The sequence below is a fragment of the Bubalus kerabau genome, chromosome 8 (assembly GCF_029407905.1).
Source record: "Bubalus kerabau isolate K-KA32 ecotype Philippines breed swamp buffalo chromosome 8, PCC_UOA_SB_1v2, whole genome shotgun sequence".
Lineage (NCBI taxonomy): Eukaryota > Metazoa > Chordata > Mammalia > Artiodactyla > Bovidae > Bubalus > Bubalus kerabau.
Window position 1 is genome coordinate 115740748 of NC_073631.1, and position 141114 is coordinate 115881861.

The 141114-nt window shown below is 48.8% G+C and overlaps 3 protein-coding genes and 7 non-coding genes across 12 annotated transcripts; 5 read left to right on the forward strand and 5 right to left on the reverse strand.

Annotated features, from left to right (window-relative positions):
* The first annotated feature begins 7314 nt into the window (after nt 1-7314).
* Nucleotides 7315-31732, forward strand: ZNF282 (zinc finger protein 282). Of its 2 annotated transcripts, none has more exons than XM_055591229.1 (8): nt 7315-7576; nt 10433-10852; nt 19324-19450; nt 19961-20080; nt 24151-24270; nt 25879-25995; nt 27265-27378; nt 30675-31732. In XM_055591229.1, the coding sequence occupies exons 1-8, from the start codon at nt 7412-7414 to the stop codon at nt 31529-31531; spliced, it is 2040 nt and encodes a 679-aa protein (XP_055447204.1). In that variant the 5' UTR covers nt 7315-7411; the 3' UTR covers nt 31532-31732. The 2 variants fall into 2 exon arrangements, with proteins under 2 accessions (XP_055447204.1, XP_055447205.1); XM_055591230.1 differs by having other exon boundaries at nt 7316-7576; nt 25882-25995.
* A 9469-nt stretch (nt 31733-41201) lies between these two features.
* ZNF212 (zinc finger protein 212) lies at nt 41202-58651 on the forward strand. 2 transcript variants are annotated; one of them, XM_055591231.1, is made up of 5 exons: nt 41202-41466; nt 54281-54665; nt 54768-54894; nt 55874-55963; nt 56736-58651. In XM_055591231.1, the coding sequence occupies exons 1-5, from the start codon at nt 41219-41221 to the stop codon at nt 57545-57547; spliced, it is 1662 nt and encodes a 553-aa protein (XP_055447206.1). In that variant the 5' UTR covers nt 41202-41218; the 3' UTR covers nt 57548-58651. The 2 variants fall into 2 exon arrangements, with proteins under 2 accessions (XP_055447206.1, XP_055447207.1); XM_055591232.1 differs by having other exon boundaries at nt 41321-41466; nt 54276-54665.
* A 6865-nt stretch (nt 58652-65516) lies between these two features.
* On the forward strand, nt 65517-80632 carry ZNF783 (zinc finger protein 783). Its single transcript, XM_055591233.1, has 7 exons — nt 65517-65654; nt 69062-69463; nt 69549-69675; nt 69838-69966; nt 74525-74653; nt 75710-75820; nt 77573-80632. The coding sequence occupies exons 1-7, from the start codon at nt 65631-65633 to the stop codon at nt 78394-78396; spliced, it is 1746 nt and encodes a 581-aa protein (XP_055447208.1). The 5' UTR covers nt 65517-65630; the 3' UTR covers nt 78397-80632.
* Nucleotides 80633-89996: 9364 nt separating this feature from the next.
* Nucleotides 89997-90068, forward strand: TRNAC-GCA (transfer RNA cysteine (anticodon GCA)). The gene has a single exon. It is a non-coding gene; the product is annotated as a tRNA-Cys (tRNA).
* An 11333-nt stretch (nt 90069-101401) lies between these two features.
* On the forward strand, nt 101402-101473 carry TRNAC-GCA (transfer RNA cysteine (anticodon GCA)). The gene has a single exon. It is a non-coding gene; the product is annotated as a tRNA-Cys (tRNA).
* A 4892-nt stretch (nt 101474-106365) lies between these two features.
* Nucleotides 106366-106437, reverse strand: TRNAC-GCA (transfer RNA cysteine (anticodon GCA)). Its single transcript has one exon. It is a non-coding gene; the product is annotated as a tRNA-Cys (tRNA).
* Nucleotides 106438-108040: 1603 nt separating this feature from the next.
* Nucleotides 108041-108112, reverse strand: TRNAC-GCA (transfer RNA cysteine (anticodon GCA)). The gene has a single exon. It is a non-coding gene; the product is annotated as a tRNA-Cys (tRNA).
* A 13334-nt stretch (nt 108113-121446) lies between these two features.
* TRNAC-GCA (transfer RNA cysteine (anticodon GCA)) lies at nt 121447-121518 on the reverse strand. The gene has a single exon. It is a non-coding gene; the product is annotated as a tRNA-Cys (tRNA).
* Nucleotides 121519-127544: 6026 nt separating this feature from the next.
* On the reverse strand, nt 127545-127616 carry TRNAC-GCA (transfer RNA cysteine (anticodon GCA)). Its single transcript has one exon. It is a non-coding gene; the product is annotated as a tRNA-Cys (tRNA).
* A 6073-nt stretch (nt 127617-133689) lies between these two features.
* TRNAC-GCA (transfer RNA cysteine (anticodon GCA)) lies at nt 133690-133761 on the reverse strand. The gene has a single exon. It is a non-coding gene; the product is annotated as a tRNA-Cys (tRNA).
* Between the last annotated feature and the right edge of the window lie 7353 nt (nt 133762-141114).

Genomic DNA, 141114 nt, shown 5'->3' on the forward strand with positions numbered 1-141114 from the left:
CCCTGTGTCGGGCTTCCTTGAAAGACTTCTGCTTCGGCAGTACAGTGCAGACCAGAGCTCATGGCCAGTACAGAAAGGACCTGGAGGAAGCTGTTGCTGTATCTTGCAAAAGAAGTAATTTGTTACTTTCTGGGATCTTATTCTGCCTTCCCAGCCAGGCTCCACTTCCTTTTCAAATAGGTGACTCAGGCCATAATTCCATCTCTACACACATACACAATGACTTTTGTCACATTGCCTCTTGAAAACAAAAAATTACTCCGCCCCTTAAGACCAACCCCCACTGAAGAATGCAGAGAGATACAGTCAAATCAGGACTCAAAAGCACCATCCTGCAATGTTCGTAAAATTGCCAGGTTACACTTCAAATAAAATATCTGATACAACCTCATTGGGCTATGTGGCTTTGTGTCTGCTATTAGCAAAGCCAGCATTTACTGAGAAATCCTGCAGCTGATCTAAAAATGAAGCTACCCAAGAACTGGGGCCACATCTTGTGTCCCCCTCCTGGTGCCGCATGCTGTCAGGAACGTGGATCCTTGATGGATTAATATGACTGTGCAGTAGGAAGACCACCTGTTGTTATTTAGTCGCTCAGTTGTGTCTGACTCTATGTGACCCCATGAAGCCCTCCAGGCTTCTCTGTCCATGGAACTCTCCAGGCAAGGATACTGGAGTGGGCTGCCATTCCCTTTTCCAGGGGAACTTCACACCTCCTGCATTGGCAGGCAGATTCTTTACCACTGAGCCACCCAGGAAGCTCGGAAGAGTAGGGATTCTGGTTGAGATTAACATTTTCTACCTACTTGGTACAACGCAAGCCACTTCAATTGTGTAGATTATACTATCCTAATTCTAATGGGCAGATTGAACAAGGTGGTAATATAACTACAATAATTGAATTCCAACTCTACAATCATAGAATTTAAGGTTTTACTAACTAGGACTGTTTTCGTTGCCTGGTTTCTCCCCAAATCCTGCCCTATCGAGTGATGCACACAGCAGAATGAACACCTTGGAGAGGTATGCATTATTACAGATTAAAGTGTCTCATTCTAACCATAGTATGATTATTCCAAAGCCACACAGATGGACAAAATTCTAGCAAAACTATAAGAATTCATTTTAAATACACAGTATGTGTTTGCATTTTTAAGCATAGGAAAACAAAATAATGATTGTTCTAGGGTGCTGGGGTCATTCAGTGGTTACTTTTTCCTGTAAATTTTGTGTCATAAGAAACATTTTGTATATAGCATTTCTAAAGTTTTTGTAAGAATAAGGATTATGCTAATGAATGAGGTACTGGAAGCAAGTCAGGGAGGCCAGAGTTTTTATCTTGGTTTGGTTTTCTCATTTGTAGTATGAGGATAGTACATGCTTTACCAAGTTAACCCAAGGTGTTGTGAGGCTCAAATGAAGGAAGGTCTTTAAAAGTGCTTTGAAACATACTGCAGGCCTAAAAAGGAAGTGTCCATATAGGAAGTACAGAATTACTTGTTGATCAGTCAAACAGTTTCCTGGGTGTTCCTTAAATGATGCTTCTCTTCATTCAAGAATGGGCAGTGGTTGTTGCTTCACTTCCAGTTTGCTTGCCTTTGCTGGGGGGAAGCTAGCTTGAGACTGCAATTTGGGAAGCAGTGAGAGAGCAGAAGTACTTGCGGGCAGAGACTGAAAACAGAGTTTGGGTGCAAAAAATATCAGATTGACATATATAACGTGACCTATGTAATGTGTTGACTTCTACCAGCAACTCAGGCAAGATAACCAGTTTTACGTATATGTGGAATGATAAAACTGGAAAGGCAGGCATATTACTGGAGAGTGTGTGTGTGTGTGTGTGCGTGCACGCTAAGTCACTTCAGTCATGTCCAACTCTTTGCGAGCCTATGGACTGTAGCCCACCAGGCTCCTCTATCCATGGGGTTCTCCAGGCAAAGAATACTGGAGTGGGTTGCCATGCCCTCCTCCAGGGGATCTTCCCGACCCAGGGATCGAACCCACATCCCTTACATCTCCTGCATTGGTGAGCGGGTTCTTTACCATTTGTGCCACCTGGAAGTGGTTAAACAGAATTCAAAATTAAGGATGTATGTGAAGCTGTGTACATCAAAGCAGTTCTTGGCTTTCCAATTATAGTTTTTAAAAATTATGTAAGAAAAATAATATCTGCAAGCCAACCTCAAAGAGTAAACAGCAGGACAAAAGCAAAAGAATAGTTATGTCAATAATATTTTATTAGTAGTAAGTAATAATTTGGGATGCTTATGTCCCCAGGGAGATCTTGTGGGGCTGAGACAAGGATCTGAGGACCAGCAGGGAGCTTTCTTTTTATGCTGCTTTGTTCTTGGAAGAATATTAGAATAATGCGGGGAACTAAAAAAAAAATATGGGGCTCACCTTGGCATGATTGAATTAATCTGGGATTGTGGTAGTGGGGCCTGGATGCTTTGTTTTTAAAGTTCTCCCAAGTGATTCTACATCTTTCCAGATGGCTCAGTGGCAAAGAATCTGTCTGTCAATGCAGGAGACTCAGGAGGTGCGGATTTGATCGCTAGGACAGAAAGATCCCCTGGCGGAGGAAATGGCAATCCACTTCAGTATTATTGCCTGGGAAATCCCATGCATGGAGGAGCCTGGTGCATGGACTACAGTCCATAGGATCGCAGAGTCAGACATGACTGAGCAACTGAGCATGCCCACAGGTTACGTAATTCTGTGCCTGCAAGTTTAGAAGATCATAGAAAGGAAAAGTGAATTACAGGACTGGAAATGACCAGTTAACCTGCTTTCCTAAAACAGGGAGCTGTGGACTGAAGATGAATAAAGAATCTTTGAATCCACAATAGAAAGTCATGATTTGATTCTACAGGCAGGACTCAGAAGGAAACAAGGCTATAGGAAAGGTTGTTAGAAAAGTGCTGATGGATCTCAATAGTCAAGTGAGGCCCTCCAGAGGCAGCATTCACTTCAGCTGTGCCCACTGCAAGCTCTGTCCAGAGACCCGGTATCAAAAACACAGACAGGAGGCTGGATGGGCACAGATGGGGACGGTGCCAGCATCTGCATCATGGTTCTCTCTCACCTTCATCAAGGTGAGGCCAGCACCTCTGTGTGAGAAAACTTTGCTAAAGAACCAAAAGGGAATGGGGGTAATGTTATTACAAGCTCAGACTTAATACACGTTTTAATACCTTACTTGTTGCATTTAGAAAGTATTAGTCGCTCAGCCATGTCCAACTCTTTGTGAGCCCATGGACTGTAGCCCGCCAGGCTCCTCTGTCTATGGGATTCTCCAGACAAGAATACTGGAGTGGATTGCCATTCCCTTCTCCAGGGGATCTTCCCAACCCAAGGATCAAAGCTGGGTCTCCCGCATTACAGGCAGATTCTTTACCATCTGAGCCACCAGGGAAGCCCATTTAGAAAAATTGGTATTATTCTGGATGAACACTAGACTTCATTTTAAATGAATTCTGGACATTTTAAATAATCAATCCACACTTATGTGTTGAAGGGCTGCCCGCTGGGAAGATTCAAGAAAACATAGCGCAGTCATCGCCAGCCTGAAGCACATCTTCTGCATAAAGGGTTTCTATGCCCTGGTGCCTGTGTGTTAGGACTGTTGAGTAGTTGGCTTAGTCACCAAGCAGTCACGTATTGAGGAGAGTACCACAGAGTCAGTATGAACTGAAGAGAAGCCAGGGAACTCCTGTGAACTCATCTCCTGTGTCAAGGCTCACAAAGAAAGTGATGGAATGCCTATTTCCAATAGGCTGAAAATGAACTCAAGAGGGAAAAAGTCGTATTTTCTCCAAACTTGGCATAGGTATAAAACAGAACGTTACTGAAAAAGAGAGGGAGAGAGAGAAAAATTGTGTGTGTGTGTGTTTGGACATCTAAAGTTTGAATTAAAATGTTGGCAAAAGGTGGATCTGAAAAAGGCAAGGGCACTGAAAACTCATTAGCAAGAGCAAATGGACCTTAAAACTGTAAAATGCAAAATATTTGACTGGGATCCACATTAACATTTTCTGCCTCTTCTAAGTCATCTAGAGCTTCATCATCTTACCCCCAGCAACCCTCCCCTTCATAAAGTCTTGTCTCTGATTTTTAGTTATACTTAGGATGTCAATGGCTTTGAAATCTAAGGTGTTATCCTTCCTTGGAGGTTGGCCTGGAGTGTCTAAAAGTGAAGATAAGAAGTTGTAACCATGGAAGCATCAGTGGGAGAGGGGAACTTGAGGATTACGCTTAGTCCTTAAGCCTGCTTGTTAAATTAAGCAAGGAGCGACATGGAGATAAAAGGGCAAATCTGGTTACCCTCTTCACTTAGCTAAGAGGGAAGATAGAGGTTTTCTTCCTCAAAGCTTGTGGTTGTTGCAAGGACACGGAGTATACAGGAAGCACCAAGAGTTGGAGTGGTAGACACATGTATTAGGGTTCTCTAGAGAGACAGAGCCCACAGGATACAGAGAGATATTTAAGGGGAGATTTATCATAGAAATTAACTTATGCAATTATGGAGGCTAAGAAGTCCCATCACCTGCCATCTGCAAACTGGAAAACCAGGAAACCAGTGGTGTCCATTCATTCTGAGTTCAAAGTCCCAAGAACCAGGAGCACCAATTTTCAGGGGCAGAAGAAGGTGGCTGTCCTAGCGCAAAGAAAGAGCAAATTTGCTCTCCTTTTGCCCTTTTGTTCTCTTCAGGCCCTCAACAGATTGGATGGTGTCCACTCACATTGGTGAGGACAACGTCTTTGATCAGTCTCGGATTCAATGCTAATTTCTTCCAGAAATTAGACCCACAGACCCACCCAGAAATAATGTTTTACCAGCTATGTGGTCATCCCTTGGTTCAGTCAAGCTGACACATAAAATTAGCTATCACAACACACAGATATTCTGGCATTTTTGAATTCCCTCTCCTTTGTCCTCTCTGATATCCTTTAGCTCAGCACGTTATCACTTCCAATACCCGGTCCAGAGCATATGCTATCTAATTCCTGGGTGAGGAGATGAAAAGCAGCCCATTGAGAGACTGAAGTCCCAGCCCTGGGTCCTCCCCCTACAAATGTTTATTAACAGTGACGCTTGACATCTATAACCCACTCCATCCAGTTGCTCATTCTGGTCCTCGGTAAGTTAGATAACTGCCTCGTAGTTACTCAGTGAGTCACAGAGACAAGTCTGAGGACTGGCCACCTCTCCCAGCGAGGCTCTCTCCCACGCACGCTGGGTGGGATGTCTCAGCCCCTTCAGCCTTGGTCACTGGAGTCCATGAGTCCATGAACCTGTGTTGCTATAGCAGCCCTCTCCTCCTGCCCTTCTTGTTTTCCCTCCATTCCCCCCACCCCACCATTCACCACCCATATGCTGTATCCACTACTGGCTTTTGTGATCCGTGGTTGCTAGGGTTGGGAGCTATAAAAAGCCCGTGCATTTAAATTCTGTTTGAGTTGAGTAGCTTTGCTCATATCTCATGACAGTGAACTGAACTCGGGCTGCCAGGGGTGAAAGGGTGATGGCTGGCTGCAATGTGCAAAATTCATCCTCCGTGAAGGAGAAATGTAAAGTGGAAGTACTATACGGTACCTTATTGTGTAAAAAGAGAAGCAGTTATTATAATTAGTTTAATGCTTAAGAAGGGAAGTAATTTTACCTACTTAATACTGGAAAGACAGCTTAAACCCTTGGGACTAACCTAGCCTCTCTTCCACCTCTAGGAATGAGGGAAGATGCTGATGATGTATATAGATCAGAATATATGCTCTGAAATGTGTCTCATGGGCGGAAATGAATTCGCCTGGAGCTCTTTAGACTCTACTTGTCTGGTTCCCCTAAAAATAGTGACATGATATTTCCAATCAGGGGCAGCCCATGGCCAGGGAACAGAGGGAAGGAAATCACTGACTTCTGGGAACATAGCCTTTGCTAACCTGTAAGCTCCTTGAGATAATAGTAAGTCCGTGAGATGCTCAGTCTGTATCCTGGACGCATGCACAACAGAGAAAGTACTTGATAACTGTCCTTCTTAATATGGTGCCCTAAGCACATGCCTCCTTTGGGCCAATAATGCCCTTTACTAAGTGCAGTGGAAGAAAAGAGTACTAGTTTGTGGTGGTTCTCTGGCCAGGTCTGCCTCTACACAGGGCAACAGTAAGCTTTGGAGATCTCCGTCTTGACAAGACGGGGACCAGTCATTTAGGAAAACAGTGTAGACACTATTTTGAGGATAATTACAAGGACTTACCTTTAGAAGTAAATACCTTTGTTGAGTGCCTATAAGTACTGTTGTCATCTCATTTGATTTTATAACTGTGGAATGCCTCATTAGTTTCTTCATTTATATACGAGGAGACCAAGTGAAGCTCAGAGAGGTGAAATTGCTCAGTTACAGCTAGTGAATGGTGATTTTGGAATTTAAACTCAGGTACATGTGCATGCTAGTTGCTTCAGTCATATTTGACTCTTTGTGACCTCATGGACTGTAGCCCACCAGGCTCCTCTGTCCACGGAATCCTTCAGCCAATAACACTGGAGTGGGTAACTGTTCTCTTCTCCAAGGGATCTTCCCGACCCAAGGATCGAACCCAGGTCTCCTGTGTTGCAGGTGGATTCTTTACCATCTGAGCCACCAGGAAAGCCCTGACACTAGTGGGTGCTCAGTAAATAGTCGTGGAATGAGTGAATGAGTTTCCCCTTCCCACGCTTTCTCCATCAGCCTATCTTGTCCTCTTCCCCCATCCTCCTCTGACTTGGCCTGGTGTTCCAAACTGCCGTTGACCTGCATTTAAAGGTGCTCGAGGAGGCTGCTGTTAAAACCCAGGGCTCCTTTCCTGGCTGGAAGGGTCTGGCCCTCTTCTAACCCAACCCAGGTCACTTCTCTGGCATCCAGGCAAAGGCCCGGAGTTGATCCAGGTAAATCTGGATCGAGAAGAGGGACAGTGGGGGAGGTGAAGCCTGCAAAGGAGTGAGGCAACAGGCAAGGCCAGAACAAAGGTGGCTGAAGATAACTGCAACATTTTCCAGAAGGGTCAGGTCCTTTGGGATGCCCAATAGATATTAGCCGAACGGACAGAAATCCCGCCCCGGGCTCAGGACCCTGCGCGGTTGGGGACTTTGGGGCAGGCCACCCGCACCGAGGGGCCCACGGGGCTGTAGGGCCACCTCGGAGCGGCGGTGGCTCCGGGCCTCGGAGCGGCCCCCGTCGGTCCCCGCAGGCGGGCAGGAGCTCGGAGGCCATTGGCTGGCGGCGCGGGCGGCGGAGGGGCGGGGAGCGCCGCCGAAGGGGACTGTTTGCTCCTACGGGCTGTAGATGGAGCTGTCCGGCCCCGGCGAGGGGGAAGGCGCCTGGAAAACGTTCTTCTTCTCCCTGGCCGGCCCGAGCGGGGGAACAGCGCTCCCAGGATGCAGTTTGTGTCAACACGGCCGCAGCCTCAGCAGCTGGGCATCCAGGGCCTGGGGCTGGACAGCGGGAGCTGGAGCTGGGCGCAGGCCCTGCCCCCGGAGGAGGTCTGCCATCAGGAGCCGGCGCTGCGCGGGGAAATGGCCGAGGGAATGCCGCCCATGCAGGTGGGTGCACCCCCGCCGGCGCCATGGCCGCCCGCCTGCCGTGGGGGCGGGGCGCGGGGCCGGGGCGGCGGGGGGCCCCCGGCCGCGGGCGGGGGGACGGGGGCTCGCGAGGCAGGCCGGGCCCGGCGCCCTCGCAGGCCCCCGCCCGCACCCCGGAGCGGCGGGCCCCCGAGGCCGCGTGCCGGCCGGGCCGGGAGCTGGCGCCCCGGGGAGGCCCCCGCGGGGCCGGGGATTTGCGGGGGGAGGGCCCGGAACGCGCGGTCCCTGCCGTGACCGCGTCCCCCACCCCGGCCCGGGCTCGCCTAGGGGCTGACCGGCCGCCTCGCGCCGGGCCGGGGACGTGGGCGCGCGGGGTCCCTGGTCAGATTTTACCGCTGCGGCCAACTCAGACAGAAAGGTGTGTTTAAATGTTGTACGGCCATCATCTCTCCCCAAGTGTAACAGCGATTCACCGTTTCCCCCTGGCACCGGCTGTGATCGAGGAAGGGGCGGGTGAGAGGTGCTTTTGCCCTCTTGCCAGCGGTGGGCAAACTTGGCCGCACTGTTAGAAGCACCTGAGCACCTTTCAAGACTCCTGACGCCCAAGCCTCCTCCAGACCGGTGAAATTGGAGTCTCTGGGGTTGAGAGTGGGCACCAGTCCGTAAGGAGCTCAGGGTGCAGACGAATTGGGAAGCCAGAGCTCCAGGGCTGTGTGTGAGGTGGAGACAGGCCTCGATGGCTTTGCCAGGGGCAGAGGGTGGGAGCTGACCTCGGCTGGACTCCGCCAAGCCCCCCTCTGTCCCTGGCCTGGTTCTCAGCCAGCCAGGTTCTGACACGTTGGCCAGGAGTTGCTGTGTCCTGTCTGACCATGTTTCAGCCTTACATCTCCAAACCTGTTTAGGGGAGCAGAATCTGCTGCCCCAAAATCTGCCTCCTTGGCACCAGGATTATTTTAAGATGGTTATTTTAGAGGAGCTGCAGGCACAGGAGACGCTCTGAAAACCAAGTAGGAGTTCCCTTTGTAGAAGAGAAACCTCCATCGCTGTACCAGGAAGAGGGCATGACTCAATCGCTAAAACCTCTTTATCAGAGGAGAAGGCAGTGACTTATATCTGCATTAACCTGTGCCCTTGCATCCTGTCCTTTCCCTGGTCACCCCCATAACTAACTCCCCTGCCCCTAACATCATCCTTTGTCCTTAGCTGTAGATGGTACTTCATACAGTGGTTTGGGTCATTTTGGCAGATCACTCAGTTTTCTGGGTCTTGCCCATGTTTACAGGAGGTATGTTTGTTTGTTTAGTCGCTCAGTCGTGTCCGACTCTTTTCGACCCCCGTGGACTGTAGCCTGCCAGGCTCCTCTATGGGATTTCCCAGGCAAGAATACTGGAGTGGGTTGCCATTTCCTTCTCCAATGCAGGAGGTATACATCTTACTAAATTTGTTTTTCTCATGTTGATCTGTCTTATGGCAATTTGACTGTGAGACCAGCGAAGAACCTAGAAGGGTAGAAGGAAAATTTTTCTCCCCCAACACCTGTGAAAAGTAAACTGGGCCTGGTGACGTTCTGAACTTCCACCCGTCAGCCCTTGACCCGTTCGGTGGGCCAAGCTGGAATGACACCTCTGTGTGCCAAGGGCATGGCTTTGCTGGAGATGCTAGGACCTCTCACCCAGGCCCTGCTGCCTTTTCTCCCATGTCAGGAGTCGCTCCCTGGAACCTGTGTGATCTTCCTCTGTGGCTGCCACAGCCACTCTGAGTCTGAGAGGGCCGTGAGCGTGTCTGTCCTGACCTGCCCAGCTCACCTCTGAGTAACTGGTCTCCACTTCACCCATCCTGAGGGCCCCTTCAGCAGCAACAGAGAGAACAGAACGTGACCCTTCCCCTGTCACATGGCAAGGAGAGACCATTTCAGCCCTGCTGTCCAGCAAGCCCCGGGTGCTGGTGGGGTATGGGGCCAGTCCCCGGGTCAACAGTACACGGTGACCACCCCTCTCTTGGTCATAGGGATCAACTCTTAACTTGCATCCTGGGGACTTTGCCTTTCTGGGTGAGGACCCAGAGCTGGGGGTACTGGAGGACCAGGGCTATTGGGTACCCCTCCCCCAGGGAAGCAGGAGGGGTGGGGGGATCTTCTCTTCCTCTTAGAGATGCTCCCCCCTCCCCCCTCCTCAGGGAATGACATTTTCAGGCACACCCACTTTGGGAAATATGAATACATAGTTGTGTGAGGAGACAAGGCTGCTCGCCTGTTCTCTGGCTCGGGCTCCCAGTGTCTCCCGCGCCCCCAGCCCCATTATCTGAACTGTGTTTTTGTCAACCTGCAGCACCTAGAACCGCTGCAGTAGGCGGTGCAGAGCCGTGCTCTGGAAAGGCACTTCTCTGGGCTTCTACTTCATCATCTTTAAAGCAGAGCTCTAGGATAATCGTTCTTGCCCTAACCTGCTTAGAGATTGCTGGGATGATTAGGGGCGCGTGACTGATGTGAACATTTTTGCTTTGAAGCAGCAAACGCTGGGCAAGCTCTGCGGAGCTCATCATTAAGTCTAGCCCATGAAGAAAGCAGCTGGTCTCGTCAAAGAGAGGTGGCCTGTGACAGTTTAGGACAGGGTCCACCAACTTGACCTGCCATGGGTCAAGGTGGGTGGTAGACTAGCGACCAGCCTGACTCCCACAGGCCGGAAGTGGGAAGGTCCGGTGGGTGGGTGCCCACTAACTGCTGCAGACGTTAGTGAACACGCCGTAGCCAGAGAGGCAGGGGCTTGGCAGGAGAACGGGGATCTGCAGCATTTGACGCGTTGTCCCCTGCTCTCAGGCCACCCTCGCTCCTCACACGGGGTCTCATGCCGGCCGTCACTTCCCCTCCTCTGCCCGCAGGCTCAGGAATGGGACATGGATGCCCGGCGACCGATGCCTTTCCAGTTCCCGCCCTTCCCAGATCGGGCCCCCGTCTTTCCCGACCGCATGATGCGAGAGCCCCAGCTGCCCACGGCGGAGATCTCGCTCTGGACCGTGGTGGCCGCCATCCAGGCCGTGGAGAGGAAGGTGGACGCCCAGGCCAGCCAGCTGCTCAACCTGGAGGGCCGGACGGGGACGGCCGAGAAGAAGCTGGCCGACTGCGAGAAGACGGCCGTGGAGTTCGGGAACCACATGGAGGGCAAGTGGGCCGTGCTGGGGACCCTGCTGCAGGAGTACGGGCTCCTGCAGAGGCGGCTGGAGAACATGGAGAACCTGCTGAGGAACAGGAACTTCTGGGTCCTGCGGCTGCCCCCGGGCAGCAAGGGCGAGGTCCCCAAGGTAAGCGGTGGTCCCCAAGGGGCAGGGAGGACGGTGAGGACCAGCACCTTGATTTCATTTCGTCAGGCCTTCTCACAAACGTCTCTGACGCCCGGTTGCCCAATGTCGGTGTCCTCTCAAAGCCGGCCTCCAATTAAACAACCTCGTCTGGAATGTTCTTCTGCAGGGAGACTGGCCTCCACCCATTCCCCACAGAGCCCGCGGGTTCTCTCTGTGAGCCTTTTGCCCTCTCTGCTCCCAGTCCCTCCTGAGGGGTCTGGGTGTCTGCAAATTCCTAAAGCTTTTCCCGCCTGGGTTTTCGCCTTGACACCTTCAAAGACTGTTTGTTGTTGGCTGTTGTCTGTGCTGGCTCCTCTGCACGCAGCTGGAGAAGACCCGAAACCACTCTGAGCAGAGTCGATAGAGTCATGACCATCATCAGCGGGCCTATCTCACGATCAGAATTCACGCTCCGTTTCCTGTTCTATTTTCCCTCCCACCTTCTCCTGGCCCATCAACCCTGCACTCTCGGTCAACGGGCTGCTCTCTAGTCCACTGAGAAGACGGGGTCCCCCTACGGAGACTTCCACGTCCAGCCATGTGTACTCTGCCTTTCTGTGGGCTCCACCCCTTCACCTGCGCCAGGAGTCACGCAGCCTCTCTCCCCTTCGCCCCCTGCACCGTCACCTCCTCCCCCTCCACTGGCTCGTCGTCCCCACCAGCCTGTAGACATTCTGCACTGCCGCCCATCTCTGGAGTAAAACAGCTCCCTAGACCAGCATCTCCCGCCACTGTGACTTCATCTCTCTGCTCTGCTTTAGAGCAGTCTGCATTTGCTGTCACCAGTTCTTTCCCTCCATTTTCTCTCCTTCCCTTTTTATTATAGAGAATTCAAACCTATATAAAAGTAGATAGAATTGCGAAATGAACCCTCATGAACGCATCATCCAGCTTCAGTGGTTACCAGCTCTTGGACACTCTTCTTTCATCTCACTCCCTACCCATGTCTCCCTCCCATTTTATCTTGAAAAACATCTCAGACAGCAATTGCGGTTTTGTTGGCCATATTGTGATGCATGGCCATATTGTGATGCATGAAAGTGTCTAACGTCAAAGTGTCAGCTCTTTGTGACCCCATGGACTATACAGTCCATGGAATTCTCCAGGCCAGAATACTGGAGCGGGTAGCTGTTCCCTTCTCCAGGGGATCTTCCTAACCCAGGGATTGAACCCAGGTCTCCTTCATTGCAGGCAGATTCTTTACCAGCGGAGCCACAAGAGAAGCCCAAGAATACTGGAGGGGGTAGCCTATCTGTTCTCCAGGGGATCTTCCCAACCAGGGATCAAACCCAGGTCTCCTGCATTGCAGGCAGTTTCTTTACCAAGGGAAGCCCATCGTGAGGCATGTGGGATCTTATTTCCCCAACCAGGGATTGAACCCAAGCTCCCTGCATTGGAAGGCTGAGTCCTAACCCCTGGACTGCCAAGGAAGTCCCCAGCAGTCGCTTTAATTGTAAATATTTCAAAGTGTAGCTCTAAAAGGTAAGGACTCTCTTTTTAAAGTAAAAATCTCAATACTGTGGCTACCACAACAAAGACTTCAGCCTACTCAAATATCCAATCAGTGTTCCGATTTTCTTCCAAAAATATTTTGTTCTATAGTCTAGTCTAAGTAGCTAAGGCGTGTCCGACTCTTGCAACCCCCATGGACTGTAGCCCGCCAGACTCCTCTGTCCATGGGATTTCCCAGACAAGAATACTGGAGTGGGTTGCCATTTCCTTCTGCAGGGGATCTTCCTTATCCGGGGATGGAACCTGGGTGTCCAGCATTGCAGGCTAGTTTTTTACCAACTGAGCTGCCCAAATGTGAACTTAAATAAGTCTACACACTGTGATTGCTATGTCTCTAAGTTTTTCCCCCCTGTAAGTGCCTCCTTTGTCTCTCCCATATTCCCTTGTAGTACTAGGCCATCTGACCTGTGGACTTCCTCACTGTCTGGACTCTGCTGCTGCATCCTCCCTGCTCTCATTTATTGTGTTCCTCTCTTCTCAGTCTTCCAGTAAACTGGGGATTAGATGATTCTCCCTGAACTCATGTAGCTGAGGTTCTTGCCACCACCTCGTCATCCTGTTGGCCTTGCCAGAGCTCTAATGGTGTTCATGAGCATAGAGCCAAGGATCATTAGAACCACAGTGTTAAAGTCCCAGTCTTCGTCTTCCTGCCCTCTCAGCAGCGTTTCATGCAGGAGACCACCCTTCCTAGAAACACCCTTTGGCTTCCGGACACCCCTCCCCACCTTGGTTCTTTCCCTACAGCACCAGCTCCGCTTCTCAGTCTTCTTTGCCATTTCCTCTCCTTTTCTTACGTTTGGAGTGGGCCCGGGCTCCTCCTGACCTGCCTGCGGTCTCTCCTGCCTCCCTCGTGATTTCACCCAGGCTCAGCGCTATAGATACAGTCTGTGTGCCGTGAACTCCCGAGTGCAGTCTTTCCCTCCCACTCTTGCTCTCTGTATCCTGCCTAGACTTTCTTCTCGAATGCCAGACTCGCATTCCTGCCTGCTAATTCAGCATCTCCATCAGGCTGTCAGTAAATATCTTAGATTTAACTCAAACCAAACTGGGGCTTCCCTGATAGCTCACTTGGTAAAGAATCCGCCTGCAATGCAGGAGACCCCGGTTCGATTCCTAGGTCGGGAAGATCCCCTTGAGAAGGGATTGGCTACCCACTCCAGTATTCTTGGGCTTCCCTCGTGGCTCAGCTGGTAAAGAATCCGCCTGCAATGCAGGAGACCTGGGTTCAGGAGACCTGGGTTCAATCCCTGGGTTGGGAAGATCCCCTGGAGAAGGGAAAGGCTACCCACTCCAGTATTCTGGCCTAAAGAATTCCCCGTTCATGGGGTCACAAAGAGTCAGACATGACTGAGTGACTTTCACTTACTTACTTAAACTGAACTGATTTCTGCCTGAACCCTGTTCTCCTCAAAGTCATCCTCATCCTTCAGCTGCTCAGGCTGCAAGGCTCGGGGTCATCCTCGCCTCCTCTCGTTCTCACACCTGATTTCCATTATATTAGTAAATACTATCTGATTTTTCTTCAGAATATACACACAGCCCCCCTCCTACCCCCCGCTGCCTCCACTGTTCCCACCTTCGTCTAATTGTAACCACCTCTGCCTCCTGTCTGATTTCTGCTGTGGCCTCCTCGCTGGTCCCCTTGTCTCCATCCTTGGCCCCCACCCCAGACCATCTATTTTCAACAGAGCAACCAGACTGATCCTTTTGAAAAATATATCAGTCATATCACCTCTGTTTAAAGCCCTCAAATGGCTCCCCAGGTTATTCAGTTTAAAAACCCCCATTTTGTCAGTGGTCCCCTCCCTCAAACCCACCCTTCTGACCTTATCTCCCTTCACCCCCTCTTGCCCACTCCTTGATGCCAGCATATCACAGGGTCCCCCTGGCAGGGACTTTCCTTCACTGAAGCCGCCCTCCACCCCAGGTCTCTCCCATCAGGGGTCTGCTAGCTGTCACTGGATCAGTGTCCCCTTCTTGGCCACCCAGCCCAGCACACTCTTTCCTTGGTCTCTGCTCTCATTTCCTCCAAGCAATTAAGCATTCAGGTATCTGAAATACTTTCTCTGTGTCTCTTGGTTGGCTTTCCTCCGTGTGGTTCACTGCAGCATCCCAGTGCCTGTGACAGGACCTGCTTGTAGCAAAACATGTGTGCCGAGTGACTCTGCAGCTGGAGGGCTTAGGCTTCCACGTGAGGGCCTGGCCCTTTTTTATCTTTGGTTCTGGCAGTCAAGCCAGTGGCTTGGCCAGAGGAGGTGCTGGACGGTGATCCATCGAGGCCTCGCAGAGCTGAGTCCTAACAGCGGTTCCTCCCTAAGCTGCCCTCTGCCGCTGCAGCCCGCGGGGCTGTTCTGTGTAGAGTTTGGCGTATATACCGTGTTGCTGTGTCCATCTCCCCACACGCTGCCCTTTGCTCTTGTCTGTGTTCTGCACTTTAACTCAGTGCTGAGTCCTGGCCCCGCTGTGCATTCTGTGCGTTGAACCACGTGTCGGGGTCTTGATTTGTACCTCACGGAACATGGCTTACTTGTGGGGTCTGGAAGCAGAAAGCTTGGGTTTGAATCTTGGCTTTACCACATATCAGTTTTCCTACCACAGGTCAAGTATGTTTTTTGTTGTCTCCGGGCTTCCTCAATTCCTCTTAGGAAAGAAGTGACCTTTAAATAAGTCATTCAGCAAGTGAATTCTCAGCGGGTCCCTCTGAGCTTCAGTGTTCTCGTCTGTAACATGAAGATGATAATACGCTTGATTTGTGGAGCTGCGAGGACCGCTGTAACAACACCGGGTAGCTCATTGTATTAGTTATCCATTGCTGTGTAACAAATACCCCAACACTTAGCAGCCTAAAAAAACTATTTTTTATCATCTTACAGTTTCCATCTTACAGAACTCAGGAGCAGCTTGGCTGAGTGGTTCTGGCTCAGAGTCTCATGAAGTTATAGTCAAGCTGTTGACCGGGGCTACAGTCATCTGAAGGCTCAACTGAGGCTGGAGGATTGGCTTCCAGTTGCTCCTTCCTTCCTGGCAGGAAGCCTCAGCTAGTTCCTCACTGCTTGAACCTGTTCCGTAAGGCTGCTTAAGAATCCTTATAACATGGCAGCTGTCTTCCCCCAGAGTGAAGGATCCAGAAAGAGAGACCAGGATGGAAGCTGTAGCAACTTTTATGACCCAACCTCAGAAGTTGTTTTACAAATTTGTTGACATACTGAGTGCAGCACACTAATAGCATCATCTTTTAGGATATTAAATAGCTGAACTGGAATTCCATCACCTCCACTAAGACGCTTGCTACTTGGAAGGAAAGCTATGACAAACCTCGATAGTGCGTTAAAAAGCAGAGACATCACTTTGCTAACAAAGGTCCATAGAGTCAAAGCTATGGCTTTTCCAGTAATCATGTACGGAAGTGAGAATTGGACCATAAAGAAGGCTAAACAGTGAACAATTGATGCTTTCAAATTGTGGTGTTGGAGAAGACTCTTGAGACTCCCCTGGACTGCAAGAAAATCAAACCAATCAATCCTAAAGGAAATCAATTCTAAATGTTCATTGGAAGAACTGATGCTGAAGCTCTAATACTTTGGCCACCTGATCTGAAGAGCTGACTCATTGGAAAAGATGCTGAAGCTGGGAAAGATTGAGGGCAGGAGGAGAAAAGGGCGGCAAAGGATGAGATGGTTAGATATCATCACCAACTCAATGGACCTGAATATAAGCAAACTCCAGGAGATAGTGAAGGACAGAGGAGCCTGGTGTGCTGCAGTCCATGGGGATGCAAAGAGTTGAACATGACTTAGGGATTGAACAACCAAACAGCAGAAGTTGTACACCATCACTTCTTTTTTTATTAGAAGCAAGTCACTCACTCAGTCTTGCTCACACTCAATGGAAGGAGAATTAGGCTCTATTTCTTGAAGGGACAAAGAATTTGTGGATGTATTTTAAAATATCCACAACCATAAGGCACCATGAGACTGTTAATATTGTGGGCCATAGTTTTCATTCCTTGTAGACTCTTGGCCTTGTTAGATACATTCTCTTTGTCAGATCCAAGGAAGGCCGTTGTCTCTCAGCTCCTCTGTGCCTTGTGGGTTCTAGTAATTGTGTAATTATTTATGATAATTCATGGATAGTCTTTTCTGTCTGGCTGAACTGTACGCTGCCCGTAGTCTTGGACCATGTTTCAGACTTCTGCCACATCCTAGCACAGTGAAGTTTTTGCAGTGATATCTTTTTCCACCTGGGAGACTATGGTCCTAGAATTTTGACTGGTGAAGGGAGGCAGAGGAGTTGGTGTGTTGGAAAAGGCAACAGATTTTTTTTTTGGTTGCACTGGGTCTTTGCTGCTGCACACGAGCTTTCCCTAGTTGTGGTGAGCAGGGGCTGCTCTTCGCTGTGGTGCGCAGGCTTCTCGCTGTGGTGGCTCCTGTTGCTGTGGAGCCTGGTATGTAGGCACGCGGGCCCAGTAGATGTGGCACACGAGCTTAGTTCCTCCGCGGCACGTGGACTCTTCCCGGACCTGGGATCGAACCCACGTCTCCCGCATTGGTAGGTGGACGCTTATTCACTGTATCTCCAGAGAATTCCACCAACTTGGTTCTGAATACATTTTGTGTGAGGTCCTTAAAAGATGAATAAATGAAGCCAGTCAGAAGGCCGTTGAAATGTGAACTCTGAAGGGAATGTTGAAGAGTGTCATCTACAAAGAGGTACCCACAGAACTTGTAAAAGACAAAAGCAAAAAAAAAAAAAAAAAGGAAATTGCCAAGGGGAAAGGAAACAGGGAAGAGTGAGGGGCGGACCTTGATCTCGGAGGGAAGAAGGAGGAGCTGTAAGGAAGATGAGAGCCGGGCTCTGTGGCTGTGGGAACCAAGCAGGAGATTTCAGGAAGGTGCTCTGGCCTCTGTGAGGACTGAGGGGTCAAGGGTTATCGGCGGGAAACTGACAACCTCCCAGAAGGTGGTTTCAGACAGTATGGGGCTCAGGGGCAGATTTCAGGGAGTGAGGAATGTGTGGATTGTGAAGAAAACACAGAGCGTGCGTCCTGGGATGTTTCTTTCCTTTTTTTTTTTTTTTTTTTTTGAGCCATGCCAAGTGGCATGTGGGATCTTATTCATAGTTACCTGACCAGGGATGGAATCCGTTCTCCCTGCAATAGAAGCATGGAGTCTTCACCCCTGGACAGGGAGGTCTCTGGAACATTTCAGGAGAAGAAGGCTCGTAGCCTCACTCAAGGTGGCAGCGTGGAGGGCTGGAGGCCCTGAAGTGAGAGCAGGGTGGGGAGAGATGGAAGATGCCCGAGGGAGAAGCTGGTGTGGACTGTGTCACAAGCTGGAGGAAGAGGAGAAATGAAGGGCACGTGTGGGGACTCGGCTAGCCTGGGAGACGGCTGAGCCAGGAGCTTGCGACCAGCAGGCTGCCATCAAAGGGAGACTGGGGGTGGCTGGGGAGAGTGAAGAGTTCGAAAGAAGCCTCCCGGGGAACACAGTAAGGTGGAAACAAGCCGGCCAAGAGGCTTGCGAAGCAGCCTGGAGCCTCAGCCAAGAGGTCAGAGTGTATCGCGGTTGTCACCTGCAGAATTTCGTGACCTTTGTCTTGGGCAGGGAATTTAAATGAAGACGGCGGTCTGCCTCAGTTTCCTAGGTTGGGGGTTCGCCCAAGTCTGTGGAAGGTCCGGGGGATTTGAAGTTCTAGTTCTGTTTCTACAGATGGGAGTGCACCGCCAGGCAATAGGCAGCATCCAGGTGCCACATGGCACCTGACCCTGGCACTGGCACTTCTCCTCTGTGTACGGGCACTGCCCAGTCACCAGACAGCGCGCCCGCGGGCCTGACCCCAAGAGGGCAGCTTTTTCTAATTCACACCAAGGTGCCACATGTCAGGTACCAAGAAAGATGGTACCAAGAGTCAGGGCCTGGGGAGAACCGAGGGCTTGGGTTTCAGGGTGAGGGGGAAAGGCTGGCCCAGCAGAAACAGAAAGTGGTAGGAGGTGAGGCTGGTGGTCAGCACAGGGCAGCTCAGATCCTTAAGTCACGGAACGGAAACCATCCTGAACGATTCTGTGAAGATGAGGCCACGCTGGTTAGTGACCGCAATGGGCACAGGAGGCCTCGCCCACCTGAGATGACAGCTTTATGGGGCAGACGAGATGCCCCTGAACCTTGTGACTGACATTAGACAACCGATGACTCAGGCTCCAGCAGGACCTTCCTAGTGTGGGCAAAGACCATTCAACACATCCAGCAAATGCTTACTGACTCCAAACTACGAGCTTCTAGATGCTTGGGACATAGTGGTGCCCAAAGCAGATCAAGAGCCTTAGCACCAGCAAGTTTTAGTGACAAAAAAGTAGCTGTGTACTTAGAGGTGACAGAAGTACAGCTTCTCAACAGGATTTTATTGTATTTGATTCCCTGAGACTCTAAGAACCTACCCTATGTCTGTCACCCTGAACACCAAAAGCTTGACCTTTGGGTACCCAGTTGACCTTAAAGTGAATTTACAAAGGATGTGGTTAAATACCTCATTTTTAGTTTTTTATTATTTTTTTTCCAAACTTTTAAACTTCATTTTGTATTGGCATATAGCCGCTTGACAATGTTGTAATAGTCTCAGGTGAACAGGAAGGGACTCAGCCATACATATGCATGCATCCATTCTCTCCCGAACTCCCCTCCCATCCAGGCTGCCACATAACTTTGAAATGCCTCATTTTTTAAAGGCAGTGGTGACCATCCTGTTATTGGAAGCTCAGGAGAATCAGAGTGGACTGACTCCACTGAGACAGGCCAAGCAGGATGGGCAGGTTGGGGCCATGGGGACTGGGGCCAGAGTCTGGGGTGGAGTGGTCAGTGCCCCTCCTGGGAGCTGGGGAGGAGCAGCAGGCAGGAAGCACCAGACTAAGGCTGTTGTTGGCCCAGGTTCCAGTGACCTTTGTGGACATCGCTGTTTACTTCTCCGAGGACGAGTGGAAGAACCTGGACGAATGGCAGAAGGAGCTTTACAACAACCTGGTTAAGGAGAACTACAAAACCCTGATGTCCCTGGGTAAGTGTGCCTTCCGTCCCCCAGGCGAGCATCTCCGGAGTGAGGGGTGACATGCTTCTCAACCCAGGATGCACCCCTAGGCAAGGTGTTTCGTGTTCATACTTCATGGAAATTCAAGAGACAAGGTGCTTCTCTGTTAGGAAGTTAGAGCAATTGATAAGAGTATGGAAAGTAAAGACCCAGGAACAGGGCCTGTTACTACAGAACTGAACACTCTGCTGCTACTATGCTGGAATACAGCCCAACAGCATCCCTAGGCGCTACCTCCCAGCAGCCCTGGAGAAGCCACCGGTCTCTCTGCTGCTATTTCTGGGTTCCAGAATCCAGCTAGTTCTCCACCAGGAATTGGAGCATCCATTGACTTAGACTTTCCTGAGAGATGACCTGACATAACGGGCCACCTGCCGAGAGGGGCGCCAGGGGAGGGGAGGGGAGGGCTCCCCATCGCCGTTGATGGAGACCCTTTGGTGAACGTCCCTCAGCCCTTCCTTGCCTTCCACTTCACTCCAGACTCGGAGGGACCCGTGTCCAAGCCGGAAGCCCCATCTCAGGCTGAGCCCCGGGAAGAGCCCTGCGTGTGGGAGCAGCGTGACCCAGAAGAGAGAGAGATCCTCATGGATCCAGACACAGGTGATGGCAGCTGCAGAGAGCCCCAGGTCGGGGTGGGGCGGGAGAGAAGCCCCCATCCCAGCATGAGTTCCGGGGGGCGGGGGCGCAGCTTCTCTTAGTTGTTCGTGGGGCCGGTTCTGCCGCCTTGCAGATTTGGCAGTCACGTACAGGAAGTTTCAGGGCCAAAAAGGCCACCATGGAGGTCCGTCTTTTGGGTTAGAGGCATGTCACTTGAGATGCCCAGGTAAACTGGAGACGATGGGGAGGGGCGGCCTCCCAGGCCTGACTGGGGCTCTAGACGTGGGAGCGGCCCTGCCCAGGCAAGTGGGCGGAGAAGGCTCTGCGTGGGTGTGTGGTGTGCGTGGCTGTGTAGTGTGCATGGCTATGTGGGGTGTGTGGTGTGCGTAGCTGCATAGTGTGTGTGGCTGCGTGGTGTGTGTAATGTGCGTGTGTGCGTAGTGTGCATGGGTGCGTAGGGTGTGTGGTGTGCGTGATATGCATAGGGTGCGTAGTATGCGTGCTGTACGTAGGGTGCATTCTGTGCGTGGTGTGAGTGGTGCGCGTGGTGCGCGTGGTGCGCGTGGTGCACGTGGCCGGTTGCTTTGTGCCCGGCTGTCATCTCCAGCATTCTCAGCCTGTTCTCACAGGCAGATTTACCCTCCAAGGCTGTCCCCTCACCCGAGGGGAATCTTAAATTCTAAGAAACCAGTTCCCTGAGAACATCACACCTAGTGACAGGAGGTATGCGGGTTCTCGGGGACTTGGCTCTCCTGACGGTGTCGGACCAGGTGAAATCTGGTCCTCCAACCGTATTCTCGGCCTCGTCACAGCAGCCTTCCTGTCGGGGCCCTCTGCCCCTCCTATCGTACACATGGAGGGCGTATTCACCGAAACCTCCCCAGAAGGTTGCTCAAAGGCAGCCCCTTCCCTCCCAGTTTGCTCTCCTTCAGTTCAGTTCAGTTCAGTCGCTCAGTCATGTCCGACTCTGCGACCCCATGAATTGCAGCACGCCAGGTCTCCCTGTCCATCACCAACTCCTGGAGTTTGCTCAAACTCATGTCCATCGAGTCGGTGATGCCATCCAGCCATCTCATTCTCTGTCGTCCCCTTCTCCTCCTGCTCCCAATCCCTCCCAGCATCAGGGTCTTTTCCAATGAGTCAGCTCTTCATGAGGTGGCCAAAGTACTGGAGTTTCAGCTTTAGCATCATTCCTTCCAATGAACACCCAGGACCGATCTCCTTTAGAATGGGCTGGTTGGATCTCCTTGCAGTCCAAGGGACTCTCAAGAGTCTTCTCCAGCACCACAGTTCAATAGCATCAGTTCTTCAGCGCTCAGCTTTCTTCACAGTCCAGCTCTCACATCCATACATGACTACTGGAAAAACCATAGCCTTGACTAGGCAGACCTTTGTTGGCAAAGTAATGTCTCTGCTTTTTAATAAGCTATCTAGGTTGGTCATAACTTTCCTTCCAAGGAGTAAGCGTCTTTTAATTTCATGGCTGTAATCACCATCTGCAGTGATTTTTGAGCCCAGAAAAATAAAGTCTGACACTGTTTCTGCTGTTTCCCCATCTATTTGCCATGAAGTGATGGGACTGGATGCCATGATCTTCATTTTCTGAATGTTGAGCTTTAAGCCAACTTTTTCACTCTCCTCTTTCACTTTCATCAGGAGGCTCTTTAGTTCCTCTTCACTTTCTGCCATAAGGGTGGTGTCATCTGCATATCTGAGGTTATTGATATTTCTCCCAGCAATCTTGATTCCAGCTTGTGCTTCCTCCAGCCCAGCATTTTTCATGATGTACTCTGCATAGAAGTTAAATAAACAGGCTGACAATATACAGCCTTGATGTACTCCTTTTCCTATTTGGAACCAGTCTGTTGTTCCATGTCCAGTTCTAACTGTTGCTTCCTGACCTGCATATAGGTTTCTCAAGAGGCAGGTCAGGTGGTCTGGTCTTCCCATCTCTTGAAGAATTTTCCACAGTTGATTGTGATCCACACAGTCAAAGGCTTTGGCATAGTCAATAAAGCAGAAAGATGTTTTTTTGGAACTCTCTTGCTTTTTTGATGATCCTTATTGACATGTAATTCACATTGCCATAAATTCACGTTTGGAGTGTAGGATTTAGTGGTTCACAGGCTGGTGCAGCCATCAGCACTATCTAATTCCAGAACATTTCCTCATAGGGAACCCCACACCCGGAAGTAGTCACTCCCGTTCTCCATACCCCCCAGTCACTGGTCGCTGTGGATCTGCCTATTCTGGGCATTTTGTCTAAATGGCTCCTTCCCTGGCTTAAGCACCCCACACGTTTGAGGTCAGCAGCTGTGATGACCTTTCCCATGAAAGCAGTGTAACCTCAGCTGTTTCACTGAGTTGTCATCTATCCGTGTGTCACATAGAACAGAGACCACGGTGTCCATTTAAGGGGGGACAGAGCAGACTGAGAGCCAGAGAGGCCAAGTGACTCATCCGCTGGGCGAAACGCAGACCTGAAACCCAGATCCGTGTCTTCCGTTTCCTCATCTCGTCTCTTTCCTCCTGCCTGAGCTGTCTCCTGCCGGGGCTGGTGGTGTAAGTCACACCAGAGAACCTCGTAAGAGGAAGATGCCCTGTGGTCGCGCCTTGGGGTCTACATGAAAGATGCGTTATTGTCCCTTGTGCATAGGATGCTGTGCGTTAGCCATCCAGAAATGGGGCTGGGCTGCTTCCCTTTGCCCAGTCTAACTTCCTGCTAATTGTGTGTGTGTGTATGTGTATGTGTCTGTGAGTATGTCTGTGTGTGTCTGTGAGTGTGTCTGTGTGTGTCTGTATGTGTCTGTGTGAGGGTGTCTGTGCGTGTCTCTGTGTGTGTGTCTGTGTGTGTTCTTGTGGGTGTGTGCCTGTGTATGTCTGTGTGTATGTCTGTGTGTCTGTCTGTGTGTCTGTCTGTGTCTGTGTGTGTCTGAGTGTGTGTGTCTGTCTGTATGTGTCTGTGTGTGTCTGTGTTGGTGTGAGTGTGTGTCTGTGTGCATGTGTGTGTGTGTCTATGTGTATGTCTGTGTGTCTGTGTCTATTTGTGTCTGTTGGTGTGTCTGTGTGTGTGTGTATTTGTGAGTGTGTCAGTGTGTGTCTATCTGTGTGCGTGTGTCTGAGTGTGTCTGTGTGTGTGTATGTGTCCGTGAGTATGTCTCTGTGTGTCTGTGTGTGTATGTGTTTGTGAGTATGTCTGTGTGTGTCTTTGTGTGTGTGTCTGTGTATGTGTCTGTGATTGTGTGTGTGTCTGTCTGTTGGTGTGTCTGTGTGTTTATCTGTGTATCTGTGTGTCTTTGTATCTGTGTCTGTGTGTCTGTTGGTGTGTCTATCTGTGTGTCTGTGTATCTGTGTGTCTCTCGTGTCTGTTGGTGTGTGTGTGTGTGTGTGTGTGTCTGTGTGAGTGTGTATATGTGTATGTCTGTGTTTGTCTGTTGGTGTGTCTGTATGTGTCTGTGAGTGTGTCTATGTGTGTATATGTGTATGTCTGTGTCTGTGTCTGTTTGTTGGTGTGTCTGTGTGTGTATGTGTCTGTGAGTGTGTCTATGTGTGTGTATGTGTGTATGTCTGTGTGTCTATTGGTGTGTCTATGTGTTTATCTGTGTATCTGTGTCGTGTGTCTATCTGTTGGTGTGTCTATCTGTGTGTGTTTATGTATCTGTGTGTCTGTGTCTGTTGGTGTGGGTGTGTGTCTGTCTGTGTCTGCTGGTGTAGGTGTGTGTATGTGTGTGTCTGGCCTGATCTTTCTGACTGGGGTGCAGAATGAAGCCGGATGTCTCCCATGCAGAGGGAGCCCTGTGGCCTATCCTGATAGTACCCACCCAGCATGGGCTGTCTCCATGCTCTCTGCCTTCCTTCTCTTACCTTACTCTGTGGCATGGCCCACCCCCTTGTCCTGGAGGTTGATCACCCCCTGCTCCCAGGCGCTTCTGCTCCTCAGGGTTCCTAGGTGCCCATAGGAACTCAAGGCCCCTGTGCTCTCTTCCCTGGTGAGCGCTGTCAGCCGTGCCCCTGACCCCGAGCTGACGATCATTCCTGAAAACGGTACCGACCGTGTGACCCTCTGTCCTCAGGAGCAGAGCCCCTGGGGCCAGCACCGGATGCGTCCTCTCAGGTGAAGCGGGAGGAGGCCCTGTGCGCCCGGGCTCAGCGGGGCCTGGAGGAGAGAGCCATCCCCACGGAGTCCATAACCGGTGAGTGAGCCACCTGGCCGCCTGGGCTGAGTGGCGGAGGGAAGAGTCTGCATGGTCTACAGGCGCCCATCATTCTCTGACGGGTGTGCCCGGCCAGAGGCCTGAGCTGAAGATGGAGTGTGGGTCCACGATTGATGGATAGGACAGACAGGGTTTCCCACGAGGCACAGACATGGTGCCTGATGGGGATGAGGGGCCAGCACCTCTAGCCTTAGCTGTTCTGTTTTCTCTTCTTTGTAACATCGGGTTTTAACTATTCTTCTCCCTTCGAAAAACAGTGTCTGCTGAAGTACTGAGAGTGAGGCATTTTAGAGGTTTAGTGGGTGGGGAATCTGTGGGTCCCTAAGACCTGCTCCCAAGTGGGAAGAACTGATTTGTTTTAAACAAACACAGCTGTTGCCTCTGTGCCAGCCGCCCCCCTGTCCTAGGCGCCGTCCTGATGGGCAGTCTGGGTACTTCCTCTTTGACAGCATCCATCCAACATGTGTACGTGAGCGCTCTGTTCGAGAAGATGTGGCTTAGTCAGAGTTCTCCAAAGAAGAGTAGGGTGTGTGCGTGCACACACATGTGTAGAGAGAGAGTGATTGAATTGAAGGAGTTGGCTTTTGCCAGCTGGAGACCAGGGGCAGCCTGCCGGTAGGATTCACCTTTCCTCGGGGAGTCAGTCTTTTCCTGTTTGGCCATCAGCTGGTGGTAGAGGCTCACCCACATAACGGAAGGTAATCCACCTTATTCCAAGTCTATGGATTAAGTGTTAAACTCCTCAAAACAAAACAAAACAACATAATAGCATCTAGAGTAATGTTTGGCCCACTATCTGGGTACTGTTGCCTAGACAAGCGGACACATAAAATTACCCATCACAAGATACAGTAATGTCCTGTGACTATAAGTTAAGATGATAGTATAAGTTAAGATAAGCTCTTAACTTACCCATGGGTTAGAGCTCCACAAGCCTCATCCCCTTAGTCAAAGTCTCATACTCATAGGCGAGTGGTAACAGCCCCCCAGCAGAGGAAGACAGCTTTCCAGTTCATCCAGCTCGTTCCTCGAAAGCCTTTATAGCCACATTACTATCTCCAGTGGGGTCTTTGAGATAAGATGGCAATAAAAGGTAAGTGAGGTTTAATGGAGTCTGCAGAGGAAAGAACAGATAGATTACATCTTAGAAAATTCCCCCTAAGATGGTGAAGATAAAAGGCTTTCTTGTTGTTCAGTCGCTCAGTTGTGTCCCACTCTTTGCGACCCCATGGACTGCAGCACGCCAGGCCTCCCTGTCCTTCACCCAAAGGCTTCCTGGAAGTGTCATTTCCCTGGCTGGTCCTTGCAGGAGGAAGACCTCCCTCACTGTGGAAGGGGTTACATTCCTGAAGGACAGACAAGCTCTCTCAGTGGCATCCCTGTGATGTCATCACTCATAAGTAGTTTCCACTTATTCTCAGCAAAAGCACCAGCAGTGGGGGCCAAGCCGACCTAAGGCTTTAATGACCCCGAATGATTACCGCTGACGTTTAGGGAAAAGAACCTATCGAGAGACGAGAGACGTAAAGCAGCACCTGGCGGGAGGGCCCGTGTCCCTTAACCCCTTTGCTGCTCTGTCCCCTCAAGCAGACTCGCCGGCCTCCGCGCAGGATCTCCTATCCCGGATCAAACAGGAGGAGCCCCCGTGCGTGTGGGACCAGCAGGACTTGGCAGAGAGGGACATCCCAACGGACCCCAACTCAGGTGAGCGGTCCACCGGCGCACGTGGAGGGTGACGTGCCTATCTGCCAGGAAATCAACCTGACTGAGTCACTTTGGTCAAAGACCATTGAGAGACTCAGGGAATGAACCACTGTGTGTTCCCCAGAGGACGACTTTGTACACATTTTGGTGTGTAACTACTAGAAAAGTGAGGATTTCTCTAAAGGAATCCTTACATCAATAATTTCTCCTGTCAGTGAACTGATACTGAAATGACATAGCTGATTTCTGAAGTATAATCAACAAGCCTTTTTATTTATTTATTTTGTACTTTTTTTGGCCATGCCACGCAGCATGTGAAATCTTAGTTCCCTGTCCCGGGATCGAACCTGCACCCCAGTGGAAGCATGGAGTCTTAACCACTGGACGGCCAGGGACGTCCCTAAAAAGCTTTTTAAAGGTGCATATTTCTGACAGAAAGTAATTTACATTTTCTGGAATTTTCCTTGAGCAAATACTAGCTAGATGACTCCCAGAAAATTTCTGAGGGTAGTCCAGGTATAAAAGGAAGCATAAAAGAGCAGTAGGGAAGCTCTGCCCACCCAGGCTGCACGTGCGTGTGTGTGTGTGTGTGCGCACGCACGTGCATGTGTGCATGTGTGTATATGTGCTTATGTGTGCACACGTGTGTGTGCACGCATATGTGCATGTGTTCATGTATACTTGCAAAGTGGAGGAGGCCAGCGTCATCTCCTCTGGTGGTTGTGACCCCTGGGGACACCAGGCAGAAAGGCCGATACAGAGTCTGGGGTTCCGTATAGTCTGTCAGCTCTACAGCTTCACACGGTTTGGGGTGGGGAGCTGAAGGGCTCCAGGACAGAGGAGAAAGCCTGATAAGGGAGGCAGATGTTCTGCTGCAGTCCTCATTAATAACCCTTGTCCACCGCCTCTGCTGTCGCTGATCATGAAGGCCTTGCCCTCCTCCCTTTGTCCTGTGGGCCGTCAGAGGCTGGGCTCCCCTCTGGCCTGGTGCCACAGATGGCCCTGGGGCTCCCAGGATCCCAATCCTGGCTCTGTCGCCACACGGGCCTCCTGAGAGATGGGCCTCCTGCCTGGCTGAGCCCAGGTGCAGCAGCACCAGTGAGGTCCATTCAGGGAGGCCTCATGGAGGGTGGGGGCACAGGATACCCAGACTGCACACACCCTCTGGGCAGAGCAGCGGCCTCTGCGTGTGGTGGTGTTTGAGCCTTTGGTGGGATGCTCAGCGAAATGAACAGGCTCTAAGTCTGTCTGCCTTCTCTCCCCAAACAGAGTCTCTGATCTCCGCCCACGACATCTTGTCATGGATAAAGCAGGAGGAGCAGCCGTACCCGTGGGGCCCACGCGACTCCATGGACGGGGAGCTCGGGTTAGACTCTGGCCCCGGTGAGTGGGGCACCCAGCTGGGCCCCTGGGTATTTGGTCCAGAGGGATGGCTGCTCACCCATCCTGCCCCTTACAGGGTGATGCTCTGTCGTGGTAGCCTTTCGAAGGCCTGTATCAAAGCATTGACCCCTTTCCTTTTGAGGATGCAGGGGTGTTAGTTTCCTAGGATTGTCTTAACAAAATACCGAACAGTGTGGCTTGAAGCAGCAGACATTTATTCTCATAGTTCTGGAGGCCTGAAGTCTGAAGTCAGAGGTGTGGCATGGCCCTGCTCCCTCTGAAAGCTGTGGGGGACCCCACCTTGCCTCTTCCTAGCTTCTGTGTTTGTTGGTGATCTTTGCTGTCTTTTGATCTGTGGATGTATCACCCTAATCTTCTGTCTTCACACCATCTGTGTGTCTGTGTTTTGTAAGGTCAAGGAGTCACGTTGGATCAGGGGCTTGCCCTCCTCCAGTATGACCTCATCCTAACTAATTACCCCTGGAAAGAGCCTGTTTCCAAAGAAGGTCACACTCTGAACCACTGGGGGGATGCAGATTTTGACATATCTTCTTGGAGATATGTCTATCTTGGAGATAACATCTTCTGTGTTGCTGTTGTTCAGTTGCTAAGTCATGTCTGGCTCTTTGCTACCTCATGGACTGCAGCACACCAGTCTTCCCCATCCTTCACCATCTCCCAGAGTTTGCTCAAACTCACGTCCATTGAGTCGGTGATGCCATCCAACCATCTCATCCTCTGTCGTCCCCTTCTCCTCCCACCTTCAATCTTTCCCAGCATCAGGGTCTTTTCCAATGAGTCGGCCCTTTGCATCAGGTGGCCAAAGTATTGGAGCTTCAGCTTCAGCATCAGTCCTTCCAATGAATATTCAGGGTTGATTTCCATTAGGATGGACTGGTTTGATCTCCTTGCTGTTCAAGGAGCTCTCAAGAGTCTTCTTAACAGCCAGGGAAAGGAGAGTGGACTGGGAGCGAGCAGACCTGAATGTTGACAAAAGTTTCAGTGGCATGCTGGGACATGCTGCCTGATTGTGAAAGTCTGAAAGAGAATGGAGGTAAAGAAGTAATGAAAGCAAGTATAGCTAACTAAAAAAAAAGGAACAGAGAAATGAGATGAGCTGGTAGTTGGATAGGGGGAGCACATGAAGTCAAGGGAGGGTTAAGTTGGGTGAAGCTGTGCCATTGTGTCTGGAAGGATACTCACTGCTTTCGAATCCTCATTCAAACTGCCTTAAAGAATAAAGACAAAAAAATAAAACTAAAAAAGAGAATTGCAGTAGCCGAGGACAGAAACCCACTCACCCACACTCAAAGAATAAAGACATTTATTCTCTTACGTAATTAAGAGGTGGTCTGGTTTCAGTCTTGGTTAGTTCAAGGATTCAGCTGTATTATCAAGGCCCCAGTTTCTTTCCAGTCCTTGCTCGTCCACCCTTGGTGTGGATGAAGCAACATGGCCACAGCTGTTCCAAGCATCACCTCCAGCCCCAGAGGGGAAGGAAAGATCATCTTTTTTTCCTTACACTCTCTCCAGGGAGTGAGGAAGCCTTCCCAGCAAACACATCTCATCGGCCAGAACAAGGTCACGTGCTTGTATCTGAATCAGTTACTGGCCAGGGATTTTCAGAGTTATCAAGTCGTCACGTTAGATGCTGGAGGAGAAGGTGTGACATTGTCTCCATGGAAAATGGGACACACTGAGCTGCCGGGTGGGAGACCAGGTCTGAACGTGTGGTCTTCTCCAGCAGTCTTCAGCTCCTTGACCGCTGTCACCGCACTGGGGTCCCCTGGGCTACCCCGACAGAGGAAGGGGCAGAGGGACCCAGGAGCTGAGCTGGGTCAGGAAGGTAGAGCACCAAAAAACGTGCCCACACCGAGCGTGACGAAGGATCAGAGGAGGATTGGGACTGTTTGGGGTTGGGTTTCCTGGGAAACAGTCCCCAAGATGGAGGTTTCCTTGGGGGTCCTCTTGGGAATAACACCTATGAAGGAATGAGAGGAGCAGATTGTGGAGAGGGAGAAGCAAGGCCCACAGTGCGGCGGTGACAGAGGCCACAGCCAGACCTACCGTCAGTGTGGGCTGAGATGGGGGGTGGGGGCGGGCTCAGCCCAGCCTGTTTAGGAGCAGCTGGTAAGGAACACGTGTCACAGTTTGGGGCTCCTGTAGGAAGAAGGGACTGTGAACGACGGATCCAGGAGGTGATGATGGAGGGTGAAGGAAGGAGAAGGCTCCTGAACACGGTCATCAAACCCAGTGGTTCCTCGGGGGTCGGAGTCCTGGGCCTGAGGTCGCTGCTCTGATTGACGCTTTGGGCTTTGTGTCCCTCTGACCCCACAGTAGTGTGGGAGCATGGACTATGGAGAGGCAGGGATGCAAGCAAAGAGCATCATTGTAGGAGCAAGACTGGTGCTTCCTGGAGAGGCTGGCCAAGCAGCCACTTCCACAGCAGGGAGTGCAGAGCACCATGATGTCTGCTCCCCACAGATGGGGTCTGAGGCCAGATGGGACTCGCACCAACCCAGTTGACCCCACTGCTGTAGGAGGCCAAAGGCTGCGTGCTAGGTGGAGATGCAACCGCACATGGGAGGTGGGAGGCATGCCCCCAGCTCCCTGCCTTCCACTCCCCTAGGCCTTTAGACAGGCTTTTCACCTGGGATGGTGGTGGTGGTTCAGTGGCTCAGTTGAGTCCTACTCTTTGCCACCACCCCATGGACTGTAGCCCGCCAGGCTCCTCTGTCCATGGGATTCTCCAGGCAAGAAGACGGGAGTGGGTTGCCATGCCCTCCTCCAGGGGATCTTCCCAATCAAGGGATCGAACCCCGGGTCTCCTGCATTGCAGGCAAGTTCTTTACTGCCTGAGCCACCTGTGTGGTGGGTTCACCTGGGATAGGTTCTGGCAAATTCTTTCCCTCTTGTCAAGAAATTCTCTTTAGATAAATTAGCATGGAACATACAGTTAAGTCTATTTCCCGGCAGTTCTGCCTTTCAAGGGAGCTTTCTCAGAGCGCCGCTCTTCCCAGCATCTGGGGGTGTTTCCTGACCTAGCTGCGTGACCCCCACCTACCCGCTTCGGGTGCCTCCGGCTCCCGGCTCTGTGCGGGTCCGAGGGTCAGGCAGCCGTGTTTAATCCCCTCGTCCTCGGGGGAAGCTAGGGGCCCGCCAGCCCATGATTCTCAGGAGGCCTCAGAGGACCTAATCAAGGACCTGGGGGCCCCCCCTCGCAGGGACGGTTGTGGGTCCCCCGCGCCCCGGACGAGCCGTATCAGCATGTCGCTTCTTCGTGTCTCTCCCCGCAGGTGACAGCCTGCTGATGGTGAAGAACCCGGCCCCGGCCCCGCCGCCGCCGCCGCCGCAGCCCGCCCCGCCGAGCCTGCCCCCGCTGCCGGCGCCCCCGGAGGACGCGGGCGGCCCCCCGAGCCGCGGCGGGGGCGCGCTGCTGGACGACGGCTTCCCTGCGCTGCCGGGGGAGCGCGGCGCGGGCGGCGAGGGCGGCGGGGGCTCGGGTGGCGGCGGCGGCGGCGGCGGCGGGGGCGCGGGGACGGCGGGCGGGGGTCCGGGCGGGGGCTGTGGCAGCTGCTGCTCCCCGGGCGGCCTCCGGCGTAGTCTCCTACTGCACGGCGGCGGCGGCGGCGGCGGCAGCGGCGGTGGGGCGCGCAGCAAGCCCTACTCGTGCCCGGAGTGCGGCAAGAGCTTCGGCGTGCGCAAGAGCCTGATCATCCACCACCGCAGCCACACCAAGGAGCGGCCGTACGAGTGCGCCGAGTGCGAGAAGAGCTTCAACTGCCACTCGGGCCTCATCCGCCACCAGATGACCCACCGCGGCGAGCGGCCCTACAAGTGCTCCGAGTGCGAGAAGACATACAGCCGCAAGGAGCACCTGCAGAACCACCAGCGGCTGCACACGGGCGAGCGGCCCTTCCAGTGCGCGCTGTGCGGCAAGAGCTTCATCCGCAAGCAGAACCTGCTCAAGCACCAGCGCATCCACACGGGCGAGCGACCCTACACGTGCGGCGAGTGCGGCAAAAGCTTCCGCTACAAGGAGTCGCTCAAGGACCACCTGCGCGTGCACAGCGCCGGCGGCGGCGGCGGCCCCGGCGGCGGCCCGGGCCTGGGCGCCCCGCGGCCCCTGCAGCCGCCGCCGGAGCGAGACTAGGGCCTGGCGGCGGCGGCGACAGGAGCAGGGCCAGGGCCGGGGGGCGGGGATGGCGGGGCGAGCCTGGGGCGCGCGTCCTGAGGCTCCCCCCACCCCGTTCCCCACCACCACGATCCCGCCCTTGGTTCTCCGGGCGCCTTCCCTCCCTCGAGCCGCCACCTGCTGGAAATCGGGAACAGGAATTGCACTCCAGTCGGGGTATCCCCCTGAGGGTGGGAGGGGCGGGCGGGGGTCCCCCTGAGGGTGGCGAGGCCGGGGCAGGGGTCCCCTAGACCTGTCCGGCTGAAGGGGCAGCCCAGCTCTTCTCACGGGGTGGACGGAGGGGCTTCCTCCCGCAGGGACGGTCCTGGAAGGGCAGCGAGGAGGCCAGCACACACCCCCACCACCCCTTTGGGCACCTAGCCTGCCCATTCGGCCTCTGGGGCTCTGGGGTCTCAGATCGTGGTCAGGGAAAGCCACCCGGGAGTCTCGGCCCCCTGCCAAGATCAAGAAATAGGGTCCTAAGGGTTAAAGTGACCCTAAAAAAGGAAGCCGAGGTGTCCAGGCGAAAGAGGAGGGACGTGCTAAGGGGTGGATCTCCGTGATGACAACACTGCCTCGCGTTTGAATAGCGCTTTATACTTTTTTTAAAAAACACGTTTTTCTATCCGTTATCGACTTTCACCCTTAGCCTGTCCCTCTGAGCTAGGTGGGGTCGGAGCTTCCCGACTGGATAGCTGAGGAAGGGGAGACATAGCTGAGATGGTTTAGAGGGGCGGGCGGGGGACCAGGGCCAGGCCTCCAGCGGAGTGTCCACCCCACCACACATGCGCTGCCTACCTCTGGAACTGGAGAGACCTCTGTGGCCTGGTCTCTCTGCCCCTGACCCACCACACATAAATCAGAAGCAACAGGGGGCACACTCATGGGGTCATGGGGTGGGGAATGGGCAACGGGTTGACTACAAAATGCCCCAGGAATGTGCTTCTGGAAGGTTCTCGGTGTTAGGGCACCGCTGGGCAGGAGGGAGGTCCCCCCTTCTCGGACCCCCAGCCTGTCCCTCCCATCTCCAGCCCCTCAGTGTGGTGCCCCTGGCCCTCCAGAGGCAGCTGGTGCCCCGGCTCAGACCTCGTCCTGACAATTTCCTCCTTTCCTGGGGCTATGGGGTGAGGGCAAGGCTCCTGCTGCCAGAGCAGCCAGGCAGGACATGAGTCTCCCCAGGAGGGCCCAGGCCAGTAGGTGCTAGCCTCTGAGAGCCTCTGTCTCTCTCCTGCCCTGAGCCTCCCAACTGGTGCTATCTGTTAACCGGCCATGCCCCGTGGACTTGGACACAGACCCTCCTGGGCTCCAGACCCTGCAGGCGCTTGCGGGGGGTCGGGGGGGGTGGTTGGGGGTGGTCCCCAGGGGACTTCCCACCAGTCGGTGCATCTCTTCCATGGTCCTAATGGGCCACAGTCTCCATTTCTGCGTCTTGCATGGCCAGGCACTGGGGTGGGGTGGCGTGCCCCAGGCCCCTTGTTTGCGTCAAGAATGACTTCTCCTCCCCTGGATCCCACTTCTCTCCCAGCCGGGGGGGAGGGGGCCACAGTTCCTGAGTGCTCTGCCTCTGCCCCTCCCCTCATCTGTGCCGCTCTGCTTTCCTCAGACCCCTTTTTGCCATGCAAAGGGAGTTCCTGAAATTAAATAAAAGGTGTCCAGATCGCAGACTGCATGTTCACAAGGCTGGAGGGTTCTCCAGCGTGGCTTCCTATAGTAAACCCTCAATGAACTGGAATCCAGTTAACTGGGATTTTTTTTCTTCTTCTTCTTCTATTCTGCTTTCGGAAGGAGGCACATCTTAAGAAAATGAGAAATTAAATATAGACAAGCTCAGTGGAGTTTTGTTGGAGCAGGAGGGGAACCCTCTAGTCTGTGGTTCTGGTTGGGAGGCAGCAGTATTCTGCTTTTCAAAAGCATGTGGAGAAAATCACCATTTTCATAACCTAAATCATGGGAAATGAGACCAACAGGGTCGTATTTTGCTTTTTGGCTGCTGAGTGTGTGAAGGAAGGGGGAGAAACCCCTATTGAGACATGGGTTTTTCTGTGGCCATACCACCCTGAATGTGCCCGATCTCGTCTGATCTAGGAAGCTAAGCAGGGTCGGGCCTGGTTAGTACTTGGATGGGAGACATGAGTTTGAAACATCTGCGCCCACAGCTCGAGTCTGTCCCTTTATTTCACCTTCAAGGAGCTGATTCCCAAAGAGGTTTAGTGACGGATGATAAAGCGAGAGAGCCGAGTCTGGGTTTGGTTTCTTGCGTCCTAGTCCGGTGGACCCCACTGCACCGAGTGCCCCATCGGTTATGCCACAAGTCAACCCAACCCCCAGCACCGGCCCTGTGGGAGCCCTCGTGGAAGCCGACCAAAGCGGGTGACAGTCAGTGTGGACCTCCCCCAGACAGCGAGGATCCTCGGTGTGGACCCAGCAGTCCACCTACGGAAGCAGGGTGGTTCTGCTCTGGGGTGGATTTTTATTTTCCTTCCGCTGATGTGTTAATTAAAAAGTATTTTAATTAAAAAAAATGAATGCATGCAGTAAAAATTGGTTTTAAAAAAATTATGAAGAGTAAAACTCTTTCCTACCAGATTCCCACTGAGAAGCATCCTCTGCTAAGAGCTTATATGTCCTCTTGGACCTGGAGGAGTCGGGGTGTAAAGGAATGGCCTGAATGGAGCAGGGGAGGAGGGAGAGGTGATGTGGGATGTGGATGGGACACGCCGGGGAGGCAGGAACAGGAGCTGAAAGAGGCTGGCCTGGCCAGAGCTGGGCTGTGTGAAGTTGTAGGTGATGAAGATGCAAGGTGAGTCATGGCCAGGCCACAGCCAGCCTTCAATGCCAAGACCTTTCCATAGCAGGCTGCCGATCAACCTGAGACCCGTGGTGCCACAGACCCACTTGTAGCCCCTTAGCACGGCTCAAAAGCAGCGAGTGGCTTTCTGAGAGAGGAAGTCTGGAAATGACAAGGTTAAGCTAGATGCTACTGAAAATGAAGAGCCACAGATGAACAAAGTTATCCTATGGTCCGGGATCTGGGCACCATTCCTGGTTGAGATCTAGTCTGGGAATATCGGGTGATGGCAGAGGGTGAGGGGGAGATGAATCAACTTCCCACCAGGCACAAGATGAACCAGCCTGTGTCTGGGTTTCCCAGTATTGGTCTGTCTGATTGTTACTGTTAGAAAAACATGTAGGGAATTCTCTGGCGGTCCAGTAATTAGAACTCTGTTCTCACTGCCAAGGGCCTGGGTTCAGTCCCTGGTCTGGGAACTATGATCCCACAAGCTGCACAGCATGGCCCCCCGAAAAAAAGGAGGGGGGGAAGAAAATTTGAAAACGTAGCAGCATTTTATCATCCTGGGACCCTAACAGTTTGGGCAAGGCCATGGCTGTTACTCCAACACTGACTCCTTAGGGAACCGCCATGGAAGGACATCTCTAGAATGGTAATTCTCGAGGAGTCCTGGGTATGAGACAATCTCATGTCCCTCCACACCATCCACTGAGATTCCCATAGGTCTCCTATAAGTCTCCTAGTGAGATGCATCATTTGCCGAAGGCCGAGAACCTCTGCTCACACCCCTTTAGACTTATTTTAAACCCGTATCATCCCTCAGCATTATAATTGCTATCAGCTGACTATCTCCTATTACAAGAGAAGACACCCATTTAAAAGTCAGAAAAGATCTATATCCAGTCTTAGAAGATTTATATTCAGTTTTAGAAGTGTAAGCTAGCACTGGTTACCTGGGTGCATCCCAATGGGATCAATATCCTCTAATGGTAACATAGAGTGTCAAAATCAGCAGTCCTGCCCCACCTCTCAACGATTTGGGGGTGAGGAAAGGTTTATTTTCCTTAGTTAATGCATGCTTTCTGGATTCTCAAATTTACATATCTCTGCCTTAGCTCCCTTCCCCCTTCTGCGGTTCGTCACTCCTAGGACACCCAGAGAAACCCCCAAATCCTAATTTACTCTGGAGGGCAGTTTAGTTTTATCTTTGTTCACATTCTGCCTTCCAAGCCCTGCCCGGGAGCCCATTTTTTCACAGTTAAAATGCCCAGTAAAACTCTTTTGGTGAACAAAATACTGTTTTCCCTCTAAAAGGAGTTCCGCACCAGTTTTTAATCAATCAATGAAGTTTTGAATAGATTTTACATTGATCCATTCAAAATTCAAAAGGGATAAAAGGATATGCAATAATAATCAAAATCTTGTCACTCAGATACCCAGTTCCCCTAACTGAGCCTGACCAGTCAACCAAGCAGCAAGGGGAAGTTTCCAGGAGGAATCCGGAATTATTCACAGACGCAGAGGAGCCACTGAAGCATCAGTCCCCCACAGGGACACAAATGACTCATCTCTGCTCCTTTCTCTGTGTTGGGAGCGTTCTTTCAAGCTAACTTACTCCAAAAAAATGGGGGACAAGACTCTTCCTGACTCACATTTATAATTTCACCAGGAAGGAAATTAACCTGCTTCCTCAGCTCAGATTAAAAGGATTCCAGGGATGAACTTAAGTCACAGGCCCACCACTGGCTCAGTAACTGTGGCTGGGAGGTGAGGGTGCTGTGACTGGGCTGCTTTGAGTCAGATGCCTGCCGTTCACACAGTCACTGTGGGGCTTCCTTGGGGGCTCACTAGTAAAGAATCCACCTGCCAGTGCAGGAGGCATGAGTTCCATCCCTGGTCTGGGAAGCTCCCACATGCTGTGGAGCCACTAAGCCTGTGCACCACAACTATTGAGCCTGTGCTCTTAGAGTCAGAGCCGCAACCACTGAGCCCACGTGCCTCAGCTAGTGAAGCCTTTGCACCCTAGAGCTGGTGCTCCCCAACAAGAGAAGCCACTGAGATGAGAAGCCAGGCGCCGAAACTAGAGAGTAGCCCACCAATGGCTGCGGCTAGAGAGAAACCGTGCTGTGAGGAAGACCCATCACCGCCAAACATAAATAAAAATAAATAAATAAAACTTTATATTATATACATATTTAAAATTTTATTTTTAAAATAAATTTTTATAAAAATAAAATTTTATATTTAAAATTTATGTATATTTATTTTTATGTTTAAATTTTAATATTTTGATTATATATATATATATATATATATATATATATATATATCTCAAACAGTCACTGTGACCTGGCTGGAATTGTCACTAAACAAGATGGTGGCAGCCCTTTGAATTACATGACTAGAGCCTAGAAGAAGCCATCCCCAAAGGGGAGGGGGTGCCTATCTGCTCAGAGGAAGGGAGATGTGCTAGACCCACGAGGTTAACAGACGTGCTAGGCCGACGAGATTGACAGACGTCCACTACACAAATACAGACACTTGAGGTTGGGGTGTGGCAGCTTGAGCCCAAGAGTGTTCATTCTGGGATTCTCACTGACCCAGAAGCTGCGTGGAGCATACTCCCTAAAGGGTTATTGGTGGGAAAGAAGCAAAAAAGCCATGGTCCCTGCCAGCTAGAGACCTGCAAGGTGGTAAGGGGAACAGACTACAAAGGCAGGTCTCAAAGCTGTGGTCTATAAACGTTCTTGAGTTGAAAAAGACGTTTGGGCATATGCATATGTACATATATATGATGATGTGTATGCTATAAATCATATGATAGACAATTTAAGGGACAAGATAAATATTTTAAAGCATTATTTTATTTTTATAATTTTATAGATTTATTTTTGGTTGTGTTGGCGCTTCATTGCTGCGCGGGCTTTTCTCTAGTTGCGTCCGGCGGGGGCTGTGCTTCGTTGCTGTGCGAGGGCTGCTCATTGCAGTGGTTTCTCTTGTTGCGGGGAGAAGGCAATGGCACCCCACTCCAGTATTCTTGCCTGGAAAATCCCATGGATGGAGGAGCCTGGTAGGCTGCACCCCGTGGGGTCGCGAAGAGTCGGACACGACTGAGCAATTTCACTTTCACTTTTCACTTTCACGCATTGGAGAAGGAAATGGCAACCCACTCCAGTGTTCTTGCCTGGAGAATCCCAGGGATGGGGGAGCCTGGTGGGCTTCCGTCTATGGGGTCACAGAGTCGGACACGACTGAAGCGATTCAGCAGCAGCTCTTGTTGCGGAGCACGGGCTCTAGGGTGCGCAGGCTTCAGTAGTTGCGGCTTCTGGGCTCTAGGACACAGGCTCAGTAGCTGTGGTGCACGGGCTTAGTTTGGGATCTTCCCAGACTAGGGCTCGAACCCGTATCTCCTGCATTTGTAAGTGAAATCTTTACCACTGAGTCACCAAGGAAGCCCTAAAGCGTTACTTTAAACTTTGTATTATTTGTGATTCAAAGAATACTTTTTTCCCTCACTAAAAATGACTGTTTGAGTAAGATAACATCTAAGGTCACGTTCAGCTCTGCTCGTTACATTCATATTCCACAGACGTAGAGATGACAGGATCCAAGTACTAAATTTCCTTGATTCCTCTAACACCGCTGCCACCGATAGGAATAATTGTGAGTGGCACCGAGGTTCATTTAAAGGCCTGTGTCAAGAGCTGAGTGTCATTGGGGAAGGAAGATGGGTGGCTTCTAAGAGATGCAACAAGATGACATTTATCTTGGTGAATTCATTGCAGGTAAGGCATAGAGACCTTGCCAAAGTGAAAACAAGCCAAAATGAGAAATTACTCGTCACTGAGTGCTTGCTCTATGGCAGGCATTCTGTCACACAAGCACCTTTACTTGTATCTTATTTCACAGAGTAGTGGGATGAGGCATGCTTCTTGAGCTCTTAACCTGGGACAGGCACTGTTCTAAGCACTTGATTTCAACTAACTCATTTAATCTGCAAACTCACTTAATAACTATGAAGTATGTGCTACTATTATTCCTCACTAATAGTGAGGTCATGGAGGTGATGAGAAGTTCAAGACTTGCCCAAGATCCGCATCTAGTAAGTGGCAGCGCTGGGTTATAGACCCAGGCGCTCTCACTCCTTGGCCCACTTTCTTTTCTTTCTTTTTCTTTTTTTTTTTTTTACAATTTATTTATTTTATTTCATTGTTTCTGGCTGCAGTGGGCCTTTGTTGCCGCACATGGGCTTTCTTTAATTGTGGCCAGCGAGGGCTATTCTTAGTTGGACAGCACAGGCTCTAGGGTGCATAGGCTCAGTATTTGTGGCTCATGGGCTCTAGGATGCACGGGCTTCAGGAGTTGCAGCACATGGGTTCATTAGTTGTGGCTCTCAGATTCTAGAGAGCACAAGCTCAGTAGTTGTGGTATGTGGGCTTAGTTGCTAGGTGGCCTGGGGGATCTTCCCAGACCAGGGATTGAACCGGTGTCCCTTGGAGTCTTCTTAACCGCTGGACCACCAGGCGAGTCCCTCAGCCCACTTTCTAAACTGCCACACCATCTCTGCTAGCTGATTGGACTGCAAACCTCTGCCTGGTGCTGCCTCCCTTGACACTGGAAATTTGATGTGAATATTTTTCTAGAGTTTCAGGCTGGGATGCTGAATCCAGCTGACTCTCAGAAACGGATGGATAAGCCAGAGTGTTGGTTTAATAATGTCCATGGGTGGTCTGGATATTTGCATCAGCCTGACCTACATGTTTTTTCCCAGAAGCTACACGGGAACCTACATCATTAGAAGTTTCACTGGTGCACACATGAATTCAGTAACTGAATCATTTAATGGTCTTGGTATTCTATGTCCTGATATGTCTGCCTTCACAATCTTGATACTTTTTTTTTCTGTCTGACAGTAAGTTTTTGTTGGTTTGAGACATATCGCAGCCAATTTTCTCAGCCCATCCCATTTTTTCTTTAGGTATATTAATGATTCAATTGCTTGTGCATCTGGTTGCCCTGGGCATCATGCCTTCTCTTGGAGTTGACTTTTCCTAGCCTTATTTTTTGATTCACCAATCATCCAAAAATATTTATGAACATTTCTGTGTGCAAGAAATGGAGGATAACAGTGGAGGGCTTATCCACTGTTATGGATTATCCACTATCCATAATTACATTATGCATAGTAATTAGTTTGCATAATTACTATGCAAACTAATGGGAAAATGAGGTTATTTCAGATAGTGACAAATGCCCTGAAAAATTATTAGGTAACAACACTGAGTGTTGGGATAGAGGAGGGTGTTGGGCTGTGGACAGTGTGGTCAGGGGATATGTCTCAGAGGAGGTAAAGTCTGAACTAAGCCCTCATGCTAAGGAGCCAGTCACATGAACATACTTTTCTGTTGATCTTAAGATTTTAGTTCTCAGGGAAAGTGCTTCATGCCTATCATTCAAAGTGGAAACTCATCGCCTGTCTCTATGGAGACAATGCGGCATGAATCACACAATCATCATTGCATTAGTGCTGTGTATCGTGCGCTCAAATCGTAAAGCAGCCATGCTTTTCAACCCCAAACTCAGAATGCGTGGTTTAACATGAAGCATGTAGGCTGGATGGGCTTTCTTGGATTTTCCAAAGCATGATTACTATCACTGATAGGCTTCAGTGGGATGGTCTGGGCACCTAACCCTCTGTTGATATGAGAAATGTGTTTCTGGTTTCTAAAAAGCAAAGTAACAGGTGTATTTTTTAACAAAACTGCTTGCCGTTTGGGAGCGTGTCTCTTTTCCCCAACCAGATTACAAGTTCTTCCCTCAGAGAAATGTCTGAGTTTTACATTTTTAAAAAACTTTTTATTTTATATTGGAGTATTGCCAACAATATATATACTACAATATGGACTTCCCTGGTGACTCAGATGGTAAAGCATCTGCCTGCAATGCGGGAGACCCGGGTTCAATCTCTGGGTCAGAAGATCTCCTGGAGAAGGAAATGGCAACCCACTCCAGTATTCTTGCCTGGAAAATTCCATGGACAGAGGAATCTGGTAGGCTACAGCCTATGAGGTCGCAAAGAGCCGGACACGACTGAGAGACTTCACTTTCACTTTCATAGCCAATAATAATACTGTGATAGTTTCAGGTGGACAGTAAAGGGACTCAGCCAAGGGTATACATATATCTGTTCTTCTGCCATGGGTTTCCCTTGTGGCTCAGCTTGTAAAGAATCCATCTGCCATGTGGGAGACCTGGGTTTGATCCCTGGGTTGGGAAGATCCCCTGGAGAAGGTGAAACGCTACCTACTCCAATATTCTGGCCTGGAGAGTTCCATGGACTGTATAGTCCATGGGGTCGCAAAGAGTCGGACACGACCGAGCGCCTTTCACTTTCATTTCTTTCATTCTCCCCCATGTGTTTTATACGTTTTTTAATCCGTCAAAGCACCTGCCAGAGTGCTGGAGAAGCAGAGGTCTATGTGTTGTGTTAGTGTTAGTCACTCAGTCGTGTCCGACTCTTTGCGACCCCATGGACTGTAGCCCAACAGGCTCCTCTGTCCATGGGATTCTCCAGGCAGAAATCCTGGAGTGGGTTGCCGTTCCTTTTTCCAGGGGATCTTCCCTACCTAGGGATCAAACTTGGGTCTCCTGCATTGCAGGCAGATTCTTGACCGTCTGAGCCACCAGGGAAGCTCTCCAAACCACTGAGAGATGAATTTAAATGGAATTAAGTGTTTGATAAGGAGTGATAAACGTATCACGATAAAAACTTAGACAATTGCTTGTTTGGAGTTCATTAATGAAGCTGGTTCGTCTTAAATTTGCAACCTGCCCTTGACTTGGAAAGTCCTAGTCCTCCGTCCCTCACGGGCTGAATGCCGAGGTGTTGTTCACCCTCCTGCCGCACAGAGGCGCCAGGGGAAACGCCGCGCGGCGAGGATCGGCGGGTGGCGCCCGTCTTGGCCCGGGAGGGCCGGACTCCCACAATGCACCTTGAATCAACACGGCGCTGGGGGCGGTTGCCAGTAGGTGCCGGCGGGTCCCCCAGGAAACCCCGCACGCAGCCCGAGGTGTATCAGACGGGCCCCAGGTGGCAGCCATGGCGGAGCTGGCACCTGCTCGGGTAAGAGTTCTCCTCGTGCGGGCCCGGGTGCGCATTGAGGGTGGCGGAACCCCCGGCCGGGGGCTGGACTTCGAGGTGCGGCCCCGGCGGGGCTGGGCGTCGGTAGTCAGCGGCTGGCGCGGATCCACGCTGATCTTCCCCCGACGACCCCAGCGCCCTGCCCTCTCCCGGACGGTTCCCTCCGCGTCGGCCGTAGCCCCGGCGTCTTCCCGAGAAACTTCTCCGAGGCTTGTTTCATGTTCTTGGATTTGCTATCGTCCCGACCTGTTTCCGTCGCGCCCTAAGAGAGCCCGTTTCCTGGCTGGTGAGGAGGCGCGGATGGGAAACTCTGGGTCCCCGTCATTGCCAGCGAACTTGCCCCGTGTTCCGGGACCCCAGGACTCTGCTTCTCTGTGACCAGCTCGTTCTCGGCCTGATGGGGTTGCCGTGGTTCCTTCTGCCGTGCTCTCTCCTGCTGCAGACTCTGCCCTGGGTTGCAGCCGCGCTGGTTGAATTTAAGGCTGGGCTTTCTCTCCCTGGGGGGCAGGTGTTACCCTCACGGTGTAAGTTGCTGGCTTTTTGTGTGGGAAGCTGTCGATCTCTTTCCGTCTCCTCTCCCACATGTCCCCATTCAGAGAATGGCAAGATGTGGAGCTTGGGCACGGAGTCGGGAAACTGGGTTTTAGCCCGTAACTCAGCTCTCAGCTATCCAGTCTAGTGATTTTAGGTAACTGAGTTCACTTTAAGCTTCTGTTTCCTTAGCTGTAAATTGAGTGTTTGGCTAGTTACTAGATGATCTGGTGGCTCAGACAATAAAGAATCCGCCTGCAATGCAGGGTACCCAGGTTTGATCTCTGGGTCGGGAAGATCCCCTGGAGGAGGCCTTGGCAACCCAGTAAGTGTTCCTGCCTGGAGAATCCCATGGACAGAGGATACTGGCGGGCTGTAGTCTATAGGGTCGCAAAGACTAGGACATGACTGAAGCGACTGAGTTTGCATCACACAAGGTTCTTGGCAGCTCTGACATTCTCTTATTACAAAGTGTTGGTTACTTTGATGATATAAGAGGATTTGCTGTAGAAAGGGCAGGTGGAGTTCAGTTGGTATTTAGGGTGGCATTTCTTTATCTAGAGACACTTTTAGAATCATGTGAGAGGGCTAAGGAGATCCTGTTGTGAAAATTTGACCATGAGCTGGGTGCCTTGTATTTGATTCTTGTGGGAAGTTGTTAAGAACTAAGAGGGGAAGGATTGGGAGACTTAATACGTGTGTGTTTTCAATGAATTATGACAACAAGACACAAATGGTCACGATATCACTATATTTACCTCATTTGATTCCTTTAAGCTAAGGTGATCTAGTCAAAGACCTGCCTTTTCCTCAAGACCACGTTGTAATACTAAAGTTGGGCTGGAGGATACATTACTAACTTCCAAAATACTTCTTTCTAACTGTTCAGTGCAGTTTCCTACATGTCTTCAACAGATCTTGTTAAAAGGAAGTCTTGTCCTCCAAAATTCCCAAGTATGCTTTAATTAATTTATGGATCTATCAATGCAGAACATATTTAAATTGTCCTCAAGCGTATTTCGTTTCTCGTCTTCAGATAAAGGATTCTGTAACTCTTATGTGACAGTATGGCCAAAGGGTGCCCTGATGAAAACAACCAAAAATTCTGAAGTGGGAGAGGGAACAAATATATTTGAAATGTAGTTAGTAGAGCATATGAAAGAGCAAGCTCTTAAGAGATAAGAAGGATCTCTGAAGCCAACTCTGAGGACATTTACTGAACATTCATTGGTAGTGTTTATAACCTCAAGGGGCACTGGAAAATAGACAAAACTCAGAGCCTAGATGGGAAGTTTCAGACGCCTTCAACTCCAGTCTCCTAACATTGAAACTTCAAAGGGCAACCTTAAGGGTGAACTGGAAGTAAGCTCTTAGCTCTAGGGAGTGATTGCAGAGAAAATTATGACAAACCTTGGTGCTGAGAGATGGGTACAAGGTGCCCCTTGAGAATTCATGTTGACTCTCCAGTGGGCTTATTGCCTGAATTCATATGACCTCAAATCTTCTCTGAAGTATTCAACACTTAACTCAAACTTCAAATTATTCTCATAGATAAAATCTAAGAAAAAATGAATTCCCAATAAAAGTTATGCAAAAAGTAATGAAAAACTGAGAAAAAGCCAGTAAAATGAATGGACAAAAAACCAGTCATTCAGAGATTTCAGAGGTTGCAATTTCAGAAGAAAAACATATTGGAATTCCAATAGGAAACACACACAATCTGCACCGGAGGCCATGTTTGATGAGTGGTTAATGGGTGAGGATATCATAGGACTGATGCAAATACAAACACTTAGAAGCCCAGTAGATCCCAATCAGGATAAACATAAAGAAATCTCTACCTAGACACATAATGGTGAAGGTACAGAATACAATGCAGAGATAATTCTTTAAAAAGATTGGCTTCAAATGAACCATTCTTAAGACTGATGAGGTTCATCTCAACAACTCTGGAAGCCAACCAGCAGTAAATTGGCATTGTGGAAGGGCTAAAAGAAAATAACTATGTAGTCCCATATTTATACTTCTCCGAAGTATTTTTTTTTTTAATGGTAAAATATTTTCAGACAACTGACAATTTGTTACTAGTATACTCATTAAAGAAATTCTAAAGAATGTACTTAAGGTACAAGGAAAATTATCCTAAGTGGAAAGTGATAATGTAATAAAATATGATGATCCATTAAAATGGGTAAATCTAAACAACTGTTGTCTGAATAAAAGAGTAATACTCTCTTGTGGGTTAAAAACAAAGATAGAATTAAAATACATGGCAGCATTGATATAAATGTTAGGAAGCTGCTGCTGCTGCGTCACTTCAGTCGTGTCCGACTCTGTGTGACCCCATAGACGGCAGCCCACCAGGCTCCCCCGTCCCTGGGATTCTCCAGGCAAGAACACTGGAGTGGGTTTCCATTTCCTTCTCCAGTGCAGGAAAGTGAAAAGTGAAAGTGAAGTCGCTCAGTCATGTCCAACTCTTTGCGACCCCATGGACTGCAGCCTGCCAGGCTCCTCCGTCCATGGAATTTTCCAGGCAAGAGTACTAGAGTGGGTTGCCATTGCCTTCTCCAACGTTAGGAAGAGATGATCAAAGTTCAGATGTTTGAAATCTTTGTAAGCAGTTTCTAGGATGGTTGCTAAAAGACTAGACATTGGCTATATAACCTAAATTCAAATGGGGGAATAATAGAATAAGAAAACAAATCAATCTAAAAGAAGGCAAGAAACAGGATGAGATAAATAGCACAAATAAGGTAAAAATAAATAAAAATAGACCAACAATTACAATAAATGTAAATGGACTAAATGTTTTAGTTAAGAGGCAGAGATTGATCTGCCCATCTGGGTTAAAGTTTAGCAAATGATTTATAAGAGATAATGACTAAAAGATAAAGCTATAGAAACGTTTGACTATAAGAGGATATGAAAACATGTACCAGGCTAAACTAACCATGGGGAAATCAGGGACTTCCCTGGTGGTTCAGTGGTTAAAAATCCACCTGCCGGTGCAGGGGACACGGGTTCAGTCCCAGTCCGGGAAGGTTCCACATGCCGTGGAGCAGCGAAACTCATGCGCCACAGCTATTGAGTCCTTGTGCTGCAGCTCCTGGAGCCAGTGCCCCACAGGGAGAAGCAACAAGGAATCGCCCCCACTTGCCGCAGCCGGAGAAATCCCATGCACAGCAACAAAGACCAGCACAGCCAGAAATAAAATAAAAAAATAAACAGTATTTGTTTAAAAAGGAAAATTGACTTAACTGTATTAATATCACTAGAGATAAAGGGCTACTACTGCTTTTATTATGGTAAAAGACTTAATTACCATCCTGATAGAATGTTTCTAATCTTATGTGTATCTAATTATATAGCCTCAAAATATATTAAACAAAAATTGATAGAACTACAAGGAAAATTCACTGTCATAGTAGAAATTTTAACACAACCTTAGTATTTTATGAATAAAAAACTAGTAAGGGTGTAGTGCATTCGATAGAGCTTTCTGAGATGATGGAAATACTCTCTGCCCGGTTCAGTATAGTAGGAACAAAGTACATGTGGCTGTCAAGCAGTTGCAATGTAGCTCAATAGCTGAGGAACTGAAGAACTCAATTTTTAATTAATTTAATTAAATTTTAGCATCTGCATGTTTCTGGTGGCTGTTATTGTAGGGTAAGGGAGTTAGAGAAAGCAAGATTCGGAAAAAGAAGGAGACTGGCACTTTACAGGAACAGATCACCTTTAATGAGGCGAGAGGGGCAGCAGTCAGACCAGTGAGCTGCTGCACTTACCCAAGAAGAGTAAGTATATATAGGCGTGTATGTGGAAAGCTACTGTCTTAAGGGACCTGTTCTTCTCCAAGGTTGTTTGGAGTAGTTATCTCTTAAATGGCTGGGGCAAGGAATTTTGGAGATCGGCCAGAGGCTGGACATGCTGGGAGCTGGGTGTAATCAACTTAATGTCCATTTTTTCTTTGTGTGAGAGAATTCTTTTTTTGCATAGAATGGTGGGGATACCTGGAGGGGAGTTTTAACTCCAGGCTATTTTGAGCTGGGTGACTTTCCTTCAGTAACATTGTGCAGCACGGACACAGAGGATAATAATTTTTTATCCACATAGCTGCTACTGCTGCTGCTAAGTCACTTTAGTCGTGTCCGACTCTGTGCGACCCCATAGACGGCAGCCCACCAGGCTCCCCCGTCCCTGGGATTTTCCAGGCAAGAACACTGGAGTGGGTTGCCATTTCCTTCTCCAATACATGAAAGTGAAAAGTCAAAGTGAAGTCACTCAGTCATGTCCGACTCTTCGAGACCCCATGGACTGCAGCCCACCAGGCTCCTCCGTCCATGGGGTTTTCCAGGCAAGAGTACTGGAGTGGGGTGCCATCGCCTTCTCCGTCCACATAGCCATCAATATATAATTTCAATGTTTAGAGAGATTAATGAAGAAAAAAGAGAGAAGGCAAAAATGCCCTATTAGAAATTCAAGTGTGTTCTAGGTTGATGCTGACTGCAGACTGGGACCCTAGGCAGAGTTGTTGAACAGAACATGACCGTTACCACCAGGATCATCCCTGTCCACGTGGCTTGGGATTCTTCAGGCGATTCCAGCACATGCCCATAGTGTGCTCCACTTGACCTGGAGTGTGGTAGACCTAACTGTCCCTGACAGAGCCTCCTCTAGTTGCAGATTTGTGAGCAAAATACATGTTGTTGTCTTAAGCCACTACGTTTTAGAATTATTTATGATATAGCAATTGATGATTGGAACAGATACCTATGGAATATGTTTACAAAGCAAAAGATATGAAGAACACGTTAGGAAAGGAGTATGTACTGTGAGTGGATTGAAACATTTTTATTCTAAAGATGTCATTTCTCAGATTTATCTATGAATTTGATGCAGTGCCAGACAAAATCTCTAAAGATACTTTTGTGAAACCTTTCAAACTTATAGACTATCACCAGGCCAAAAATAATCAAGATACTCCTGTGAAATAAGTAAGAGGGACTTGTACCAGGTATCAATAATTATCAAAAAGCTGTGTCATTAAGACAGTAATTTTGGTAAAGCAGTAGAAAATTGACCCATAGAACAGAAGAGAGATGCCAGAAACAGACTGATTTCATGTATGAAAACTTGATTTATGACAGAGATAACAGGTAAATGATGGGTTTTTCAGTATATAGTATTAGCTCTGTTGACTTGCCATATGAAGATTGAGGCTTGCACTGTACACAAATACTGTCTCAATTCTAGTTGAGATAAATAATTAAATATGAAAGTCAAAACTGTCAAGTGTTTATGTGATATAGATTTTTTGTACGCCTGACATGAAAGTTCAAACCACAAGAGAATTAATACTGATAAAAAACTCACCTACATTAAAACTTTATATTGAGCAGTAGTAAAGAGAATTTTAAAATGAGGCACGAATAAGGGAAGTGATTTGTAATATATATAACTGATAGATTAGTATACAGAATTTACAGACAAATTGTATCAGACAACCTCATAAATACTTAGAGAAGTCAGATAACCCAAAAGATAAATGGACGAAAGACTTCAGCAGTGAAGGGGAAATTTGAATGGCCAGTAAACATTAAGGAAAGATGCTTGTCCCTTGCTAGTAATAACAAAAATGAAGATGAAAACCATAATGAGATATCATTTCAGATCTATAGAGGGACACGCACAAGGGTTTCCCTGGTGTGTCAGAAGGTAAAGAAACTGCCTGCAGTGCAAGAGACCTAGGTTCGATCCCTGGGTCCTGAAGATAGCCTGGAGAAAGAAACGGCTTCCCACTCCAGTATTTTTGCCTGGAGAATTCCATCGACAGAGGAGCCGGGGGGCTACAGTCCATGGGGTTGCAAAGAGTCAGACACAACTGAGCAACTATCACTTTCAGTCTGCTGCTGCTGCTGCCGCTAAGTCGCTGCAGTCGTGTCCAACTCTGTGCAACCCCATAGACGGCAGCCCACCAGGCTCCCCCGTCCCTGGGATTCTCCAGGCAAGAACACTGGAGTGGGTTGCCATTTCCTTCTCCAATGCAACTGCTACTGCTGCTAAGTCACTTCAGTCGTGTCCGACTCTGTGCGACCCCATAGACAGCAGCCCACCAGGCTCCCCCGTCCCTGGGATTCTCCAGGCAAGAACACTGGAGTGGGTTGCCATTTCCTTCTCCAATGCATGAAAGTGAAAAGTGAAAGTGAAGTCGCTCAGTTGTGTCTGACCCTCAGCGACCCCATGGACTGCAGCCTACCAGGCTCCTCCATCCATGGGATTTTCCAGGCAAGAGTACTGGAGTGGGGTGCCATTGCCTTCTCCGTCTCCAATGCTAGAGGGACACAAATTTTAGTTTGACAGTAACAAATGTTGATGATATTGTAGAACAGCCAGAATACTTACAGACTTCTGATGGGAGTGAAATTGGTACAACTACTTTGGAAACCATTTGACATTATCTATTTATTTAAGTTCAGGATGTGTATATACCCTATGAGCCAACAGTTCCCTTCCTAGCACTATGCCCTTGGGAAACTAGCCCATGTCCACTAGAAGCCAGGTACAGTTCTATTCATCACAGTACTGTTTGTAATGACGAAGATGAGGAAACATCAGTAGTGGAATGGAAAAATAAACTGTGGTGTAGTCACATGGTAGAATATTATACAGTGAAAATTATTCTGTATAATTATACAGAATATTATACAGTGAAAATGAATTAATCAGAGCCACCGGCAATACCAGGTTGTTCCCTGGAGTTGTAGAAGAGTGACTTGTTTATGTAAAATCCTAAAACACGAAAAATTAAAAGAATGTATTTTTTGGAAACAAATGTAAAAAAAAATGAAAAAGGGCAGTTAATAGTGAAAAAACGAATTTGGGATAGTAGTTACTTCAGAGAGTTGCACGAAGGACTGTAAAGTGATGTATAGATACACACACGCACGCACACACGCACAGGTGCATTGTGCTTCGCCTCACTGCACTTGACAGGGTTTCTCGGCGGTTGAAGTTTCTGGCAGCTCACCACCAAGCAAGTCTATCATCTGCCGGTTTTCCAGCATATGTGCTCACCTCGTATCTCTGTGTCACGTTTTGGTGATTCTCATAATATTTTGAACTTTTTCATTGTTATTATATTTGTTATGGTGATCAATGATCTTTGATGTTAATACTGCAAAAAGATTCCAACTCCCTGGAGGCTCAGATGATGGTTAGCATTTTTTATCAATAATGTATTTTTTAATTAAGGTATATACTGTTTTTTAGACATAACACTATTACATTAGGTTACAGAATAGTGTAAACATAACTTTTCATATGTACTAGAAAATCAGAAAATTCATTTGACTTGCTTTATTGTCATACCTGCTTTATTGTAGTGATTTGGAACTGAACCCACAGTATCTCCAAGGTATTCTCTGTGTGTGTACACATATGTGTTAAATTAAATAGCTTTTTTGCCTGAATGCTGGTTACATAGAGATTTATTGTCACTACTTTATGTATTTTATGTATTATGTAGATATTCTTTTTTTAATCTGTTCAATACAAAAAGTCATCTATCTCAGAGTCAGAAGCAACCTTAAATATCATCTAGTCCAGCTTTGTCAAGTATCACTTTAGAGTGTCGTTTAGTGTTTTACTCAAGCAGCTTGTAGGTTTCCTAAGAGCAGGCCATAGCTGCAGGCCTGGTGTATGATACATGATCTGACAACAAGATACAATTTGCAAGCAGGACTGTCCCAGAAAATCCAGAAATGTGGTGAGTGTAAGTGTACTTTTAAAGATTTCTCATTGCCTTCAGGAGTATTATGTATGAAAGCTAAGGAAAAAATTATAGAGAAGTATGTGTTTAGTGCGGAGAAGGCAATGGCACCCCACCCCAGTACTCTTGCCTGGAAAATCTCATGGACAGAGGAGCCTGGTAGGCTGCATTCCATGAGGTCGCTAAGAGTCGGACACGACTGAGCGACTTCACTTTCACTTTTCACTTTCATGCATTGGAGAAGGAAATGGCAACCCACTCCAGTGTTCTTGCCTGGAGAATCCCAGGGACGGGGGAGCCTGGTGGGCTGCCGTCTATGGGCTTGCACAGAGTCGGACACGACTGACGTGACTTAGCAGCAGCATGTGTTTAGTGAAAAAGTCAAACAAGCAATAGTTTATAATCAAAGATTAAAATCCCTCTTTCTCACATCCTGAGGCTGACTTGTGTTAGTATAGTTTGGTGAATATCTTCCCACACCTTCCTGTGTGCTAAAACAAACATAAACATTTATCTTGTCTCTTCTTTAGGAAAATGAAGTCATAATAAATGTATTTCCCTCAGAGTTGGCTTTTATTGTATCAGTGTATGATGAACATTCTTCCAGATCATACATGTGGGTCTCACTCATTCTTTTTAACAGTTGTGTGACATCGTCTTTGTGCCACAATTTATTTAACCATCCTCTTCTTAATAGACATCTAGAGGGAGTCCCTTGCGGTCCAGCGGTTAGGACTTGGCACCGTCACCGTGTCCCTCATCACTTCAGTCATGTCTGGACTCTGCGACTCTGTGGACTGTAGCCCGCCAGGCTCCTCTGTTCATGGAATTCTCCAGGAAAGAATACTGGAATGAGTTGCCAGTTCCTCTTTCAGGGGATCTTTCCAACCCAGGGATCGAACCTGCATTTGTTGCATCTCCTGCATTGACAGGTAGATTCTTTACCCACTGAGCCATGTGGGGAGCTGGTCACTACTGTGGCCCAGGTTCAGTCCCTGATCAGGGAGCTATTCTGTAAGCCACTTGGTGCAGACCAAAAAAAAGACATCAAGATTATTTCCAGGTTTTGGCTCTTCCAAAGAATGTTGCCAGTAATCAGTCATCTTCATATGTATGTCACTGAATAATAGTCTGTTTATTTTTGAAGAGTCCCTTAGTGGTATCACTAGGTGAAAGGGTTTTTAATGACCTTTTGGATATTTTCTTGCCTCAAAGTTTGTAGTATTTTTCATTGCTTCCAGGAATGTTATGAAGGTACCAGATTTACCACTTCGTAATCGGCTCTGGTTGTTGTTCCCTTGCCCTCTCTTTCATGTTTCTCAACCAGGTCGATGCAAAGTGATTTCACTTGGTTGTATCTGTGTTCCTGACCACTAATGTGGTTGTCTTTTCATTTGCTTACTGACCACCTACATTTCCACTTGTGCAAATACTTTATAGTCTGCAGTTTTATGTTTGGGTTATTTATCTTTTCTTCCTGATTCATATCCTGTTTACAAATATTCTCCCTGTTTGTTTCTAGACTTTGTTTATGGTATCTTTTACAATAGCTAACATTTTCTCCTTCCTTGATACTCTGCGTCCTATTTACTGAGATGTAATTTACATACAGTAAAATTCATTCCTTAAGCATAACTGTAGTTCAGTGAGTTTTGAAAAATGTGTTCAGTTCAGTCGCTCAGTCGTATCCAACTCTTTGCGACCCCATGAATTGCAGCACGCCAGGCCTCCCTGTCCATCACCAACTCCCAGAGTTCGCCCAAACCCACGTCCATCGAGTCGGTGATGCCATCCAGCCATCTCCTCCTCTGTCGTCCCCTTTTCCCCCTGTCCCCAATCCCTCCCAGCATCAGAGTCTTCTCCAGTGAGTCAGCTCTTCGCATGAGGTGGCCAAAGTACTGGAGTTTCAGCTTTAGCATCCGTCCTTCCAAAGAACACCCAGGACTGATCTCCTTTAGAATGGACTGGTTGGATCTCCTTGCAGTCCAAGGGACTCAAGAGTCTTCTCTAACACCACAGTTCAAAAGCATCAATTCTTCAGCACTCAGCTTTCTTCACAGTCCAACTCTCACATCCATACATGACCACTGGAAAAACCGTAGCCTTGACTAGATGGACCTTTGTTGGCAAAGTAACGTCTCTGCTTTTGAATGTGCCGTCTAGGGTGGTCATGACTCTCCTTCCCAGGAGGAAATATGTGTAGCCATCATATTACCAAGTCATAGAATATTGTCATCATCATCCCCAAAAGTACCCCCTAAGTAATTAATTTCCTCCAGTCCCAGCCCCGGCAACCACTGGTCTGTTTTGTGTCTATAGTTTTGCCTTCTCCTGAATGTCATGTAAATGAATGCAGTATGTAGCATTTCATGTCTGGTTTCTTTCACATTTGTGATTTTGAGATTCATCCATGTTGTTACAGGTATCAATAATTTGTTCCTTTTTATTGCTGAGGAGTATTCTGATATAAGGCAGAGAAGGAAATGGCAACCTACTCCAGTATTCTTGCCTGGAGAATTCTATGGACAGAGAGTTCTCTATCAGAACCATTCTGATATAAGGTGTATCTTTCCTAGGTCTGCTGTAACAAAGGCCCACCAGCTAGTTGGCCTAACCAACAAATTGTCTCTCAGCTCTGGAGGCTAGAAGTCTGAAATCCAGGGGCCCACAGGGTTGGCTCTTTGTGAGGACCGTGGGGCGGCGTCTGACCCCTGCTCTCCCCTGGCTTCTGGTGGCGCCAGGTGCTTCCTTGCCTGGTGGCAGCGTAACTCCAACCTCTGCCTCCAGAGCCGCGTGATCACCTGCTCCCGTGTGCCTTCGCACCGTGTCTTCCCTCTGTGTGTGTTTGTCTCCGTGTCTGTGTTTCTCCCACATTCTTAGGACGCCAGTCACTTTGGATTAGAGCCCACCCTCCTGACCTCATGTTAACTTGATAGGCAGTGAAGACTATCTCCAAGTCAGATCACATTGTGAGGTACGGGGGTTAGGACTTCCTCCTGTCCTCTTGGGGAGACATAATTCAACCCATAACAAACAGATGGACCAACATTGGTTTGTTTATCCGTTTACCAGTTGATGGACATTCACATTGTTTCTGTCATGATAGGTAATTTAAATAAAAGAGGAAGCTTGGCTTGCCTGCTCTTTTTAGCCTTTGACGACATGGAAGAGGAGGGATGTTGTTTCTCTGCTTAGATCCCAGCCCAAACTTCCTGTTTGGAAAACAGTGCTAGCAAGTAACACAGTGCTGGGCCACAGAAGGGAAAGAGATGCCAAAAAGCTAGAGACTTGAAAACAGAATGTGTGGTGAAATGAATTTATCCAGTAATCGAATTTTTTGGTTTCATTTGTATTTTTCGTTTACACTAAACTTTACATGTTTTTTAAGGGGGGTATTTAAGCCTTTGACTTAAATAGCTCAGTAACGAACTGAGTTGGTTACCTGGAGTAGGTCACGGCCAAACTTAAGTGTTCAGTTCTGTGCCACTGGTTGGCCTCATCTCATCCCCTCTTTCTCTAGACCATAAGCTCAGGCCCTGGCAGTTCTTCTAAAGGTATTTCCTTCCAATGTCTTGTTCTCCATGTCCTCATTATAGTTACAGAAGCAGCCTTGAATAAAGTGTGTGCCATATAAGAGAATATGGAGCTTTGGGGGTTTAAGACTGCCATGAACACAGTGTGGGCAAGACGACAGCTCAGAACACTTCCCAGGTGCTGGTTTTATTAATTCTGAGCCTCAGCCGCTGTCATGGACAGACCCTAAAAATGTGAAGCCTAGGGACAGTGCCAGAGGACTCAGTCAGGTCATTTAAGTAAATGTTTCTGAAGGATTCAGTTTTCACTCTTCTGGTTGGTAAGGTGCAAAGGTAGATGTGGTGAGTCTTGTAGGTCCTGCTAAGGAATTTTGTCTTGATTGTGGGGAGCCACCTGCAGAGCTGATGTGATCCACTGTGAAGTCTGGCAGGAATGTGGAGGTGAGAGTGGATGGAAATCACATCATTTATCATAGCAGAGTATCACACATACTCTAAAATATCTAAAATAGAAAATTTTAGAATTTAGATCCTAAATTTAGAATCTAAATTCTAAAATAGAAAAAAATTGGCTTAAAAACATGAATACTGACACGGGAAAGTCATACTGAAACGCAGGTAACAAAACATTTACAATATGATGGCAGTTTTGTTGAAAAATAAAATAAGTTAGAAGATGGGGGGAAAAAAACCTTGTAGGAAACATACCAAAGTTTCAACAGCCTATTTCTGGATGGTGATATTTTACATACATGTTTCTTTCTTTCTCCTTTTCAGTTTTTTCTTGTTATGGCATATACGTGTAATTTGAGGTATCAGAATATAAAAGCACATGCTTTTTAAACTAAAAAAAAAAGTAGAAACTGGGTGCCGTAGTGTTCCTGGACCCCTTGTGTGTTTTTAACCTGTTGTTTGGAAGAGACGCTGACCGCCTGACACTGCACCTGGTTCTTCAGCACAGGAGGAAGCACCGCTCCAGCCCTCTGACTTCCTCCACGCCACCCCCACAAGCAACGGAGAAAAGCTCCTACCTGGAGACCACAGAGATCTCGCTCTGGACCGTGGTGGCCGCCATCCAGGCCGTGGAGAAGAAGGTGGAGTCCCAGGCCGCCCGCCTGCTGACTCTGGAGGGGCGGACGGGGATAGCCGAGAAGAAGCTGGCTGACTGCGAGAAGACGGCAGTGGAGCTCGGGAACCAGCTGGAGGGCAAGTGGGCTGTGCTGGGGACCCTGCTGCAGGAGTACGGGCTGCTGCAGAGGCGGCTGGAGAACGTGGAGAACCTGCTGAGGAACAGGAACTTCTGGGTCCTGCGGCTGCCCCCGGGCAGCAACGGGGAAGTTCCCAAGGTAAGCCCGATTCTCAGGGGCTGTCTGAAGATTTCTCAGTGGCCGGCTTTTCCTTTGTATCCTTGATTGGAGGCCCTCACTGTGTGACATTTGTGATTCCAGGTGTCCAGGTCACTTGAAAATGATGGCGTCTGCTTTTCGGAGCAGGAGTGGGAGAACCTGGAGGACTGGCAGAAGGAGCTCTATGCCAACGTGATGAAGAGCAGCTATGAGACTCTGGTCTCTCTGAGTAGGTAGCGGTTTCCTCCCCAGACCTCGCCCTCAGACATCCTGCAATTCCTGACCGAGGCGTTTGTGACCCAGGCCACACCTGGGATTCTCGTGGCTGTGGGTCCTCTCTTGACCTCCGCCGGGTTGAGTAATGGGAATCTCCAGGCCCTCAGTTTAGGAAGACTCTTGGAAAGGTTTTGTATTCATGTAGTCAGTCCTTGATAGCGTTTATACTAATAGATAAGATGTCATCATGTGCGTTAGAGTGTAACACAGCTAGGGTACCTCAAGCTGGTTTTAATACTTAGGACGGCTTGACAAGAAATCCTTTGTTACCTGGGATGCGCAGGCAGCAGGGACTCACCAAACAATGTTTCTTGGCATTTTCCTGGAATTACAGCCAGTCCTGTGGTTTCAAAGTTCATACTGTGTTTATTAGAAGTGCTGCTTGATAGATGTTCATCTTTATAGGTAAAATAATAAATGCATTTTGTTTGGTTCTAAACTCCTTTAGAACCGAGGTCCGTGGAGGCTTGTCCAGAAGGCCGCTGTGACCAGAGCAGAGGGAGGGAGAGGGAAGGGGCAAATGGTTAGAGAGGAGACTGTGACCTTGGCTGGGTCACAGGTGCTGGTGGCTGTTGCCTTGTCTGTCCCAGTGGGGACAGCAGTCCTGACCTTGCCTTGCAGCGCTGTGGCCCAGATGAAGTTAGACCCCTGGAAAGGAGCCCCCGACCGTGGAAGGTGGGGGTGGTGTTGGGAGAAAAACAGGGAGCTCTGGGGCCTGGACCCCAATGACTGAGAAGGAGCGTGAAGGCAGCTGTTAGCCGAGTGGCTCCTTCAAATCGGCCATAATTTTCTGAATTATCTGAAACTGCTCGGGGAAAGTGACGGTGAATCTTCTGAAGTTTTACCATCAGCTCCTTGACCTTGGTTGCCTTGTTCACTGGCAAATGACCAGTCCTGTCTTCTGGGCTCACACTGTGCCCTTTCCAACCCAGAGGTGCTTGGCCAGCCTGAAGGAGAAATGGAGTTGGGTGCAGAGATGCCGGGTGACTTGGAGGAGGAAGAGTCTCGTGGTGTCCACCCAGGTGAGTGGCTCCAGAATATTCCACGCCCATCCCGCCCCCGGCAGCCTGTTGTGAGCTTTGCCACCACCAAACTGCCCCAGGCCGATCGGCAGTCACCTCGTCCAGCGTTTGTTTGTTGTAAACTCCTTTATGGTTGTCGTCAGTTCACCTCTTATACAGGGCTCTTACCTCCTTCACTGCTGCGGGGAGTCCTTAAGACTCGCGGCCGCCTCGCCCTTCCATGTGCTGTACAGGGTAGAGTGCCTAATAGACCTGAGTCAGAACCCAGCGGAGACTGAGAACAGGGTGGGTGAGATCAGGAGTGAGGCTCGCTGGGTAAGAGGCAGGAGAAGCCACTGGGAACCAGGTCATCTGGGGAGGCTAGGCAGGAAGAACGGAGCTGGATACATGGATTTCTAAGCTACAGGTTTAGGTGTGTGTTTGTTTTATTATTCACATTTATTATTTTAACACTTAATACTTAAAGTAGCTTATGTGTTACCTGTGTTTATCTAGCCATTTTCTACAGAGGTTGAAAGCAAATTTGTGGACAAGTTTGGAGAACTTGTCCTGTAAGCATACTGTATTTAGATTCTAGTCAGCACGTCTCTACCTGAGTATAGGTTTAGTTTTTCAGGTCTTGCAAGCCACTCAGTCTCCTCTTTCAGATTGTCCCAGTTCCCTTGGTCCTGGGGTACTCTGATTTGAGCCCTTCTGAAGCTTGCTGAGGTGCATTTAGCTCTGAGACAACCTAGACAGTGATCTCTTTTGTGGCTCTCCTTTCTCTTGGCAGTGGAGGAGGTCGTGGTCAAGCAGGAGACACTGTACATGCAGGACAGCTCCGCGGACCTTCCTGGAGAGTGCTCTGGCTTTGCTGACGAGCAGGCTCTCCCGAGCCCGGAGCAGGCTGAGCTCTGGGATGGGCAGGGCAGTTCCATCCTCTTGGAATCGGGTCCTGGGGACACTCGTCTGCAGGAGCCCACCGACGGTGGGAGAGAGCCCGGCAGTGGCAGAACTCTGGGCCGCCCCCCGAAGCGCAAGTGCCACAAGCAGCTGCCGCCGGGTCGGGAGTGTGGGCAAGGCCTGCAGCTGAGAAGGGACAGCGCTGGCTCCTGCGGATGTCCCGAGTGCGAGGCCCCACACCCGCAGACCCCCTCAGAGCCAGAGGCGAGCCCCCGGCCGCGGCCCCAGCTTAAGCCGCCGGCCCGGAAGGCGCAGTCTCTCCAGTGCGACGCATGCGCGAGGAGCTTCCGCTGCCGGGTGAGCCTGCTGACCCACCAGCGCTGCCACCTGCAGGAGGCCGCCCGTGCTGGCCACCCGGCCCAGGAGCGGTTCTCACCCAACAGCCTGGTCGCCCTGCCCGGCCACATCCCCTGGAGGAGGAGCCGGGGCTCCCTTCTCTGCGGTTACTGCGGCAAGAGCTTCAGCCACCCGTCGGACCTGGTGCGGCACCAGCGCATCCACACGGGCGAGCGGCCCTACAGCTGCCCTGAGTGTGAGAAGAGCTTCGTGCAGAAGCAGCACCTCCTGCAGCACCAGAAGATCCACCAGCGGGAGCGGGGCGGGCCAGCCCTGCAGCCCGCCAGGCCCAGCGGCCTGCTCTAGGGGTGCCAGCCCCTCACCCAGCGGAGGGGGTGGGTGGGGGGAACTGGCACTGTCCCCCAAAAGACACTGCAGGGTCGGGGACTGACTTCTTCCTGAGGGGGCTCTCTTTCATTTGCTTTCGTGACCAGGCACTGGGCCGAGCCCAGACGCTGTCCTGAAATTCAGGGGAGGTGGGGAGCCTGGGCCAGGCCTCTCCTGCCGTCTCTGGTTTTCCCGTCGGAGCCAAAAGTCTCGGGCTGGGGGTGGCTGTCTGACCCTGCCGGGCCGGTGGCCTCTCCCAGCCTCTGGGTCTTCCCAGGGGTTGAGTCGGGCCAGAGGAGTGAGCAGGCGTGTGGGAGCACAGCCCCGTGGGTCCTCCTCTTCCGTGGTCTGGTTCCTGACAAGTAGAGGAGATAATTAAAGGGAACTGCTTACCCTGCTCTGAAGAACCTTTTTGCGGGGAGGGGGGAATTACATTTTAGCTGATGAAGAAAGCACGGCTCTGTTTAAATTTTCGGAGTCGTAGAAGTTGTTCCTAACAGGGGGACCTGGCCTGCCCTCCAGGAGGGAGTCACTCACAGGCTCGCTCGGCCCGCTCACATTCAGTCAAGCCAGAGGCTGGGACGCAGTGCTGAGCCCCCTGTTGTGGGGGTCCTGGGCTCTCTAGGGGGGCTAACTGACCACGAGGGACAGCATAGTGAGGGAGCCCCCAGAGCCCCTCCTGGGCGTAAGGGTCCAGGAAGGGAGCTGGGGTACTGCTGCTGCTGCAAGGGCGGCTCCTCCCTGCCCTTCCAGCCCATCCCTGCTGTGGTTCCACAGCCTACCGGGGTGGAGAGCTCCATTTTCACTTCGGTGGTTCAGCTTGTACCCATGCAGTGGTCCCTTGAGTTGGTCCCGGTTACACCAGTTGTTTCTTGAGGTGGTTCAGATCACACACACTCCACACTTGTTCTGGGCCTGACTTCCTGAGAAGATGGGGAAAAAGCGCAGTGTCCCTCAGGGGTGTTGGATGCCTGCCGCCTGTTGTGTGGGGGAGGTGGGAGCAGGCTCCTGGCTCCTGTGTGAGTGTCCCCTTTGATGATTTGCAGTTGCCTAGAATAAAACTTGCTACTGGCAAAAAAAAAAGTGCTCCCGTTTGATGTCTTTCTCCATTTGTCGAGAATTCCCTCCTGGGGCCAGGGTGAAGGCCTAGCGGCACAGCCTGGCCCGCATCTTCCTTAAACCTGGGCAACAGAGAGGAGGGCACGCGGGGGATACTCGCCAGTGTCTCTGGTGGTCGAGGGCTGCAGACAGGCCAAGTGTCTGAGTCGTTGGGAGGTGGGCGATAGGGAGGGCAGGTGAAACGCTGTGGTACACGAGGAGTCGTCGGGAGACAGGAGTGTTGGCTTAGGTGTCCACGTAGCCGTGTGGGTCCATCTTAAGTACTTGGTGCTGATGGGGAATGTAAGAAATTGAATGAGATCTGTAACACAGTACTATTTCAGTAAATGAAAAATGTGCATGTATGTGTGTGTGCGTTGCCCAGTCGGGTCCGACTCTTGGCAGCCCCATGGGCTGTAGCCCGCCAGGCTCCTCTGTCCACGGGATCAAGTCATTTTGTAAGAACACACAACTGAAAAGTTCTATACAGGCTTTATGGTGGCCCAAGAGGTGAGTGAGAGGGATGTGGAGATTAAATAGAAATGAGCTTGGTCTCTGTAAGGTAAGGGGTAATCTTGGTATAGAGACACAATGGGGAGGGAGGTTGTCATAGGACAAGGCCCTGAGAAGTGCTCGGCTCCACCATGTGCAGGAGACCTCTGGAGCACCTCCTGAATCCCTTCTCCAGCCTCCTCTCCGTGACCTTTTGCATTAGAGACACCCCCTTATCCCATCCCAGGAGTGCTTTAACGTGACCGGCCTTTGCTTTGCATCGTGGGGAAAAAAGCAAAATAGGAGATAGGGTCGTGTTTCTCCAGTAAAGTCAGGTTCTTCTTGAGGAAGGGAAATGATTGTATCACTCCATTGGACTGGTGTAGTAGCGGCACCCAGGGAGCAAACCCTCACCTCCTGTATTTCTTACATTGCAGATACTTGACCCATTGAGCCATAGGGGAAGCCCAGTGTTTTCATTGGAAAAGACCCTGATGCTGGGAAAGATTGAGGGCAGGAGGAGAAGGGGATGGCGAGAATGAGATGGTCGGAGGGCATCATTGACTTAGTGGACATGAGTTTGAGCAAACTCCAGGAGGTAGTGGAGGACAGAGGAGCCCGGTGTGCTGCAGTCAATGGGGTTGCAAAGAGTTGGACAGGACTGAGTGACTGAACAACAACAACTGTTCTAAGTTCTTCATGTCAAAATGAACTTCTTCCTCACAAGACCCTATGTGGTGGGTATTACCCCGTTTTCCACGTGAGCTGTGAGGAGAGACCCGAGAGGTGATGTAGAAGCAGAGGTGGCTGTGAACCAGGCCATCTTGCCTCAGAGCCCACACACTTGACCACAGGCTCTGTTGCTTCTGGTGGACCACGATTAAGGACCTCGTGTCTGGGTTGGATTCTAAGTCCTTGTTACCCGAAGCGTGGCCTCTGCACCGGCAGCATCGGCCTTCCCTGGGAGCCCGGTAGAAATGCAGACTCGGAGCCTCACTGCATCAGAATCTGCCTTTTCACAAGATCTCCGGGTCATGCTCTGCTCACAGAATGCCCTGTTTGCCAGTGATACAAAAAAATCTTGCCTGCTTCAGCTGTCCATTGAAAGCCTGCTCTGTTGGGTGATGAGAAGGCAACAGGCAGTGCAGCTGCCTGAAGGACAAGGATGATTAAGTTAGCTTGAAATCAACACATAGTGAAGAATGAAATGCCAAACACCAGCGACTAATCTGTACTATCTTCTCCTTGCTGTTCCTGCAGGTAAGGTCCTCATTGTCGTCCACCTAGCTTTTCATTCGGTAACCTAATTGATCTCCTATTCCTAATCACATCCTTTTTCCTACCAGAGTTATTGTCCTGGAACATAAATTGGATATGCCTTTCCTCAAAGCCTTAGGGCAAGCTTTTAAGTATAGAACTCAAGACTTGGACCACCTAACCTGCTCCGGGTTTCTTCACCTTTCATACTAAATTCTCTATGCTGCTGCTGCAGTGGGAGTCCTGTCATTTAATCAATAAGCTGTACTTCCCCATGACCACATTCAGCTCATGTGTTGCCTCTCCTGGGAATGCCCTTCTCTGTGAGCCAAGTATTCAATACCATCCCCTTGTGGCTCAGCTGCTAAAGAACCCTCCTGCAATGCAGGAGACCTGGGTTCGATCCCTGGGTTGGGAAGATCCCCCAGAGAGGGGTAAAGATTCCTTACTCCAGTATTCTGGCCTGGAGAATTCCATGAACTGTATAGCTCACGGAATCACAGGACATGACTGAGTGACTTGACACTTTTCACTCAGCTTGTAGACCAGCTTTTATGAAAGCTTCCCTCGTTCATTTCTTTTGTTCAGCAAATACATGTCGAGCACCTGTTACTGAAGCACTGTTTTAAATACTTGAGTTAAGGCAGTGTAGAAAACAACAATCTTAGCCTGGTTGAATTTCAGTTCAGTCCCTCAGTCGTGTCCGACTCTTTGTGACCCCATGAATTGCCAGGCCTCCCTGTCCATCACCAACTGCCGGAGTTCACCCAAAGTCATGTCCATCGAGTCGGTGATGAACATTCTATCAAAATCTGTTTACTTAAAAAAATTTTTTTAATTGAAGTATAACGATATCCCTGGCGGTCCAGTGGCTAAGACTCCATGCTCCGAAAGCAAGGGGCCTGGGTTTGATTCCTGGTCAGGGAACTAGATCCCGCATGCTGCAACTAAGTTCACATGCCACAACGAAGATTAACGATCCTGAATGCCGCAACTAAGGCTTGGTGCAGCCAAATGAATAAAATACTAAAAAAAATACCATGTACTGTAGCAGTAAAATAAAAAAGAAGAAAAAGTTATTTTTAAAAAGAACACTAAAAGAATGAAGTATAGTTGATATACAATATGTAAGTTATAGGTGTATGCTATAGTGATTCACAACTTATAAAAATTATACTCTATTTATAGTTATTAAACATATTGGCTATATTCCCTGCCCTGTACAATATATCCTTGTAGCTTATTTTGTGCATAATAGTCTGTACCTCTCAATCCCCGACTCCTATGTTGCTTCTCCCCGCTTCCCTCTCCCTATTGGTAACCACTAGGTTGTTCTTTGTGAGTCAGTTTCTGTTACATTCACTAGTTTGTTGTATTTTTAAGATTCCACATATACGTGATATCATAGAGTATTTGTCTTTCTGTATCTGACTTACTTCAGTTAGCATAATACCTATCAAGTCTATCCATGTTATCACAAATGGCAAAATGCCACTTTTCAATGACTGAGTAGTATTCTGTTGTGTATATGTACCACATCTTCTTTCTCCACTCATCTGCTGATGGGCACTTAGGTCGCTTCCGTGTCTTGGCTATTGTACACTGCTGCTGTGAACACTGGGGTGGAAATCTGTTCCCCTCGTGTACTGTACATTTGCACAGCCTTAGATTTTGTTCACTCATGAATATCCAAGTCTCCTCCATGTGCAGTCTCCAGAGGGAGGGATAAAAGGTTAATAAATCTGAGACTTTGTTCTTGGGCTTACAGTTTGTCAGGGATATCTAATAGAAGATCGAAAACGATATGTCCTAAGTGAAGCTAAAATCTGTAAGAATTCAGAGAACAATTACATTCAGCTGTGGGACATTGCGAATGGCATTATGAGAGATGCCTTTGAGCTGGAAGAGATGCTTTTGAACTGGACCTTTAAGGATAAGTTGAACTACATTCTAAAAAGGAGTGATATGACCAAACTAGATATTATGGGGTGTGTACCAATAAACACCAATTCATTTGACTCAGCTGAGGGTGGGGTAGGAGGAGGGGAGTAGTGGGGGACGTAGTTGGAAAGAGAGGTTGGGGTCAGACTAGGGAGTTTGGATTTTACTGAGTTAGTAATGGGGAGCTGAGAGTTTTGAGCAAAAGGGTGATTTGTATCTAGCTGCGAATTGGGACGATTACCCTAATAAGAGCTTTTGTTTTTGTTGAGGGCAGGGGCGCATGGGGGATATGTGAGAGGTTTTTGAGTGAGACCAGCAAGAGCCGATAAAGGTCTGATTGGGTGTAGCTGCGGCTGGAAGAGAGCGGTGGACGAGATCATAGAGGTAGAGTCAACAGGAGGTGATGCTTTTTGAAGGCAGGGACCAGGTGTCAATCATATCCGGATTCCACAGCTCCGAGCTTGGGGGCCTGGCACGGAGGTTCTCACCGAATGTCCGCTGAGTGAATAGGTCTGACAGTTCACAGAACAGGGAGCCCAGTGCTGGGTCAACAAGGGAGGGCTTCGTGGAGCAAGGGGATTTGCTTACCCTTCTGGTCTCCCTCTGCTAATACCTCCCCTCTTGCTACTTCAGAGGAGGGTGTCCACTTCCTAATCTAAAGGTAGGGGCCCTGGGAATCCTCTGCCCCATCTCCTGGTGGAGGATGCGGTGGTGGGGTCACCAGCATTAGCGTACCCTGACCCTTCCCTCACCCTACATGACCCTAGGTGTTGTTTGAGTGGCCCTCAACCTCTGCTGACAAGCCCACCTTCTGCCGCAGAGGCTGATGGTTGACTGTGCTCGAGTGGCCTGTACCCAGGTGGAGTCACCCCTCCCTCCAGGGACTGTGCCTCTACTGTGGAAATCCAGTGTTGTCGGCTCACCCAGAGGTACTCAGGCCCTGGAGACCTGCTCCAGAAAGGAGCAAATCCACAAGAGAAAGATTACTAACTAAGGATGCACGTCATCTTAATTTATATTAGAGCTGCGCCTGGCCTGACACCCAGGCTGGTCTGCCCAGGAAACCACATGCTGGTATCACGTTTTTGTATTTTGTGTTTAATATGTTTATAAAATCAGAGCCTAGGGCCGGGAAGCAGCTTTGGGAGCTAATGGGCAGGGCAGTGTGATCACTCAACAGCAGAATCAACATCTCATGGCAAACAGAAACAAAATTTTGTATGCGCCCCTGCCCCGCCCACTCCAGCCCCAGACCTGGAAATTCTGAGACCAGTGCCCAGCAATCTGTATTTTAATAAGCACTCCAGGAGATCAGGATACTAAAACTTGAATACTGACTGACGGAAACTTTTCTAAAAAACTCCGACCAGCTGTCAAAAATGAGAGCACTCTTCCTGGAGCAAAGCCTGTGAAATTCTAACATCTTCTTCCTCTCCCATCCATTTTCCAGACTCTTTCTGTTTCCCTGGACACTAACTCTTATTTTATGAGATCACAACTTATAAAATTATAAGAAATTTGTAATCCTTAATACATTGGTCTGCCTGACCCCTGCTGAGACCTGAGGGGTGCTCTTTTGTTTGCAAACTGTCTTAGATCAGGTTATTTCAACAAGGATTCCCAGAATGAACCATACCATATATAGATTTGATTTCTTATTACCTTAAAGTGACACTTCCTAACCTTGTCCCAGATTCTAGGGGTGAACCTGACCTGAAGAAGGTATCAATTTATTTGTGTTCCTACTATGTTAACTGACCTCACTTTTGCTTGGATCAGATATATGAGCTAATCATTTTCTCCCTCCCTCCCAAGAGAAAAAAAAGAAAGAAAACATAAACAAAACTGCAGACTGATTTCTAACTCTTCCAAACCTGGAAGAGTTTCCAGGCTTGTTGGACAGAGTGAGATTATTGTGAAATGCAGAAAAGATAGAAGGTAAACTTAAACTGTATACAGCATATTTTATTTTCTGGCTGCCCCACACCTTAGTTCTCCCAACAGGGATCGAACCCACATCCTCTGCATTGGAAGGGCGGAGTCTTAGCCACTGCACCACCAGGGAAGTAAAGCGTGTTTTACTCTAGGTGCATGCACATGAGCGCAGGCTCAGTCATGTTCCACTCTTTGCAACCCCACGGACTGTAACCCACCAGGCTCCTCTGTCCTTGGGCTTTTCGGGGCAAGAATACGGGAGTGGGGTATGCTCTCCTCCAAGGGATCTTCCCTACCCAGGGATGGAACCCGAGTCTCCTGTTTTGCAGACGGATTTTTTACCACTGAGTCACCTGGGAAGCCCATTTAAGTTTGCATTCTGTGATTAAGAGGTTTTCCAGAGTAAGGCTCTGTGGGTTGCAGATGAGGGGAAAGTAGGTCCCAGATTGAGTCGTTTATTCCAAATGCCTCAGGGCCTGAGTTAGTGGTGGATTTAGTCCTCCCGATCCAGAGGACCCCCCAGCTGGTAGCAGGCAGGCGAGTGGCAACTGGGTGTGGCAGAGCGGGCCATCCAGCCGCGTACCTGCTGGGAAGGCGGACCCCAGGGAAGGAGGAGGAGACCCTGGATCCCCAAAGGGAACGAAGGAAGCAGGGTTGGTTTATTTAACGAAATGCAGTTTTCTTGAGATCCTTCTCTTTATTCCGGAAAAAACTAATAAAAGTTTAAAAATACTTATCGATCCCTCCCACTCCACCTTGGCTTTCCCCGCGCAAAATGTATACCCAAACTAACATCAGAGGTGTTAAAACGGCAGATCAAGTGCATACACAGTTGAGGTCACCTGGCGATGACTGAACGTCTTGCCCCAAAGGCTCGAAGTTTCCAACGCGTTTCCTTTGTTAGCTCACTGGCTGGATTCCACCCGCCACCCCCCCAAGCACCCCGCCCGGCCCGGGCGCGAGGGTCGGCTTCGCCCGACGGAATCCCGGCCGGTGGGCCCCGAGGCGCGTGCGGCCCCGGCGTCGACTCCCGCGGCCCAGGCGAGGGCGGGCAGCCGGCTCCCCCTACGCCCGGCGGGACCCCCGCGGCCGCCCGGGGCTGGTGGGCACCGAAGGCCGCGGGAGTGCGGTCCTTCGGGCTGCAGGGGGCGCTGCGCGCGGCCTCTGGCCCGGCCGCGAGCGCAGCTCTTGTTTAAAGGGCCGGCGGGGCACGTGGCTCGGACGCAGCTCGCGGCCGCCCCGGCAGGAGCTCCGAGGCTGGGCGGCTCCGCTCCGCCTCCGCCGCCGCGCCGCGCCGGCCCCCGGGAGGAGAGCCGCGGAGCGAGGGACGCGGGCAGCCATGGCCGAAGCGGCGCCCGCCCCGGTAAGCGCCCCGCGCGCGGACGCCCAGCCGCGCCGGGCCGCCGCGTGGACCCGCGAGGGTCTCGGTCGGGCGGCGCCCCGAGCGGTCCGCGGCGCGGCCTCCTCTTCGCCGCCTCCGCCCCGCGCCCGCGCGTCCGGCCCTCTCGGGCCGCCCGGCTGCCCTCGTCCCGGCCTTGGGCGGCCCAAACGCCAGGCCGTGCGCGGCGGGTGGGCGGCCCCGACGTCGGGGGAGCGGCCGGACTTTGCGGTCACACTTAAGATGACAAGCCCTCGTCTTGGAACCGAGTGGCGGTCTCCTCCCGTCCATTGTCTCACTGGAGGCCTGGAGGCCCGGCGACCCGGAGACAGACCGGGGGGTGGGGCGGGGTAGGGGGGTGGACAGGCACCCCGGCCCCATCGGTTCTGACGACCGAGGTCTGAGGCTGCGGGGGGAGGGGGGCGGGACGCGCCCAAAGTTGCACACCAAGTCGAGTCGAGGCCAGAGCCTGACGCCCACCCGGGGCTCCGGAGTTGGGTCCCCTTTCGGGTGCACACGTGCGCTGACAGCAAAGAGAAGGTGTTGAGTGCTGTTTGCTGCAGGGATTGTAGGCGGGTGTTTTTGTTTTTTGTTGTGGTTCATAAAAGATGAGCAGATACTGAAATTTTGGCTGATAATATACAGTGTGTCCAGTATGGAGAAAATAACCTTTTGGCCTTTTTTTTTTTTTTTGGACATAGTAGAAAAACATTTGTGAAGAGCTCAATTCACCGTGCACGCGTGCTGAGTCTCTCAGTCGTGTCGGACTTTTTGTGACCCCGTGGACTGTAGCCCACCAGGCTCCTCTGTCTATGGGGTTCTCCAGGCAAGAATACTGGAGTGGGTTGCCATTTCCTTCTCCAGGGGGTCTTCCTGATGCAGGGATCGCGCCGGCCTCTCTTGGGTCTCGTGCGTTGGCAGGCGGGTTCTTAAACCACTGCGACATCAACCCGTATCTACCATTATTAATACATCTTAACAAGGTTTTTGAAGCCTTGATTTTTCTAGATGCTGATTATTTTGGATACTTTTTAAGGAGGAACTTTTCTTCTTTAAGGAGGACTTCCCTGGTGGCTCAGATGGTAAAGTGTCTGCCTACAGTGTGGGAACCCCTGAGTCAGGAAGATCTCCTGGAGATCCATGGCCTCACAAAGAGTCAAACGTGACCTCACTTTTACTTTCTTTTTCTTTCCTCTTTGGTGAGTTTGGTGTCTGTGTGTTTTTAAGGGCTCTCTGAGTGCAAGGGCGAAAAAGAGGATGGGCCTTCTTGGAACTTACAGCCCTGCTCCTTGGGGGAAGCCCCCAGCAAGGCCTTTCCCTGGGGCTACAGGTGTGGTCTTCAGCTCCCACTTAGCCCAGGACCACTTTCTCAGCACTTTTCCTGGCCCTTCTCATCTGCCTCTCTCCTTCTGCTCTCTTGCAGCAACCTGAGATCCCCAAAACATTCACCCAACAGGATAGACTTGCCCTCAACTTTGATTAGCCCCTGGTATCACACTGTTAATTTGACTGTCTATGTACATAACTTTTCTCCAGCACAAGGAAGAACTGCATCATTTTTTTCTGCATCCCCATTGTACTGACTGTTGACAGGTGTTTAGTCATTGTTATTGAATGACTGTGTTTAATTGTTTAGTCATTCACTCATTCACTCAGTAGGCATTTACTGAGCATCTGCTATGAATGAGGCACTCTTTTAGAAGCTGGGAATACAATGGTGAATAATACATACCTTCATGGAGCTGATGTCCTCATGGATCTTACGTTCTCCTGGGGAACAACACAAGCCGTAAAACGGTGTGAAGGAAGGGCTAGCAGGGGGCCTAGTTTAGATGTGTTAGTTGGTGAAGGTCTCTGTGAGGCAGTGTTTAAGCTGGAGTCTTAACAGAAGAGGGAGCCAGGCGTAGAGAGGGGTGAGGGAGGCGCATAGGCAAAGGGAGAGGAGAGAGCCAGGTATGTCTTAAGAATCCCAGAGGCTAGGGGAACTGGTCGGTAGTTAGTACCCAGGAGGATATAAAGTCAAGGAGGTAGGCTGGGATATGATAAGATGTTTAGATTTTATTCTGGGTACACCGGGAAGCTGTCAGTCAGGGGACTAAAATGCTCTAGTCTGTATTTAAAAGATTACTGGTCAGCCTGTGGAAAATTGATTGCGGGGGAAGAAGGGTGAACTGGGGAAACCAACTGCGCCGAGTAGCAAGGGTTCCGGGCAAAGGTGACTGGGGCCTGGACTAGTCCCCAGAGTAGGAGAGGCAAGGGTGGACTTGACATAGTTTTAGAAGATGCACAGATAGGACTTCATGGTGATCTGACCATGGGGATGAGTACAGAGAAGGGGTGAAGTGGTCCCTCTGTCCAGCGAGGCTTTTAGCGAGACAAACTGGGGCTGAGGCCTGGTCATCAGGCCCTGAGGTCAGCTGAGAAACTTCAGAAGCTCTTTTCCAAGACATTGAGTTCAGTTCAGTTGCTCAGTCGTGTCTGACTCTTTGTGACCCCATGGACTGCAACACACCAGGCTTCCCTGTCTATCAACAACTCCTGGAGCTTACTCAAACTCATGTCCATTGAGTTGGTGGGTAGCCATTCCCTTCTTCAGGGGATCTTCCCAACCCAGGGATCAAACTCAGGTTTCCCGCACAGTGGGCAGATTCTTTACTAGCGGAGCCACAAGGGAAGCCCAAGAAGACTGGAGTGGGTTGCCATGCCCTCCTCCAGTGGATCTTCCCAACCCAGGAATCAAACTGGGGTCTCCTGCATTGTAGGCAGATTCTTTACCAACTAAACTATCAGGGAAGCCCCCAAGACATTGAAGGACAATGTAATGAACAGGGTGGAGTAGAAAGGCCATGTGAACGACTTACGGCACCCCTGAGTTGGACCCACCGTCAGCTCAACATTGTTGTCAACAACACAGGGCTCACATTTATTGAGTGTTTGCCACATTGGACATCATCATGTTAAGTGTTTTTTACTATGACAGTATCATTAATTCTCACAATCCCATCATGTAGGTATTATTATTACCCCTTTTTACAGATGTGGGGTTGGAGTTGAAATGCATAACAAACTTTGCAGAGCTCAGCCAGCTTGTGAGCAGCACCACTGCTACCGAGCTTCTGAGTGTCAGAGGAGGAGACCAAGACCAGGAAGGGAAGTCACCTGTGCGAGGTGACAGATGCTTTTCCTCCTGATTCCCACTTGCTAACACCCTGGTCCAGCCTGTCCTTGAGGATGGATATCCCCCCTGCTCCTCCCTCTCCTCCACTTCCTGCTGGGTCCTCAGGATCCCAGGTGGGGCTTCACCTGGGAAGGTGCCATTCTGAGGTTTCTCTTTGAGATGGACATCTCACTGGATAATTGTGATCATATCTCCCCTTGCTCTTGCTGGACAGGCTCCAGAGAAGGACAAACCAACGGGGGATGAAAGGCCTTCAACTCCTTCTGCATCACCCCAGCCGGCCGCTGAGAAGAATTCCTACCTCTACTCCACGGAGATCACGCTGTGGACAGTGGTGGCCGCCATCCAGGCCTTGGAAAAGAAGGTGGATTCCTGCCTGACCCGCTTGCTGACTCTGGAGGGGCGGACGGGGACGGCCGAGAAGAAGCTGGCCGACTGCGAAAAGACGGCCGTGGAGTTCGGGAACCAGCTAGAGGGCAAGTGGGCCATGCTGGGGACCCTGCTGCAGGAGTATGGGCTGCTGCAGAGGCGGCTGGAGAACATGGAGAACCTGCTGAGGAACAGGAACTTCTGGATCCTGCGGCTGCCCCCAGGCAGCAAGGGCGAGGTCCCCAGGGTAAGCCCTGGGCACCGGGGGTGGGATAGCCCGCGTTCCCTGCCCATCGGCGTGTGGGTGAGCCTGCGTGACCCTGTGGTTCCAGGTGCCCGTGACCTTTGATGACGTGGCCGTGTATTTCTCTGAGCCAGAGTGGGGCAAGCTGGACGAGTGGCAGAAGGAGCTGTACAAGCACGTGATGAGGGGCAACTACGAGATGCTGGTCTCCCTGGGTAAGGCTGTCTAGATGATGCTCTGGGTCCTGCCCACAGATGGGCCTCCTGCAGGCTGTGTCTTAGCTTTGGCTTCTCTTCCTCCAGGTGTCGCTGCGTCTCTGGGCACCTGGGTGGCGGGTGTCCAGTCTTGACCCAGCTCTCTCTCTACTCTGCACGCAGATTATGCCATCTCCAAACCAGACATCCTCACCCAGATGGAGAGGGGAGAGGAGCCTTGTCCTGAAGGCCCGTGGGGCCGGGAGGAAGGGAATGAGAGAGAGGAAGTGTACCCCAGGAGGCCAGGTGCAGGTGAGTGGAGGCGTGGCCGGGGCTGGGGACAGTCCATGCGTGTCCCGCCCTTCTGCACTTCCCACAGTGCGAGACCAGGAAGGAGCGCAGGCCCCTTAGCTCAGGGCAGGCCACGCTCTGGCTGCTTTCACCCGTTTTACCTACCCCCTACCCCTCACCTCTGGCAACCCCCAATCTGTTCTCTGTATCTGTGATCTTGTTTTTATTTGTTGTTTAAAGATTTATTAATTAATTTTTGGCTTCGCTGGGTCTTTGCTCCTGCATACGGGCTTGGTCTGGTTGCAGCAAGCGGGGGCTGCTCTCTAGTTTCGGCGCGTGGGCTTCTCAATGCGCTGGTTTCTCTAGGGTGCATGGGCGCAGTAGTCGGGGCGGGTGGGCTTGGTAGTTGTAGCTCACACACGCTATAGAGTGCTGCCTCAGTAGTTGTGATGCAGGGGCTTAGTTGCTCTCTGGCATGTGGGATCTTTCTGGACCAGGGATCGATGCTATATGTCTTTGTGTCTCCTGCACTGGCAGGCAGATCTTGACCACTGGACCACCAGGGAAGCCCCTCTTTGTTTTTTTGTTTTTTCTCCTACTGCTATACATTTATTAAAAAGGTCAAAAATTTTAAAAGACCAAACACACTGGCAAGGATATGGAACAATTGGAAGTCCCAAAGTCTTCTGGTAGGAATACAAAAGGAAACAACCATTTTAGATCATGGTGTATGCTGATGTGCTCAGTTGTGGCTGACTCTTTGCGACCCCATGGACTGTAGCTTGCCAAGCTCCTCTGTCCGTGGAACTTTCCAGGCAAGAATACTGGAATGGGTTACCATTTCCTACTTCATCTTGGTTTGTTTTAAATAGATTCCATGTATGAGTGAGATCGCTTTCTCTGTCTGACTTATTTCACTTAGCAAAATACCCTAAAGTTTGTTGCAAATGACAGGATTTCATTCTTTTTTATGGCTGAATAATATTCCATTATATTTATATGTGTATATATATACATATATATACACACACACACACACACATATATATACATACACACACACACACACAGATACACACCACGTTTTCTTTATCCGTTCATCTATCAGTACCCTCAAGTTATTTTTGTATTTCAGCAGTTGTAAATAATGCCGCAGCATGCAGTGAACGTTGGTGTGCAGATACTTTTTTGAGTTAATGTTTTTGTTTTCTTTGGGAAAATGCCTGCGTCTCTGGGCCTTCTGGTAGCTCTATTTTTCATTTTCTGAGGAACCCCTATACCGCTTTCCCTTGTTGCTGAGACATTTTACCTTCCCACCAGTAGAGCACATAGTTTTCCTTTTCTCCACATCCTTGTCGTTTCCTGTCTTTTTGAAAATAGCTATTCGGACATGTAAGGTGATGTCTCATTGTGGTTTTGATTTGCATTTCCCTGATGGTTAGTGATGTTTAGCATCTTTTCATGTGCCCACTGCCCATCTGTACATCTTCTTTGGGAAATGTCTGTTCAGATACTCAGATCTTCAAATGTTAATTGAATTTTTTTTTTTTGCTATTGAGTTGTGTGAGTTCTTTATGTATTTTGGATCTTAACCCCTTATCAAGTGAATGACTTGCAAATATTTTCTTTCATTCCATAGGTTGCATTTTCATTTTGTTGATGGTTCCTTTTCTGTGTAGAAGGTTTTTAGTTTGATGTATTTCTCCTTGTTTATATTAAGTTTGATGTTCCTTTGTTTATATTGAATCCAAAAAAAAATCTTTGCCAAAACTGATGTCAAGGAGCTTTTATGTTTTCTACGAGGAGTCTTATAGTTTCAGGTCTTACTCGGTTGCCTTTCTTTCTGTGATTATCAGCTTTATCCTTCTATTATAAAATTCCCCATCAACTTTTCACCTAATGAATTTAATGGCCATTGAAGACTTGCCTAGATTCATTACTGAATTAGGGGTTGTAAAATGGTGAAATTTGGTCATTACTTTGGCACCTAATAGGGCTTCCCTATTAGGTGCCCTAGCCTGCTGCAGTCCATGGGGTGGCAAAGAATCAGAGGCGACTGACTGAACTGAGGGCTTCCTAGGTGGTGCAGTGGTAAAAAATCCACCTGCCAATGCAGAAGGTGCAAGAGACGCAAGTTCAATCCCTGCATCAGGAAGATACCCTGAAGGAGGAAATGGCAACCCACTTCAGCATTCTTGCCTGGAAAATTCCATGGACAGAGGAGCTGAGTAGCCTACATTCCAGGGGGTCACAAAGAGTCAGACATGACTGAGCATATGGGCATCGGCACCTAGTAGCTGAAATTCTTTTATAAAGAATAATTTCCCTAACCAGCTCTTTTAATTACCTTGAAATATGGTCTGTACAGAAAAGGCAGATTAGCTGCTTAAATATTTCTTGTCATCAATTTTTGGAATGAAAAGTTGCTTCCTTAGAAGTCTCCAAAGGTGACCAATACTTGGGCTTTTCTTTCTTCCTTTTTTTATTATTATAACTTTGTAGGTGAATATTTTATACATGCAGTCCTTTGCAACCATTATTTTCATGCTTACATTGTCCCATTCTTGGCTCTTGGGAACCCCTTCAAGTTGACCTATAGGTCATTTTGATGTAACTTCAATGGCATTCAGACACACAAGATGTTGTATCATTTCCATTTCCATCAGTGTTGTGAAAGAGGGCCTCTTTCCCCACAGCCTTGCCACTAGGGAATGTGGTCAGACTTGTAGGATTTTAGTCTGTGTGATAATATTTCAGTGTAGTTTAGGAATATTTCAGTGTAGTTTAAAAAAATAGATTTTTTTAGAAATAATTCACAGACTTTACAGTTCACCCATTTAAAGCATACGATTCAGTAAAAGTGAAAGTGAAAGTTGCGTCTGACTCGAATTCTCCAGGCCAGAATATTGGAGTGGGTAGCCTTTCCCTTCTCCAAGGGATCTTCCCAACCCAGGGATTGGACCCAGGTCTCCAGCATTGCAGATGGATTCTTTACCATCTGAGCTACTAGGGAAGCCCAAGAATACTAGTGTGGGGAGCCTATCCCTTCTCCAGTGGATCTTCTGACACAGGAATCGAACTGGGGTCTCCTGCATCGCAGGTGAATTCTTTACCACCTGAGCTATGAGGGAAGCCCCCTTTCACTTTCACTGGTTTCTAGAATATTCATAGATAAGTGCAGCCACAGTCAATTTTAAAACATTTTTTGTCACCTCAGAAACAAGCCCTGTATCTTTCAGCTATCACCTGAAGCCCTGCCAAGCCCCCTAGTCCTAGCAACAACAAATCTGCTTTCTGAGTCTATAGATTTGCTGATTCTGGACATTTCATATAAGTAGAATCATATAGTGCATGATCTTCTGCGTCTGTCTTCTTTCATTTATAATGTTTTCAAGGATCATGTGTATTGTACTGTGTATCAGCACTTTATTTTTTTTCTTACTTTAATCAAATACGTATAACATAAGATTGACCAAATTAACTGTAGGTGTACAGTTCAGTGATACTAAATACATTCACAGGTTGTGCAGCCGTTACCAACATTCATCTCTTATTCCTTTCATCTCGTCAGACTGGAATTCTGCTCCATCAAACAATAACTCTTCCCCTGTCTCAGCCTCTGGCAACCACAATTCTCCTTTCTGTCCCTTTGAATTTGAGTTCTCTAAGTACTTCATGTAAGTGGAATCATAGAGTATTTGTCTTTGTATGACTGGCTTATTTCACTTAGCGTGACATCATCAAGGTTCATCTATGTCGTAGCATATTGTTTGAATTTCTGCCTTATTAAGACTTTTATTATATTGAGGTAGTTTCCTTCTAGTCTTAATTTTTTGAGTGATTTTTTTTTCAAAAAAGGTATTGAATTTTGTCAGATGTTTTTCTGCATAACTGAGATAATCATGTGTTTTTTTTTTTCTCCCCATCATTCTTAATGTGGTGTATTCCATTGATCTAGTTTCACATATTGAACCATCCTTGCATTCCAGGAATAAATTTCTACTTGGTTATGCTATTTAATCTTTTTACTGTGCTGTCCAATTCAGGTTGCTAGTATCTTGTTCAGGGTTTTTGCATCAATGTTCATAAAGAATATTGGTCTGTAATTTTCTTGTAGTGTCTGCCTGGCTATGGAACCGGTGTAGTTTTATTTGTTTATGGGCCATTTTAATTTTTCATTCTGTGAAATATTCGTGTCTCTTCCACTCATTTTTTAAAAATGCATACTTCCTAGGCCCACCTAGAACTAACTGAGGGGAATCTTGGGGGTGCTCCCCAGGGGATCTTTATACACCAGCCCGCTAGAGGACTTGGGATTGGGAACTGCTGTTAAACTGTCTCGAGCCAGGACTCCCTAAAAAAAGCCAGATCTTTGGTCCTGTGTGTCATGGTACTATCGGATAACTTAACATACTACATGTACCATTTCTTTTTCTCTTTAGCCTGGAATAGTTCCTAGACGATCAGTGAGGTTCACTTCATTGTCATACCCTCTGGCCAGGTGACTGCAGTCAGCCACTCCCCAGCGTCCTGGGAGACCTCTGTGTCGCCCTTAGTGTCACTGATTTGCATTCTCCAGGCCTTCCTCCGTACCCAGAGCAGATCCCCAGCCCGGTGAGCCCTGCCCAGGAGGAGCCAAAAGAAGGTCAGGCCCTGGAGTGCCAGCGAGACTGGGAAACAAGGGTGACCCCACCGGAAACGGGCACTGGTGAGTGAGGGCCGCTGGGCAGCCGTGCGAACAGGGCCCGACAAGCGGAACTGAGAAGAAGCGCTGCAGCTCGAGGGTGGGAGAGACGGCTGGGGGCGGGCCAGGCTGCTCTGCGCCGGACAGGCTTCCCAGGAAACGGGCCCCAAGATGGGTCTTAGAGGTGGATTTTGCTGGGAACATAGGGTATTTTCAGCAGGAGAACACAGTCTGAGCAAAGGTGTGAGTTCCTCAGGTATGTTGGGGGCGAGATATACCAGTTTGGCTAGAGTGAAGAAGGGCACAAGAGGGTGATGCGGGGCCTCTTCAGGAAGTGAGGACCATCAGGTCAGCGGAGCAGTACGACTTATGTGTCTGGGACGGTGCCAGCGTGAGTGTCCTCCTTCCGAAGGTCTCCGAGGGCTCTGTGGCTCCAGTCATCCCTCCCAGTGTTCTCTGCTTTTGTTTAAAGGAACATTCTTACCCATCCTGTCACAAAAATGGCTTATAATCCGGAGCACATCTAGCAGATAACCCAGAGCCTTGTTTTCTGTCTCCAGACTGCTCTTTTGCTAATTTGGTGATCCCCCTCCTTGCCAGCCTGACCATTCAGTCTCTGGGGTGCTTTCTGTCCGTTTACTTCCGTGCTGCTTCCCCACTGGCTATGGGCCGCTCTGAATATGGGTGACCCCCCCTCCCCCATTCCCTGCATCAGTCCTTCCCAGCCAGTGTGTCAGAGGACTAGACCTTCTTATTGTCCCTGCTCTGGCACTGGGCCCTGGGGTCTCCCCAAACCTTCTGTCCTTTTGAGGCCCATCAGGGTGACCTTCCGAAGCTTAGGGGCCAGTTGTTAGCACCACCTGCATGGGAGCTGGGGGCACAGCCTTCGCCGCACTCTTCTCACCTCTGAGGCAGAGGTTGGGGGGCTGGAGGTGGGGAGCCACTACCCTCGGGACAGAATGTGGCGCTTCCTCTTCCTGAGCCCGGGAGCTGGAGCATGTCCTGGGCCTGCTAGGGGATGGCTGTGTCTCCTTCCAGGCTGGTGGCTGGGAAAGGCCTTCACGGGACTCTGTCTCACAGGGCCTCCAGCCGGCGTCAGCATTTTGTCTTCAGTTAAACGGGAGGAAGACTCTTCAGATGGGGAGTCACCAACCTGCCCTCCCAGGGACATCCTGCCCAGCTTGGGGCCAGGTGAGTAAAGGGAGGAGGCCCCATGGCCTCAGCAGAGCCTCAGGAGACCTCGGGGCCCCTCTGGGAGAGGGGGTGGGCTTGCATGATGGACCTGGGGAGCGCTCTCCTCTGGAGGGCGCCTCCCTCACCCCCAAGTATTACTTCCTGGGGCTCTGAGGACCCCGGTCACCTGTGGTCTGGTTCTTCCCCATCGCCGTCTGCTCTGGCTGGGAAGGTGCTGCTTGCAGACAAGCCGTGAGCTGCCAGGGGGCGGTCAGGTGTCATGGCTGCCCTGTGACACAGCCCAGCTGGACTGCCTATCATGTCTTACAGTTTGAGCATGGAGGCTGTGATTGAAATTAGTTCTTCCTGCTGAGAGTCTGTGCATATTCTGTGAACCGGCCTTACACCTTGATAAGCAGGAAAAAGTAAAGCAATTATTGCCTATTCTGGCCCAATAGAAAGGGATCCAGCCTGCCCCCATTCCACCCGGGTTCTGGCTTTGGGGGAGGCACGTGCGTGATCTGGGTCCCCCTTGGGGTTGGGGTTGGCCTCAGATGAAGAGACCTGGGAGCCTTGCCTCTTCAAAGAAGAGGGCCTGAGACCCTCACTAGTTCCTAAGCCCGAGGATACCGTGGCAGCCTATTCAGTGCAACAAGGTTTTTTACCTCAAAGTTTAGGTGATTCTTAGACTCTTAATGATTCTGTAGCTGGAGGACTAAGTTAAAAACAGTGGGTCATTTCTAACATAGAAATGAGGTTCTGCCATGAGTTATCTGTGAGGACTCCTAGGTGAGCCTTAAGCAGAGAGCCCACAGTCTTGCTGTCGGGTGCTGCCCTGGGGGCTCACCAGTTAACAGCTCTCATCCTCAGTGGTCTCCCAGCTTGTGGTTTAAGCTCAGGCTTCAGCAACACTGGAAATCACTCCTGTCCTGAACCTTGGAAGTTGCCCATTGAGGGTGGGGGTATTCATTCTCATAGGCAGGGGGGCCAGGTTCGCTGTCACCGGGAAGCCGACTCTGTGGTCTGGCAGCTAAGGCTGGCGGATGCTGGTCTGGGAGTGGAGGGCGGTCAGAGAAGAGTGTGGTTAGGGGCTGGCTCCAGAGGAAGCCAGAGCAGCAGCAGTTGGAGGATGTGGGAGAACACAGGGCTCCAGGCAGCACTGCCTCCCCGGCCATGGTGACCCCTGCTAGCTGGGGCTGAGACCGTCCGTCGCCGCCTCAGTCCCGCCTCAGAGTCAGTGGGGGAAGCCCAGGCCTCCCGCCTGCTTTCTGTCACCTAAGAGCGTGGTGCGGGGCAGGCGGTGGACGCTTGGTGTAGATTTGTCATGTGGCCCAGTAGATCTGAGCCAGCCAAGTCACTTGCCAGGTCCAGGCATGAAGCATCTTACAGTCTAGGGGCCGTGAGGGCCTGCAGGGCTCATTGTCCTAGATCAGAGCTAAAGTCGTCAGAACTTTGGAGGGTCCCATGAGGCCAGCGTGTCTCAGGGTTAAGGATATGGGCCTGTCTTTGTCTCCTCTTCATTTTCCATCCATCTGTGTCCCCTGGTCTGAGCCCTGACCCCGGCTCCTGGTTTTGCAGCGTGGTTTCCCTGCCCCAGGCATGAGCACTCTGGGGCCAGGGGCTCAGGGAAGTTGGTGTGGGCCGGGCTAGTGTATCTGGAGCCCGGCTTTGGTCGGGGGGTTGGGGGGCGGGCGGGCCGGCCGGGGCGGGGAGCCTGCTGGGGGTTGGGGTGTGGCGGGCCCCGAGATCAACGCAGACTCCATTTGCCAGGGGGTGATGCTGTGGTCATCAAGACGGAAGCACCATCTGAGGACGAGATGACGCCAGAGCCACCCTTCCCCGGGGCGTCCCCGAGCCGGGCCGCGTGTGGAATCCCCAAAGGGCCCAGGAGCAGGACCGGGGGTTCCGGTCGGCTTCACGCAGGGGGCGTCCCCCGGGCGCGGACGGGGGATCCCCGGCCCACGGGGGCTGGGGCCCAGCCACCCCGCGTCCTCCCGCGTCGGCAGGAGCGGGCCTTCCCCTGCCCTGACTGCGGCCAGAGCTTCCGCCTGAAGATCAACCTGACCATTCACCAGCGGAGCCACGTGGAGGAGGAGCACCGGGAGGCCCGGGGCGGCTCGCCCACCGGGTGGGGGGATGCGCACTCGGCTCTGGAGCCGGGGGAGGTGGTGGTGCCCGGCCCGGTCATCCGCTGGCTCCCCGAGGAGCGCGAGGGCCGCCGGCCCTTCGTGGGGCGGAGGCCGGCGACAGCCAAGGTGTACCACTGCAGCGAGTGCCTGCGCTTCTTCCAGCAGCGGAAGAGCCTGCTGCTGCACCAGCGCCTGCACACGGGCAACAGCCAGGGCTGGCCCGCCTGCCCCTACTGCGGCAAGGCCTTCCGCCGGCCCTCCGACCTCTTCCGGCACCAGCGCATCCACACCGGCGAGCGGCCCTACCGGTGTCCTCAGTGCGGCCGGGCCTTCAACCGCAACCACCACCTGGCCGTGCACATGCAGACGCACGCCCGGGGCCAGGTGGGCCCGCCCTGCCCCGGGCCCCCCGCCCTCCTGGGGAGCCCGCCCCGGCCCCGGCCCAGCCGCTCGGAGGAGGGCTGACCAGCAGGAGCCTGCAGGGTCACCCTGGGCAGGACCTTCTCTTCCCCACCCCTACGGAGCTTTTCCACTCGTGCCTGACGCTGGTTCCTTCTTCTAGGATGGCTCTGGAGAGAGCCCGCCCCGCCCCCCCCTTTATTCAAATGGGAAGCAGTGGCCTTTTTGGTGACAGTGTATAGGGGTGACCAGATGCCTCAGTTCCTTGTCACTTTTTGCTGCCCTTTCTACATTCCTGACTTATAACGGCTCCATTAAGGCTTAGGGGAGTCCACACTTTGGTGGGGGCCTTTGACTAGTAGCATGGAGGGACAAGAGAGCCAGGTGATAGGGACATTGAGGGCCTGGGGTTTCTCCATCAACAAGAGAAACAGCAGAGTGGACAGAAAGCCTGAAGAATAGGTGCTGGAAATTTGAATTTGTTACTATTATTTTGAAACTTCTTTTTTTATAGTTTTTCTAAGTGCTTTTGTAAGTATTATGTGTGGTTGTAAAGGGGACCAAGATCTCCTGAGGGATAGGAATTACCCTGCTGCCTCCTTGTATGGGGATGGCAGAGGCACTGTCCAGACCAGCCTGGGGATGCCTGCCGATAGTGGTGCCTTGGCTGCTGCCCTGGAAACCAGGTGTCTTCCTAGATGTGTATGCTTGGCCCAGAGTGATTCCCAGTATTTCCTGTTCTTTCCTCAGTGGGTGTTTGCATCCGTGATTAACTCTGGTAATCAGCTGAGACTGGGGGGAACTAAAGCCTGGAGTGGATGACATTTCCCCCAGGGTCTCAGTGTTCATGCATGCTCCATGGACCCCCCACCTGATACCTGGGGGGTTGTGTGGGGGGTCAGGTGCACCATGGGCCCAAGAAGTCCTTCCCCTAGGGGAAGGTCCTACTCAGAGTGAGGCTGGTGAGCCAGCGTGGACTGTGGGGTTGCCAGGCCTGACTTGTCACGTTAAAGGACGGAGTGTCTTCTAGAACTTGGGGCTCATGGCAGAGTTAGGCCAGGGGATCTAGGTGAATCTTTTAGCCACCACCAGCCTCACGTTCCTTATCGGTTGAAGGTGACCCACCTGCATCTTCCACCTTAGATTTGTCAGGGTCATAATAGATTTGGAGTCAACAGAACCATAGGAAGCCTAGTTTTTGACCTTCCTTTCACCTTCAGGGCCCCCTTCATCTCCACCCTTTTTCCACTCAGAATTACTCAAGAAGGACCTTTATTTTCTGGAGTGAGTGGAAGGTCCTTCGGGTGCAGAGTGAAATGAGACTTTCCCTTTGGGCTATATCCCACAGGTGCCCTCAGTACCTCAGTGGAACAAAACTCTTACCAAAGCAGAAGTTCAGACGGGTGGTTTCGACAATAGCATCAGGCCTCAAGGAGACGTCCTGATGGCAGCTAGCTTCTTGTGCCTCTTAAATCACACCACTTTGGGTGCTACCTAGAGACCAGCCCTTGGTTTGGCTGATTTTGAAGCTGCAGTCATGGGTCCTCAGCTGTTCTGATTGTTGTCTTGTTTGTCTGGCACTATGTGGAGTGTCCAGTGTACAAGCCTGCTTCCAGATGCCTGGGTCCCTAGCTGTGCCACTTCCTGTTGCCCCCCTCTGACCTTTCCTACCTCTCCTAAAGTCCTGAGCAGAGTTGGGGGCGGGTGAAAACACTGCTTTCATTTCTGGGACAGAGTATACACGTCAATGACAGCGCAGCCAGGCCTGCCATAGATTCTGTTCGCTCTTGCATCCTCCAGCGCTTCCCAGAGGCCCCACAGTCCAGACTGGGCTGTCAGCGACTGTGCAGACAGGATGTGGTGCTACTGTAGCTGATGAGAGCTTAACCCTCAGCTACAGAGTTAGTCTCAGGTGTTTCCTTGGGGATGCTTCAGGGCTCAGAGCTTCTAGGCCTTTCTAATGCTTAATGCCCTATGTAAATACAGAGACTCAGACCGAAGGAGTGATCGCTATGCACTGGTGCTCCCCCTTCTTCCAAAGCACTCAGTGTGCCAGGCTCCAGGCTAGGCCCTGCGAGTTTGCATGGCACTCAGTAGGTGTTCAAAGGACCTTTCTTTACACTAAAATCAATCAATGGAGACTGCGTGACCTGGAAGGATGGAACCTGGTTTGACTCCAGCTCTGGGTCTCGGGTGCCTCGTTCGTAAAGAAGTTGGGGTTCTGGTGTTAAAGGCCCTTAAGAACTGTGACGGTGGCGGAACCTTGGCTGCATCATTGCTCAGTAAATATGCTGAACTCAAATGAGTGCACGTGATCTGGTTCCTGCTCTCTGGGAGTCAGCGGCGGTGTGGGGAAATCTCCTCCCCCCACGAGAGTGGACCGCTGAGCAGGACCCAGGGAGCCCCGTTAGGGCTCACACCGCAGGGGCGGGGACTCCGGGCCGGCCAGTGGGGGGTGGGCTCTGGGATTGTACGGGGGGCGGGGTTTCCTGGTCCGGCCAATGGGGAGCTGCCTCTGGCTGGGAGGGCGGGACCCTGCGCGCAGACCTGGGGCAGCCTTCTCGGCGCTCAGTTGATTTACTTGCTGTGTTTTTCCAGGAGGTTCTTGTGTTCCCACGTGCCTCGAGCAGCGCGCCAACCGGGGAGCCCAAGGGCTGGCTTGCGTGGGGCGTCCGCAGTGGAGGTGGCGACTCCTTGGCCTGGCCTCACAGTGTTGGGCCATGGTGGGTGGCCCAGCTCCCGTGAAGGCGGCCCTCACAGAGGATAACCCTGACCGCACCCCGCCCTCCTTGGAGAGGTTCAGCCTGGGTAGTGTCAGTTGCTCAGTTGTGTCTGACTCTTTAGGACACCCATGGACTGTAGCCCACTAGGGTCCTCCGTCCGTGGGATTCTCTAGGCAAGAATACTGGAGTGGGTTGCCATTTCCTTCTGCAGGGGATCTTCTCAACCCAGGGATCGAACCTGGGTCCCCCGCATTGCGGGCGGATTGTTTACCATCTGAGCCATAGCCTGGGTAGAGGAAGGGGAGGTAAACAGCACTTGAGGCTGAAGGGTGTCTCAGCTCACAGGATAAAAATCCCTTTTTTCTCGGCCCCAGTTTGCTCACCTGTAGACAACCACATTTCCGAGGTTCCCGCCAGCCTTGACATTCTGGGATCCTGCTCGGGATCGGGGTGTGGGGCGGATGAACTGACTGTCCTCACTCCAGAGATGCTCCAGGGCCCGCTTCCTGGATCTTTTAGCTGTCACCCCTCTGAGGGCTTACCTGTGGCTCAGGCGGTAAAGAATCTGCTTGCCATGCGGGGAAACCCAGGTTTGACCCCTGGGTCTGGGAGATCCCCTGGAGAAGGAAATGACAATCCACTCCAGTATTCTCGCATAGAGAATCCCATGGACAGAGGACCCTAGTGGGCTACAGTCGGTGGGGTTGTGAAGAGTCCGACATGACTGACACTTACTTTCACTTTTCCTCTGATGAGCTCAGGGAGATCATGACCCCATTCGCATCCCCTTCCTAAGCTAAGGTCAGTGATATGTCTAGGGAGGTGATTTCCACTCCAGTCCAGGCCCTTGGCTTCCTTCTATCAGCAGTTTTGCCTCTAGCTGTGTGAGGGTCCCGTAAAGCTCTTCTAGGTCTCAGCTCTGATTCCTATCAGGATGTATTTGGGTGCCTGCTCACTCTTATGTAAGTCACCAGGGTGTCCCTACTATTGCTGCAAGAGGGGGTCTGTGTCATAGAGGATTTGGGGCTAGTGTCTCAGCCTCTGGTTTTTTTTTTTTTACCGAACTTGCAAGCCCGTGTGCTGGACACACAGTGAGGCCCATCAATACCAAACATTAGAGTTTGGAACAGAGAAAGGCTTATTACAGATTTGTACAAGGAGATGGGTGGCTCCTGCCCTAAGAACCCCAAAGTTACTGAAAGCTTTCAGCAAGTCTCTTTAAAAGCAAAAAGTGAGGGATGGGTGTGGTTAGTTGCAGACTTAGTGTCAGATCTTTTGTTCTTGAGATCTGGTCATGGTCAGGTAACATTCCTATAAATCTCTACCAGATGAATGCTATTCTCTGACAAGAAAGGGCAAAGCCCCAGGGTACAATTTTCACCCTCCCAGGTCCCAGTCCTGACTAAGAGAAGGCAGATCTCAGTTGGCAGCTCCTTCAGGGCCAGGTTCCACACCCTGCCCAGCTGTCTGAGGGAGCCAGGCATTCAACCCAACTGGCCCCCAGTCTCCTCCGGCGGCCCAAAGGGGGAGACCAGGTCTCAAAGACTATGACCAGACAGATGGTCACGGCTATTAGGCCACAGAGGGGAGAGGTTCACCGCTGCCTCAAGGCCTGGAACGAGGCTGATGGAGGGCCTTGGTAAGGGCTCTGGAGCCCCTCAGGACACAGCCCCCAGTCTGTTCCCTGAGCCCTCCTGCTCACCCTCTGGCCCAACAAGGATGGGTAAGCTGAAGGGCCTCCAGGAGAAGGCCTGAATCGCCCTCTTAGCTCACTCTCCACCTGATGGGCACCACAGCACTGACCCTTGACTGAATCACTTCCCCAGTGGTCCCTCACGGACAGTTACCAGTGGGCAGGTAACCAATAGCTGAGCAGGACAACTAATGGTGTGGCTCACTGACGGTTGGATGCTTGTGGGCGGGGCCCACTGAGGCCCCACGCAATGGCTGAGCAAGACCTGTTGCCTAGTAACAGGGTGAAGAGTAATGAGGCCCAGCAAGGGCTGTCTGCCAAGGGTCGTGCTCATCCTGCTCTGTTACAGTTTGACTGAGCCCATCCCTGGCCAGTGCGACAAGGGCTATCAAGATTTTTGTAACAGAGCTTAGCCATTATTGTGTGTGCCCTTAACCTGTGCCCCGTTGCCAGGCAACAGTTATGGGGGGAGGGCCCATTAGTGGTCCTGCTCAGCCATTGGTGGGGAGTCCTGCTCACCCCTTGCTGCAGTGGGCCCCTCCCACAAGCAACCAACAGCAAATGAACCACCGACCGTTAGTGGGCCGTTCAGCCAACTGTTGATAGAGTGGTGGTGGTCAGGTAAAGAGTGAGGTGAGTGGGGTGGGGGGGGGAGGCACCCCGGGAACAGGCTGGGGGCTGTGTCCAGCAGGGCTCCAGAGCCTTCACGAAGGCCACTGACAGGACCCAGGCCTTGAGGCAGCGCTGAACCTCACCCCTTTCCCCGCCTCTGTGATCTAAAGGCAGCGGCAGTCTTTATAGGATGCCCCCGCCATCTGGGCGGCCTGAGGACCAGCTGAGCCATGGGCACAGTCTCCCTCAGCTATAATGGCAGGCATGGTCTGGATACCCGGCCCTGAGGGAGCCAAATGGGATCGGCCTGTTCAGCCAGGACCTCGGACCTGAGAGGGTGAAAGCTGCCTCTGGGGACCGTGCCCTTTCTTGTCAGAACAGAGGATAACATTTGTTAGAGATTTACAGAAATACGTTTACCTGAGTGTGACCTGACCTCGGAGCACAAAGGATCTGACAGCAAGACGTTTGTAACAACTCACCTGGCCCCTCCCTCACCTTTCCTAGAAAAGGGCTTTGCTGAGGGCTTTCAGGGAGTTCGGGCTTTTTAAGGCATGAGCCACTTGTCTCCTTGTGGGACCCTCATAAAATCTTTCTCTGTTGCAAACTCTAACATCTTGGTATTGTTTGGCTTCACTGCGTTGAACACATCAACTTGTGTTTCGGTAACAATTTTTCTGTTTCTGAAGGTAAAGGAGTCACCTCCTGGTAGACACAGCTTCAAAGTGGTTTAGATCCATGCCTGGAGGCCACACTTGTGAGGAGATCAGCTGTTGTTCCCTATCCTGTGAAGATGGAACCTGCCTCCTCCAGGCTACACCTTACACTGGGCAGAGACCAGACTCCGAGATGGAGCAGTTGTGCTGTGGGAGAACGCGACAAGGGACAAGGGTGTGGTGACCGACCACATGGGCCTGCAGAGCTGACCCCACCTCCTCCCTTTTCTCCCTCATAGAGGGTGCCACCACCAACCCTTGCTGCCGACCCTTGCGGAGATGGTGTGGGAAGGCCCTGGAGCCTGGGTCTCAGCATGAGGGCGGGCCTGGCTCCCATCTTTGCCTGCGGAGGGCAGCCTGGCCTCAGGGGTCCATGTTTCTGGAGAAACAGAGACAGAGGAGGGTGGGATAAGCCTCTTGCAGTCACATAGCCAATTGCTAGGGCAAGATCCAGGGAGCGGCATGCCACTTACCGCACAAACGTCACAGTGGCCTGAGATGGTCCTGGGAGCATGGGGGAGGGCAGACCAGACACCCCGTCCTGAGGTCTAGAAGGGTGTCACACAGCAGAGTCCTGATGGCAAGGTGATCGTGGGCTGGAGGGTGTCCTGCCTCTGAAACCTTCTCCGACCTGTGTCTGCCCCCACGTCTCTCTGCACCTGCTCTCAAGTCCTCACTCTGAGCTCCAGTTTCTGCTTTCTTCCGTCTTCTCCTCGGCTTCAGTCTCCTTGTGAGACGGCGCTGAGTCTTCCTGGAATGTCCCCAGCACTTAACACAGTGCCTGACATATGTGAGTAACAAATAACGAGTGCTTATTAAATGAAAGAAAGAAAGTGAAGTCGCTCAGTCATACCCGACCCTTTGCAACCCCATGGATAGTCTGACATTTTCTTTGGGGAGAAAAGTTTGCCTTTAAGCTGGTCCTTTGAATAGGTAAATTAAATCACCATGAGCTCAGACGTGGAAAGAAGGTGGTGTACTCAACGAGGGTATTGAGTAGGTTGCATATAAGTCTGATGGTAAAAGTAGCATTTTCAGACTCCTCCTGGGGCAGGGTGGCCCCTGTGGTTTCTGACCTGTCTTTGAGTGCTGTTACTGCAGGAACCGGGGTGTCACTTCCTCCACAGCAGGGTGTGGAGTGAGCTGGGCCCCGCACTGCGGTCCCTGTAGCCACCAAGGCTGGGTTCCTACAGCAATTGTGGAAGAACTGGGCTGTTTGGTGGTTCCCATGGAGATGCCAAGCAGCCAACGCCTGGTTGAGGTGCCCTGGGAGCAGAAGCCCCCAGCCCCGGCTCAGCTCTGCTGAGCTGTGGAGCCTGGGGGTTTGCTCCTGAGTGGGGGCTCAAGTGAGCACTGGGAGGTGGAGGCATGAGGTCCAAGGGGAACCTGGGGTCCACCATGGGATCTGGGAGGCCCCTGGGGTTTCAGCAATTACTTTCTTGCATTCCACCCACTCTGGAAGCTTTTCCAGATTCATCAGGAGATAACTCTGCTTTCTGCCTGCCCCTCCACCCCCTGACCCCCAGAAGAGGCCCTGCTCTTGGGAGCTGCTTCCACACCCCCTGGCTCAAAACTTGGGCTGACAGTGCATGTGCAGATTGCTTTATTTACTCATGTTTCCAGGGGCCAGCTTCTCCTACTGGGACTCTAGGCAAGGTGCAGACTGCATTCTCCTTCAGGAGATCTGGGTTGCAAAGTTCCAGCATGTTCCTCAGGGGATTCAGAGGCATGTCCACATTGGAAACCAAGGCTGGAGAACCCTCTGAGCAGACACTAACCAGCCTCTAACCTTTGAAAATGGTTTTTTTTTTTTTTTTGATTCTGCAAATGTGTTTTCACAAGAGTACATTCTCACCAAGAAAACGTGTGCAGATGAAGCTGAAGGGCTCTCTGTGCCTGCCACCCTCCATCCCCCACCCTCTCCCCCAGGCCCCCACTATTTTCCTTCTGGTGTGTAGCCTTTCAAGCTTCTTCCTCATGCATTTTCATACAGGTAGGTAGTGCAGAAAAACACAGGGTTTAAAAACCACACATACCATACTCTGTGTATCATTCTGCAGCTTACTGTCTTCACTGAGGAATATGTCTTAGGGACCTTTTTCCGTTGGCACCTTTTTATCAGCTGCACCCTTGGAGCTCCTGGATTTGGCTGCTTGGTAGGAACTTGGTTGTTAGAGTCCTGACCTAAGTGTGGCAGCCAGTAACAGTAAACGACTAGAATTCAATGAATTCAGTAAAGTTGCAGGATATAAAATTAATACACAGAAATCTGATGGTATCTATATACTAGCAAAGATCAAAAGGAAATTAAGGAAACAATCCTATTTACCTTCACATCAAAAATAAAATATCTAGGAATATACTGACATAAGACAAAGGACCTATATTCTGAAAACTTTAGGACACTGATAAAGGAAATTGAAGACAACACAGATGGAAAGATATAGCCTGTTCTTAGATTGGAACAATCAAATTCTTAAAATGCCTGTACTACCCAAGGCAATCTACAGATTCAATGCAATCCCTATCAAATCGCCAATGGCATTTTTCACAGAACTAGAACAAAATGGCAACCCACTCCAGTGTTCTTGCCTGGAGAATCCCAGGGACGGGGGAGCCTGGTGGGCTGCCGTCTATGGGGTCGCACAGAGTCAGACACGACTGAAGCAACTTAGCAGCAGCAGCAGCAGAACAAAATAGTTTAAAATTTGTATGGAAATGAAAAAGACCCTGAATAGCCAAAGCTATCTTGAGAAAGAAAAATAAACTGGAAGAATCAGATCTCCTGGCTTCAGACTATCCTATAAAGCTACAGTAATTAGAACAGCACAGAAACAGACATCTGGGTCAAATGAGCAGGATAGGAAGCCCAGAAATAAACCCACGCACCTATGGTCAATTAATTTTTGACAAAGGAGGAAAGAGAATACAGCAGAGAAAAGACAGTCTCTTTAATAAGTGGTGCTTGACTGGGACGACCCAGAGGGATGATATGTGGAGGGAGGAGGGAGGAGGGTTCAGGATGGGGAACACATGTATACCTGTGGCGGATTCATTTCGATGTTTGGCAAAACCAATACAATATTGTAAAGTTTAAAAATAAAATAAAATTTAAATAAATAAATAAAATAATATTAAAAAAAACCCAACTATCTGCCAACAATAGTATAAACAGATATAAATATAGATCTGTTTTTAACTATAAAAAACCTTATTAATAAAAATTAATCTTTAAAAAAAAATAAGTGGTGCTTGGAAAACTGGACAGCTATATCTAAAAAAATGAAACTAGAACATTCTCTAACACCATATTAAAAAATAAACTCAAAATGGGTTAAGCACCTAAATGTAAGACCAGACACTATAAAACTCCCAGAGGAAAACATAGGTGGAACACTCTTTGACATAAATTGCAGCATATCTTCTGAATCTGTCTCCCAGAGTAATAGAAATAAAAACAATAAACAAATGGGACCTAATTAAACTTAAAAGCTTTTTCACAGCAAAGAAATGATAAACAAAACAAAAACACCACCTACAGAAAAGGAGAAAATAGTTACAAATGATGTGACCAATGAAGGATTAATTTCCAAAATATACAAACAGTTCATGCAACTCAGCAGCAAATAAAGAAAGAAAATAACTCAATCAAAAAATGGGCAGATGACCTACATAGCCCTTTCTCCAAATGCTCAACATCGCTAATTATTAGAGAAATGCAGATCAAAACGACAATGAGGTATCACCACACAGAGACCAGAATGACCATCAAAAAAGTCTACAAACAATTAATGCTGGAGAGGGCGTGGAGAAAACGGAATCCTCCTATACTGTTGGTGGGGATATAAATTGGTATAGTCACTATGAAAAAATGGTATGGAGGTTCCTTAGAAAGCTAAAAATAAAATTGTCATATGATCTTGTAATCTCAATCCTGAGCACTTATCCTGAGAAAATTATAATTCAAAAAACACCCCAATGTTCATTGCAGCACTGTTTACAATAGGCAAGACATGGAAGCAACCTAAATGTCCATCGACAGATGAGTGGTGTGTGTGTATATATATATATATATATTTTAAAAGAATGAAACAATGCCATTTGTGGCAACACAGATGGACCTAGCAGTTATACTAAGTGAAGTAACCCAAATACAAATATCATAATATCATATGATATTGCTTACATATAGAATCTAAAAAGATGCAAACAAACTTATTTACAAAACAGACATAGACCCACAGACACAGGAAAGAAGCTTACTGTTACCAAAGTGGAAAGGGGTGGGAGAGGGGTAAATCAGGAGTTTGGGATTAACATATACACACTCCTATATATAAAATAGATAACCAACAAGGACCTACTGTATAGTGCAGGGAACTATACCCATTATTTTGTAATAACCTATCAGTTGTGTCCGACTCTGCCACCCTATGGACTGTAGCCTACCAGACTCCTCTGTCCAAGGGATTCTCCAGGCAAGAATACTGGAGTGGGTTGCCATGCCCTGCTCCAGGGGATCTTCCCAACCCAGGGATCAAACACGGGTCTCGTAATGTCTCCTGCATTGGCAGGTGGGTTCTTTACCACAAATGCCATCTGGGAAGCCCATAAGGGAAAGAATCTGTAAAAGAAAATATATGTGTCTATACTGAATCAGATTGTTATACACCTGAAACTAACTCCACATTGTTAGTCAACTACAATTTTTTTTTAAAGTGTGGCAGCCAGGAGCAAGTGGCTGGGCTAGCTGTGTCAAAATTTCCTCCATGAGCTACAGAAAGGGAAGAGCTGTACCCTGTAGTCCTGCGGGCACGATCTGGCATAGTGTTTCAAGATCTGGGTGGCCATTAGATACTGGTGATCTGGAATGATCTCCATTCATTCATTTATTTAACAACAACAACAACAAAATGCCTACCCTGGGCAGGAAAAAGGAACAGTCATTATTCCCTGCTCTTAAGATGGGCCTTAGAAGTTGGAACAGGGCTTCCCTAGTGGTCCACTGATTAAGAACCTGCCTGCCAATGCAGGAGACACGGGTTCAATCCCTGATCCAAGATGATCCCACATGCACGCAGAGCAACTAATCTGGGCCGTGTAGGGCATCTGCTGACTCCAGCAGCAGAAACAATAGACTGCTCTCCTCCTTCACATGGTAGACTTGACCGGTGAGCCCAGAGCTGCAGAGTTGGCCCCATGGGCTGTGCCCTGGCTCACTTTGACTTCTTTCAGGGGAGTCACCCTCCCTCCCTGTACTGTAGACATGGATTCTGAGTGGGAGCAGATACATTCTTACATGACATCACTCCTGAAATGGTTGTATCACTCAACTCCTCTTGGTTGCGTTAGAACCCTAGCCAGGCCAATAAGGGTCCGGCTCTAGGATTTTTCAGAATTAAACACTTTTCTCCCTGGCATCCCAACTGTGGAGATGTACACCTAGAGGTGTTTGATGTGGGAGTCTCAGCTGCCTGGAGAGGTTTGTTTGAGAGATTAAAGCTAATTTGAGAAGGAAGCAAAGAAAAAAGCTGAAAGGAAAGTCCTGATAACTTTTGAATTTCTGGAAGTCAGTTTCTTCTCTGATCTAAATTTCTTAAAGATTTGTTTTCGTGTTCATCCTCAGTCCTGTCCAGCTCTTTGCGACTCCATGGACTGTAGCCCACCAATCCATGGGATTGTCCAATCCCTCTGTCCATGGGATTCTCCAGGCAAGAGTCCTGGGGTGGGTTGCCATTTCCTCCTCCAGGGGATCTTCCTGACCCAGGGATTGAACCCGAGTCTCCTGTGATCTCCTGCATTGCAGGCTGACTCTTTACCCACTGAGCTTGTTTAATCAGTTGATAATTAACTCTGCCACTGATTGTCAGTGTTAGCATGATATGATTCTGGACATGAAATATTAGCTAGACAGTTGTGACTGGGGGTATAGCTCAGTGGTAGAGCATTTGACTGCAGATCAAGAGGTCCCTGGTTCAAGTCCGGGTGCCCCCTTGTTTTCTTCACTCACGGAACCCACCTTAGGGCTCATCTTTCAGGAGAGAGTATTTGGGGGGAAAAGGTGAGAAACGGGAGATTAATAAAGAGCTGGAGAGATGGATGCTGGGTAAACAGACTCAACAGATGTCCACTAGAGGGAGTGAACAGATTGAGACTTGAGACAACAAAACCACGTCTGGCCCTGCACCGTCTGGGCCGGAGGAGACAAGACAGGAAGGAGAGACGCTAGACTGCTGCCTGATGGCAAGATGAGCTGACCCTAGCCCTGCTCCCTCTCCTGGGCCCCAGATCTCGCTGCCTTCTCTTTCCCCTTCCTCTTGCTGTGCACAAGGGTATTTGCAAGAAAATCATTTCTCATCAGTCTGCACATCTCGGCTCAGTTCACGAAGGACTCTGGGCTTTAGGGGCAGAGACTAACCCTGACGGCCTGAAACCACAATGATCACGCTGTCCCTTGGCGGTTATATCTGCAGTCGGCACAGTTCTCTGAACCATGAACCTCCTTAATCAGCCAGGGGTCCTCAGCACCTGGCACAGAGGGGAACACGGTAGGGGCTCAAAGGATGTCTGTTGAGGGATTTCCCTGGTGATCCAGTGGTTAAGACTCCACGCTCCCAATGCAGGGGGCAAAGGTTTGATCCCTGATGGGGAAGCAAAGATCTCAAATGGCACAGCCCAAGATAAAAAGAAATATCTGTTGAAGACATGAACTAGCTACGGGCCCCTCCCCACTCTCCCCTTCTCCATGTCTGACCTCCAGAGTCCCTTCAGCATCCTTTCCCTTCTCACTACAGCCTTGCCCCCAGCCTTCCCCGGGTGCAAATCTGGAAAGGAAGTCCTTGCTGAAAAGGCTCAGAGAGAGGGTGGGCACCTGGAGAAGGTCCTGCAGGTCAGCACCAGGCTCTGGGGAATCCAAGCTGGTAGAAAAACATTGAGTTTGTACAGAGGTACCTGGAATTTTTCATGTGTGGTTCAGCCACCTGGCCCAAGTCCTGTCCTTCGTTCGGCCCTAAACTCAGAGGAGATCATTTCCCACCTTGAGGAGGTAGAGGCACTTCGCACAACTGCTCATGTAGGATTTATTTCCCTACATTTATTTATTTCATTCAACAAATATAAATTAAAATACTTACTATGTACTAGATTTGGAGCTTCCCAGATGGTGCTGGTGGTAAAGAACCTGCCTGCCAAAGTAGGAGACCCAAGAGATGTAGGTTTGATCCTTGTGTCAGGAAGATCCCGGAGGAGGGCATGGCAACCCTCTCCAGTATTCTCACCTGGAGAATCCCATGGACAGAGGAGCCTAGCGGGCTACAGTCCATAGGGCCGCAGAGTTGGACACTACTGAAGTGACTTAGCACGCATGCATGATGTACCAGGGAGAAGGCGATGGCACCCCACTCCAGCACTCTTGCCTGGAAAATCCCATGGACGGAGGAGCCTGGTAGGCTGCAGTCCATGGGGTCGCGAAGAGTCGGTCACAACTGAGCGACTTCACTTTCACTTTTCACTTTCATGCATTGGAGAAGAAAATGGCAACCCACTCCAGTGTTCTTGCCTGGAGAATCCCAGGGACAGGGAAGTCTGGTGGGCTGCCATCTATGGGTCGCACAGAGTCAGACACGACTGAAGTGACGCAGCAGCAGCAGCATGATGTACCAGATTCAGGCTCAGGGTTGAGCATCCTTAAGAAAAGTGAGGTGGGATCCCTGTTCTCAAGGGGCTCATGGACCAGCGGGTGGGTCCACTGTGGTGCAGAAAGTAGGCACCTGAGATGTGTATCTTGTGCTCATCAGTGAGGCTGCTGCTTTCGAGGTCTTGATTTCAAACACAGTATTGGACCATCACCACTGTCTGCTGACCTTGCCAGGTCTTCTTTCAAGGCACCATATGGCTTTTCATCACCTGCCTCCCCGCCCCATGTTCTTTCCTCTTGCCCACACAGCTTGGATCCGGTGACCCAGAGAATCAACAGCTCTCTTTCAAATCTCTTACGTATCCGGCCCTCTCTCCCTGTATGGAGTCTGCCTGGCAAAATCACAGCGCAGGTATTCGCTTATTCCATGCCCACATCTAAGCAGCTGGACGTTGCTGGGGACAATCACACAGCCATCTTGACAAACTTCACCTGTGACCAAAATCTCAAGTCCGTATTGGATGTAGCTCGGGTGGCAGTAGTGATAAAGAATCCGCCTGCCAATGCAGGAGACACGAGAGAGGCAGCTTCAATCCCTGGGTCGGGAAGATCCCCTGGAGGAGAAAATGGCAACCCATTCTTGCCTGGGAAATCCCGCAGACAGAGCCTGGTGGGCTACAGTCCATGGGGTCACAGCATCAGATGTGAGTGAGCACACAGCACGCACACACACACACACACACACGGAGGAGTCTTGTATATGCTTGCTTTCTTAATTTCTGAGACAGCTTCTTCACCTCTTCTATGCTCTTTTCAAATTCTCAACACTCCCTCCCTCTCCCCTACTGTAGCTGAATATCTTAACTATTCAGACAATGGATGCAATTAGATGAAAACTATTTCCACCTTTCTCCCATTAATTCCAAGCAACCAGTCTGTCTGCATTCATAGCAGCTGCCTTCGCCTCTGTTAAGAAGAAATGTTTTCATTCTCATCTGTCAAGGTCAATCTATCACTTGTGAATTAAACTCGCTTCTTGCCTCCTCAAGGAACCCACTGCATTTTCTCTCTCCTGCATCAGCGTTTAATTCCTCTCTACAGGATTGTTGTCTTAGGCGCACCATGTGCCTTAATATCACCCATTTTTTTAACCACTGGACCACCAGGGAAGTCCCTGATTGAGGCTTTGGGTGTTTTTTTTTTTTTTTAATATTTATTTTTGGCAGTGCTGGGTCATTGCTGCCGTGCGGGCTTTCTCTAGTTGTGTCGAGCAGGGGCTACTCTCTAGTCGTGGTGCTCAGGCTTCTCACTGCGGTGGCCTCTCTCGTTTCAGAGCACAGTCTCTAGGGTGCGTGGGCTGCAGTAGTTGCCGCGTGTGGGCTCAGCATATCCAGCCCCCCAGGCTCTAGAGTTCAGGTGCAGTAGTTGTGGTGTGCGTACCTAGCTGTTCCGTAGCATGTGGGTTCTTCCCGGGCCAGGGATCGAACCCGTGTCTCTTGTATTGGCAGATGGACTCTCTACCACTGAGCCATCTCGAAAGCCCTAGCACTTACTTTTGAAAAAGCCTCTCTTGATCCATGACCCCTCTAGTTCCTGCCCAGCTTCTCTGCTCCCATTTCCCAGAAAACGACTCAGAAGAATTGTCTGTACCTGCCGACTCCACTTTCTTATATCCAAGTCCAGTCCAGTTTTCATTTTATTAACACCTGGTCCATTGAAATGGCCTTCATCAAGGTCATCAGTGACCTGTATTTGAGTAATATTTTGCTGACAGCAGAGACCAGCTCTCTCTGCTCTCTACTTAGCCTCTTGCACTTTTACAAGGATGACCACACCATCCTCAAAACTTGTGAAGGCTAAGTTTTCCAGACACCTCACTTTGCTTCCATCCTGCCCCACGGGATGCTATTTCTCTGCCTTCCTGTCTAGCTCTCCTCTTCCACCAGCCTGGAAATATTGGGACACCCAGGGCGGTATCCTGGCCTGACTTCTCACCTCTTAGTCCTGTGGCTTCAAATTCCTGTGACATGTCAGTGACTTAGGTCGATGATTTACGTCCCCAGCCTGGACCACTCCTTACCCTCCAGACTTGAATACCTACCTTCCCTGGGTTACCTAATGGGAATCTCTAGCTTAATTTATCCCACCCTCACCCCAGTCTGCTCCTTCCTAACCCTACTGCAGTGGAGCACAGGAGCCCAAACCCGCCCAGCTGCCCCACAAAGATCCTAGCGGGCCCCTGACTCTCCTCCTCCGGGTTCACACCCAGCAACTGACTCCCAGCAGCTCCTTCTTCAGAACGCTCCCCACCCCACCAACTGTCTCCAGCCTCATCTCCTGGGTTGCACTGTCCTCTTCTCGAGTCCATTCTCCCCACAGTGGCCGGAGCGAGATTCCAAAACCATGGGTCTGATCTCGTTCCCCTTCCGCTCCAAACCTCCGATGGCTTCCCCTTGCCCAGACTGAAATAGGAATTAAACCCAGGAGCTTGACAGCAACCCTGGCGTCCTGCAGGGAGAGCAGCCATCTGGGGGGCCCCCTGGAAGGCTCTCCAGGTGGAGGCAAGCACACCCCACCTCCATGAAACTGCGTTGTCACCCACCCCTTCCCACCCAGATACCCTGGGAACATCCCTCTTTTCCTAGAACAGGGCTGCAAACACCCAAGACACTTCACCACCCGTTTCTCTCCTCCTCGGGCTCCATCAGTCACCGCACGGAGAGGACCACAAGCTCTGATGCTCCTCCTCGAATCGCCAAGACCTCCAAGGTGAAGGCCAAGTGTGGCTGCCCTGATGGTGTCTGCCACGATTCACGCCAGCGGTCCTGGCCCCGGCCTTGCTTCCCAGTGCGGGTCCAGCCATCAGGAATATAGAGACGTGTGTGATGGTGGAGGTGTGCATGAGGCCCCGGGGGAGTCAGAGCAGGAGGCAGTGGGGGAGTAGGGGTCTCTACAGACACAGTGACACGTGACCTTGGCTTAACCAACAGTCGTTTGAGACCAGAAGGGTCTGGTTGGTAGATTCTGGGGGTGGACAGTGTGGAACAGTCCCGCCAGGCCAGCAAAAGAGCTTGGTCATGGAGCCAGGCTGGAAAGACAGGGAGGGGTTTTCCATGTCATCCTCTGATACACCTGACTTGTGTGGTTACCTAAAGCTTGAATATTTAGGTCATTTCAAATTCCTTTCCATTTTAAGGAGCCTTGTGATGGATAGGGAGTTTGTTAAGGAATCTTCCCTGGTGGCTCAGCTGATAGAATCCTCCTACAGTGCAGGAGACCTGGGTTTGATCCCTGGGTTGGGAAGATCCCCTGGAGAAGGGAAAGGCTACCCTCTCCAGTACTCTGGCCTGGAGAATTCCATGGACTGTACAGCCCATGGGGTCACAAAGAGTCAGACACGACTGAGTGACTTACACTTTCACTTGGCCATAGATACTGCATTTGTTTTTAAAATTTTATAACATTTTAGCAATAGTCCTGAGAGCTAATGTTTGTTGAATGTTTACTCTGTTCCAGGGACTTCTAAGTGACCTGTTTCATTTAACATCCACATAAGCACCAGAACAGGTACTACTGGTTTTCCCATTCTGTTGTTGTTGTTCAGTCACTCAGTCGTGTCTGATTCCTTGCAACCCCATGGACTGCAGCATGCCAGACCTCCCTGTCCCTCACCATCTCCCAGAGTTTGCCCAAGTTCAGGTCCGTTGAATCCGTGATGCCATCCAGCCATCTCATCCTCTGCTGCCCACTTTAAAGATAGGGAATTAGAAGCTCATAGAAGTGAAATGACTTATACATGATCCCACTGCTAGTAAGTGGTTAAAACCAGGATTGAAACTCAGGACTGGAGTCAACCCCAGTTCTCTTTGATTCCAGGGCCCTAGGATTCCTGCTGCTCTTCTGTTGTTGTTATTATTATTACAGTATGCTCATATGCTCACTGGAGAAGGCAATGGCACCCCACTCCAGTACTCTTGCCTGGAAAATCCCATGGACGGAGGAGCCTGGTAGGCTCCAGTCCATGGTGTCGCTAAGAGTTGGGAATGACGGAGCGACTTCACTTCCACTTTTCACTTTCATGCACTGGAGAAGGAAATGGCAACCCACTCCAGTATTCTTGCCTGGAGAATCCCAGGGACAGAGGAGCCTGGTGGGCTGCCGTCTATGGGGTTGCACAGAGTCAGACACGACTGAAGCGACTTAGCAGCAGCAGCAGCATATGCTCACTTGGTTCTCTTGCTCCAATCCTTTGTGACCCCCATGGAATGTAGCCCACCAGGCTGTTCTATCCATGGACTTTCCAAGCAAGAATACTGACGTGGGTTGCCAGTTCCTACTCCAGGGGATCTTCCCAACCCAGGGATTGAACCCACGTATCTTGGGTCTCCTGCATTGGCAGGCAGATTCTTTACCACTGGCGCCCCCTGGGAAGCCCCTGTTCCCTTGCTAGGTGTCCCTTTTGTTTTCACACAATAACTCAGGTCCCCCAGAGGCCAGTACTCACAACAGCTTCATCCCCTCCATCCTCCCTACTGTCCTGGGTGTCCTTCCCCAAACGGGATGATCGAGGTAGCTTGAGAGGGCATAGAGCTGACCCAAGGTCAGCAGAGGGAGGTTTGGGGAAGGGTGTTGGCCAGAGGGTGAAGTTCCTGTAGGATACCTCCCGAGAGCAAAGGCACCTCATGAGATCTAGACATTGGGGTGCAGACCTCAGCACAGGGAGAGGTCCCTGGTTCTAAAGCAGGCTCATGTGAAGCTGGGCCCTAGAAGGGAGGTTATCAATGACTGCCCCAGGGTGCCTCACCCCTAGAAGGAAGGCAGGGAGCCTGATGAATTGCAGGCTGAGGTCCCACCGGGGTGAGGGGGTAACCCAACAGGTATGTATTGGGCTCTGTAAGGAGAGGGCTCAGTTTTGCACCAAGGGGACTTATTGCAGAGATTCAGAAACACATAGGGAAGACAGGAGTCCTGGGTTTGACTGATGTAATGAGCAGGTGATTAGACTGAGGGCACAGTCGGTGGAGGTGGGTGATCTACCTTGGCGTCGGAATGGGTGGGAAGGTGGGCGGAAGCCAGGAAGAGGTGAGCAGCTGGGAGAACAGAAGACAGAGGGCTAGAGCAAGGGGATGGTGGGGGGGAGGAGAGGAGGCTGTAGTGGGGTAGGGACCAGCAGAGGCCACGACTGGGGGGCAGTTTCTAGGGATGACCAGTCCCGGCTGTGTCCTCTGGCCAACAAGGAGCTGAGGTCAAGGCGCTGGGGAACCAGGGATGGGAGGCCCACCAGCATGGATGCAGAGGCCACCCAGCACTACCAGAGAGGTGGAGAAGGGGGAGCAGAGGCTGCTGCATCCAGGCTGGAGATGGAGCCTCTGGGGGCCACCCAGCCTTCGCCCAGTGAAGGGGTGCAAAGTGGGCTGTGCCAGTAGCAAGTGGGAACTTTTGAAAAGAAGTTCTTGAAAGACAGTGTGGCAGCCAAAAGTAGATGAGCAGGTGGGGACCATGTCCTGGGAGTGAGGGGTAGCAAAGACTGGCTAATAGCTTGAGAGATGGTCAGAAGAGAGGGAGGCTGATATCCACCACTCACCTGGCCTCGGGGAGCTGGGATGACCTCCCCGAGAGGCTCATAAGAACCCAAAAATGCCATCAGCATCATTAATAATTAGAGAAATGTACATTAAAACCATAATGAGAGGCTCAGGGAGATGCGAAGCGGGGAGGCACCCAGAGGCTGTGGACCCCATAAGCACAGATGACTCCAAGGGTTGACCTAAATCCCTTGCTTTCTTCTGTTTTCCCCATAAGATGGGTGGACAGGAGCAGCCAGTGCCCCTTCTAGGCATGAAAACAAATGCTCTGCCTCGTGCTGACAGTGCTGATGGGGGGCAAGGGGAGGGGAGGCTGCAGAGATTAGGGGAAGGTGGGTGGGGGGGAGATGTGTCCAAAGTGGAGCCCAGAACCTGCCTTTCCTCTGCTTTTTCTCTCCATACTATTCAGTTCAGTTCAGTTGCTCAGTCATGTCTGACTCTTTGCAACTCCATGGACTGCAGCACGCCAGGCCTCCCTGTCCATCACCAACTCCTGGAGTTTACTCAAACTCATGTCCATTGAGTCGGTGATGCCATCTAGCCATCTCATCCTCTGTCATCCCCTTCTCCTCCCGCCTTCAATCTTTCCCAGCATCAGGGTCTTTTCCAATGAGTCAGTTCTTCGCATCAGGTGGCCAAAGTATTGGAATTTCAGCTTCAACATCAGTCCTTCCAGTGAATACTCAAGACTGATTTCCTTTAGGATGGACTGGTTGGATCTCTTTGCAGTCCAAGGGACTCTCAAGAGTCTTCTCCAATACCACAGTTAAAAAGTATCAATTGTTTGGCACTAAGCTTTCTTTATAGTCCAACTCTCACATCCATACATGACCACTGGAAAAACCATAGCTTTGACCAGATGGATGCTATTAAAATACTATTAATAGTCCCTTAGACTATTGTCAACACCCCAGGCAACCACTGATCTTGCCACAGATTCATTTGAGTTTTGAAAATTAATTTTCTAGAATTTCATATAAATGGAATCAAGCCATCTGTACTCTCTCTCTCTGTGCATACACTCTCTCTCTTCTGGTCTGGTTTCTTTTACTCAAGATAATTATTTGAGATGCAAGCCTATTGTAGTGTGTATTGATCATTCATTGTTATTGAGGAGAAATGTTCCATTTCATGCATACACCACAATTTGTTTATTCCCTCACCTGTGGATAAACGTTTGAGTTGTTTCAATTTTTGGCTTTACCGAAAACATTACTGTGACTTTTGTGCACAAGCACATGGATAACTGCTTTCAATTCTCTCAGCTAAGTACTTAGGAGTGGAACAGCTAGATCCTATGCTAGGAGTTCGTTTCATTTTTTAAGACTGCCGAACTGTTTTCCAAAGTGGTTATACCATTTTGTGTTTGCACAGTAGCGTATGAATCTTCTGGTCTCCCCACATCCTCACCAACACTTGTTATGGTCAATCTTTCTCATTTATGTTCTAATGTAATGTAGTATTGGGTTGGCCAAAAAGTTTGTTCAGTTATCTCCATGCAATATTATGGGAAAACCTGAATGAACTTTTCAGCCCAACTCATGTAGTAACTCATGTGGTTTTAATGTGCATTTCTCTAACTACTAATGACGCTGATGGCATTTTTGGGTGCTTATTGCCATCATATATCTTCTGTAGTGAAGTATCTGCTCACATCTTTCATCCATTTCTTCATTTGGGTGGTTTGTCTTCTTATGACGAGTTGTGAACATACTATGGTGCTGGGCTTGTATCAGCTATGGCTTGCTAATACTTTCTTCCGGACTGTGACTTGTCTTTTCATTCTCCTAATGGTGTCTTACAAAGAGCAGATGTTCTTAATTTTGAAGACAAATCAATCGAGCTTCTGGCATCATATCTGAGAAATTTTTGTCTAACTAAAAGCCACACCACCAACCTAAAGATGACAGTTTTCTTTAATGGTTGAAAATATGATATAATAATGAAACATTTCATGAAATTTGTTAAGTAAAAGTCAAAATATTTCTGTTTTATGGTGTAGCAATGTAAAAACTGTCAGGTTCTTCTCCAACATAAAGCATCCTTTGAACATTTTCTGCAACAAATGGGTGGAGGGCCCTCTGCCTGCTCCTCTCTGTCCTCTCTCCCATCAGAGGAGCGGTTCTTGTGATTGCGGCTCAGCGAGAACCCTCTCTCTCTCTTTTTAAACATTTATTTATTTATTTGGCTGCACTGGGTCTTAGTTGCAGCATGTGGGATCTAATTCCCTGACTGCGGATCAAACCTGGGCCCCCTGCATTGGAGTGCGGAATCTCGGCCACTGGACCACCAGGGAAGTCTTAAGAACTCTTTTCAGTCGCACAGAGCTTAGAACCCATGTTTTGCTTTACTGAGTAACTGAACATACTGAACATTTCGACTCTGCTTTATTAACTAGAACAATTTGGGAGAGCTACCCCTTCGTATCACAGTGTCTCTGTGGCTTGGTCTCTCTCACAGACTGTCCTCAGGGTGTCTCCTCTTGGTGGCCCTTCCTCCCAAGGGCCGAGCCCACGGAGCGCTGTCTCCCCTGGTCCTGTCCCTCCAAGCCCAGGATGCATGCTCTTTGCTACTTCAGTCCCTTAGGCCCGTTTCCTAGCAGAGCTTGTCAAAGAAGTCCCCTTCCTGGGGGTGCCTGGAGTGGCAGGCAGCGTCATGGGGTGGAGACTGCAGGCTGGGGGTCTGACGTGGAGCAGGAGCTGGCCAGTGACCTCCTGCCAGGTCTCTGCCAGGCTGTGCTGCCAGGGAAAGTGCCCCCCAGGCTGGGCTGACCTGGGCTCACCTGGACAGGGAGAGGGCTCATGTAAGGGGTTGGGCCCCAGGACACCTGGTCAGGGGCCAGTTCCAGCTCCGTCAGCTGTGCTGGAGCTGGTGCCAACTCCCACCCCTCCCCCTGCTCTCCCCACTCTTCCCACCCCCTCCCCCTTCCCACATGGAAGCTTAATCTGAAAATATCAATGGAGGGAGGTGGGTCCCAGTGGCCTTAAGAGATGCAGAGGGCACAGTAGGTGTGCAGTCACTTCAGGTGCCAGGAAAACTTGCCACAAAATAGTCCATGGGGACTAGGTCCCTCTTCAGTATTTCTGGACAAAATAGCTACTTCCCCAACTGCCTGAAATGCAGGAGACGCAGGTTTGATCCCTGGGTCGGGAAGATCCCCTGGAGGAGGGCATGGCAACCCACTCCAGTGTTCTTGCCTGGAGAATCCCATGGACAAAGGAGCCTGGTGGGCTACAGTCCATGGGGTAGCAAGAGTCGGACACAACTTAGAGACTAAACCACGACCACCACCAAAGCCCATGGGCCTCGTAGACTCTCCTGGAGACGCTTCCATGGGGAGAGGAAGGGGCCCTGGGAAGAGTTGATGGGGGACTCAAAGCCTGCTTGGGCTTCTCTGTCAGTGGCGGGGATGGGGAGTCCAGCTCTCTGCCACACCAACACCCACCCTTTCAGATGAGAGGACCCTCATCCCTAGCTGCTTCCCTGTTCCCACTGCTCATGCAGAGTCGCCTGCCCTCCGCTATGAAGCTTGTTGCCTACCGTCTTCCATGGCCTGGGAATTTACCAGCAAGTTCTCATGGTGTTCCACCCCCTCCGCAAATCAATTTCCTTCTAGAGAGGGAATCCAGAGCTGACTCACCTTATTTCTCCACCATATTTGCAGGTTGAGCAGATGAAGGGGGCTGAGAGAATGAAGCGCATGGTAAAGGGAGAAGGAGGGGGTCAGCTGTCCTTGAGGGTGGAGTCCTGGCCAGGTTCTTGTCCCTGCTCCCCTGCCTGGGCAGGGCCCACTCTGCTCCTCAGCACCCTAGTGCAGAAGAGGACGAGGGGACCACAGTTCTGTTAGGTGAGAAAAGCCACTGACTGCCCATCGCAAGGCACATGGCACTGGGGTAGCCAAGGTAGACAGAGCCAGAGAAATGGAAGGAGAGGGGTGTGTCTGGCACACAGAAGCTGGTGAGTAGGTGTTTAGGGGTGGATGAGTGAGTGAGTGATGGCAGGGAGAGCCAGGCTGTCGTGGGACAAGCTGCCTGCTCCCAGGAACAGGGCTGTAAGAAAGTCAGGTGCCCAGATCAAGAGGTGCAATTAACACTGAACACAGGCCTGGGGGTATAGCTCAGTGGTAGAGCATTTGACTGCAGATCAAGAGGTCCCTGGTTCAAATCCAGGTGCCCCCTGCTTTGCTGACATTTTTCAGTTACTGAAGCAGAGGCTGTAATTTCAGCCCCTTCCCTTCCCTCCCACATTTGAACATTAAATTGACATGCTATGTCTTGTTACCAAAATTCAGGGTTCACACTAGGAACAGCTCCAAGTATTCTCCCCTGACCATCATACAGACAGTAGATTAGGGGGTCATATTTCTCCGAAGAGGCTGAAGAAGTGCTCTTCTTCAGGGGGCTGAAGCCCATCCCCAACTCCCCCAGGGGACTCTTGTCCTTCCTGGCCGGTGTGCAGACTGCACATTCTCATCTCCTCAACCTCACTGTAGCCTCCAGGCAGAAGGCTAGCTGTTTGCTCTTGCTGCTACCCCTTGAGAAGTATGGAGGGTGCTTATATGTCTTCCTAGTTTCCAGAGGTGACTGTAAAGATTGGAAAACCATGGTAAAAGCAAAACCTCTTTCCTCTCCCTGGGAATTTCTCAAGGTGTTGCTCCCACAACAGATTTGACCACTTCACCCTCCTTTTTCTCCTACTGCATTTTCTTTCTTTTTTTTTTTCCTTTGATGAGGACCAATTTTAAAGTCTTTATTGAATTTGTCACAATACTATTTTTGTTTCATGTTTTGTTTTCTTGGCCATGAGGCATGTGGGATCTTAGTTCTCCCATCAGGATGGAACCCATGCCCCTGCATTGGAAGGCAAAGTCTTAACCACTGGACTCCCAGGGAAGTACCCCACACTTACTATTGTATTTCCTTAGTGAGAATGCCTAGAAGTAGCTGTTCAGTTGCTAAGTCGTGTCCAACTCTTTGCAACCCCAAGGACTGCAGCACGCCAGGCTTTCCTGTCCTTCACCATCTCCTAAAGCTTGCTCAAACTCATGTCCACTGAGTCAGTGATGCCATCCAACCATCTCATCCTCTGTTGCTCCCTTCTCCTCTTGCCCTCATCATCAATCTTTTCCAGCATCAGGGTTTTTTCCAAAGAGTTGGCTTTTTGCATCAGGTGGCCAAAACAATGTATCTAAAAGTCCAGATGAAATATTTAAGACATATAAATGGTATAAGGACCCATGTTAAAATTATATTTTCTTTTTTTTTCTACTAGCATGGAGAAATAGAATGGATTTTTGTTTACTCACCATGCTTCTGGCAAACTTCGTATTAATTTATTAGTTCTAATAGCATATCAGATTCTATGTCTATATTCACAATCATGTCTTTGGCAAATAATGATAGTATTAAAAAATTTCCAGTTGAACTTTTTGCTCCTTTATTGAACTGACTAGGAACTCTAGTTCTGTTATGCTGTGCCTCTCCTACTACTCCCTTAACTCGATTTCAGAAGACTACATATGCTTATTGTTAAATGCATTATATTTCTCAGCACTGTCTCTTACGTCACTTGGTATGACTATGTGATATCATTTCTCCTCTAATAGATTGACTATAAGCTCCAAGAAGGCAGGGATGGTGTGTTCTTTGTTTTCCATTTTACGTTTTTCATTGTATTTAGATGAGGTAGATGCTCAATGAATACTTATATGTTCAGGCAATGAATAAATGAGAAAAATGTTAGTAATGAAAAAAAAATCTTAGTAAAACAAAACAAAAGAATAAATGGTATAAAAGATTCCCTTGTAGCTCAGTCAGTAAAGAATCAGCCTGCAAAGCAGGAGACCTGGGGTTCAGTTCCTGGGTCAGGAAGATCCCCTGGAGAAGGGAATGGCAACCCACTCCAGTATTCTTGCCTGGGAAATCCCATGGAGAGAGGAGCCTGGTGGGCCACAGTCCATGGGGTCGCAAAGAGTCAGACATGACTGAGCGACTAAGCACAGCACAGCATTCCTTAATGCACAAGGTAATTTGGAGCACTCTTTCCTATGAAGACAAATTAAAAGGCTGCAAAACTATTAAAAGCAGCTCATTAAAAGAATCAAAGAGCTAACTTTAGACAGACAATGCGAGGTGGAGATTTGAAAATGATGGGAAAACAGGAAGTTAAAGCTCCAAACTACAGGCTGCTTTGGCCCTGAGTGTGAATTTTTCAGTCCAAAAGAGGCAACTGGGATGCTCATAGAACTCGTGGAAGCCTCTCAAGACCAGGGGGGTGAACGTCAGGATTCTGCGCCACCTGAAGTAGAGACACTGGGAGAAGCGTCTCTGTCTTTGGGCCGGGATCCTGAGTCAGGTGAACTGAAGGAAAACAGTCGCTGCAAGAACTCACAGCTGGGAACTTCCCTGGTGGTCTAGTGGTTAAGACTCTGACCCCAATGCAGGGGGCACAGGTTTGATCCCTGGTCAGGGAAACACAATCCCTTATGCTGTGTGACACCACCAAAAGTTTTTTAAAAATGAAGTTGAATTGTTTTGTTTCTTCAAGAAAAAAAGTCCTCAAGTTTTTATTTTAGATTCCACATATGATACCATACAGTATTTGTCTTTTCCTGCTTGGCTTATTTCACTTAGCACAATGCCCTCCAGTTCCATCCATGTTATTGTGGACAGCAGGATTTCCTTCTTTCTAATGACTGAATAATAATCCACTGTGTATATAGACATACCACATTTTTGTTATCTGTTTATCCACTGACAGATACTAAATCACCATTTAGAGAAATACAGCTTTGAGGAATATACTAGAAAAGAAGAACAAACATAAATAAAGAATCCATCTAAAAAGTTAGGGGAAAAACTGGATTAAAGAATACTATGAGAAACAAAGGAAATACAGGAAAAGAAATCAATGAAATGGAAAACAAACACACAGCAGAGATGACTGCCAAAACCAAAAGTTTGCCTTTGAAGAGCAAAATTAACTTTTGATGAAACTGATAAGAAAAATAAGACAGCAGACAAAATTAACCAAAAGCAGGAATTAGAAAGAAAAGCTGCACAATCTTTAGACTTCAAAATAATAATCATAGAACATTATGAAAACTAATGTACAAAATTTTAAATCTAACAAACCTGTACAAAGAATTTACCATGTGAAAGGCACTATTCTATAGACTTAAAAAATACTAAATTTATTTATTCTCACAAAACTCCACAAACTAGGCTCTATTATTTTTCTCATTTGTATTATCATGCCCATTTTATATATGACAAAGCTAAGACTGAGAGAGTTAAACATGTTTGCCAAGGTCACTCAGTTACGATCTAGAGTCTGAATCCATCCATCATGTTTTAAGAATACAAGGACTTTATGATTACGTTATGTGGAAATTTAGCAAGTACTTTAAAAACACTACAACTTACCAAAGCTGACACAGGAAGAAACAGAAAAGATGACTAGTCCTCTAAGTCTTAAATAGTTATTTTATTAAAACAGTTATTTGAAATTCCCCCTCCCCCAAATTCAGATAAGGGTTTTACTGGTGAGTTTTATCACATACTTAATGAGAAATAACTTTATTTTTACATAAAAATCTTTCTAAGAATAGAAAAAAATGTATATATTCTAAAATTTCTTTTATGAGACTAGCACAAACTTGATACCAAAACCCAGCAAGAATAGTATAAAAATATATGTCAATATCATGCATAAACACAGGTGCTGTGCAAAAAAGTTTAATTATTGTCTAACTGAATCCACAAATATATCAAAATGAGTAGGTTAATATCTGGAATGCAAATTTGTGTTTAATTTTATAAAATACAATAAGTGTAATTCACCATGTTACTAGACTAAAGGAGAAAAATTATACGAGTATCTCAATAGATACAAAAAAGGTGTGGTTTTGAGAAAATTCTACATTGATCCATGATAAAAGAAGTTTTTTTGCAAACTAGAAATTGAAGTAAAATTCCTTACTGTGATAAAGACCATTTACAAAAAGTATAGTCCACAACATGTACTTAATGGTGAAATGTTGAAAAGTTTTCATTTGAAATTAGAATAAAATAAGATCTCCACCATCAACACATTAATTCAACATGATATTTGTGGTCCTAGTCATTATAATAAGGAAAGAAAAAGAGGAGAAATAAAGATTGTAAAGAAGAAATAGAAATTTCAAATTTCTTAGATGACATGATCATCTGCATAGGAAATCTAAAAGAATCAACAAAATATTAGAATTAATGAGTGCTTAGCAAGACTACCAATATATACCCTCCATTTCCATACCCCCTTTTGCTTGGCAAAATTACAGCTTTTAGAATGATATACTAGAAATTTCTGCATGTAAACCTTAAAACTCTAAAGTTAGTATCTTCATCTTCTTCCCAGATGACATAAAGACATCTTAATTCTTGTCAGCGCTTTCCTAAAATATTATTGTTAGCCAGTATTTTCATTCTATCTTTAAAAAAAAGTGTATAAATTAAACATGAACATTCTTTGGGCAATGACTTTTAGATCTACTAGCATATCTACCAGTTTCATTGTTCAACATCCCTTTTGCATCTCAGAGCTCCCATAAGGAATCATTTTACTTTTCTCCAAAGCATGTATTTTAGAATTTTCTTTAGTGAGCGTCTGTTGGCCGTACGCTCTCCAACAGCTTGCGTCTGTTCGCAAAGAATGGTTTGGCTGGGAATAGAATTCTAAGCTGGCTGTTGTCTCCTCTCGACATATTGCTTGTGTTACTGCGGTAGCTTCTGGCTTCTTTTGCAATTGTTGAGAAGTCACAGCAGTTCAGCTATTCTTCCTCTGTCAGTGATCTCAGATTTCTCTCTTGCTACCTTCAAAGGACAAAGTCCTCATCTTCAGCCAGGAGATCAGCGTACACACTGGGTCTCATGAAAGACCTGGGGAGGATCAGAGGAGGAGGACAAATGCATCATTTGAGCAGAGCAGCCTTGCTAGGGTCAGAGGGGTCTCCTCTGCACCTGCTACAGAAGCAAGAACCAGCAAGAGGAGAGAAAATTGGAACTCTCCCACTTTAAGTGACTAAAAGAGTAGGGGGCACCCAGATTTGAACTGGGGACCTCTTGATCTGCAGTCAAATGCTCTACCCCTGAGCTATACCCCCTGCCATGCTAGCCAGGTCCAATTAGCATCTTTGCCTGTGCTGCCACACCCCGAGCTGCCCGAGGTGCCCATCAGGATGGGTTTGCTGGGTGGCCTGACCTGCTCTACTGCTAACTCACCTCCCTGACCCAGTAGAAGCAACAGGTTCCTTTCTCCCAGAGCTCATAACCTCTGCACTGTCAGTCCTGGAGGAGGGCGTAACCTGGGGAGCATTGCCCTGAGGCTGGAAGGACCAATAGAGGTTTTAGTGCTGAGTGCCTGAAACCCAAAGTCCCCAGTGGCCTGGCCAAGCATACAACAACTTGGAGACAGGACACACGTGGACTGGATATGGGTCAGAGGTCTCTGCACAATGCCACACCCTAGGACACAGGCTGGCTTCTCTCTCATTGCCCCAAATCTCCATAGAGTCAACCCTTTCACTGTGGGGTGAGATGAACTGTCGGAAGCAGTGACTGTCTCTAAGCTCTCAGTCCGCGTTCCCATGTCCTGCTTTGGGATCTGGTCTCTGTAAACCTCTCTTGTCCTTTGCCAGCTGGCTGCCTGGTTGGTCCTGCCCCAGGGCTCTGGGGGACGCTGCTGGGCAAGAGTAGCTGTCCTTCCTGCCCGCTGGGTTCCTGTCTGTCTCACCTGGCAGTGACAGTCCATCCCAGAAGATTGCCACCTGCAGATTGGTGCTCACAGGCTAGCTTTGTCGGGTCTCTCCAGGGACACTAGCACCTCCCTAGGGGTAGGAGTCCCTGATCTACAGAGATTCTCCCCGGACTTGTAAGACCAGACTTCATTCTCCTCTTACCATGTCCACAGCCCTGGAGTGGGAGAGGCTTCTTGCAGATCCTCCCTCCCTGATACTTAGGCTTCCCCTCGCCCTTTCAGTTCTCTGATTTCTGATTCAATTTTGTCCCCCTCCCCAGAAAGATGTGTTGAATCCTAGCCTCCCAAACCTCAGAATGTGTCCTTACTCACAAAAGGGCGTCAAAGATGTGGTTAGTTAAGACGAGATCACAGTGGATTCGAGTGGGCCCTTAATCCAGTCAGATGGAGTCCTTTTAAGAAGAGGAGAGACACACGGGGAGAATGCAGCCATGTGAACACGGAGGCTGAGATTGGTGTGATGTGTCTACAAGCCAAGGAATGCTGAGGATTGCCAGCCACCACCAGATGCTAGGAGGAAGCCAGTTAGGTGCCTCCCTGAAAGTCTGCAGAGGGACCCCAGTCCTGGATTTCAGTCTTGTAGCCTCCATAACTGTGAGACAGTAAATGCTTGTTGTTTTAAGCCATCTATTTTGTGGCACTTTGTTACAGCAGCCCTAGGAAACTGACACACAGAGTAGCAATTATTTATATTAAATTCTGTTAAAATGACCAGTGCGGTTTTTGTCTCTGGACTGGACCCTAGATAATACAGAATCTGAAACCACTAGGGCCCCAGGAAACAGGGGATGGGTTTGGTCTTATCCTTGATCAAGGTAGTGCTGAGTGTCTGACTGGAGCCTGAATCATAAGGGTGGCCATCTGGGTATTCCAGCCGGGTTCTCCTTTGAGAGTGGTCTCTAAGACTCCATAGTGTCAATTCAGCACAAGGAGGAAAAGGGAACTCCCAAAGGGGGCACCCAGACTTGAACCAGGGACCTCTTGATTTGCAGTCAAATGCTCTACCACTGAGCTATACCCCCAAGTGACAATGGGAATGTGTACTTACCAAAGTTCTTTACAATTCCACTCAGACAGGCTGCCATTCTGACTCAGGAGAGTCATCAGTCCTGCTCAACTGTACACGTCCCCCTTTATACCATAACCATCCTCCTTTTCCAAAAAGGACCATCATTTCTTGGCTCCAACTTGGAAGGTCCCTGAAGTCTCTACCTTAAGATGAAGCCCAGATTTCAGCAGCAGCTTTTCAGTTGCAATCACTTTCAAATAACCTGTAATGTAGGACAAAGCTGACCCTCTCTCCCAGCTCACCTACAGATTCCGTGTCTGTATAAGGCCCTTGAATTTTTGAACCGTTACTTCAGCCTTCAGTCTCATGTATCCTTCCCACCACTGCTCACTTCTCCTCCCTGTCTTTCCTTCAGCAATCCCCTGCCATCCACGCTGATGTCAATTTTCAGAACTTTTTGTGTCTTTGGGTTTCTCTCTCATTGCCCAGTCATCGTCTTTTGTGTCATTCCCCAAAGTGTTCCAGGGGCTTGGTTGATGCTAGGGCAGTGTGGGGTTGAAGGTAGAAGGACTTGATATTAACTCGATATTGGTGCCTAACAACACACCCCCAAACTTAGCACCTTAGAGCAGTAAGTCTTCATCATATCGTGCAAATTTCAGACTCTGGAATCTGGGTGCAGCTGAACTGGGCAATTCTGGTTCAGAGTCTCTCATGAGGCTGTGGGTAAGATGTCAGCTGGGGCTGCAACCATCTGATGGTTCAATTGGGGTGGGAGGAGCCGCTCTAATCTGCTCACTCTCACGACTGCTAGAAAAAAGGACTATTCCTCATGAGCTGTTGGCAGGAGGCCTGATTCCAACACAACAGGGCATCCTCATGACACGGCAACTGACTTCCCCTGGCATCAATCTCATCCAAAAACACCCTCACAGACCCACCAAATTTGACCAGGTATCTGGGCACCCCGTGGCCCAGTCAAGTTGACACACAAAATGAACCATCCCATAGATAAGCATACATTTAGTTTTGTAAGAACTTACCAAACGGTTTCCCAGAGTGCTTGTGCCACTTTACGTTCCCAGCTGCAGTGCACGAGTGACCCAGTTTGTCTGTATCCTCACCAGCATTTGGTGTTATCACCTTTTTAATTTTAGTCATGCTCTAGGTGTGTAGTGATACTCCACTGTGGTTCCAATTTGCATTTCCCTGACGGGTAATGATGATGATGCTTTTTCAAGTGCTTCTTTGCCATCTGTATATCCTTTTCTCTGAAATGTCTGCCCATATGTTTTTGCCCATTTTCTAATTGGATTTTTTTGGTTGAATTTTGACCACTTCATGTATTTGAGATACAAGTCCCATTTTTATTACTTCTATATTCAGTAACAGGATTTAGCATTGTTCTCTGTATCTTTACTAAATCCAAATGGGGTAACGCAGAATGCATTGTTCTGCGGGGCTCTTAGCTCCCCCAACACGGATCAAACCCAGGCCCCCTGCAGTGGAAGTGCAGAGTCCAACCCCTGGGAATTCCAGTAGCTTGAATTCTTTTGCACATGGCATCATATTTTTGAGAGCTATCTTTGTTGCTCTTGTATCTGGTACATTGAACTTGTAGGACGAAAGTGGTAATGGTAAAAGCAACTTCATTTTTGCTTTCCCTATCCCTTTAAACTTTCCCAATGAGCTGTTTCTATTGCCCAAGTGACTTCTTTTTAAAATTTGGTTGTGCCATGTGGTATGCAGAAACTTCCCTGACCAACAGTGGAACCCCTGCCCCCTGCAGTGGAAGCGTGGGGTCCTCACCACTGGACTGCCAGGGAATTCCCCTGTCCAAGTGATTTAAAGATCATGCGTAGGTAGCAGAAAGTCCTGCGGTTGCCTCCTGAATTCGTAATTGAAACAGCCAATCTCGAGAGTTCCCTGGTGGCCTAGTGGTTGGGGTGCTTTCAGTGCATGGCCAGTTCAATGAGATCCCACAAGCTGCGCGGTGCTGCTAAAAAAAGTTCCGCCTCCTGTAATAATCAATAACCTGAAGCCCTCTTCCTTCCATTTTTTTCTTGATCATTAACTCTACACCCAGGGATCAAACCTGGGCCTCTGCCATGACTGTGCAGAGTCACTACCCCTAGACCACCAGGGGATTCCTGCAGGACTGCCTTCAACTTCTCTCCACCCCTAGAAGTGGGAGGAGCTGAGACATAGCCCTTCCTCTTTCTCCTCCTCCAGACTTCTTTCCTGGCCCAAGGAGTGGGGAGGAGGGAAGGGAGAGAGGTGAGGAGAATGAGAAGGTTCTCCCTTGATCAGAACTGTAGTAAGATAACATTTGCTTTCCCTGGGCCTGGAAAGTATTTGAAATGACTCTTCCGGCATTTCCATGAAATTCCTCCCAGGCCTCCATCGGGATCATTCCACTGCTTCTGTGACCTGGCAAAGCATTCTTCTCCTGGCGTTCCGCGACCTGTGTTGCTCAGACTCTCTCTGCTGGGGCCTGTGACCCGTCCTTGCACAGAATTTGAGTTGCTGCAAAAAGGCTGTCTCCTTCATGGCCTAGGGGAAAATACTCTGGTGCCTTCTATTTCCACCCATTCTAGTCAAACAAGCGGATTCCCAAGAGCGGTCGGCTCCTCTCCACCTGCAGAGCTTTGTGCTGGACACACCTCACTGCAAACCCCAACTCCGGGATATGTGGACCAAGGCGTTGAGTGGACCCTGTGAAGCCCCTTAGCTAGACTTAAGGATGATCTTCAGGACTCATCTCTTCAGAAAAGTGTTCCTCACCAATGCTCTGACCTACTGCAACCTGACCCTCTCACACCCACAGGGTGGAGACTCACCTGATTATCAGTCCTGACGTTCAGATTTCCACAGGACCCGTTTCACTCCTGCCCTTGGGACCTAATACCTATTGTCTCTTGGTCACTCAGTTTAAACTTCCTTTTAACTATTTTATTTTCTACATTATTAGAATTCAGGAAGTTTTATTTATCTATTCTACTATTAAAGGACACTGAGGAAGGCTTTCTTATCTCTCCTTGCTATTCTTTGTAACTCTGCATTCAAATGGGAGAGTTCCAAAGAATAGCAAGGAGAGATAAGAAAGCCTTCCTCAGTGATCAATGCAAAGAAATAGAGGAAAACAACAGAATGGGAGAGACTAGAGATCTCTTCAAGAAAATTAGAGATACCAAGGGAACATTTCATGCAAAGATGGGCTCGATAAAGGACAGAAATGGTATGAACCTAATAGAAGCAGAAGATATTAAGAAGAGGTAGCAAGAATACACAGAAGAACTGTACAAAAAAGATCTTCACGACCCAGATGATCACGATGGTGTGATCACTCACCTAAAGCCAGACATCCTGGAATGTGAAGTGAAGTAGGCCTTAGAAAGCATCACTATGAACAAAGCTAGTGGATGGTGATGGAATTCCAGTTGCGCTATTTCAATCCTGAAAGATGATGCTGTGAAAGTGCTGCATTCAATATGCCAGCAAATTTGGAAAACTCAGCAGTGGCCACAGGACTGGAAAAGGTCAGTTTTCATTCCAATCCCAAAGAAAGGCAATGCCAAAGAATGCTCAAACTACCGCACAATTGCACTCATCTCACACACTAGTAAAGTAATGCTCAAAATTCTCCAAGCCAGGTTTCAGCAATACGTGAACCGTGAGCTTCAATCTGGTTTTAGAAAAGGCAGAGGAACCAGAGATCAAATTGCCAACATTCGCGGAATCATGGAAAAAGCAAGAGAGTTCCAGAAAAACATCTATTTCTGCTTTATTGACTATGCCAAAGCCTTTGACTGTGTGGATCACAATAAACTGTGGAAAATTCTTCAAGAGATGGGAATACCGGAACACCTGACCTGCCTCTTGAGAAACCTATATGCAGGTCAGGAAGCAACAGTTAGAACTGGACATGGAACAACAGACTGGTTCCAAATAGGAAAAGGAGGACGTCAAGGCTGTATATTGTCACCCTGCTTATTTAACTTATATGCAGAGTACATCATGAGAAATGCTGGGCTGGAAAAAGCACAAGCTGGAATCAAGATTGCTGGGAGAAATATCAATAACCTCAGATATGCAGATGACACCACCCTTATGGCAGAAAGTGAAGAGGAACTCAAAAGCCTCTTGATGAAAGTGAAAGAGAGTGAAAAAGTTGGCTTAAAGCTCAACATTCAGAAAACGAAGATCATGGCATCTGGTCCCATCACTTCATGGGAAATAGATGGGGAAATAGTGTCAGACTTTATTTTTTTGGGCTGCAGATGGTGACTGCAGCCATGAAATTAAAAGACGCTTACTCCTTGGAAGGAAAGTTATGGCCAACCTAGATAGCATATTCATTCAAAGCAGAGACATTACTTTGCCAATAAAGGTTTGTCTAGTCAAGGCTATGGTTTTTCCAGTGGTCATGTATGGATGTGAGAGTTGGACTGTGAAGAATGCTGAGTGCCAAAGAATTGATGCTTTTGAACTGTGGTGCTGGAGAAGACTCTTGTGAGTCCCTTGGACTGCAAGGAGATCCAACCAGTCCATCCTAAAGGAGACCAGTCCTGGGTGTTCATTGGAAGGACTGATGCTGAGGCTGAAACTCCAGTAATTTGGCCACCTCATGCGAAGAGTTGACTCATTGGAAAAGACCCTGATGCTGGGAGCGATTGGGGGCAGGAGGAGAATGGGGTGACAGAGGATGAGATGGCTGGATGGCATCACCGACTCGATGCACATGAGTTTGGGTGAACTCCGGGAGTTGGTGATGGACAAGGAGGCCTGGTGTGCTGCGATTCATGGGGTCTCAGATAGTCTGACACGACTGAGCGACTGAACTAAGCTGAACTGAACTGATTTAAGGACACACTAAGAATGTTTCCTGGTTTTTTGCACATTGATGTTAGTGCTGCAATGAACATCTTTGTACATATTTCCTGATGCATTTATGTAGAACTTCTCAAGGGAAAATACCCACAAATGAAATATCTGGATTTTACACACACTTATAATTTTATGATTACAGTTTTATGTAGTTTAATATTTATTTTACTATTTTTATTGCCAAGACTTTCTCCATGAGTGTAGCAATTATATTCACATTATTAGCGAATGAAAATACCATTGTCCTCCTCACCAGTTTTTGATCTAGTTAGACTTCAACTTATCCTAAATTACGAAAGAGGGTAAAAATGGTGCTTCTTTATCGTTTTAACCACTTTCCATTACTTTGATGTCTAACAATGTTGAGCATCTTTTCCTGTGTTTATTTGTCATAAAGATACCTCTTCTGTGGGGACTTCCCTGGTGGGCCAGTAGGTAAGACTCCTCATTCGCAATGCAGGAGACCCAGGTTCTATCCCTGATCCTGCATGCTGCAACTAAGACCCATCCCAGCCAAAATAAATAAATAAATAAAACATTAAAAAAAATCCCTATTCTGTGAACTTCTTATTCTGTCTTTGTCCATTTTTCTATTGGGCTAACTTTTTTTTTTTTTTCCTGATGGCTCTATAGGAATTCTTATCTTTTAAAATAATTACAAAAATTTAAATGGTGGTAAAAAGCACATGAAAGTTACCATCTTAACCATTTTAAAGTGGACAGTTCAATAGTGTTAAGCATATTCATAATATTTTGCAAATGATCTCCACAAACTCTTCATCTTGCTTATATTCTAGTGCATATCTATTCTCTAATCATGTGTGTTACAAAATTCAGAGTCTCTTGTTTAAGGAATGTTTTGTCATATAAAAATGTAAATTTTGATACAGCCAAATTTATCTTTTACAGTTTGTGATTTTGAAGTTGTGTTTAAGAAAGCCTTCCCTGAGTTATACATATATTATAAACAATGTTTGTGGGCCTCACTTACAAAATTCGTACATTGAAACCTAATCCCTATGTGATGATATTTGGAGGTGGGGCCTTAGGGAGGTGATTAGGTCGTGACGGTGGAGCCCTCCTGAAAGGGATTAGTACCCTTAGGAAAGAGACCCAGGAGAGCTCTTTTGTTCCCTCTGCCACTTGAGAACACAGCAAGAACACAGCCACCTACGAACCAGAAAGAGGGTTCTCACCAGATGCCGAACATGACGGCACCTTGGTCTTGGACTTCCCAACCTCCAGACCTGTGAGAAACAAATTTCTATTGTTTATAAGCCACCCAGTCTCTGGTATTTGGATATAGCAGCCCAACAAACTAAGCCAATTGTGTTCTGTATGTTCTTCTAAAAGTCTGAGTTTATATTTAGGTCTTTGAAAGTTAGTTGCTCAGTCACGTCCAACTCTTTTCAACCCCGTGCACTATAGCCCGCCAGGCTCCTCTGTCCATGGAATTCTCCAGGCAAGAATACTGGAGTGGGTTGCCATTCCCTTTTCCAGATGATCTTCCTGACCCAACTTGGGTTTCCGGAAGTGCAGGCAGATTCTTTACCCTCTGAGCCACCAGGAGAGCCCTATTTAGGTCTTTCATCCATCTGAAATTTTTTTTGTAATGGAGTGAAGTAGGGATTTTATGAGACTTTTTAAGAAGCCAGTTATCCCACCACCCCTAATTATACAGTCCATCCTTTCCACATTGGTGACACTATCTAGGTGTTATATTCATCTGGAGCTACACTGTCCAGCAGAAATATAATGCAAGCCCCAAGTACAATTATATATTTTCTAGTAGCTACATTATAAAACAAAAATAGTTGTTGAAATTAATTTGAATGATCTATTTATTTAACACAAGATATCTAAAATATTATCACTGCTACATGTAATTAATATGCAAAATCAATAATGAAATCATTTGCATTCTTATTCTTGGTATTAAGTATTCAAAAATCTGATGTAATTGCAAAGGACATTTCCATGTTTTCTGATTGTGCTGCTGCTGCTGCTGCTGCTAAGTCGCTTCAGCCGTATCTGACTCTGTGCAACCCCATGGACTGCAGCCCACCAGGCTTCTCCGTCCATGGGATTCTCCAGGCAAGAACACTGGAGTGGGTTGCCATTTCCTTCTCCAATGCATGAAAGTGAAAAGTCAAAGTGAAGTCGCTCAGTCGTGTCCGACTCTTAGCGACCCCATGGACTGCAGCCTACCAGGCTCCTCTGTCCATGGGATTTTCCAGGCAACAGTACTGGAGTGGGGTGCCATTGCCTTCTCCCCTTGTTGTGTATGGAGAATTTCTTTCCTTGCAAGACCTGTACTCTCAAAAAAGAAGTTACAAAACTCTGTGCTCAGGCTCCTTTGAGTTTCTGGAATAAGTCCAGGCTTCCGTCACTTCATGGCAAATATAAGAGGAAAAAAATGGAAGCAGTGACATACTTTATTTTCTTGGGCTCCAAAGTCACTGTGGATGGTGACTGTAGGACCAAATTAAAAGACGCTTGCTCCTTGGAAGGAAAGCTATGACAAACCTAGACAGTGTATTAAAAAGCAGAGACATCACTTCGCCAATAAAGGTCTGTACTATCAAAGCTATGGTTTTTCCATTAGTCATGTATAGATGCAAGAGTTGGACCATAAACAAAGCTGAGTGCTGAAGAATTGATGCTTTCGAACTGTGATGCTGGAGAAGATGCTTGACAGTTCCTTGAACAGCAAGGCGATCACACCAGTCAATCCCAAAGGAAATCAACCCTGAATATTCATTGAAAGGACTGATGGTGAAGCTGAAGCTCTAACACTTTGACCACCTGATGTTAAAAGTCAATTCATCAGAAAAGACCATGATGCTCAGGAAGATTGAAGGCCAAAAGAGAAGGGGGGAGCAGAGGATGAGATGGCTAGATAGCATCACTGACTCAATGGAAATGAGTTTGAGCAAACTTTGGGAGATAATGGAGGGTAAGGGAGCCTGGCATGCTGCATTCCATGGGGTCACAAAGAGTTGGACATGACTTAGTGACTGAACAGCAACAACCAATAATAAGATATGCTTGTGTAAGGGTTGAAGAGGGGAGAGGGAGGTGTAGAGTCCAGTTTGCTTGCAAGGATGGGGTCATTGTCCAGCATTCAGGGCTTGAGTGTTTGGTGCAGGTGTGGTGCAGAGGCCGGTTTCTGGTGAGAATAGAAACTGCTGGGCGATGCCAGCCCAGTGCTGGGGGTTCTCCATCAGGCCAGTTCTGCAGCTTAGCTCAGGGCGCTGTTCCTGGAAGGTTAGTCTGGAGACTCATTTCCCACCACTCCTACCTAGGGAGATATATATGCTTCAAATGTTTACAGCTTAATCTACCTTCTGTGCATTTGCTGGCACCAAGTGGCCCAAGGGCCACAGCAAGTGAAAGCCTGTCATGCTGTACTGCAGCAGCCCTAGGACGCTGAGAGAAGGGCCTGGAAGGACATCAATGAAAGCAGTGTTAACCACTACCTTTGGTCAAGGACAAGCTTTATTTTTATTATCTTAAAAAGCTATCACAGCTCAATACGGGTACATCAGACCTGTGGACTTTGAGACCCACTGCAACCAAAGCTGGCCAGTGTCAGATGGTAGAATTTCTGAACATAAATGAAGGGGTGGTGGGCTCGTTCTTGGACCCCACTTTGAGCAGCACTGGTCAGAGGGCTGTGCTGACCACACATTCCTCTGGAATCTGGGGATGACGTTCACTCTGCTAAGTTGTCTTTTCATACTATTCATTTGGCTCTCGCGGCAAGCATACTGGAGTAGTTTGCAATTCCCTCCTCCAGTGGACCACGTTTTGTCACAAGTCTCCACTATGACCCTTCCATCCTGCGTGGCCCTGCATGGCACGGCTCATAGCTTCATTGAGTCACACAAGACCCTCCAACACAACAAGGCTGTGACGCATGAAGGAGAAAGTTTGAAGGCAAAAGGAGACGGGGTGGCAGAGGATGAGATGGTTGGATGGCATCACCGACTCAGTGGACGTGAATGTGAGCAACCTCCAGGAGATAGTGAAAGACGGAGGAGCCTGGTGTGCTGCAGTCCCTGGGGTTGCAGAGTCAGACACCACTTAGCAACTGAACAACAACAAGAACTACTCAGTTATTGTGCCTGACCTCTGTAGAGCTCTCTTCCAACTGCTGGAAGAACTACATTCAGCTGCTGGTAACCGATTAGAAAGGAGAGTGGCTATTGCACTCCTCCTGCGCTCTCTCACCATAAGACCACGCATTTCTTTTTTTTTTTTTAATTTTATTGAAATATAGTCGATTTACAATGTTATGTTAATTTCTGCTGTACACAGAAGTGACTCAGTTATACATATGTATTCTTTTTCATATTCTTTTCCATTATGGTTTATCAGAAGATACTGAATATAGTTCCCCATGCTACACAGTAGGACCCTGCTTATCCAGCCTGCGTAGTTTGTATCTGCTAGTCCCAAACTCTCAATCTTTCCTCCCGTCTCCGACCCCAGCCACCACAAGTCTGATCTCTGTGTCTGTGCGTCTGTTTCATAGATACGTTCATTTGTGTCACATTTTAATTTTATTTATTTTATTTCCTTTTCGGCTGTGCTGCGTCTTCGTTACTGCATGGGCTTGGCTCTACTTGTGGTGTGCAGGTTGCGGGGGTTTTTCTTGGTGTGGAGCACAGGCTCTGTAGAGTGTGCGGTTTCAGTAGTTGCGGCACGTGGGCTCAGTAGTCGCAGCTCCTGGGCTCTAGAGCACACACTCAGTGGTTGCAGTGCATGGGCTTAGTTGCTCCGAGGCATGTGGGATCTTCCCGGATCCGAGATTGAACTCCTGTCTCGGGCATTGGCAGGCGGATTCTTTACCACTGAGCCACCAGGGAAGCCCTGTGTCATATTTTAGATTCCACATATAAGTGATATCATGTGGCGCTTGTCTTTCTCTTTCTGACTGACTTTGCTTAGTGGGATAATCTCTAGAGCCACTGATGCTGCTGCATTATCCATTCTTTTTAATGACCAAGTAATATACTCTACCGGAGAAGGCAATGGCACCCCACTCCAGGACTCTTGCCCGGAAAATCCTATGGATGGAGGAACCTGGGAGGCTGCAGTCCATGGGGTCGCTGAGGGTCGGACACGACTGAGCGACTTCGCTTTCACTTTTCACTTTCATGCATTGGAGAAGAAAATGGCAACCCACTCCAGTGTTCTTGCCTGGAGAATCCCAGGGACAGGGAAGCCTGGTGGGCTGCCGTCTATGGGGTTGCACAGAGTCGGACACGACTGAAGCGACTTAGCAGCAGCAGCAGCAGCAGCAATATACTCTACATTATATCACATCTTCTTCATCCATTCATCTGTCGATGGACATTTAGCTTGCTTCCATGTCTATTGTGAATAGTGCTGCTGTGAATATAAGGGTATATGTATGTTTTTGAAATAGAGTTTTATATGGGTATATGCCTAGGGGTGGGATTGCTGGCTCATGTGGCAACTCTGTCTTTAGTTTTTTGAGAAACCTCCATGCTGTTTTCCACAGTGGCTGCACCAATTTACATTCCTACCAACAGAGTGAGAGGGGTCCCTTTTCTTCACACCCTCTCTAGCATTTAGTATTTGTAGAATTTTTAGTGATGATGTGAGGTGGTACCTCCCTGTAGTTTTGATTTGCATTTCTCTAATAATTAGTGATGCTGAGCATCTTCTCATGTGCCTTTTGGACCTCTGTATGTTTTCTTTGGAGAAATGTCTATTTAGGTCTTTTGCCCATTTTTTGATTGGGTTGCTTTTTTTAAAAAATTTAATTCTATGAGCTTTTTGTATATTTTGGGAATTAAGCCCCTGTTGGTTGCAACACTTACAAATATTTTCTCCCAGCCCAAATGCATGGTTGTCCTGCCCCAACATTTCTATTGTGCAAGAAAGGAATTTCTTGGGGGGGTGGGGACTTACAGGCAAGGAGGGCTTCCCAGGTGGCACTGCTGGTAAAGAACCCGCCTGCCAGTGCAGGAGACATGAAACTCGGGTTTGATCCCTGGATTGGGAAGATCCCCTGGAGAGGGGGACGGCAACCCACTCCAGTGCTCTTGCCTAGAGAATCCCATGGACAGAGGAGCCTAGTAGGCCACAGTCCACGGGGTCACAAAGAGTTGGACACGACTGAAGGGACCTAGCACACACGCACAGGCAAGGAAGCAGCCAAGTGCACATGGTCCCCTGGGCTCTCTTTATCCTGCAGAGAGGTGGGTGTGCACCAGGAAGAGCTGGGCGCGCCACGGAAAGCGCATCTGTAGCAGCCTCTCCCCTGCACTGCTTCACCTCCTTACAGGGGAGCTAAGAGGGTCTTGGGCAGCTGGTTGACCGTAGCAATGGGGGGTTCCTGGTGTAAGGAATGGCCCTGTTAGAAAAACCTTTTTTATTGGCTATCTCAGATCTACTGAGCTAGGTCATTGATACTACTACTACTACTAAGTCGCTTCAGTCGTGTCCGACTCTGTGCGACCCCACAGACGGCAGCCCACCAGGCTTTGCTGTCCCTGGGATTCTCCAGGCAAGAACACTGGAGCGGGTTGCCATTTCCTTCTCCAATGTCATTGATGATGAGCTTGAAAAGTCATTGATGGGGAAAGGGCATGAGCCTCAGAATCATCTGGATTTGTGTCTTCTCTGAGGGATGAACAAGCTAGAAATGTTTGTCTTTCTTTTGAAAAAGAGTGTGTGGAGGAGAGCAGGCCAGGGCTTCTGGTGACCCGGCCACTCCAGGTGCCTTTAGGGACACCTGCTCTTTTCATCTTTTTGATCAGTCTTCTTTTAAATGTGGGTTCCGTTCTCAAGCTTGACTCATGGTCCAAGTTGGCAGCTGGCATTCCAGCCATCACATCTATGCTCCAAGTAGGAAGCATGAGTTAAGGCCCCAAAGGGGTCATGTTTGTTCTTCTTTAAAGCTTTCTCAGAAACAGCCATCACATCTATGCTGCAAGTAGGAAGCATGAGTTAAGGCCCCAAAAGGGACATGTTAGTTCTTCTTTAAAGCTTTCTCAGAAACCTTGTCTGCTGACTGCTTCTTATTCTTCATTTGCCTGTCCTAGCCAAAGAGAGGTCAGAAAATGTGATCTTTTAGCTGGAAACATACCGCTTAGTAGAAAATAAGAGTTCTATTACCAAGAGGAAATAATGTATTTTGGGTAGTTAACTAGTAAGTCTGCCACGTATACACAACACATATATTTATACACACACATGTGTGTGTGGAACACAGTTTATGCTTTTTTTTTGTAAAGGGGATAAACTATGGCCAATACCTAGGGTGTGTATGTTGCATAACTCCAGGGACTATGTGATTGCGGGAGTTGTGCAATACACAACCTGTGTGACTGTACTTGGCTGCCCTGGAAATAACCATTATCTCACCAACCTTCTGTCTATAAAGACCTATCATATGGATGCCTGGTGTTTTTAGAAGCTAATAAAATATTATGCTCTGCTGACGAATTGGTGTGTTCTCACTTCTGTTTAATTCCCCAAGACTCAGAGATACTTCCTGTATTCAGCAGCAGTGCCTTCTCCTGACCTGGGCTCTTGGGAATAATTATTTGCATCCTCTTCAAATGTTTAGTTCTTGCCTTATTTATTCCCTTCAACTTTTAAAAATTGTGGCAAAATACATGTAGCATGAAACTTATCATCTTAACCAAATGTTTAAGTAAGGACTTCCCAGGGGGCACAGTGGTAAGGAATCTGCCTGTAATGTAGGAGATCCAGGTTCGACCCTGGGTTGGGGAGATCCCTTGGAGAAGGGAATGGCACCCCACTCCAGTATTCTTGCCAGGAAAATCCCATGGACAGAGGAACCTGGCGGGCTACAGTCCATGGGGTCGCAAAGAGTTGGACACAGCTGAGCAATTGAGTATTACACGAGTCAGTGGTATTAAGTACGTTTATGTTGTACAGCCATCGCCACTGTCCAGAACTTTTTCATTTACCAAACGATACCTCTGTCCCCACAAATCGATAGCTGGCCATCCCCACCTCCGCCAGTCCCTGGTACCCACCAGTCTCCTTTCTGTCTCTATGATTTTGATGACCTCATATAAGTCAGCCCTTGCCTTTTTATACTTGTTCTGTTGGTGGACTTTTATTATATCTTTTATTGCAAGCTGCCTCAGATCCTATTTTTTGAAGCTAGCTTGGTATAAACAAATAAAATCAGGATGGTAATAATTAGACACAAGGGAAACACAAAGAAAGCTTCAGGCAGACTTCCTCTACCCCTCCAGGAAATCAATGTGGCTGAGGAGGCAAAAACACAGCACACGAGAAATGTCACAGGAGGAACTGAAGACTTTACGACTTGTTGGAAATTTAGATTCCATGAGGCTAAATGCATAAGAAGGAGGGCCTCTGTATAAGTAGGAGGTAGAGCTTCCACTGGGATTAAAAAAAAAAAAAAAAAGGAAAGAAGCAAGGCACAGGGGGCACCTGGATTTGAACCAGGGACCTCTTGATCTGCAGTCAAATGCTCTACCCCTGAGCTATACCCCCAGCCACCCACAGGGATATCATAGAACAATTCCATAATTGCAGTCTTTCCCAAGCTGTGCTCTCACCATTGTGTGTCTCCCTAGGGAGTTACCTGAGCTGCTTCTCTAGGTGCCCACCTCCACACCTGTCAGAACTGCCCCCCCTTCCTCAGAGTCTCCACACCTATGCCCACCAAACATCCCTCCTCCCAGAGCCCTTCTCACCCACTCCCTCACTATTATCATTATACTGAGGGCAAGAGGAACTCTACCCAGCCCCTTAACGTCTAAGATGCTTCGTTTCTTTTTTCTTTTTCTCCATCTCCCACTCTCTGGTTCAGTTTCCTTTTCCAGGGATCAAGGCCTGGGACCTATAGGAGGCTGTCACGGTCTTGGTTTACTTCAGGAGAGGCGCCTGGCCAAGAAAGCTGCAACCCCAACTTTCTAGCGGGTGGAGAAGAGTGGGCAGGGATGAGCCAAGAGGTCAGCACAGGTCCAGGGTCTGGGACGCGGCTCCAGCCTGCTTCTTCTAGAACTCAGACAGCCCCTGCTGTACAACCATGCAGTCTCTAGGATTAAGACATCATTGCATTTCTGTTTGCGTCTTTCTTGGTTATGTTGTGCCATCCAATTGGGTAAGATTTTCTACTCTTTCTTTGAGATTATTCTGAAGTGAAATTACCCTTCAAGGGCTTCCCAGGTGGCTCAGTGGTAAAGAACCCATCTGCCAATTCAGGAGACATAAGAGACCTGGGTTCGATCCCTGGGTCAGGAAGATCCTCTGGAGAAGAAAATGGCAACCCACTCCAGTATTCTTGCCTGGAGAATCCCCATGGACAGAGAAGCCTGGTGGGCTACAGTCCATGGGATTGTAAAGAGTTGGACAGGACTGAAGTGACCTAGCATGCACATAAAGGAGGGTGGTTCTTTGGCTAAGAGTATGGGAGTAGCTATGCCCCTGCTAGAACCTCCAAACAGACTCTTGAGATCCATTTGTAGGAGAACGTAGGCTTGTCAAGACTCCAAGTCTCCATATACATCCAATGAGGCACTGCAAGGCAGTCTGCCCTTCTTGGGGGGATTAAAAAAAAAAGGCTAAGAGTGTTGGTAAGAGGGTGATTTTTTCCAGATTTATAAAACACTGAATGAACACGCACATACATCTTGGCGCACTTCTCAAATGATTTCCCCAGAGTGGACTCCTACGAGTGGGGATGCAGGGCCCGGAGGAGCTGGCTGGTGCTGTGTCTTGCAGCCCATCAGCAGGCACCAATCCCAGGGGTTCCCCTGAGCCCTGCCCTTCACCTCCCAACCCCCACCGTCCTGCCGGGTTAGGACGTGCACTCTGCCCCGGGCTGGAGTCTGAACCTGGCAGCATCTCAGTGTGGTCATCAGGTCTGGAGCTCAGCTCACAGACCTGCAGCGTCAGACCCCTTGGACCGGCTCACACAATCTCCCTAATCAGGCTCTGAAGGCCCGATGCACAATAAGCCAGAATGCCCTGGAGGTTACCCCGGAAACCAAATTAGCTATCTAAAGGTTGCTTCCTGAGGCTGCAATCAGAGCAAAAGGGAATTGAATGCTCTTGAGGGTTTCTCAGGCCACGGAAAATGATTATGCATTATTCCTGTTCCAAAGTACCGTTCCTTCTTTAGAGGCCAGAATGCTCCGTCACTAAACTGCGAACGTCAGTGTGTGCGCAGGCATCTTTCCTGGATCCCTGCATCCTGCCATCCGGCCTCGACCACGCGCCTCCCTCTCCCCCACCTAGTGTCTCAGCTCTATGATCTGCTCATTGTTGATATACCGTAATCCACGGATTGAGGGATGGAGATAACTGTTTTTCTACAAAAACAACTCAATCTCTATTTTGTGCCCCATTATACCCAGCAGCAGAAATTTAATTAGTCACCTCAGGACTCCCTCAACCATCACCACCTCATCCCATGTCACACCTGAGTTATGAAAGGGCTTTCCCAGTACCACGTGCTGGGGTGGGTGGGATCTGGTCCTGCATGCCGTCTGGACCATGCTGTGACCTTCTGATCCCACCCTGGTCCTCGCAACCTCCCCCAGCTTCCGCAGGCACAGAGTGGGTGCCAATCTTTATTCCCCTAATCCCCTAGCACCCACACTTTTGGCATTTGAAAATGGAGCACTGACAACTTAACTTGCCTTCCACACGGTCATCCCTCCCCGAGTTGTTAAAGACATAAGATTTACCCAGTTGGGTGGGGGCGGGACGGAGTGCGGCTGGGGGTGGGGTGGGGAGAGCAGCCTTCAAAGACAGGAAACCTGGCTTATGAGCTCTGTTAAGACCCAGCTTCCTAACTGAGCTCTTTGTCTCCCCTCCATGACCCCATTACTCTCCATTCTTCCCAGATGGCTCTGGGTCTTCCTAGGAGGACATGTTACTAAGCGTTTGCCATGAGTCATCACCTTTTGTCTTCAAGCCAAGCCCATGACATAGGTATTCAGCAAGTCCTCTACTTGAGAACCTTCAAGTTGCAAGCTTTCAGAGATGTGAGCCTGCACGGTCATGGCCAGTCACATCAGCTGCGGATGACACTGCAGCTCGCCCTCCGTCTCCTATTGCAGAGGATCCTGCAGCTCTACCATCTCCCACGTCTTCTCCCTCCTCCAGTCAGTCACTCTTCTTGCCTGTTCACGCAATGCCAGCCCCCGTATGCCAGCTGTTCGTCCTGGACTACTGTACTTTTCAAAGAACTGTACTATCAGATTAAAAATGTTTTTGTGTGTGTTTGTTTGCTTGTTATGTATTACTTATGTGAAAAGTATATTATAAACCTATTAGAGTACAGTACTACACAGCCAATTGTGTTAGTTGGGTACCTAGGCTAGATTTATTGGACTTATGAACCAATTGAACTTACGAATGCACTCTCAGAATAGAACTCACTCAAATCATATGCAGGGGACTTACTGTAATTATTATCCCCGATTTACAGATAAAGAAACGAAAGTTTAGAGGAATTCAGTAACCCAGAGAGTCTAACTCCAGAACTAAAGCTGGTGACCATATTGAAAGAATTCTCTCTAAAACACTGACTGAATTGGGTATCTGCCTGGCAGTGCTAGGTAAAACATCAGCCAGTTCCTTACTGTTGATTTCCTTCTAGAATATTTGGGAGATAACGGCTCATCACCCACTGCGTTGGGCCATTAGGTTGTGATCCCCGCTGATGAAGACAGAGGTCACTGTTCATGACAAACCCAGTCTCCAAAAGTCACTCTGGGCCCCCTTCTCATAGACAGACCTCTGGGGCAGCCCTGCTGATGGCCAGCCCCACCACTGCCTGCTGACTCTAGTTTCTCTTTCCTCTTCGAGTGTTAGGGGTATCATCATCCCGAATAGTGGGGCATTCTAGAACTAGAGGTAAGCACTTCCCCCAGTCTCTGGGTGAGATGAGCTATGGGGGGAACCCTTGAGAACAGGGCGCACCTGGCCTGCATCAGCAGCACTGACGCTCAGGTGTCACACATCTGTCACCTCACCTGTGCTGCTGGTGATGCACTGAGGCCGCTCAGGAGCCAGAAGCCGCAGTGACCTGTTCAAGAGGAACTAAGATCCTGCAGGGAATCTTAGGGGAATAAAGCCCCCCCAAACCAAAAGCTCTTTAAAAAAGAAAAAGATTAACTGGTGTGTTGAGGTGTTGTTAACTTCATTTTAAATTCCCCCATCAAACATTCATCTCATCATTTTGGTAGGCTTTGGGGATGCTGGCTTACGACCATTGCCTCCTCAGGAGTTGTGAGTGGTTCTATTCCAATCCTCTACCTTTATTAGCTTAAATTCTTTTATAAAGAAGACTTTTTTTTTTTTTTACTTGTTAGTTCTGTTGGAATATAGTTCATATAGAAGAGGTAGAACAAATGCTTGATTCTTCCCTTTATGAGTTTTCAGGACACTGAATTGACGCCTTCGCCATCTCCAGATTTGACAGAGGGCTCCAGTAGTCTTTGAGCATTCCCTTGTTTTATTGTGAGTGTGAACCTATGTGTGTGTGTGTTCATGTGTGAGCAGACCAAATGAAATTGCCAGACGGGGTGGGCTGCCCTGGAAAAGCCTTTAAATCCTTTTACCAAAAATAATTTTTTTCTTACATTTTTTTAGCCACGCCACATATGGGATCTTAGTCTCCCCACCAGGGATTGAACCCCCTGCCCCTGCATTGGAAGGGTAGAGTCTTAACCACTGGACCACCAGGGAAATCCCAAAGAGAAGACTTTAAATAGAAATCAAGTCCAGTCGTGGAGAGTGATTTGTGTGCAAGGTGGAAAGGCTCAAAAGCTTGATGCACAGTGCAGGGAGATGGGACTCACTGGAGAACGGCTGGTTGGAGCCTCCCAGGATGGGAAGGGACCATTGGAGGAGGCTGATTTCTAACAGCACACAGAGTCTTTAGGAAGAATTCCTGAAGAACCAGGAAGGGCCCTGCAAAGGTTCTGGGCTCGGCCCTGAGGGGGTGTGGCCTTGGAGGTGCTGCTCGCCTCAAAATGAGCATGCCTGGGCTCAGAGTGGACTTCTGCACAGACTCTGGATTCTGGCAAAATGCATCAGAAAGGGGAAGGATGTTCAAACTACCCGTGCTGGATTCCCCACCAGTCTTAGTGGGTGAGACCTCATTTAATTTGATTATTTTAAAATATTAAATTGTTATCTTAAAAAGATAAATATGAACTCACAGAATTCATATGCTACAATGTTCAAAAGATATGAAAACTTATGCAGCTGGAAGCAACCAAAAGTCCTTTAGTAGTTAAAAAGTCCTTACTGAATGGATAAATGAACCGTGGTACATAGGACAATGGAATAGCATTCAACACTAAAAAAGAAATGAGTTCTCAAGCCAAGGAAAGACCTGGAGGGAACTTTCATGCGTATGACTAAGTAAAGGAAGTCCATCTGAAAGGCCACAGTAATACTGTACAACATTCAGGAAAAGGCAAAACTGTGGAGACAGTAAAAAGATCAGCGGTTGCCAGGGATTTGGGGGGATAGAGGGAGATATACAGGTAGAGCACAGAGGATTTTCAGGGCAGTGAAAACACTCTGCATTATACTGTAATGAGGCATGTGTGTGTGTTCTCAGAGTGCTCAGGCCTGTCTGACTCTTTGAGACCCCATGGACTGTAGCCCCCAGGCTCCTCTGTTCATGGGATTCTCCAGGCAAGAATACTGGAGTGGGCTGCCGTTTCCTTCTGCAGGAGCTCTTCTCAACCCAGGGATCGAACCCGCATCTCTTGAATCTCCTACATTGGCAGGTGGATTCTTTACCACTGTGCCACCTGGGAAGCCCATAATGATGGATATGTTTATCCAAACCCACAGAATGTACGACACCAGGAGTGAACCCTGATGTAAACAGTGGACTTGCTGACTATGAGGCGTCCCCATATGTTCGTCCCCTGTAACAAATGTCCTGTTCCAGTGGGGGATGTTGATAATGCGAGAGGTTATCCCTATGTAGGGGCAGGGGGTATGCGGGAAATCTCTGTACATTCCTCTCAATTTTGCTGAGAACGTGAAACTGAAAAAAAAAATCTTAAGAATACATTTAAAGATTAAAATGAAGAAAAAAGTACGCAGTGAAAATTCTCCCTCTCTCATCTAACAAGACTCTCTACAAGCATCCCCGGGGAACCTGTGTTAACATTTTTTTATGTTCTCTTCCAGATAGTCTGCACATGTCAGTAAGGAATGCACAGTCTCTCCTTGGCTGTATTTATAAACACAAATGGTAGCATAACAGTACTATGCTATTGCATCTTGCTTTTCTCATCTAATTTAATTTTGTGTAAATCATGGTATTGCTTACCTGGGAACATTTCTCTTTCTAGGACTCAAACCAGCCCCCAGTGCTATGGGGAATATAGTCCTAAGTAAGGATGAAGGGTAGGGGGTGGGGGTCGGTGGATAATTCCAGGCAATAATGAAGGAAAGCTTCCATACCCTCAGCCTTGCTGGTTACACAGGAGAGGGTGCGCTACCACAAGGCCCAGCAAAGGGAAATTTGGGATAATTATAGGGGGCACCCGGATTTGAACCGGGGACCTCTTGATCTGCAGTCAAATGCTCTACCCCTGAGCTATACCCCCTACTGGAAAAGCTAACCTCTCTCCTCACAACTTCTTACTTTGGTGAGACACCTGGGACAGCTGTAATAATTTTAAGATCTGATGTTTATTGAGCATTTATAATGCGCTAGTAAACTGTTCTAAATTTTTATACACTGTATATAATTTTTTATTTTTTTACCATATATAGTTTTAAAAATTATTGTGGTAGAGAGTGCTATCTTCACCACCACCTTGTTTATAGGTAACAATGACACAAAGAATTGAAGCAACTTGTCTGGAGAGTCCCATGGACAGAGGAGCCTGGCGGGCTACGGTCCATAGGGTCACAAAGAGTGGGACATGAATGAAGCAACTACACACACACCCCAAATCACAAAGCTTAAGCTCAGTTGGTAAAGAATCCGCCCGCAATGTGGGAGAACTGGGTTCGATCCCTGGGTTGGGAAGATTCCCCTGGAGAAGGGAAAGGCTACCCACTCCAGTATTCTGGCCTGGAGAATTCCAGGGACTGTATAGTCCATGGAGTTGCAAACAGTCGGACACAACTGAGCATGTCTTTCACTTTTTCTAAGTAACAGAATTCAGAGGTAAAGGACCACCACTATATCCTGCCTCAGCTCAGCTGCCCTGGAGGCTGAATTTCAGGGTCTTGGTGCTTTGGGGCCGAGCCGCCTCCCTGCCCTGTGAACCCAGCAAATGCTCCCCATTTTATAATGGAGTTTTAGGGAATAGACCTAACCAGTGCCTTGAGACAACCCACCTGGAGCTTCTGGAAGTCAGATTGCTTGAACTGAAGTTTCCTAAATTTCTGAATGAAATTAACTTTTACAAGTAATACTTTCACATGGCACAGAATTGAAAATGTATGAAATAGGAGCTTCCCTGGTAGTCCAGTGGGTAAGACTCCATGCTTCCACTACAGAGGGCACGGGTTTGATCCCTGGATGGGGAACTAAGATCCCGCATGCCACACAGCCAAATAACAATAATAAATTAAAAATAAAATGTACAAAATAGCATCCAGACAAAAATCAAGACTCCATTCCATCCCAGTCTTCCAGCTACCACATAACCATTTTACTGGTTTCTTGTTGCACGTGCACCTTTGAAAGGGAACATTGTCTCTTAGTACCCCAGGGTTAGCTTAATTTTCATTTATGGTACTGCTTGTATCTGTACATACATGTGTATACACAGCTAGATATAAATGCTTCACACTCACAGTTTTATACACTTTTAAGACAAAACAATTTTAGAAGATCAGTACAAACAAAATCACAAACCCAGGAACACTCAAGTTAACAGCAATTTGAATAGCAGATGAAATCATTTTGCTAGAAGAGGCTCTTTGCAATGTGCTTGTGAAGCTGCTCACATCCAGAGACGCAGGGGTCCCCCAGCTCCTCTGCTAACTGCCTCTATTAACACGCCCTCTGACTCTCAAGGCTCATTTCTCATAGGCTAAAGCTGTTACCAAACTCAGGGGTGGCTGCTCACTGCTCAAAAGCCAATTATCGAGAGGCAAGTGTCAGTAGAAAGGAAATATGTTTTAAATAGAAAAGCTGGAAGTCTGGTGGATTCATGAGAAGGTGGACTCATGTCCCGAGACCGGCTCCGAACTGTCTGCTCATCCCTGACAGTTTGTAAAGGGGAAAAAAGCGGGAAGAATCTCAGTGAATCGTGGAGGCAAGAGGTTGGGTTGTGTGTCCTCCGTTGCGTGTAACTCTCTGTCCAGGTGTTATCCTGCCCGTCTGATCTGCCTTCAGGATTGCTAAGAGGGTTGTGGGGGTAGAGGACTAGTCATCTTTTAATTCTTCTTTTAATCTAGGAAAAGAATCAACAGGTTAGGCAAGGCATGGAGAGCACAAGTCAGGAGCTAGGTTCAACTGCCTAGTGATCTCATTCCGACGAGGAGGTTTTTTCAAGGTTAAGCAGTCAGGGATTTCCCTGGTGGTCCAGTGGTTAAGAATCACATGCCCACTGCAGGGGACATAGGTTCAATTCCTGGTCAGAAACCAAGATTCTGCATGCTGTGGGCAAAAAAATAAATAATTCTTAAAAAAAAAAAAGTTAGAGGGGGACAGAAATGGGCAAAGAGGGAAGGGGCACAAGAGCTGCTTTCAAAGTCGGCCTCTGATCTTCGGTCATCAGTGTTACAGCGAGGCATGGTGACAGGGCATGGCAACCCACTCCGGTATTCTTGCCTGGAGACTCCCATGGACAGAGGAGTCTGGGGGCTACAGGCCATGGGGTCACAAAGAGTCATGACTGAGCGACTGAGCACATGACAACATGATTAGAAACTTGAGTACATGCATCACACTGGGCTCTGATTATAAAATGGCCCTGCAAACCAGCCACCATGTGCCTATATCAAGACAGTTGAGACTGTTATTAAAATGTGAATAGAAACTTTGAAAGAATCGTAGGGGAACTCAAACCACTGAGAAGCACTAGTCTGCGGTCCCCTTCATGCCCGGGCACATCCGGGCTGCCCACAGTGTCAGGCCCAGACCCAGAGGTTTTGACTTCTGCTCCCGAATCTTGGCAAGCCTCCTCTCTTTAATGAATCCCACCCCTCTTCCAACCTCTCCACCAGCCAGTGAGAGGAGCCCTTTTGAGGAGCACGCACATCCCAGGGAACACGAGCTGGTAAGCTGAGGAACTACATCAGTCTGGTTAGACGGGGCCGCTTAAGTCTGTCCCTGGGGACGGTCCTGCTTTTGGGTCTGTTGTCTCAGAATCCAGTTCATGGAATTAAAATGAAGCTTTGGAAGTTCATTTTGTCCAAGGTGAAATACCTGACATCATCAAGGCTGTTAAAAACTCCATTTAAGAGCTCAGTAGGACTTCCCTGGTGGCTCAGTGGTTAAGACTCTGCCCCCCCACCAATGCTGGGGGCCCAGGTTCAATCCCTGGTTCATCAGGAAAAAGCAAAAAAAAAAGGGTGGGGGGAGTGAATTCAATAGAAGATAGAACTTTGTTTTTGCTATAATAATACAAGAACGCAAGTTTTGAAGCCCAAGATTTTAATGTAAACAATGTTCTTAGCAGGGATGCTGTCAGTAAGTTCTAAGCAAATGAAGCAGAAATGTTGTGGGCACGGTGGTGCACACATAATTCACAAGTGTATCTAAACAGGCTGTGATACTCTACCAATTTATATAAAAGCTGAATTGTTTTTAAGTTTTTAAAAAACTAAATTGTTTTTGTGACATGGCTGATTTAATACAAGAAAAGATTTCATGATGGCTGCATGTGGGTGTGCGTGCGAAGTCGCTTCAGTGGTGTCTGACTCTTTGCAACCCCATGAACTGTAGCCCAATAGGCTCCTCTGTCCATGGGATTCTCCAGGCAAAGATACTGGAGTGGGTTACCATTTCCTCCTCCACGGGATCTTCCTAACTCAGGGATCAAACTCAAACCTGAATCTCTTATGTCTCCTACATCGGCAGGTGGGTTCTTTACCATCAGCGCCACCTGAGAAACCTAGCAGGGTGTGTAAGAAAGTACAAATAGTTGCTGAACACACCTGTATTGTAGTATAGTCACTATCTTAGACACATCTGTCCCCAGTAGCACTAAGATTTTAGAAATGTTTGAGCCTTTGAAGAACTACTTTGTGAAATTAACCCAAGTGTTCTGCAATGGTATTGGTATTAAACCTTTTTTTTTTTTTTTTTGTAAAAATATGCACCCAGAATTGTGTTTTGCACAAACCTCCACTGGTGGCTCAGATGGTAAAGAATCTGCCTGTAATGCAGGAGACCCAGGTTCGATCCCTGGGTCAGGAAGATCCCCTGGAGAAGGGAATGGCCGCCCACTCTAGTATTCTTGTCTGGAGAATCCCAGGGACAGAGGAGCCTGGTGGGCTACAGTCCATGGGGTCGCAAAGAGTCAGACATGACTAAACGACTAGCACACTACACTTACACAGACCTGTTGGAAATCCTCAAAGTTTTCAACAAATGGTGTGCCCCAGAGCTTCAGCTTTTGAAACCTTTAGAGAGTTGCAATAAATGAAAATAAAATTTGCAAACAGAAAGACATTGAGACATAGTCTTGCAAAAGCAAGAGAGAAACTGAGCACATTAAACAATGAAAGTTCACATGGTGTACAAGAGTTAGTTCTGAATTTCTAAAATTGTGCTTGCAAAGTCTCAAAAGAATCTTTGGCTGAAGTTCTTCATTTCAATTGAATAAATTTACATTCTGTACCTGAAGGGAATGAAATTTTTAAAGCTTGGGACTTTACAACATCTAAATTTGGTGAAATATTCAGGAGAATCATACTCATCTCAAGAGCTTTGTCTAACAAATATTTTTGTAGAAGAAATGTACTTTGAGGGACTTGCCTGGCTGTTCAGTAGTTAAGACTCTCTGTGCTCCCAATGCAGGGGACGAAGTTTCAATCCCTGGTTTGGGAAATAAGATCCCACATGCCACATGATGTGGCCATTAATTTAAAAAATTAAAGAAATGGACTTTGAAGGGAAGCAAAAAGACAAGAAAGATCTGTGAAATTATGTGGCTAAAATGTTTATATACTGCAATATAAGAAAATTGCAACTGGGTACTTTTAAAAGTGCTTCTTTATATTTAAAATTTTTTTCTTTTGTGTTTTGGCTATACACCATGTAGCATGTCTGGTTGAAACTCCCCAACCAAGGATTGAACCTGTGACCCAGGCATTGGGAGCATAGCATCTTAACCATGGGACTACCAGGGAAGTCTCAGAGAACACTTTTCAATTAGCCTACTTTGCTCTGAGCTTACCAGTTACTCCAGCACCTGAATCAGAAGTATTTTCATTAAACATACTTGATCTGCAGAAAAAAGACAATTGAAAGATGCTGTCCAGGGACCTGGAAACCTGTGGGTCTCCTATGTCTCCCCAGAGCCGCCTTGGATCCCAGTCTTACATCTGTCCTGTGGGGAGCAGCCCTCCCTGCTCCTGGCTAACTTCCCTTGTGATGATGAGGAAGGTGGGGCAATGGCTCCTCCCTGGGGCTCTTTCTATCCATCACACCCTGGGGAGCAAGAGGAGCCTCCTGGGACCCTGACCAGCACCTGGCTCCCCATTTCCTTGAAAAAGGCAAGAAGCCAGTGAGGTTTCCCGTGCTGCAGAGCTGTCCCCAGTCCACAGGTGGCTGGTCCAGATGAGCAGGTGCCTTAAGAGGACATTGCAGCCAGATTTCAAAGATTTACCTCATTTATAAAGTTTTATATTGGTCATATGCTGAAATGATTATGTTTTGGATATACTGGATTTTAAAATGTGGAGGGTTGGGTCATTCCTTGGTGGCCCAGTGGTTAGGACTTGGCACTTTCAGAGTGTGGGGGTTTGCTCCCTGATTGGGGAACGAAGATCCCACAAGCTGCAGAGCATGCCCCCTCCACAATAGGAGATTCGTTTTGCTGATGTCGTTTTACTTTATTTTTATGAAAACATTTCGCAGTTTTAATGAGATATAGTTGATATACAATGTAATATCAAAGGTGTACAACATGATTTGATACATGTATATATTGACAAATGATCACCACAATAGGTCTAGTTAACATCAGGCACCTCATATAGTTACACTTCCCCCCTTGTTATGAGAACTTTCAAGATCTACTCTCTTAGCAACTTTCAAATATACAATAAAATATTGTTAATATAGTGACTATAGTCACCATGCTGTACATTGCACCCCAAGATTTATTTATCTAATTCTGTACCTTTTGACCCCCTTCACCCATCTTCCCTTTTTTACTTTGAATATTTAAGGTGGCTACTAGTGAATGTAAATTCAGATATGTAGCTTGCATTCCGTTTCTGGAGGGAGCACTGGTGGAGACCTTGGACTTGGGAAAACCAACCTGGCTGGTGGGCTGAAAGGATTGGATTGCCGGTCATCCCCAAATCCTGATCTTGCAGGTCTCCTGTGGGGATGAAACGACAGTGCAAAGATAGGAAGGAATCTCTCTTCTGATGGGAAAGAGTCGGTGGGTGTTGTTTTCAGGGTGCAGGGGTTGCTTGAACTACAGGGAGTTACAGGGACCCAAGGAAGGTCGACTATGCTAAACTCCAAAATGGAACATCAGAAGGGGGCACCCGGATTTGAACCAGGGACCTCTTGATCTGCAGTCAAATGCTCTACCCCTGAGCTATACCCCCTGATGTTATATGACAGACTCAACTCACACCTTTATGCTGCTGTAGCTACATCTGGACCCTGCCAAACTCCGCAGCCCCGCCATGGGCTCCAACACCCATTGTCATTCCAGACTGGCCCTCCTGCTCTGAAATCCAACCGATCTTCCTCTTCAGGTTGGTGGGAAGATTGATTCGGTCACAGTCTTCAGCCCACACCCGGAAGTGGAGAGGTTGAGGCCCTCTGACCCGGAAGTGCAGAGGTTGAGGCACTCTCGGGTTAGCAGGAGAAAACGCGGGTGGCTCGGAACTCGCCTACACTGCCAAACTTGGGTCCGAGCCCGGCCCGCCTTGTTCGTCCTGCTCTATCTGCCCTTTGCCCTTCGGTCTCGTTCTCCGTCTCCTCTTCTTCGCTGCCTATCTTTCCTCTTCCCACCGCCCTCCAAGCCCCTCAGGGCTCTGCTCTCCTAACCGCCAGACCTCGGCTAGTCCTCCTTCCTCCAGCCCAATCAAGCAGTGCCCTTCTTTCAAACTCATTTCTTGAGTTCGGAAGACCAGGCCTGATGAATACAAGGCAGACCATTTATTTCCAAAAATGAAATAGGAAGCTAAGAAAATTGTGAGTATAACAGGAGCGACACTGGAGGACTTTTCCATTGTAATTGTTGCTGCTGCTGCTACTGCTGCTAAGTCGCTTCAGCCGTATCTGACTCTGTGCGACCCCACAGACGGCAGCCCACCAGGCTCCCCCGTCCCTGGGATTCTCCAGGCAAGAACACTGGAGTGGGTTGCCATTTCATGAAAGTGAAAAGTGAAAGGGAAGTCGCTCAGTCGTGTCCTACTCTTAGCGGCCCCATGGACTGCAGCCCACCAGGCTCCTCCGTCCATGGGATTTTCCAGGCAAGAGTACTGGAGTGGGGTGCCATTGCCTTCTCCGATTGTAATTGTTAGAACATCTAAAACAGCGGAAGGACAGAACACCTGACACCCGGACCCAGGAAAACATTACAAACGTGAGGAAAGATCGTCACAGGTGCCTGAGCTGTGTCGCAACAACCCTCTGACGCAGGGCTGTGATCAGTAAGTACCCCGGCGGCAGAGCGGAGGAACCAAAGGCGCAGGGATGTGCAGTAAGCTGTCCAAGGCGACGTGATTAGTAAGCCAGATGCAAACTCAGGCCGCCTGCCGCTGGAGCCCACACACTTAACCCCGTGCTTTACTGCCCAGAGTTAGAGCGGTCGTGAATTCAGACGGGAAAGGAAAGGTTATTTACATAAATGAAACTGGGAGAGTTTAATTAGCTATTTGGGAAAAATAATTAAAGTAGCAACGCACCTTCTTTTTGCACATCAAAACACAGCCCAAGAGGATTAAAGCATTGTGTATAACAAAACCAAACATACAGGAGAAGAGAATATAAATGAATACCTAACTAATGTCTGAACAGCAGGGAAGGTATGGAAGAAATTCCCACAGAAAATATCAATAGTTTTGGCTACATAAACATGAAGAGTTTAGGAATATGAACAAAACTGGGAGATTAATGGCAAGTTGGGAAAATATTTTTGTAATTTATCACGAACTATTGCAAATAAATTAACGTGTAAAGGGCCCACGTAGGCCATCAATGCATTGATGGTGCATACTCAGTTGCATCTGACTCTTTGGGACTCCATGGGCTGTAGTCTGCCAGGCTCTTCTGTCCATGGAAGTTTTCCAGGCAATAATACTAGAGCAGATTGCCATCTCCTACTCCAAGGGATCTTCCTGACTGAGGGATTGAACTTATGACTTGTGGAAGTGTCCTGTAAGTCTGCTGCACTGCAGGCAGTTTCTTTACCACTGTGCCACCTGGGCTTCCTTTCATTGAATTAGGGTAGATCTCAGACCAAAGAAATGCAAATTAAAATATAACATTTACCACCTATCAAATGAGGAAAAAATTAATATTATCATACTAGTAGTATACATTGGGACTGTAAATTGGTATACAATCTTTCTTGAGGGGAAGGGCAGTGTCAAACCAGAGATTAGTTAAAATAATTAATTCCCTTTGACTTGGTAGTAATTTCCTTTGTTGAAATCCATCCTTAGAAAAACCTGAAATGTGAACAAATGTTGGCTCAAGGATATATAAGACCCCATAAGTGTTATTTAAAATATTTAAGCAAACAAAATAGAAACTGATATGCCCAATACTAAAGAGGTAGTTAAGTGAGGTATGCTACATCTCCATGATCAAAAACTATTGGGACTTCCCTGGCAGCCCAGTGGTGAGGACTTCACACTGCAGGGGGTACCGGTTCACTCCCTAATTGGGGAACTAAGATCCCACGAGCTATTTAAATTTCATATAGTTCACAATAATGCATAAATTACATGCTGTCGTTTCTCAGTCCTCACCATATTAGAATCTGTGGGTGTGTGTGTGTGTGTGTGCACGCTCTCAGTCACTCGGTCATGTCCAACTCTTTTCTATGCCATGGACTGTAGTCTGCCAGGCTCTTTTGTACATGGAATTTTCCAGGCAAGAGCACTGGAATAAGTTGCCATTTCCTGTGCAAGGGGATCTTCCTGACCCAGGTGTCGAACCTGTGACTCTTGCATCTCCTGCATTGGCAGGTGGATTCTTTACCACTAGCCACCTGGGAAGCACCATTAGAATCTCCAAGGGAGGTTTAAAAAACCCCAATGCAGGGAAGAAGGGAACAGCTCAGTTGAATGAATGACAAGGTCACTGATATTTTTAAAGCCAGGGGATTGTGTGTTAAATGACAGAGAGCATTATCTCAAATGTAAAAATATTTTCAGTAATGTTTTATTTTCATAAACTACCTAGAAATGTAAAAAAAAAATTGTTTTTAAGGACGTGCAAATATTTCTGAATCTGAATCAGGCCTCTTAATCTATACTCAAATGCCCTTCTCAGGCCACAGCCTCAAAAGACCAGTCCCTCCTCCTGACCTCTTCTCCCGCCTAGTCATTCCTGAGACTCCATCAAGCAGGTACTTTCCATGGCTTTTCGGGAAGTAAACCTACCTGCTGGGATGCCCAAGTCCATGGACCTGCTGGCATCACTGTTCCTCTTGCTGATGCATTTAAATTTGCATCGTTCATTCCATGGCATAAAGATGAGGACTAAAAGCAGGGGGGATTATGTCTGATTTTAAAACTTTCATCTTCATACTTTCTACATCCTCCAAATTTTCTGCAATATAATGTATTACTTTCAAAATCAGGGGGAAAAAAAACAAATTTAAGCATATTCCCTTCTAGTAATTGCAAGCAATACCATTTGCTATGATATAATCAATAATTGCTTTAAGACAAAAAATCTGGATACTAATTTGGGAAATATGCATTATAATTTACATATAACCCATGTAAGCTTTGATAAGGAATAATTATGTCCATTTTGCAGATGAGGACACAGTCTCAGAAAATTTCCAAGACACTCAACTTCAAGACCTCTTGGTCCAAGTTCCGGGCTGTTACCATACTTCTTCCATCCTTTTGTAGTAAAGGTTGGGTAACTGAAGGAACAGAAGGGTTGAATCAGCCTCTGTAATCACCTCCAGGGATCTGAAACAGTTACCGACACATCTGCCCTATGGTCCCCCTCCATGTTAGGCTGGATGTCAATCTAAAATATTGATAAAGGCTCCAATATGTTGAGTGTTTACTACTTTGGTGGTACTGCACGTACCTCTTCTAATCCTCCCTTTGAGGTAGGTACAATTATTATTTCCTATGAAGTAGCTCAGATTATACCCATTTTGTAGACGGAAAAACAGATACTGGAGGGGTTAACTGTCATTTAGTCATTCAACAAACACTTGGGAAGCGCCCATGGTGTTCTGGGTTCTAGTCTGGCACTGAGGGTTCAGCAGCGAACAGGCAAACAAGGACTTCATAGAGCTTATATCCCAAAAGGTTAGAATGACAAACAGGAAAACAAACAATGAACAAAATCATTTCGGATACTGAAAATATTGTAGGAAAATAAAGCAGGTGGATGTGATGGAAGATGACAGGGTGGGGCGGTAGTGAGATGGGGTCATCAGGAAGTGATGATTGGAGCTGAAGTCTGAATGGTAAGAAGCCAGAGTGTAGAAATTTGGATGCAGAGCACTCTGGGCTGTGGGTAGAGACCACCAAGGCCCTAAGAGGGAGCTGGCTTGGCAGGATGGATGGAGGAATGTAAACAGTATAAAGGGACAAGACAGAGATACGAGCAGAGGGCACTGAGGTGGGGTAGGGGCAGCCTACAGAAGTCTTGTAAGTTTTGACGGGGTAGGAGTGGAGCCTGTACTGACTGCAGGTCTGTTTCCCTTTGGGTCCAGGGGCCACTGCTTTGGAGACCTTCCTGATGGGCTCTTCAGTGGGCCCAACACAGGGCCTGTCCAATTGAGACAGGCTCCCCAGCTCAGTCTGTAAGCGCCTATGGCCACGCGTTTCGGTTTGTTCGTGTTCACCCAGGCGGCCTGGCTCCTGCTGTCACAGGGGCGACTTTCCGGAGGAGCAGGCCCATGGGAGAGCGACACGCTGTGACTCATGCACTTCCTCAGATGTCCTTGTGATGAGTGCCAGGAGCCCGAAAAACAGAACAGGGCGACCCTCGTCTGTGCAGCTGGAGAGAGCTTCCCTGAGGCAGTGACATCTCCAGAACACCCTGGAGGAGGGGACATGAGGTGGACATCGGTGGTCCAGGATGGGCGAGGGGGTTGGGGCTGAGCCAGGGGAATGGAGAGAAGGCAGGACGCTGGAGTGCGGGGAGAGGGGACGGGCTCTTGTGGGTTGGGCAGAGTCCCCTCAAACCCTTGTCCTTTCAGGAACCTGGGATGTGGCACTCCTTGGCAGTAGGGTCCTTGCAGATAGTTAAGTAGGATGAAGTCGTACAGGATCCGGGTGAGTCCTTTATCTAACATGACGATTGTCCTTATACAAAGAGACACAGAACTAGAGACACATGAGAATGCCAGGTGAGGACAGACGCAGGAGTGATGTGTCCACAGACCTGGGGACACGGTGGGTTGCTCGCAGTGAAGGGAGGACTGAGGCGTGGAACAGTCTCCCTCAGAGCCTCCAGGAAGAACCAACCCTCCTATCACCTAACCTTGATTTGGGACATTTTTAGCCAATAAATTTCTGTCGTGTGAAGCCACTCAGTTTCTGGTACTTTGTTACACAGCCCTAGGGAACTAATACGATTCCCAACCTAGGGCTCGAGAGGCAGGCAGGGTCCTGATGGAATTTTGTATTTCACTCACAGAGCCAAGAGAGGACCTGCACTTTTAAAGGCTCCCTCTGGCTGCCCAGTGTTCCAGAAGCGCCGACATCTACTTAGAGTCAGCCCCTCAGTATGACCCAGGGCACGGTCTCCAAGACACTGCCTCACCTGGTCATCACATGTGGCCTTTAAATGCCGGGTGATTCTCAACCCCCATCCTGCCCAAGGGACCACCTTCCCAGTTTCCCAGCTTGGCCAGCCGGTACCCTACCTAACCTTCCCTCCACCCCACAAGAAGCTGAGCCGGTGTCCCTCCTGGAGAACGGTTTGGTAACAAACATCAAAAGCCTTAAAAAAAAAAAAAAAAAAAAAAGGCCAATACCCTTCGACAGGGCAATGCCAACTCTTGGAAATAACTACACATATTGGAAAATACATCAAGAAGCAAACAAATAACCAGTCGGGGCCCATCGTCAGCTTCTCAAAGTCCGCCTCCGCCTGGTGTAAATACATCTGCCACTAGCTTAACCGACTCGAGTCGGAGAAAAGTGGGCGAAACAAAGCGCAGTGCGGGACCAGGGTCCGCGTCTCTCATTCCCGGGTCCATTGCGGGGGCCACCCCTTCCTCCTTCGTTCCCCGTGACTCGCGGGGATTTCCTTTCCGCGCTTCTCCTCGGAGCGGCTTCTCCTCCTCCGGCTCCCACCGGAGCCCTCGGGGTGGGGCACGTCTCGGCGCGCCGCTCTCCTCAGAGCCGAGGCCTCCCCTCCGCACCCGCGGGCTCCCAGCACCCGGATTTGCACAAAGAACGCGCCCCGCGACGCTCGGGGGCCGGCCGGAGCGGGGGTGGGCAGAAACACAAGAAAACCAGAGCGGCTTCGGCCCCAGAGGACTGGTCCCCGGGCGCGCCAGGACGGCGCCGGGCCGCCAGCTCGGTAGGGGAGGCCGGGCGCGCCTACGAGAAGATCCCGCGCAGCGGACCCCGGGCTCCCGGCACAGCCCCTTCCTGGGCGCGCGAAGGCGGCCCCGCGCCACCACCGAGAGGCCCCCGCGTTCCTAGAGCGGCCGCGGGCGGCCAGGTGCGGCGCGGCGGCCTCCGGGCTCCGGGCTCTGGCCGGCAGGGGGCAGCACTCTCCGGCCGCCGTCCCACGTGGCGCCCGCGCCCCAGCGAGGCCCAGGGCCTGGCGGTGGCCCGCGCGCGCTCAGGGATCTCGGTCCGGCTGGTGAGCGGGGAGGGGTCGGGTCGACCGAGGAATCTGAAAAATGCAGGTCCCTAGAAATTAGGTTTACAAAATAATACACATTTATTTAGAACATAACTATATAAAGCTCTAAAAATCCAATCTTTAACTTAAAAATATATAAATTAAAATTAAGGCCTGGCTCCATCATCCTGCGGCGTCGCTCACAGAGCCCTGGGGAGACAGACGCTGTTCCTATTTCACAGGGGCTGACTCTCGGGGCCCAGATTGATGGACCTGGGAGGCCGGAGAGAGAGGCTGAGGACAGGTGCGGCTGTACCCCCAGGGAGCCCAGGCGGGCTCGGAGGGTCCCCAGGGAAGTCTTCAAGGGGCTGGGGGCCTGGGATTGGGAGAGGACTCTACACAGGGGATCCCGATGTGTGTGTGTATGTTACGTGTTGCCCCTGGAATCGCTGCTGTCCTGTGCAAACACAGCAGTGACAATCTAACAGCTCAGCCAGCACCGGAAAGGGGGGAGGCCTCCCTGAATGCCAGGGAGATGGCACTCCTCCGTGCCCCTGCAGTCTAGCTCTGCTGCCTGCCTGCCCTTGGACTCCTTATCGGGTCGCTGGGTGACCTTCCTTGGACAGGCAGGGCAGCCCAGAGGGATTTCTGTCATCACCCTAAGCCACCCTGCGACTGGTTAAGAGGATCAGGCAGTGACCTGGGGACTCTACCTGATATTTGGGCTGAGATATCAGAGGGAAGGATAAATTTTCTGTGCCATCTTTTACAGGCTTGGATTAGCTTGAATGAGGAAATCATCTGCATCCCAACTGGACAGAAGTTCTGGGTTTTATTTGTGTATTTTACTTGTTTCTTTCCTGCACATTTTCACCTGTGTCTTATTCCCTGGTTAATTTAACAGTAGAGTGCCTTGCTTGGACCCGATGCTGGAGCCAGCATGG

Excerpts from the sequence above, each read along its gene's own strand:
- ZNF282 (XM_055591229.1), top strand. The coding sequence starts at position 7,412 with ATGCAGTTTGTGTCAACACGGCCGCAGCCTCAGCAGCTGGGCATCCAG. Across the intron at positions 19,451-19,960 it reads CAAAACCCTGATGTCCCTGG|ACTCGGAGGGACCCGTGTCC; the intron begins GTAAGTGTGCCT and ends ACTTCACTCCAG. Across the intron at positions 27,379-30,674 it reads CGGGTTAGACTCTGGCCCCG|GTGACAGCCTGCTGATGGTG; the intron begins GTGAGTGGGGCA and ends CTCTCCCCGCAG.
- ZNF212 (XM_055591231.1), top strand. The coding sequence starts at position 41,219 with ATGCCGAGGTGTTGTTCACCCTCCTGCCGCACAGAGGCGCCAGGGGAA. Across the intron at positions 54,895-55,873 it reads TGAGACTCTGGTCTCTCTGA|AGGTGCTTGGCCAGCCTGAA; the intron begins GTAGGTAGCGGT and ends TTTCCAACCCAG. Across the intron at positions 55,964-56,735 it reads GTCTCGTGGTGTCCACCCAG|TGGAGGAGGTCGTGGTCAAG; the intron begins GTGAGTGGCTCC and ends TTCTCTTGGCAG.
- ZNF783 (XM_055591233.1), top strand. The coding sequence starts at position 65,631 with ATGGCCGAAGCGGCGCCCGCCCCG. Across the intron at positions 65,655-69,061 it reads CCGAAGCGGCGCCCGCCCCG|GCTCCAGAGAAGGACAAACC; the intron begins GTAAGCGCCCCG and ends CTTGCTGGACAG. Across the intron at positions 74,654-75,709 it reads CCCACCGGAAACGGGCACTG|GGCCTCCAGCCGGCGTCAGC; the intron begins GTGAGTGAGGGC and ends TCTGTCTCACAG.